The 144,179-nt window shown below is 39.5% G+C and overlaps 2 protein-coding genes across 21 annotated transcripts; one reads left to right on the forward strand and one right to left on the reverse strand.

The window, feature by feature from the left end:
• Positions 14,297–116,120, reverse strand: ARFIP1 (ADP ribosylation factor interacting protein 1). Of its 20 annotated transcripts, none has more exons than XM_021100361.1 (10): positions 115,876–116,120; positions 98,936–99,015; positions 82,852–82,953; positions 68,268–68,376; positions 63,127–63,222; positions 61,553–61,665; positions 57,495–57,716; positions 49,670–49,827; positions 41,142–41,316; positions 14,297–16,165 (listed from the first exon to the last, which is right to left on the reverse strand). In XM_021100361.1, the coding sequence occupies exons 2-10, from the start codon at positions 99,011–99,013 to the stop codon at positions 16,010–16,012; spliced, it is 1,209 nt and encodes a 402-aa protein (XP_020956020.1). In that variant the 5' UTR covers positions 99,014–99,015; positions 115,876–116,120; the 3' UTR covers positions 14,297–16,009.
• TIGD4 (tigger transposable element-derived protein 4) lies at positions 124,963–127,057 on the forward strand (the record flags this gene model as incomplete). Its single annotated transcript, NM_214164.1, is given in 1 exon segment — positions 124,963–127,057. A coding segment is annotated over 1 exon segment (969 nt).

The raw sequence follows: 144,179 nt of genomic DNA on the forward strand, positions 1-144,179 counted from the left end.
TGTCCATGTTGTTTTAATTTCTGCTGGACAGCAAAGTGATTCAGTTATACATACTTCTGTGTGTATATTCTTTTTCATTATGATTTATCTCAGGATGTTGAATATAGTTCCCTGGACTATACAGTAGGACCTTATTTATGTCAGAATCCATTCTAAAGAACACCTCACAGTTCTAAAACTGGCTTATTTGCTCAAGGAGTATTTCTAAACCATGAGCTGATTTCATGGGCCTCGAAGGACCAGGGCACACACTGAAATGCGTCCCCGCTGGCACAGGACCAAGGCATCAAACTGATTTTTAAATCTTTCTCTTCCCCTCCTCTGACACAGACTGAGATTTACTTAATCTTTACTCTTCTTAAGACACATATCTGATGAGATCAGTTGTTCAGTAGATTATAGGCTGAAGGATTATATGTCCTTGCTCTTAACAACTGGAAACTGCAAAAGAAACAATCTCTACCAGCTCTGTAGTTAAACAGACTTGCAGACCAAAGCAAAGACTCATCAACCCTTCTAGCAATAGCTGTTTCTAAGAGAAATCACTAGACCTCGTTGCCTTTGGAGGAGGAAAAACATCAAACAAGTGAAATCAGCAGAATTTTTAATGTCCCCCTGAATGCAGACTTGCATCCAGTATCTTATGGAAAATTGCAGACTCTGCATGACTGTGATTTTTCAAAAAACTTTGAATGGACAAAACAGCTTTGAATGGACAATAAAGCCTGCTTTATTTTTGCAGGCTCAGACATTCAAATAGTAAGTTGCCTTTAAATAGAGTAAATAATGACTAAGCTGTGATCATTAAGAGGGAGACATTTTGTTCCTGGATGCCAAGTAGTGAATTCTGAAAGTTTGAAATAGAAAATGTTTCCACACGCGGTATTGAGAGCCATGGCAGCGTCAACGGCTTTTCCTTTGCCAGAAGTAAATACAGGTGCTCTGTCAGTAACAGTGCCTGATGTGCAGGTAGGAATTACAGACAATCCTTACCCATGTATAGGACTGAGGTAATTAGACACCCCGTGACCCCTTCTTGTCCCCAAGTAAGGTTCCTTAGAGCAAATTATCCATTTTCTCCTTTTAAAGGTGTGTGTGTGTGGGCAGGGATGGAAGAGGAGACTGAGACAAGAGAAAAACTGTATTACTGAGTTTTTACCCAGAAAACCTTCATCTAGGCTTTTTTTTTTTTTTTTTTACAGAGGGTACAGTGCTTAGAAAACTGGTTGGTTTTCAGGATAAATGCATGTCTGGCTGAGATAACATTCACATTTGGAGGAGAAAAACAGCTTTCAACTATAGCATGAAAGCATGTCCCTTCTCTCCACTACCCACCAGCAAAAACAAGGGCGTGAGTCTCAAAAAGAGGAGTTAAGGTAAATTGTCAGATGCCAATTTCTTCTGCTACCGGTTCTGTTTCCAGGTTGTTGACCTTCTAAGAAGTTAGAAGAGCAAACAGTAATTTGAAACCATAATACACACAGTATAGGTATTGCCCAAACAGAAACCCAACTAACCCACAATATTGGGATGGGATGGGATGTGTGTGTGTGTGTGTGTGTGTGTGTGTGTGTGTGTGTGTCCCTGGGGAAATACTGTGTGCAGGTTCCTGAAGAAGACTTTGTGGGCACATGCAGGTGGGAGAAAGGCCATATTGGTGACTTAGCAATTTGTCAAGTCCCTCTTCACTCCCCTTAGAAATTAAGTTTGTACTTAGTTTAGGGGACCAGCTATGAACAATCCCTTTTGCACCAAGCTTCCATCTTAATAAGAAGGGAAACACTCTGGGTATGGTAGCAAATAATAAAACCAGCTCATAACAATTAGCATCTTCATATTTTTTAAGCCAGACTTATAAAAACAATGAAAATGGTCCATTTTTGGAAAAAGTAAAGAGGGTAAGCTTTGGGGTAGAAATACCATTATTCAAAGTTGGGTTTTTTTTGTTGTCGTTGCTGTTGTTGTTTTTGCTTTTTAGGGCCACCCCCGTGGCATATGGAGGTTCTCAGGTGGGGGCTGAATTGGAGCTGCAGGTGCCGGGCTACACAACAACCACAGCAACTCGGGATCCGAGCCGAGTCTGTGACCTACACCACAGCTCACGGCAATCCCGGATCCCCAGCCCACTGAGTGAGGCCAGGGATGGAACCTGAGTCCTCATGGATACTAGTCGGGTTCATTAATCACTGAGCCACAATGGGAACTCCCATTATTCAAGTTTTGAATGGACTTGGCCAGAAATAGATCCCTATCAAAGTACACAGCATCACAGTCAGCTCACCTTTGCATCCAGGCTAAAACTGCAAGGGGGTGCACTGGGGTTAAACCCAGGACTTCTCACCTTTACCCCTAACTTGCTGGCTCCCTCCTGAAAAATGAGGTTTCTGTATTTAATCTAACTTGGAGAGGTGGTATTCAGCATTCAGCCATTTGTAGTTTAAAATGGATGAAAAAATTTCCCTTCACATTTCTAAGTTCCTTTTATCTAGTTTTTTTTTTGTGTGCATATGATCAATTTTGTGTGTTAAACTGGGCCATAAAAGAGTAGAACTTAACTATACAAAGTAGTTTAATATTGGTGGTGATTTCTCAGGACTAGGCTAGAGAAAAGAAGACATGGCTTTTTTTTTTTTTTGCCATATTTTCTTTTCTTTCTTTTTTTTGTCTTTTTTAGGGCCATACCTGCAGCATATGGAGGTTCCCAGGCTAGGGGTCCAATCGGAGCTATAGCCGCCAGCCTACACCGCAACCACAGCAACACAGGGATCCAAGTTGCCTCTGCGACCTACAACGTGGCTCACAGCAACCCCGGATCCTTAACCCACTGAGCAAGGTCAGGGATCGAACCTGCATTCTCATGGATACTAGTCGGGTTTGTTAACTGCTGAGCCACAAGAGGAACTCCTATAACGTTTTCTTATTTTAATTTTCTTATTTGTAATTTTTCTCTGGTTTTCTATAAAACTCTGGAGTTCCTGCCTACCACATCCCTTTGCTGACAGTGCAGATGAACACACTTCTGAATTTTTGAGTTTTGAACTGTCACATTTCCTGCGGGATGACTGATGGGCTGTGTTGCTCATCAGTGGTTTACAATGGGGTGGGGTAGGACAGGCAGGGTATGCATGCAGGTAAACATATGACTTTTTAAATTTTATTTTTATTTTTTGTCTTTTTTAGGGCCGCACTGAGGCATATAGAGGTTCCTGGGCTAGGGGTCTAATCGGAGCTGTAGCTGCCGACCTACACCACAGCCACAGCAACTCGGGATCCAAGCCGTGTCTACGACCTACACCACAGCTCATCCAAGGCCGGATCCTTAATCCACTGAGCGAGGCCAGGGATCAAACCCACAACCTCATGGTTCCTAGTTGGATTTGCTAAACACTGCGCCATGACAGGAACTCCAAACATACGACTTTAATTTACACTGTATAATGGAATTTCTTTAATGCTGGAAATACTTCTATTCAAAAAGAAAAAAAGAGTTTTTCTCTTCCCAGGAAAATTGATCACTATGGGTTCTTATTTATTCCAAGTTGGAGTCACAAAGAAACACCACACTTGCCATTTTTTTCAAATATTTATGTATTTAATTATCTTGGCCCTGCCTCAGCATGCAGAAGTTCCAGGGCCAGGGATAGAACCCTTGCCACAGCAGAGATCCCAGCCGCTGCTGGATCCTTAACCCACTGAGCCACTGGGTAACTCTATCACACTGGAAATTTTAAGAGGAATATAAAGTAGGAAAGGCAAAAAAAAAAAAAAAATCAAATTGTTCACATATCTCATTCCCTTCTTCATACTCTTCATTGTCAGATTTGAACATATTTTCTAGCATTGCATTCTTTTTTCTTTTTTTTTTTTAATCTTTTCGGGGCCGCCTGCAGCATATAGAAGTTCCCAGGCTAGGGGTCCAATCAGAGCTGCAGCTGCCGGCCTCTGCCAGAGCCACAGCAACGCCAGATCTGAGCTGCGTCTGCAAACTACACCACAGCTCATGGCAACACTGGATTCTTCACCCACGGAGTGAGGCCAGGGATTGAACCTGCATCCTCATAGATACTAGTTGGGTTTGTTACCACTGACTGAGCCATGACAGGGACCCCTAGCTTTGCATGGTTTACAAGCAGCGTTCTTCACAGTTGATCTCAAGAGGGAGACTGATTTCCAGGCACCCTACTAGCCTGCTGGGCATCAGGATAAACCTTGTCTACCGCAGGGGAGGACAGAGGAAGGAATTCCACCTGCAGCTGCCTGGCACAGGAGTTCACTAAAAACGGGGGGCCCAGTGATCCCATGTTCATGGTACAGAGTCTACAGAAGTCACTTGATGGTTCAAAGAACTTTGTCCTGTGTGACAGGCAGGGTTGAGGCACCATAAAGAAATCACAGGTGCTGATGGAGAAGGCTGGAGCAAGGCCAGGGCCGTAGGGCAAAAAGGGGGAGCCATGGAGAGATGATGACTCACCCCCCAATTTTTTTTTTTTTTTTGTCTTTTTGTCTTTTTGTTGTTGTTGTTGTTGTTGTTATTGTTGCTATTTCTTGGGCCGCTCCCGCGGCATATGGAGGTTCCCAGGCTAGGGGTCTAATCGGAGCTGTAGCCAACGGCCTACGCCAGAGCCACAGCAACGCGGGATCCCAGCCGCGTCTGCAACCTACACCACAGCTCACAGCAACGCCGGATCGTTAACCCACTGAGCAAGGGCAGGGATCGAACCCGCAACCTCATGGTTCCTAGTCGGATTCGTTAACCACTGCGCCACGACGGGAACTCCTCACCCCCAAATTTTTATGAGTGTCTAGGTTGTTAACAAAAGCCACATGTTATTCTACTTGGACAAAGCTCTGGAGATAACCGCTAATGACATTTTTTTTTTTGCATGGGTGTCCTCCTTATCAAAGGAAGCTGATTTATTCTTCATCAGGCAACATCAAAGCTGCAATAAAGAGCTTCTACAGAATGGTTTTCACATTCCAGAAAGCCATCTCGGTAGATTCTAACGTGTACCTGGAGGACTTCAAAACAGGCATACACCCCAATCCTTGTGGGCCTGGTTATAACCCACATATTAGAGCAGCTAGGTAACTAGTTATTAATCTCCTTTCCTTCTCAAAAATGGGAGAGCATAATTTAATCAGGTTGACCTCCAGAGAGAAACTAGGTCATGTGTTCTGACCAAAAGTTCTCCCCCGATGACTAGAAGCTGTAGACAAGTTCTGACTGTAGGTAAAACAAAATCAAGTATTATTATTATTATTATTATTTTTTATTTTGTGGCCAAGTGCAAGGCATGTGGAAATTCCCTGGCCAGGGATGGAACCACAGCACCACAGCAGTGACAATGGTGGATCCTGAACCCACTAAGCTGCCAGGGAACTCCAGGAAGCAAGTCTTCTATTTGACTGGTGGAGGAAAAAGAATTAAGATCCAGGAGTTCCCATTGTGGTGGTGCTCAGATCCTGTGTTGCTTTGACTGTGGTGTAGGCCAGCAGCTGCAGCTCTGATTCGACTCCTAGCCTGGGAACCTCCATATCCCGTGAATGTGGCCCTAAAAACACCAAAAAAAAAAAAAAAAAAGAGAAAAGTATTAGATCCAAAGCCTACAAATAACCTTATACTATATTGAAGATTTGATTTCAAAGTTCCTGTCATCGCTGAGCAGTTAATGAACCTGACTAGCATCCATAACCCTTGCCTCGCTCAGTGGGTTAAGGATCCATTGTTCCTGTGAGCTGCGGTGTAGGTTGGATCTGGCGTGGCTGTGGCTGCGGCTACAGCTCTGATTGGACCCCTAGCCTAGGAACCGCCATATGCCACAGGTGCAGCCCTAAAAAGCAAAAAAAACCAAAACAAAACAAAACAAAAAAACAGAAGAAGTTGACCATGGGTAAATAGCTTGTATTCTCCACACCACACATGCCTGGGATTTGCACAGACTTTCTCCGCATTAAACTAAAAAGTTTGAGGGCAGGGCCGCCTCATCCGTCTTCATATCTCAGTGGCATCTAGTCCCAGGTTGGCTGTCACCGTGCCTGCCAACATGGACCTCCTCTCTAGCGGACGACACCACCAGGCCTCTCATCCCTCACAGCTGGAGGCTCCGGCAATGATAATCCTCATCATTGACACGACTGGATGCCTTGTCTGTGCGAGGCACAGGGAGGCCACACGCACTTCACAACAGTTCTGTCCTCAGGAGGCGTCTGCAATGCAGGAGGGAAGCCACCCGATGAGACTCAAGCTCTGAGAAGCAGAGTCTAGGAGAACATGAACAGGCGTTCCCCGGTGGCCCCGCAGGTTCAGGATCCAGCATTGTTACTGCTGTGGCACAGGCTGGATCCCTGGTCCGGGAACTTTTGTAGGCTGTGTGCACAGCCAAAACCAAAAAACGAAACACACACACACACACACACACACAAAAACCGAAGAAGAAGAGCCCGTGGAGAGAACAGCCAGATAGTGTAGCATGAACTGAAAAAACGTGGGCTTATTACGGCCAGTCACGTGAAGCAGTTCAGAGGTGTGCTGATGCCCAACCCATAGCAAGGCAGCCGGGACCTGGACCCCTGAACACCCCCGGCATGGACAGCATTTGGGAAGGAGAGGGATTGGGGTTGAGGTCTCTCCCTGAAATTTGATACAGAGGATTGAGAAAAGAGCTGGGAATTCCTGATTCCAAATGAAGGTAGGCAGTCGCCTGGCTCTGCCACAGCTTGGGTCAGCTGCTTCCTCGGGCCAGGTGTGCAAGCGTCCAGAGAGGCTACGGTGAAGAGTGAGATCATCACAGTGAAGAGTCAGCCGGCTTGAAATGAAGGTAATCACGAAGCAAGTTTTTCTTAGGTCCCAGTTCACTGCTACAGAACCGAAGGTCTCATAAAAAAGAGCCAAAGGATGAAAGGGGCAGAGTTCTTCCTAGAAGAGGTCAAGGTCAGTGTGGGGGTCACTGGCGAGGAAGTCTGGAGTGGTCCGGACTGAAGCTACTGTGTCTTGGGGGAAAAAAAGACTTGTTTTCATTGCTGTCGCTATGAGCACAAATAGTGACTCCAAAGCTTGAAAACCCGAAGACAGCACAACAGCCTCTTATTATGTCTTTTTTTTTTTTTTTTTTTTTTTTCTTTTTAAGGACAAAGAGGCAAGTTAGGACCAGGGCCTGCTATGAAGCTAGGAAGCTTTAACACTTTCCTTTCCCTTGAGTTTAGGCAAGGTCTCCTACATATATATATGTGTGTGTGTATATATGAAAGTTTTATCTTACTTAAAGCTCTTCATTTGGAATCTCTAACTAATTTCTCTTAATTTGGCTTCATTGGAGGAAAATGCTGAACTTTTCAAAGAACATGTAGTGAGCGTTTTTACATAAAGTTTAGAGTATGTGAAGATAGATTATTTTTTAAAGATGTATCTACTTTTTTTTTTGGTCATGGCATGCAGCAGCTTGATGTGGGATCTCAATTCCCAGACCAAGGGTTGAATCAGGGCGGCAGTGGGGAAAGTGCCAATTCCTAACCACTAGACTGCCAGGGAACTCCCTGGGTTATTATTTTTTTTTAAAGGCCATACCATGGGACATCTACATGATGAAGTACAGGCCTGGCCTCCTCTGCTGGTCGGCACAGTCCAAGGAATTGTCAGTCTAGAGTCAGGGACTCTGACCCTCCTGAGGGTGTTAGTGGGGTCAGGTGATGAAGGGCAGCAGTGCAGGCAAGCTGACAAGTTGGCTCAGCAAATACTCTGGACCCTTTAAACCGACACATTTTTTTTTTTTTTCAACTCACCTGATGGCATCAGCGACTGTAGAGTAACCATTGCCATGGTAAAATCTTGATTCTCAAAACCCTGTTTGGGGTTTTTTACTGCTTCTATGACTGATGTAAACTAGTTAGAAAATTTTAATCCAGAGGATTTTCCTTGGTCTGACCTCAGGTAGGGGTGAGGGAAGGAGAAACAGAATTTGAGAACAATGTAAACATCGATTCTTTATTTGGGTTCCTGACAAGTCTAAGCTATTTTGTTAATGTAATGGTGTAAATTAGGGGTCATTTGTCCAGGTCTTAAGATATCGCTTTAGACTGAAAATAAGAGATATTAAAAATTACCAATGTACAAATATAAGCAAAGTTGTTATAAAAAGTGAAGCTATAAGCAGGTAAGTTTTAAGAAGTCTAGCGTACAGACTAGTACATATGCTTAAAAATTTACGAGAAGAGAAAAAAAACTGAGACAGAAGAAAAATTGGTGTTAAGCTAACATCAAGTTAGTGTTTTATTTTGGGGCATAACTCCCCTTATAGTTTCAAATAGCATTTAGAAAGCTGAGGAGAAAAAGGCACACACCCAAAAAAAATCTAGTTGAGTGAATACATCTTTTCTTACATGACTTTTTTTCTAATGAGTCTCATATCCTAAACTATTTCTGCTTCTTCAATTGTCCTGTTTCTATAATCTTTATAGACAAACAGAAAATGGCTCAACTTTACACTTTCTGGAATTTCTGTGCCTCCAGATACAAACCAATTTCTTTCACATTCTGCCAGGAGGGGTTTTGACATCTGCAGAAGTGGAGGGAGCCGTGTAATTGGTCATCACCAAAAGAAGCCCCTGATTGCCATCCTAGCCCAAGAGGGAAGCGGTTCTTCAAACTTTCCCGCTTATAGCTTCACTTCTTATAAAAACTTAGATTGCTTAACTTATATTTGTACACTGGCAGTTTTTAATAACTCTTATTTTCCGTTAGAAAAGGTATCTTTAATTTTTATCATTAAAAATTTCAAAAAAGTTAAAGCTAAAAGACTAGTACAATGAGGGAGTTCCCACTGTGGCTCACGGGTAATGAACCCGGCTAGTATCCATGAGAATGCAGGTTCCATCCCTGGCCTCGCTCAGTGGGTTATGGACCCAGTGTTGCTGTGAGCTGAGGTGTAGGTCACAGACGTGGCTTGGATCCTGGTTGCTGTGGCTGTAGTGTAGGTTGGTAGCTTGGGGGCTTCCATATGCTGCAGGTACAGTCCTAAAAAGCAAAAAAAAAAAAAAAAAAAAAAAAAGCAAGAAAAAAAGACCAGTGGAACGAAATCCCACACATCCACCACCTGTGAGGACTGCAAACTTATTTAACATGTCTTTCTCTCCTTCCTTTTCTCTTTTCTCCAGCTTTCTCTCAAAATATGTTTGTACGAATGGATATATTTTTGCTGAACCATTTAAAAAGATTTGCAAACATCACGCCACTTCACTTTTAGATGCTTTTTAAGCATGCATTTCCTATAAGGCTATTTCCCACAGTACTGCAATAGTAGACCTAAAAAAATTAATGAAAAGCCCCTCCTCGCATCAAATACATGAATTAATCTGTTGCTCTCAAAATGTTTTCTAAAGCTATTTTTTTAACTGTAATCTAAAGTCTCTTTTATCACAAATTTCTAAGACATTTTTTCTTCTGTGACTGATTTTTTGAAGAAGCCACACCAATTATCTTGTGGAAAGCCCCAGATTCTGGGTTGGTCTGATTAATTCCTCACGGTATCATTTAACTTGTTCTTTCTTCACCCCCCGTCCCGCGTGTGCCACAGTGTTTTCTGTTCACTGGAATTTAAGGCCAAAGGTCTGACTAGATTCAGGTGAAACAATCTCAGCAGGAAGATCTCATAAGCGCTGTTGCGTAACTTATACTGCATCATATCTGCAGGCACATGATTATCAGGCTATTAGCGATGCTAACTTTGATCACCTGACTTAGACGGTAGACACAAAAATCTTACAAATGGCACTTTTCTCCCTTTCACATTAAGATGTAGGGTAATACTTTGTATTATGGACATAATCTGTTTTCCTTCCATTTCTAATGATTTTAGCATCCACTCGTGATCTCTGTGTGAAACAAAATTTCATTAGGGGTTCCAACTGGTGATTTTTCTGTCTGCCAATATCACTACATTAAAAAAAAAAAAAAACAAAAAAAAACAAGCCATTCATCAGTAAACATCCTCCTACCGTAGGTAACACTCTGACCTTGATTTAGATTAAGTTATAAATTCCTTTACAACACAAATGAAATGGCAGTGCAATCACCAAATGCAGTGGCTCCGGTGGAGCTGTGGCTCAGGCTTGATCCCTGGCCTGGGAATTTCAACATGCTGCAGGTGCAGCAACAAACAAACAAACAAACAAACAAAAAACCCCAACAAACCAGATGCATCTTTCCAACACAGCTCCTTTGAGCTAAGAACTGCAAGGAGTTGGGATGCAGGGTGAATAAAAGCATACCCTGTGCCTTTCTCAAGAGCTGAGTCTAGCCGTAATAAGCACATCTATATTCCTCAAAGGAAAGAAGTATAATTATCTGCCTAAAACTTTAGGGAGTTTTTCATAAAAAGCTCCCTAATATAGAATTAGAAATCATTTAGGGGGCGGATCAAAGTCACATATATAAAAATATATTTATAATAAAATACATACACACACACATATATTTATTTGCTTTTTAGGGCCGCACCCAAGGCATATGGAAGTTCCCAAACTACGGGTTGAATCGGAACTACAGCTGCTGGCCTACGCCACAGCCGCAGCAATGTGGGATCTGAGCGGCGTCTGCTTCCTACACCACAGCTCATGGCAATGCTGGATCCTTAACCCACTGAGTGAGGCCAAGGATTGAAGCTGCATCCTCATGGATCCTAGTCGGGTTCATTAACCGCTGAGCCACAAAGGGAACTCCCAATTTTTATTTATAAAAAAGTTTTTATTTATAAAAATAATTTGAGTACTTAGTTCATGATTCTAAAAATTTCATAATTTTAAAACTTTTCAGCAAGCTCCACAGGGATAAAATTACCTTTCCTCTCCTTACCCTGTAATACCGTCCAGACCTTATTTTTACAGTGAGTTTGCTTTTTCTTTTAACTCCAATGACAAAACTCCAAGAAATGGTGAAGACTCATGGTTTACATTTTCCTTCCTTGTGTGCCCTTATGCCAGTGAGGTGTACGTTTCGCTCCTAAGATATTTACACAAACATACGCCTGTACCAAAAGCAAAGCAATGTGACAGTTTAAGCTATGGAAAGTTTCTTTTGTGTCTAGGATCAACAAAGTGGTATCATGTTCTTCATGCATCTTCCTTTGGACTCAGTAACTCGTGATAAACCATAGTTGCAAAAATATCAGTCTTTGACAGAGGACGCTGATGGCAAAGCCTGGCTTGGGCCCAAACCAAACTATGGTTTTATTTTAATTTAATTTTTTACGTTTCGTGTGCCCTTTTCATTCCCATATGTCTTCAACATTCACTCAGTCATTCAACAAACATTTATAGAACACCTGTTATTCTTCCGGCACTTTCCCGGGTTATGGGAATTCAACAGAGTATGAGATGCAAACTACACCCTTTAGAATCTTTTAGTCTGCTGGGGAGAAACACATTATTATTATTTTTTAATGGAAGTTTCATTTGTAAAAATGTCACTGACATTTCCAGCTCTGAAAGCATAGTAATCAATTAAGTGCACAGGACAGAGTCATGGCTGCCAGACCGGGCCTAATTTCCTTCTTCCTACGCAGTCTCCTCTTTCCATATTAGAGTTACGACCAGAATAACAAATAGTTCTCAATATACAGAAACTGCTAAGAGTTAGCCTTTATTCCAGGAAAACAAAGCTGAACTTGAGTTTTCTGTACATTAGGAGAACTTACTTGGCGATTTATTATAAAGGCCCATTTATGCCAGGAAACCTGTCAAACAGGAAACCTTCAAGTGGGAACATAGAATTTAATGAAAGTCCTCAAAAGAGGAAATTTGTTTGCATTGCCGTTCTATTTTAACAGGTTTTGCTATGCTATAAAAATAGCTAAGGACCTGTTGTCCTTGGAAAAGCTTTGAACTAATGAAAAATATACTGGCCTTTTGGTCAGAAAATAGCCTATTCATAACTGGATAGTCTTAGCCAATAAACAAATCTTTAGTCTTACAGGGGGAATACTTTTTTTCTTTTTAAATGTCTAAATTTGGTGAGAATTGAGTGATGAGGGGTCTCAGGAGGTTTCAAGTCTCCCAGGCAACTGAAAAGCTCAAGAAAAGAGCTACTGGCAAAAGATATTAAAGAATATTACTACAAAATACAGGCATTCTTAGTACTTTGCAAAAAGTGTATAAATTATATATGTGTTAACACTGAGTTATCCCATTAAATTATTTGCTTTTATTTTCCACACCTAGAGTTTTCTCCAGGGAAAAGGAGACTGGGCACACGAGATACTTACATTGCTCTTCAAATTCACAGTCCCATGATTAAAAGATTTATCTTTTGCTTTCTCAATATGCATTATTCTACTTTATATAGCCCTTTTCAGGTTCATGATTTCTTTTTCAAAATTCTTTGAAGATCAATGGGTCGTTTATACTTTGAACTCTATTAAATATGAATCCTTTTGGGTTGGGGTTGGATTTTTTTCGGCTAAGAAGACATTTATACACGTAGTACTTCAGTAGAAGAATGACACTTTTTTTTTTTTTTTGTCTTTTCTAGGGCCGCTTCCCTTGGCATATGGAGGTTCCCAGGCTAGGGGTCGAATCAGAGCTGTAGCCGCCAGCCTACGCCAGAGCCACAGCAACACCAAATCCGAGCCGCGTCTGCGACCTACACCACAGCTCACGGCAACGCCGGATCCTTAACCCATTGAGCAAGACCCGCAACCTCATGGTTCCTAGTCGGATTCCTTAACCACTGCGCCACGACAGCAACTCCAGAATGACACTTTTGACACACTGATTTAATTATGCATTTGAAGTGGCAGGATCTCAAGGGGAATTCATGCTTCGTCGCAAACACTCATCTGGCATCACATTTGGAGATGGGGCTTGGCTAAGGCAGTTTAACTTAACGTTTTTTGCGCCTTTGGGTCTTTGTTAAAAAAAGGGAGGGGCTAACCATAATCTCTAAGGAACGTGCTAGGGGATAAACTTCAGTAACCTTATCAGTGCGCTTCGAAATGTGGATAGAAGGCTTCTTCAAGTCTAGATTTTAGCTCAACTATTCCTGTGAACCCAGGTTCTTCCTGGGTTTGGGGAGCTTTGGGATTGAAATTAATTAAACAAGGAGGCCACTGGACTGTGTTGGCTTTAATGCCTTTGCAAGCTAGCTTCCGGAAGCCAACCAAAACCCAAGGCTGAAATGCCTCAAGGTTAAGAAATCAAAACCTAAGGACAACCATACACGAACAATCAACCAGGCTTTTTCCAAATAAGCAATGCTCAAGCTACAATCAAATCATTCTCCTTTGCTCCTACTTCTTCTCCATAAAAGGATCCTCCGAACCCAGCTCCCTATAATTTTCCCCTTTCTGCTTAAACATTTTTAAAAAGTGATGTTCTGCAGGTTACACACCTGATGTCCTTTCATGTTCACTCACTTAAAAAATATGCTCACCAGGCACATGCATGTAAACTGGCAAAAATCTGTCTTGAAAGCCAGTAACATAGTCTTAGAAGTATATTTTCACTTTAAGAATCTCAACTATGGGAATAACCTGCTAAGAGTGCAGGTTAAAGGATATTCAAATTAGAGCTTATGACAGAAAAAACTGATAACTAAAGTAACTTCAGCAGGAGTTAGGGGGTCGGTCTCATGTCGTATTTATTGATTTGGGAAGTTATTTCTTTTATCCTCAATTTTTTTGAGATTATCTTCAAATTTTTTTCCTACAATGAATGCGAATTATTTTCCTAAGTAAATACACCACTGGCTAATATGTTATTTGTTTTGCATATATACCCACTACTCAGAATCACTGATCTTTTTAGTTTAATCTGAAAAATCATCAATCCATGAACTATTTAATTCCTCAACTTACAACTGTTATTGAAATGTACTCAGTGGACTTGTTCGCCTGCCATGAGATTCCAACTGAGGGAAGAAGTAACTTACTAAATAAACAACTGTAAGTGACAGAAGCACCACCATTTTTATTTTTTTTAACTTTTATTTTATTTATTTTTTGTCTTTTTTAGGGCCGCACCAGTGGCATATGGAGGTTCCCAGGCTAGGGGTCGAATCAGGGCTGCAGCTGCCAGTCTACACCACAGCCACAGCAAATGTGGGATCCGAGCCACATCTGCATCCTATACCACAGCTCATGGCAATGCTGGAACCTCAACCTACTGAGACCAGGGATTGAACTCGTGCATGGGTCCTTTACTGCAGAGGCACGATGGGAACTCCTCCATTGTTTTTAAAGACCAATCCCATGTCCTCATTTTCTCCAAATAACTGCTTCTCATTTTAAATTATGAAGAGCCAAAGAAATGAGTGCTGCAGCAAACACTTTTAATAAGAATACAAAATTCACACCAGAGGCACATTCTGGGGAATGTAAATGAACTATCACAAGTAGTAATTCTGCTGGAAGAATAAAATAAGGCTCTCAGAGTACAAATATACAGGAGGGAATGATTTAAAATAGGTTTGTGATTTACAGTCACATGACACTGTGTTAAGCACTGGACACAGGCATATTAATTAAAAAGCCAGCTAAATGGCATCTGAACATATATAACAAATCTTACAGTCCACGAAGGTCATGTATAACAGTAATTTTAAGTACTTCATTTCAACACAAAAGAAATGAACAGGTACAGAGATACTTCTCAAAATAATAATTCATGTCTATGACAAAAATCAAGAGAACTTATATTGAAAAAGGATTCCATTACTGATAAAAACCACACAGCAGACAGGCCAACCACACAACACAAAACCCACAGTGCTGAGCAAATGAAGCAGTACTGGCCTCTCCAGCCCCTTTCTTCTTGCTACCCCCACATGGACACACATCACCCTTTCTTTACACAAGTGAAAAGTCCTCGTCTTCCCATTCCACGAAAGGAATGAAGAAAAACCGAAGAGCGAATTCAAAAGCTGATTTCTTCATAAACCTTAAATGTGGCTTAACGAGTACATAGAAACTCAACATTTATACACAGTGCTCCTTTCCCAGGAAGGAACAGACACGTCAAACATTATCTGAAAGGGGCTTCTTTATGGATTTATGTACATTGGTTGAATGAGAATTACTTTATCTGAGAAGGCACATATTTGTGATTTAAGGCTTAACCGGTATTGTTACACATGGAAGTCAATGAAAGGCGTCTAGGAATTCACGTCTGTCAAAATGGAATTTACCCCAAACTAGCTTTCAAAGCATAGGTTTCTACTCTAGGAACCATCAAGAATTTCTATTTCCAAGTCCACCTGTCAAAAGAATTCTTTTAAGCAGGTTTCATTACGAATCAAAAGAAATTGCTAACAGAACCGTTTCATGACTTTGGGTGACACAAATTCGTAAGCTCAAAAGCCTCACAGAAATGACAGTGTGATTTCTGTCTTTAAGAAAAAGCCTAAACAAAACTACAATGGTACAGATTCATTTTTAAAAAGGTATTTGCCACAACTCCACCAGCCCATCAGTCATTCGTCAGAGCTGCCTCCTTTATGTGGATGCTGCAGGAACACCATATAATTTTACTCTGCAAAATAGTTTCTTTTTTCCTTAAGACAATAGATGAAAATGACTCTCTTAAAGATGTTTAATATGTTCATATATAAAATATCTGATGTTGATACAAATCATGTAAACCTCCCTTGAAAAGTTACGACTGGTCCTCACCTGTGGGACCAAAAACCTCGAATTTTTATCTTGTCAGTGCAAATCTATATTAGGTGTTTTCAAACTAGAGAAATAGCCATCAACCTTCACAATACAAAAGGATTTCTCAAAATGGAGAATTATTGTGTTCAGATTATAGAAATTATGTTTAGATTAAAACACCCACCTTCCCATCAAATTTAACAGTTCAATTGTTAAAGTATGAAATAGGGAAAAATTAAAGCTGTTTGTGCAAGAATCACTATAATGGCTGTCACCCTTTCCCTCTTCTCCCATTTCCATTTAATTCTTATTAGGTTTGTTTAGAAATATAACAATATGACTTCCTTTTCTTTCTTTTCCAGGTGTGATTTTTACTGTTCTTCAAGCCAAGATGGGGCGTCCACTCCAGGGGTTTTCAATTTGATATGGAACTGTTTAAGTGTCTGTTCAAGCTGCTTCTGATTCCCAGCAAAGTAAGCGGCAATGGCATTGTGGAAAAGGACCAGCTGATTGTGCAAGACTTTAACCTGTGAACAGGGCAGAGTTACAAGACCACGCATTAACACCAGCGACAGTGAAACGTATGGTGACTGACCATGTGCCTTTAAGAGGGAGGGTATCTCTCCTCTGGAAAAGCTGTTTTGACAAAGAGCGCCACACACACACCAATGACACATAGCTCTGCCAAGCTACAGAGCCTCCGATGACTTTTTAGCTTCCCCGAAGGGAAGAGATGAGTTTAAGAAACTGCAGAGCATACCTTAATGAAAACTATCAGTAGTATGGATTATGTACTAATACATCATAAGCATATTCAAAACCAAAATTTTGAGGGGAAAACTGCACATAAGTAATTACTCTATGATATACGATCTATACCAAGTATGGACGTCGTTAAGGCCGCCCTCTGAGTGGGCAGGGTACTTTTAAACACTGCAGTTCTCTGTAGAGACTGAAGAAGCGGCACCAAGTGTTGCCCAGAAGCCAACTTACTTACAGTTCAGATGCCTCTCAGTCATTTTCAATTGCTTATCGCTTTTTATAATGATGTCAAGAGCAGTTTTTAACCAAGGAACACGACCTCTATGACTCTTAGAGAAATCAGTAAAGCATCACAAAGGTTTTATAAATAGAAAGCGTTTCCTGAGCTCTTACTTATAACTGCAAAATATTCAACGATAAAGTATAACATAAACTCTACCCATCCCGTGCAATATTCATTAAAACTACGCTTTAATTAAATGTTTTCATTAAAACATTAAGCAATAATTTTTAATGATGTAATAAACATGACTGAAATATGGTGCTAAGTGAAAAAACAGGATATAACATTTTATCCAGGATATGATAGCTGTCTTCACCAGTAACACACATCTCTTCTTCCATACACTTCTATAAGGGAAATAACACTAATATATTTATATTGGCTATTTCTGATTTGTAAAGCCTTTAAGAATTACAATATGATAAAAACAGCATATGTTCAAGATTATAAAGTAAAATCTCCTGACCCACTCTGCATTTCTTTGCCTTTCCTTGCCTGAGAGAATCACTGTTAACAGTTTATTATGCATCCTTTGAGACATGTGCTAGGTTTACAGATAATATTTAAACATGCAAATGGACTGCTCTATGCACACCGTCCGTAACAGATCTCTACTTATTTGAAGTAACTTTTTATTCCACTCATTTATTCATTCCACAGCTATTAAGTCCCTTCTAAGTGCCAGGCATTCTTCAAAGAGATGATAGAAGGAAATCCCTGCCCTCCTGAGCTGACATTCTTAGGGGGAGGAAAGGGAGGCAAGAAACCAAGTAAGTGCTGACCCCAGGGAAAGAGTATCTCAAGATTTGAGAAGAAGCTGGGTTAACATTTAGGGCATCTGAAGCTGCTTGTTCATTTCAAGTTGTTTAAAAAATAAAAGGCATTTTTTTCTCTCTTTCTGACAAAGATAAGAAAGTTACTGGCAGGGAGATAATTTAAGAGAACCAGATAGCATGAAATGACGACAATGAAAAAAATGTCTGTACGAACTAAAAAGAGTATCTTGAATTCATCTGGTCAGACATTTAAGTCCTGCAACCTTCCCAAATGAAAGCCTTAAAAGGACGACACGAAACCTTTAATGCTGTGTATCAGGGCTGGTCCTAAGGATGGAGAATACAAGGATAAGTCAGCGGGCAGTAGAAAAGAATCATTAATATGATAAGTGGGCAGTAAAAATATATCCTGTTAACTTAAAAAAAAAAAAAAGGCACTTGTGGGGGGAAGTGGGTTTTCTCAAGAAAGGGTGGAGGCGGGCACTGGAATGGGAGAAGGCGGAGTCCCCTGCCCTCTGGTTCTGAGGTAAGGGGAATATTTCAAAGGAAGATGAACTTCCACCTACAGTCAATTATTAAAGAAACAAGATAATCATAGGAAAAGCAGGTTTCTAGAAGGCAATCAGGAGGTGAGCAGAGTATACTAGTATAATGACTGTTACAATAGCGGCCCCAACCAGCCCTCTCAATCCATACCCTTGGGGAGGCTTCCGCAGTGAAAATGAGCTTGGCCTGAACCTCTGGAAAAGGAGACCTGACAGCTAGTGCTGGCCGTTGTGAGGCAGCGTGGGGAAGGAGCGCCCCAAGGGACAGAGGCCCGGTCTTCCCAGCCGCTCCCAGGGCCCAGCAGGCCTGCGGCTCAAAGTGAAACCCCAAGAACCCACCTTCCCAACATAGGCAACCGCAGGAAAGAACACATCACTGTTGTTCCGGGGGCACTAAGTTTTGGGTGCTTTGTTATGCAGCAAAAGACAAGAGAAACATCTACGAAAACAATTGAGAATGCGGTTTCCTAGGATTGAATGAGGGTTTAGAAAACACTATGAAAGGGAGAAAAATCTAAGGGAGGTGGACAGGCTCAGAAGGAGGAAAGGTAATAATACCCTGGGTGGTTGCGATAGAGAAGAGAAACTGAGAGAGAAAGTGGCTGAGGAACAGAGATTCAAACAAGCGGCAAAACTGCTCCTGAGCAGCCCAGACCTAACTCAGTGCAGTGAGGAGTACACGCGCTGCTGGATTTTTGAGAACTCTGACATCGCATTTTCTGGGAAGACTTGCATCGGGTAAGGCTTGCTCCTGGTCACAGCCTCCCTAAATCTGTACGTTTCGTTGCTCTTCTGGGTCATGAGTAAAACATCCCCATCACTAGTACTGTTCCTCTACAGAAAAGGCCGGAAAGAGCTCTGGAATCGGGAGGCCTTCCTGCCCATCTCAGCTGTACCACTTTCCGGTTTTCTTCTTCCCAGGCTCAGGGGACTTCTACCCACTGGCCACAGCCTTTATCAGTTCCTCCGGGATGCTGCTACAGAGGGAATGTGCAGGGCTGCTGTAAGGGTTAAATGAAACAAGATGCTACCTCGCACACTGTCTTGACACAGAATAAACACTCATTCCATTTCAGAGGAATCTTAGAATGACGTTGACTTTTCTTAGTAAAATCAAATTTCATTTGTTTAGAACCCACTGATGTGGAACGTGTAACAAGTAAGATTGTGACACTGTCATTTATAGTGAGAGACACATGTTTTGGTCTTCATCCCCATTCCAGGCGCAGCGCTCCTAAAACGCTTGTTAATTCCTGAGCGATAAGGGCCAAGGGAACAGCTCTTTTGGCCATGGGGCAGGGGGTTCCCCGGAACATCTTTGGTTGTTTTGTTTGGTCTCTGGTCCTGTTCCTGGAGGTGAAAGGAGGGTCTTGTGTTGTTCCTAACAAACCCTCTTCAACTGTACCTGACTCTGGGTTAGCGAGGAGATTCTGGAAAGCCCCTAGATAACCAAAGCCTGGGGGCTGGTTGCCAGGGGAACTCAATTGTGCTTAGAGGGTGGGAATTTTCAGCCTCACCCCTAACCTCTGGACAATGGTTTAATCAGCCATACCCATGTAATGAAGCCTCCATGAAAACCCCTCAAATATGGGGTTTGGAAAGCTTCTGGGCTGGCTGAGGCATTCACCACCAGACCCCATGGGGGCAGAGGCTCTGGTGTCAGGACCCTTCCAGGCCTTGCCCTGTGCACCTCTTCATCTGCATCCTTTAATATTTTTTGTAAGGAACTAATGATCTAATAAGAGCTTTGTGAGTTGCTCTAGGAAGTGACTGAACCTGAGGAGGAGGCTGAACCACTGATGTAAAACAGGTCAGTCAAAAGCGCAGGTGACAACCTGGACTTTGAATGAATGGCGTCTGCAGGTCATGGAGAGGGAGCCCACGTGTCAGGACCGAACCGAATTGTAAGATGCCAGCTAGTGTCCAGAAAATCAGAGAGCTGGTCTGTGTTGGGGGGAAAAACCTACAGATGTTAGAGTGTTTAAGAAGAGCTGTGGGTGAAAAAAGAAACAGAGAAACTGATGTGAAGTTTACCTCAGCATAAGGAAAATGAGATGTGGGCTAAGCAAATAAATTTTGTTAAGATTGCACAGGCAGCTGGTTTACCAACACCGCCTGCCTTCAATCCCAGAGCAGAGGTGCTGCAGAAGGAATTTCTCCGCCTGATGATCATCTCACAAGAAAGCTTAAGGGTCCCTTTACACCCTACAATTCTGTATTTTTAAAATCAACAAATTTTTGGAGTTCCCACTGTGGCTCAGTGGCTTAAAAACCGAACACAGTCTCTGTGAGTATGCAGGTTCAATCCCCGGCGTTGGCTTAGCAGGTTAAGGATCTGGTGTTGCCTTGAGCTGCAACATGTCGCAGATTGGATCTGGAGTTGCTGTGGCTGTGGTGTAGGCTGGCAGCTGCAGCTCCAATTTGACCCCTAGCCTGGGAACTTCCATATGCCACAGGTGTGGCCCTAAGAAGAAAAAATAAAAATAAAAAATAACATGAACAAAAAAATTTTTTTTTTTTTTTTTGGTCTTTTTAGGGCTGCACCCTCGGCATACGGAGGTTCCCAGGCTAGGGGTCTAATTCGACCTGCAGCCGCCGGCCTACACCACAGCCACAGCAATGCCAGATCTGAGCCACATCTGCCACCTATACCACAGCTCATGGCAACGCCGGATCCTTAACCCACTGAGCAAAGCCAGGGATCAAACCTGTAACCTCATGGTTCCTAGTTGGATTCGTTTTCGCTGTGCCACAACGGGAACTCCACATGAATGAAATTTTTTAAGCACCAAGAAAGCACCTAATTTCTTCCAAATTCATTGTTTAGTACTATTCAAATTAACAGTATTACACTGAAAATTTGCTTAAATATTCTTAACACAGACCTTCATTAATTTATCCTGATGTCTTTTTCTGTGTCTAGACAGAAAGTTTTTGCATTGCAATCACTTTTACAACAAGCTTTAAAATAATAAACTGATTTGTGTAAGTATCTACTAAGAAAAGGTCAAATTATACTAATTAAGCAAATTATAACCAGGGTACACCTTACATGTTTGGAGTTTGATTTCAGGATCAAATCTCTTTGCTGTAAGACACTAGAGTCAATTAGAATTATGCTAGAAAAAATAAGTAAAATAAAATAAAACATTACAGGCTGGCTTTCATTTGATTTCTATACACATATACGTTTTCTCAAATTGACCTCTTCTCAGTGCCCTCTGCCAGGGTGACCGAGTTTCAGATTTCCTCTGGCAAACAGACTGTTAGGGACTGGTCAAAGGAAGGTTCCGAGGGCAGTATGTTTTAACGGAAGGGTGGAAAAGTTTCCAGATGACCTTTGGTACGAAAGAACCTCTTAAAGATAAAAAATCAGAAGTTTTAAGGAAGAACCTGATAGTGAAAATACAAGTTACAAACTGGGGAAAGGGGTCTGCATTACAGGACTTGAAAATGTGAAGAACTCCCACAAACCAACAACTCAACTAAAAAAAGAAATAACCTGGATGGGCATTTTACAGAAGGGGAGACAAGAGTGGCCAATTAAATCTGAAAAAAGCACCCGGCCTCATCAGAAAACAGGAAAATGTAAATTAAAACTGATGTGGGACGCTCTGCTATACCCTCTATACTAGGACAACTTAAAACAATGAAAACTGTACACTGCTGATTGGTGTATACATTTGAATAATTACTTTTGAACACATTCTGGCATTAACTAGGAAAGTGAAAGCTGCATATACTCTAGGGAATAGCAATTTAACTAAGAAGAAGAAACTTGCACTTGCATTCCATAAGGCATGTACATAAAATCATGTTCACAGCAGCACTATCTTTAGTATCAAAAGAAATAGGAAACACCCCCAAATCTGTATTTACAGGAGAACTGATGAATGAACTGTGGTCTCTTGATGCAATAGGGATACTGGGTAAGAGAGGAAGTAAGTGACTGCAGCTCCATGCGTTAACACTGATGAGTCTCAGGAAGAACAGACAGAGCAGGATCCACTTGCATCAAGTTCAAGAACACACCTAACGAAATGAGACATTTAGATGTGGTGAAGTTATAAAGAAAACCAATAGGAACAATATTCGAAACTCAGAGGAGAGGTTATGGCGGGAGAAGAGAGCAAATGAGGTAATAAGGGAAAAGCACAGAGAGGCTTCGAAAGTACTGATGGTTTCGTTTCTTGACCTGGGTAATGGGAGCGCAGCTGCTATTAGCTGTTGTTACCCTTTATGTTTTGTCTAAATGTTAAACATTCCTTTGAAGGTGTTTAACATTTTCATTATTAAAAAAAGGAAAAGGTTCTGAAAGATAAATTCTGTCTATATCATAACTTTGCTGAGGATCTGTATTATTCATAGTGTTCTAATGAGATCCTCAGTCCTATTCAGAGAAAAAAAAATAACCACATCAAAAATGTTACTTATGTTCATTCATTCAGTAAATATTACCAGGGTCTGGTGTCAGGCACTACCCTAGGGGCTGGAATGCAAGCAATCAGCTAAAAAGACAATTCTGCTCTCAGGTGCTTACAGTCCACTGGGGAATAAATAGCAAAATATGCAGTGTGTCAGATGATGACATTTGCTACAGAGAAAAACAAAGCAGCAATGGGGATTATGAGATGTGTGTACAGGAGAGATGTCTCAATGTAAATAAGGCTAGAAGAGGTCTCACTAAGGTGACATAAGCATGCAGATGGCAAATAAGCTCATGAAAACATGACCAACATCTTTAGTTATTAGGGAAATTCCAACTTAAACCTCAGTAAGATGCCACTACATATCCGCCAGAGTAGCTAAAATTAATTTTTTTTTTTTTTTTGGTCTTTTTGCCATTTCTTGGGCCACTCCGGCGGCACATGGAGGTACCCAGGCTAGGGGTCGAATCGGAGCTATAGCTGCTGGCCTATGCCACAGCCACAGCATCGCAGGACCCGAGCCAAGTCTGCAACCTACACCACAGCTCACGGCAACGCCGGATCCTTAAACCAATGAGCAAGGCCAGGGATCGAACCTGTAACCTCATGGTTCTTAGATTCGTTAACCACTGTGCCATGACAGGAACTCCCTAAAATTGAAGATTTTAAACCATACTTTATTGGTGAAGATGTGGAAAAACTGACCTCTCAAATACTACTGGTCGGAATGTCGAATGATACAACCATCTCGGAAAAGTGTGCCAGTTTCTTAAAAAGTTAAACATGTACCTACTGTTCCCATATGTATGTATACATACAATCCAGCTATTCCGCAACTAGGTACTGGCCTGGGAAGAATGAAAGCGTATGCCGCAGAGACACCTGTATATAAACCTTCACAGCAGTTTACCTGTATTAAGAGCCTCCAACTGGAAACAACCCAAATGCTTAGCAATAGGGGAACAGCTAAACCTTGCTATTCCATACAATGGAATACTACTCAGCAACAAAAGAAACCAACAATTGATAAACACAACATGGATGAATTACAAAAACACGTGCAGTGAAAGAAGCCAGAAACAGGCGTTCCTGTTGTGGCTCAGCAGGCTAAGAACCCAATATAGTGTTCGTGAGGATGCAGGTTCAATCCCTGGCCTCACTCAGTGGGTTAAGGATCCAGCATTACTGCAAACTGTGGCATGGGTGGCAGATGTGGCTCGGATCCCATGTTGCTGTGGCTGTGGTGTAGACCAGCAGCTGCAGCTCTGATTCGACCCCTAGCTTAGAAACTTCATATGCCACAGGTGTACCCTTAAAAAAAAAGAGAGAACAGAGAATAAACTATTTGATTCCATTTATATAAAATGTAGAACATGCAAACAAATCTATGGTAACAGAAAGTAAATCAGTGGTTCTCTGGTAATGAGGATTTGCATTACAAAGGGGTTTGAGGAAATTTGTTGTATGTTTCGGGTGATGAACATACATACTGTCTTGTTCTGGTGATGATTTCATGGGCATCCACATGTCAAATTGTACCTAAACATGTGCAGTTATTACATGTCAATTATCCCTCAATAAAGCTGTCGGGAAAAACAATGGTGCTGGGAAAACTGTTGATCCACTTGGGGTGAAAACTGGATCCCTAACTTACATGCTGTTGGTGCGGTTCCAGGAAACAACCCAAGTACAGACACCAAAACCCAAGGCTGTTCAAGTCCGTTGTATAAAACGGCTCAGTCAGTCCTCCGTATGCAAGGGTTCCGCATCCACATTTTCGACCAACAGAGAATTCTGATCTAGAGCTGGCTGAGCCTGTGGATGTGGACGGTGGATATGGGATCTGCAAGTAAGGAGGGCTGCTGACTGCCATGTAAAGAAAGCAGCTCCAGGTGCATTCTCAAGTGTGAAAAGAAAAAAGAAAAAAAAAAAATCCTAAGGCTTTTACAAGAAAATACTGTATAACCAAAATCTTATAACACTGGATTGGAAAAGATTTTTTTAAAGATATACACATAGTACAAAAAGATACTAACAACTAAAGATGGATAATTTGAGTGAAATTAACAACTTCAGTTTGTCAAAAGCCATTGTAAAGAGGGTAAAATCATAAGCCACAAATGGCAGAAGATATCTGTACCAAATAAATAAGCAAAAAAGTATACACGACTTCTCACTGTGGTGCAGTGGGTTAAGGATCGAGCATTGCTGCAGCTGTGGCTTAGATTTGATCCCTCTCCTGGAAACGTCTGAATGCCATAGCTGTGGCCAAAACAAGAAAAAAAAACCAAAACAAACATGTATATATGTAAAAAGAACTCCTATAAATCATACCGCCCAGTAGAAGTATGGGCAAAGTCACAGACACATGTGGTTAATAAATAATGAGAGACACGGGGAGCTTCCTGGTGGTCTAGTGGTTAAGACTTGGTGCTTTCATTGCTGTGGCCCACGTTCAATTCCTGGTCTGGGAACTGAGATCCCACATCACTGCATGCCATGGCCAAAAAAATAGGGAAATAAAAATGAACAAAAATACATGAGTTTCTATTGTGGCTCAGCAGAAATGAATCTGACTAGTATCCATGAGGATGAGGGTTTGATCCCTGGCCTTGCTCAGTGAGTTAAGGATCCAGCGTTGCCGTTAGCTGTGGTGTAGGTTGCAGACACGGCTTGGATCCTGCATTGCTGTGGCTGTGGCATAGGCCTGAAGCTGCAGCTCTGATTTGACTCCTAGCCTGGGAACCTCCATATGCCACAGGTGCGGCCCTAAAAAAAAAAAAAAAAACCAAAAAACAGAAAAGCACAACAAAAATACCATTTAAGTCACTTCATCTGGAGAGAATGTGGATCAAGGGAATTTGCATACATTGCTACACTGCTGGTGGGGGTATAAATTGCTATATCTACACTGGAAACAATTTGTCTTAATGTACCTTATAAAGCTGAAACTCACAAAGCCTTACTGCAAGACACGGTCAGGAACACTCACAGCAAACACAGAAACAATGCAAATGTTAAGAGTAGAATGGATAAAGAAAATGTAAGCTAATGGGGAAGTGAGAAGGTGGTTTAGGGGAAGGAACATGAAGATGAAAACAAAATATTGGTAATGATCTAGTTCTTGAGATGGGTGGTGGGTCAAAGATGTTCACTGTATTATGCTCAATAACTTACATATGCATTATACACACAATATTGTGCGTACACCCAATGATAGGAATGTGATGATGCTTCATGACATTTCAAATGTCGTATTAAAAAAATGAAGACTATAGATGAGTAGAGAGATTTAAAAATGAAACTAAGAAAGTTGCAATTAGTCTTTCTAGTTTCTGATCTTCTCTAAAGCCATAAATCAATTCTGCTTATAATTAAGACCTCTGAGTGGAGAGTCTCTAGTAGTACACCTCAGAGAATTCAAGGAAAATAGCTGTCCCTAAAACATGATGCTTAGAACTGGTATGTGATGCATTCTGTATGTTTACAGAGCACACTTAAGTTCGAAAACGGCTTTTTCCGGAGTTCCTGTCTGGCGCAGCGGGTTAACGAATCGGACTAGGAATCATGAGGTTGCGGGTTTGATCCCTGGCCTGGCTCAGTGGGTTGAGGATCTGACGTTGCCGTGAGCTGTGGTGTAGACTGCAGACGTGGGCTTGGATTCCACGTTGCTGTGACTGTGGTGCAGGGCTCTGATTAGACCTCTAGCCTGGGAATCTCCATATGCCAGGGGAGCGGCCCTAGAAAAGGCAAAAGGACAAAAAAAACCCCAAAAACAAAAACTGCTTTTTCCAGATTAGGAACAAAGCACATCTACCAGAAAGAAACCATTTATCAATTTTCTATTTCCTCTGTCCATTAAGTAGTCTCTTTCTTTGCCAGTTAAGACTCTTATTAACCGCAGGAGGAGGCTGATCTAGTTAAAAGAATGAAAGATTCAGGAAAATTGGGCTCAATTCCCATTCTGCCGCAAGTTCACCGTGTGAGCTCTCCTCTCACTTGCATAATAAAAAAACTAAGAGTAAGTTCACTTTTTAAAGGTTCCTTTCTATTAACATTTTCTGAGAAACTACTTTGTAAATAGAGGTATACATATATTTGGAAGCTCAAATGGCTTTCAATAGGAAAACATTTTTCTATTTATTTTTAAGGACTGAACTGACACTTCTATCAGAGATGTATTAAATTCAGATGAAAATTTCTGTACCAGTTTATAAACACTCTTCTCTATTTTGAAATATTTTTTTAAGGCTTTCACACTAGTAACCTACTTGAGTCAAAGTAATTTTCCACCTTGCTCTACTAGTATTATTTGGCCTTTCTCGTTTCCCAATTTCAGATGATCCTTGGCTGGTATTACACAGCAACTAAAGAAAGGGCTTCTGTATTTTTAGTGTGAAACTTTAATTTTCAGAAATAGGTTCGAGCTAATTTCGGCTCTTTGGGCCATAAAAATTTTTTTGATGTGCATTTTATTTTATCCCCAATGGTTTTAGAATTAAAGGAGACAAATAAAAGAGCAGAGGATTTGGTTCATGTACTGGGACTGCAGAGAGCTGGTCTAGACGACAGTCTAGAAAGTTTAAATCAGTAGGAAAATGGGAAGAGCTTCAGACAATTCTGAGCTGACCCTACCGATGTCAACACAAGTCAGCGTCCCCGCCCCTGACAGGTGACAAACCCAACACAGACATACCTCTTCCTGCAGCTGAGGGAAGCCTGGCCGCCCACTAACTAAGCTCAAAACAGGGGCATCAGGTGAATTTAAAATGCGCCCCCCTCCCCTGCACGTGAAACTTTATCCATGGGAAATAAAGGAAAGAGGATGCGTTTTAGGACTGAACTCTAGTTTTCACAACAAAATGATACAATAACCATTTTCACAAAAACATTCTCTTGGTAATTGTGAGAAGGTTGATGTGTAAAAGCTTTTAAAAATATCCACACTTCAGAGAGGTTCCCGGTATAAAGAGAGCCTCTGGGGATTCACAGCTTTTCAATTATAATTATGGAAATAAAGTATAAAATTTCATTGTCTCTTTCATCTCTGAAGCTGTTTTATACCCAAAGATAACTTGCCTCATTTTTCTATTAGTGCTGATTATGTAAGAATTATCCTAGTACGAGTTTTAGTTCTGGTAACATATCTTCAAATTCAGATGCAAATTTAAATAAGAATGGTAAATTGACTCTTTTAGCCAATCAAACTATTACTAAATCAAAAATAAACGTAAATTAAAATAAACCAATTCTCAATATGAATATACTTTCTAAATTAAATGAATTAAAAAGTTAGATATTTTGCTTTTCTACTTATTTTTGACTAATCTTAATGTGCGCTAGGATATGTGCTTATATAATGTATTCAGTACAGCTCTTACAGGCTACAAACAATCTTCAGGACGTTTTGGTTATTAAATAAATACAAATCATTACCAAGAGAGGGAAAAATTAAGTTATATTAGAAAAGCAGTTGCAATACACTTTTACAGATAACTAATTTTTGCAGTCTTGGGAATGACTATGCTGCTGTTACTATACAAGGGTGGTTTTGACGAGACTTAAAAGTATTAAAGTTCTGTGGCTTGTCTGTCAGGTTCACTTTACTAGGCTATCTGGTCAGTCTAGGAAAGATTGTGGTTTCTCAGAATTGGCTTGGGGAAAGAGATGAAGAAAGTGAAATGGGGGAGAAGGTCAAGCCCTCTATTTTGGATGAAGGGGCACAAAGCCAAAATAGTGGAGGAAATATTTTAGGGTTATTTCACTTTTTCAATTTACTTCTATATTTATGCTGTGAAATCATGAGAAGTGATGAACATACAGAATCAGAGAGACGGCCAAGCACTTCGGGTTGACTAGTCTTTGACATGGCAGGTGGCACTGACCTTTGTGAGGCATTTTCTGTGTGACAGATAATATGTTACATCTGCTCTGGACGATCTTCTATTGTTTATAGTTTTAAAAAAAGAACACAACAGCCTCAGAAAGTTAAGTAACCTGCCCAAGTTTTGGACAGCTAAGAAGCAGAGGGGCTGGCGTTTGGGAGAACCTAGGAAAGTCTATTCCAAGACTAGTCCATGTTCTTTCACTGTTGTAACCTGCCGCTACTCATAGGGCAGTAAACATTTTAGAAAGCTTTTGAGCAAAGTTTGGGACAAACAAAAAGAAAGGTATAACAGATCACTTGGAGGAAAGGTAGAAATGTAGAAAAGATATACTTTAACCTTCCTCCTATTTTGTCTCCGGCCCTGAAGCTGCATTTAAACAGCCTCAGGACAAGGAACTAGGACAATGGTTGGAAAAGATAAAAGAAATAAAAGTTAATTCTTTCTAAAATTATGAATAATGCAATATTAAACTTTCATATCATAAAAAATTTTCATATAATCATTCCATAGTTACATAGCAAGAAAGGAGAAAAAAAATCTATGTTGAATTATTTATGAATATCTCCTAACTTAAAAAAGACTTGGAGTTTCCTGGTGGCCTAGGGGGTTAAGGATCTGGTGTTGCCACTACTGTGGCATGGGTCTGATCCCTAGCCTGGGAACATGTTTATGCTTCGAGTGCAGCCAAAAAAAAAAAAGGCACAACAGAAAAGCAGATTTAAAATGGAGCAAGAGAATACAGCATTTCTGGCCATGGGATGATGACAAATTTGAACAATTTTCAAAACCTGACATCAGAAACAATTACAGTAATTTAGAAACATACTAAATCATTGTAAACTGAATTACAAGAACTTCCATAAAGATCTGCCAAACAACGAGCAACCCAGATTAGACACAAGCAAAACCACTACAGCAACATCTGGTGAATGGTTTAAAGTATACCATATGATACTTTAACTGTTCAAGGGCAAAACAAATTTCCACACCGCCTACTAACGCAGAGACAAGCTGGGGTTTTAAACAGAAACTGGGTAAGAGAAATTTAAGAGCAGGACTGACAGGTGATGCCAAGTGGATCACACCAAAAACTCTCTCCTCATTAAAAAAAATTATTTCACACAGAGTGTCTCAATAGAACATAAACACCATTTACAGAATTACTGACTAAAAAATTTATAGTATTACTTAAGTATTACTTTTATGGCATCAAAACCATAAAAAAGTACTTTATTTCTGCCAAATGAACCTTCTTCCCAAATCCAATTTAGATTACATGACTTCTTATCAGAGACACTGAAATAATTTTTTTTAATTTAATTTATTTATTGATTTATTTTCTTTTTAGGGCCACACCTCCAGCATATGGAAGTTCCCGGGCTAGGGATCTAATTGGAGCAACAGCTGCCAGCCTTTGCCCCAGCCACAGCAATGCCAGATCCGAGCTGTATCTGCGACCTACACCACAGCTCACAGCAATGCCAGATCCTTAACCCACTGAGCGAGGCCAGGGATTGAACCTGCATCCTCATAGATACCAGTTGGGTTTCTTACCACTGAGCCACAATGGTAACTCCTGAAATAATTTTTTTTAATGAGGAAATTTCTAGTTAAAATAAGTTATTAGTTTTAATATATTTATAATTGTTAGGTTCTTCAAAGTAATTATTGGCTTTCCCAGTAGTTGTATAAAATAGGGATTTAATATTGGGGCAGTAGCTTGGTTTAAACATGTAAGGAAAAGATGGAACAAAATCATTCTTTAGTGAGCAGTCTCCAACTACTATGGGAAGTACGGACTCTGTTCTTTACTCCCAAATATTTAAAAATATGTAATGATATACTTTGCCCATCATTGATCTTTTTCCAGTAAGTAAGAAATCAGAAAAATAACAAGCAGGAAAGTATATCTGTCTTGGCCTTTTATGAGGTTTGTGAGGCATAATTCCTTTGTAATAGCTTTGGAAATGATTTGTCATGAAAGCGACTGCCCGCTGAGAGAAGCACTATCAGAAATACGGGTGTGGGCACTGGGAAGGGAGTGAGAGAGGGAAAGACAAATATGGAGGTGGGAGAAGAGAGTTTATTTTTCTGACTCACTGGGATGGGTTTCAACAAATCATTGACAAGAAGGTTAAAAAAAAAAAAGGGCATCCTATGAGAAAAAAAGGGCAGGCTTGTCTTGAAAAGAAGAAAACTGATGAAACACAAGCTATAAACTCCAGCAATGTGAAGTCACAGAACTATGCTTTGTAATTCTTTCTCCAATAGTACATGAAAATTCTCAATGCACAGGTTTTCTGCCCCGTAGCGTCAAAGTCTATTGCCCTGGTGCTTTACAGGTGGCCATGTTAGCTACCTCCCTGTCCTAACCCTTCCTCTCCAAGGGTTCCAGGTTTAGATGTGACCAATATGGCTTCATCTCCCAAGGTTAGCTCCAATCTTTTCCCTCTGCTATGGTTGGAAGAACCTTATTTGAAGCAGCATGATAGCCTCGAACTTAACTAAAAGCAGAGCTATGGAGTTAGATACAGATTTGAATCCTGGTCTGGCTGTGAGACTTTAGGCAAGTTACTTAACCTCTCTGAACCTCAGCAGCATATGACCATCTAGATCCCAGATGACAGAGGTCCCAGATTATAGATATCCAGTACACTAGCAAATGACCATCTAGATCTCAGATTATAGATATACATATTATACGAAATATTTTAGGAGCTTCCTCCATATGCAGGTTACTCCAAGATCAGTGTTCATGGACTCACTTACTGTAGGAAGGGAATGTCCTAAACATGCAGCCATAGAACCACCTCTAGGGACGAAACAGACTGGCAGGCATTTCTGGCACAGTATGATTTGTGCTTTAACTGGAAAAAGCCCTGGGCACTGTGGTAATATACAGGGGAAGAAAGAAAGAAATTCTCAAGTTTCTAGACGAAATTATTAAGTAGCATAATTCATTCCAGTTAGCATATAAGCTCCTAGTTTAAAATTAATTTAGGTTCAGAAGAGTAGTTAAGGAATTGGGTATTTCCTTTCATTAATCAGGTGACCCTGTTCTCACAGGCCTTTGGACATTGGACAACAGGAAGGAACTTATAGATAAACCAATGACCCACTCAAACTCATCTTTATACTCACAAAATAGGTTTCCTTCATAAGTATGGTTCTACATTTTATCTTGGAAAGCTATATATTTTCCTCTTATACAGCTTACAAAACTCTGATCTCATGCACCTAAAAACGGTTTATAAACTTAATCAAAAAGCTTTATCAAAATTTGTTATTATATGAGTTCCATATAGAAACCTGAATACTACAAGGATTAAGAGGAATAAGGAAAAAAAGTTAGTTATCCAATGGTTTTTAAAAATCTAACAAAGTGTAGATGAGTCATGGAAGGAATATATAATATATATATCAGAAGGAATGTCAACAGGAAAGCACTGAGTCACTACTGACAGGCCTTCAAGAAAAGGTGTAAAAGAACAATGCAAAGTCAAGTTCTTAAACACTGCTAGTATCGTCCGAGATTTTACTCAGAGATAATAATTAAAGGTTTTACTTCTAAGTAAATCACAGAGACTGTAACTACTAAGAACCAAAAAAAAAAAAAAAAAAATAGCAGTAGTACCACTCCACCCAAACCAATGCAGATTATTAGTGATCTGTTGAAATCTCACAATGATTGCTAACCTTTATCACAAAATCTGGCAAACTGACTTGGGTGATAACCAAGGCCCACAAAATAAGCAAAATGTGTATGGTACCGAGGCATACACAGGTACCAACCAGAACAGAGACACTGCAGCGGTAATAGTTAAAAATAAATGTTAAGAAATGAAAGGACTGAACCATCCCTTCCTCTCTAACATAACCCACAGAAAAATGAACTTAACTTCCGAATAGGTTGATCGCTTCTATCCAAAAAGGGTCAGAAAACATATGTACTTTAAACATAACTGCCAAAATAAAAAAAAGAACCAAGTCAAATCCATAAAAACTGCAATTCATGATTATGCAGCTATCCCCTGGAAGGCATTTCAATCTAGTATACAAAATACCTCTCCTTCGAAAGAACTGATCCGACAGAGACTGTGTGCACTGGTCAGCTGGGCATGTTCTCTCCTGCATCCACCTGCTGACAACGGCAAATACCACCTGACTCTGGACAGGTATGGCCTAGATGATGTTAACTTCAAAATCAACCCACAGCTCACAATGTTTTTGGTTACATGATTTATATAGTTAATTTCTTCTAAAGAGGAAAAGGAGGAATGCAAATCATAGGTGAAATTTTCCTGCTCCATGTGAGTTTAGAAAAAGTTTTAAAGGGACCTGGAAGTCAAACCACTAATAGCGGCAAACACAGCACTATACATGAAATTATTTTCTCAAGTATATGGAAAGCACTACACCACACCATTTCAATTTTTATTTATTTACTTTCTTGGCCACAGTGCAAGGAAATGATGTGGGATCTCAGTTCAGGACTGAACCCAGGCTACAGCAGTGAAAGTGCCCTGTCCTAACCACCAGACCACCAGGGAGCTCCCTATATTACACCATTTTTAATCTGTCACTTAAGATTGAACTGTTTTCCTATTCTTTCCAACACAGAATCTAACATACTGAAAAGTATTCCATTGTATAAAGGAACCACAGTTTCTTCAACTGGTCCTTTACTGCTGAACCATCTCTGTTGTTTCTCTTTCTCTTTCTTTTTTTTGGCTGCGCCTGTGGCATGTGGAAGTTCCCAGACCTGCAATCAAACCCACACCACAGGAGCAACTGGAGCCCTGCAGTGACAGCACCAGATCCATAAGCCAGTGCGCCAAAGGAACTCTATTAGCAGTGATACTGCGATGACTAGCCTTGTCATGTCATTTCATCCTTGTGCAGCCGCCTCTACCTGTCCAGCTTCATCCAGAGCTACTCTTCCCACTTCTCCTTCCACTCTGGCCTCACCGACCTTTAACTGGGTCTTGCATATTCTATTCCTTCCTCCACACACCTTTAGTTAACTCCTCTCCATCCCTACAGATTTCAGCCCCCATGTCACTTCCTCTACCACACCAAGCCAAGTTCCCTTTGGAATCTCACAAGACCCCTCTATTCTCTCTTCACAGCATTTACAGCTTGTATTCCTATCATTATAATTCCTGTAATTATTTGGTTAATGCCTATTTCTCTCACTTGACTATAAGCTCTATGATGGCAAGACCATTATACATCTACTACTTAACCCAGTGACTGACGTATAAAAAACAGTGAATGAATATTTGCTGAACAAAGAAATAAATGTCAAAGCTGCCAAGTATACATCAACTGCTCCTAGTGTTTCACCTGGATTTCTGCTGTACCTTTTAAGTATCTCTTGAAACCCTCAGTTCATTCTACTTCCCCTACCACAGCCCTAATCAAACTCCCATCATCTCTTGTTTAAACTCCTCTATCCACTCTCAGGTTCTATTAAGATCTATGCACCATATTTGAGACCTCTTATTTACCAAGAATTCTTTCAATGGCTCCTCTCTGATATTGAATTAAAACATTTCCCTAATGTGGCCTATAAAGCCTACATGGTCTGGCCCTTTCCTCACAACCTACTTTTTGAACAGACACCCCTTCCTGCCACAGGGCTGTTGCACATGCTGTTCCTTCTACCTGGAATACTCTTTGCTTCTCACTTTCCCTGGCTAGTGTTTACCACTACGTTCTCACGGCAGCCTTTATCCTTCTTAAAATAAGAATGTAACAAAATTAATGGGATTATAGGGGTTCTTAGTTTTTACTTATACCCTAATAAACTCCCTTGTTGAATCTTTTGATACATTCAGGTTTCTCCCCCCCTTAATATATTAGCTCTGGAAAGATATTTATTTCCACTCTCAAGCTAAATTATAGTTACCTTACAGGAAATGTCAATCTTAAATGACTTTTTTTCACATTCTATGTGCTTCTAAGCCATAAAAAAGTTTTTAAAAAGTAAACATGGGTTGCTCACACTGATTTGTTTTCCTCTGAATTCTGGCTTCCTCTTTCCACAGAAACAGTGCACAATGCAGGTAAAAGAAACACTCCTGAGAGAACATGCTCTGCCCTCACTAAGTCAAAGAGTGAGGTGATGAGGAGTCACCCTTCTGGCCTGTCCTAGCTGACTCTCATTCACCCCCATCTTCTCCCTGCCCTGCAGCATGCCTCAAATTCTGGGAAGAAATGCAAACATGCATTTGCTGAATGATTTCTAACATTTAACCCCATCGCTAGGCACCATGAGGGCTGTGAAAGAGGCCGGGTACCTAGTCCCACAAAGTTTACAAAGCACCAGAAATATCTATTTTCTTTCTCTTGATCAAAGCAGCCTATGTTTTGTTTTGAACTTTGAAAGGAATAATAAAAGGTAAATAAGTCAGCAAATTACTCAAGTTACACTGTTTAAAGGTCTAGAAAAGGAGAAACAGTGATGACAGGAGAAAGGTCAGTAGAGCCTAAATAACTGTCCTTACGGCTTTGCAGGTAGTGTTGTTCAGTAAACAAGGAAGAAACAATCAAGAGGGCTGTTTAGGTTAAAGGTAAATACACTATATTAGGGGGACGAGGGTGGTAAACACTAGAAGAATTTAAGTTTTTCCACCAGAGTAAGTGGCAAATATGGATGTGTGCACACATCTCTCAGCATGAACGTACACACATACACACCCAGGTAGGCACAGAGGTATGCTCCACACTGATTCCCTTTGTTTTGCTGGAGAGAAGGAAGGCTACACTAAGTACATATAAGCATCTCGATCTTCTAAAATACAGCAAGGAAGCTACCTCTCAACTCCTCTCAAAAGCTTTTTTTTTTTTTTTAAAGTTCTAAAAACAAAATAAAAATATTCTCACGACACTTGGCCATTACTATGTATTATGAAAGTCATAGGATGGTCTCCAGTCCTTTACTCAGTGACTATTTGCCTTTACTTCTGAACTCTTTTAGTTGTTTGGTTATTTGGCCTCTCATTTTACAAGACAGGCGTTGCTAAGAGAGGACACTCCAAAAACCAGGATACGAGAAGGAAGAGAAAGCACCCTCTCAACCACCACCATTACACAGTCCGGCAAAAACAGTTTTAGGGAAAAGGAGAAGCCTTCAGGATGTCATCAAGTTACAAAATAGCACACTCATCGATGTTTCAGATAACTTCCGTTTAAAAAAAATTCAATATATGATATTTAAGAAATTAGAAAGGGTATATATTACATTTTGTTAAATTCAAGTGCTAAGCAGATTACCTGACAACTACATATAAATGAAATACCTAAGGTACAAATTCGGTTGTAGTTTAACAAAAGAAGAAAACCCCAGACTTTAGGAATTCCCAAGTGTCAAGAAAGCAAATAGGGATGACAGGCCTAAAGGTTTGCTTTTTCCTCCCTTTGTTAGAGCTATTAAAAAGAAAAGGGCAAAAGTTGTTCAACAGCAAAAACAAAAGCTTTCTCTTGAATCTAAGTCTTAACCCAAATTATAGCTGTTTATTGCTTAAAATAACAGAGTTCAACATCATCTTTTTATAGTTTTAAAGAATTAAATACAAAAGATTAAAAGATCAGAGTTTCTCTACAGATTTTATTTTAGACATAACTGATTAATTATTACCAAGTTGAGACGGAAATTTAGCTTGATGACAAAGTAGAAAATCCAAAACAAAGAATATCTTTAGGCTTTCTAAGAACATAAAATCCTTGAGAATAAAAGCAATTTTCTTTTTTTTTTCTTTCTTTTTTTTATGGTAAGAAAGGTTGAAAGAAGAGAAGATGTGACAATGACACCATTATTCTCAAAGTAATGACTTCTAAACCTTTGTCTCTGGAACCCTGACCCTGTTCATCCAAACTGCAAACCAACATCATAAACTTCCTACCAATTGTTTCCATGTGAATATTCTGCTGTCACTTCAAACTAAACACTGGGTTAAACACAACAAATTCCCAACCTTCATCCCTCATAACCTTCAAGCCGAGCCAGCTTCCTATTTTGACTTCCCAATTCCTGCCACACAGCCTTGAAACCACTGCTCTTTCCTTTCACTGTTAAAGCAACGATCCTGGTCCAGGCTCTTACTAGTGCTTGAAGAGGTTTTTAAGTCACAATTCTCTGTTACTACTGACTTTAAAATTCTTCAATGCCAATAAGATAAAACTGGATGTTAGAGCCATCTGACTGACATGTACAATTTACTGAGATGACCCAGCTGGTCATGAGGGTGTCCTTGTCATCCCTCACAGCTCAGTGTACTTTTTTTGAAGTCACAATTCAACCTTTTGTGAGCAAGGCTCAGTAGCACCTGGCTTCCAGTTATCTTTCTGATTCTCTCTTCCTTTAAAGCACATGAAGGTCATGTCCCTGGGGCAGTCTACTTCTCTGGGTTTTTGTTTGTTTGTTTTTTGGTTTTGGGCTGTGCCCAAGGTGGAAGTTCCTAGGCCAGGGACTGAGCCACAGCTGTAACCAGAGCCACAGCAGTGACAACTCCGGATCCTTAACCTGCTGAGCCATCAGGGAACTCCTACTTGTCTACAAAACATGCACGCCCTTCTGTTCTTACACGCTGGCCATTCCCCTGACCAAGCAGGTCTCCTCTCAATTACTTCAGGCCCGTCCTGATCACTCATGGCTAGGCTGAGGCCTTCTCTCTTCCCTGGATCTTGAAAATTTCCCTGAATGGCCTGGCCCACACCACTTCTAAGTTTGTCATCTGTGTCAGTAATTTGGGACTTTGCACATTCTTCTTCAGATTACTTGTTAACAAATAACTGGTGAGTTGTACATGTCTCCTCCACAACAGAACTGAAATAAAAACATTATCACCACCAATCCCAGCAGCTATCCACTTCTCAAGTTCTTGATTTGTTATCAAGGTGTTTCCTGGGAGCTTTACACATTGTCACTACTATTCAATCAGCCTTGTAAGGCAGGTTTCCCTTTTTATTTCTTTTCTTTTCTTTTTTTTTTTTTGGTCTTTTTGCCTTTTCTAGGGCCGCACCCGCGACATATGGAGGTTCCCAGGCTAGGGGTTGAATCGGAGCTGTAGCTGCCAGCCTACACCACAGCCACAGCAACTCGGGATCCGAGCCACGTCTGTGACCTACACCACAGCTCACGGCAACACTGGATCCTTAACCCACTGAGCAAGGCCAGGGAGCGAACCCGCAACCTCATGGTTCAACCCTTTTTATTTCTAAGGAATCTGAGGCTCAGAGGGGTGAAGCAAGTTTTCTCAAAGCAGAGAAATTTTAAAAATTGGAATTTGTGCAGCCCAATATGCTAACCACTAGCAACATGGAGCTACTTAAATTCTAATTAAAATAACTTTAAATTTATTTAAATGTTAAAATAAAGATTCACTGCACTAGCAACCTTTCAAGTGACCAAGAGCCACTTGGCTAGGGGCTGCCAGGAAAAGGGCAGATACAGAGCACCTCTGTCACTGCAGAAAGTTCTACTGCGCGGCATTCCTTCAGTGCTGCTTTGGGGCCGGCAAGTGTGAATGCCGAGTGCTACCACCAATGTAGCTGAAAGCACGAGGCTTAGCTGTGTCTGGACGATAGCTATCTGCTATCATCTGCTGACTATTATGAGCAGAGAATGACAGTTATTAGAATAACTTCTCTACCTAAAAAAATAACATGTTAGATGAGGGATCCCACTAGAAGGAACATAAAGTTATCTGGAACAATGACAAAAGAGGAAGGAATTGTTATGAATTTCAAGTGTGAAATATCATGTCCAAAACAACTATTTCTGCTGTCAAACGATCAACGTATGTCTTCAGCAGCTTCTGCTGCCAATCACTTAAGGTACCTCAGGTAGGAGAGCTGGCTGGGCACACATGAGTGTACCTCAGACGATTCAGCACACTTACCTACCATGGAGAAGTACTGAGTCTGTCATGCCAAATGATATGATCTAGCATTTCAAATAAACAGTTCCTATCTCCTGTCATATCCCTCTCATGTCGATTTCTGTTTATACCAGCAAAAAAGGCAGTCAGGACACCTGGAGAAGGTGTGAAGCCATTCTGCGTTTCTGTCAGTCTCTGAGACCATAAACACTATTTATTCTTCTCCTTCGTCCCTTCCCCGAGCCAGGTGCCTGGTTCGCAGCAGAAATCCCACCAAGACTTGACAGAAGACACTGCATTTTATCCACCTGCTCATCACAAGGTATGATTTCCCCTCATTTTCCAGAGGAAAGTACAGAAGATGGGAGACTATGCATCTTGACCCAGGTCATAAAAGGATTTGGGTGTGGGAACTGGGCATGGAACCCAGGTCTTCATATTCTTATTCCAGGGGTTTTCACAAAAGACATAGTCCAACTTGTCTAAGCATCTGACCACACCACTCAACTCTGGGGCAGAGGACAACAAAGCACAAGTGAGGCAAATTAAGGGCAGAGTGGAGAGGACACAGTTTCCCCATCACCCCTGCTTCTATTTTTCACATTAGCACTACCGCTGTTCTCCAGATACAATTCAGGGCTACTCTAGGCAGTAAGGACACTTGGTTCAGATGGGCCCATCCCAGTCTTACAGGCCATGCCCACAGCTCTAATACTGACGCTGATGCTCCTAGGATCTGGGAGAATCAACTCAACCCCTGGACAGAGGAAAGGAAGAGCCTAGGGGTGCCATGCAGCTCTTCCCAGGAAGCAAGGAGCATCTTTACAGTTAGCAGATCAGGGAGACAGAGTCTCCCAAGATGAGAAGTGAAGAGCACGTACGATCACAAAAGAAGACGTAAACGTCATCCATCATCTGTAAGATGTGCACAGTCAAAGTATCTGGCTGATGAGAATGTAAGCCACGAGAGGATGGGGACTGTGTCCTTTTCATTCACTGATGTGTCTTCAGCACATAAAGTATTCAATGATTTTTACCGAAAGAAGTAAATATGAAGGTTGTTCTGAGGACTGAGGAAATGTTATGTGAAATGCCTAGTAACTAAAAGACAAATAAGTGCCTTCCCTGATTCATATCTAAATCTGAAGATCTATTGCTAAGTTTAAAAAACAGTTATAAGTAAAAGTAGCAGCAGTTACATGGCCATTATTTATCTTTGTGTAACTTCCTAGTTTTTACTCACTCTGGTAAGAACTATACAAGCACAGCTAGTTTAGGGATATACCTTCTTTCAAAATAAGTTTCCTTTTTACGAGGCACCATAAACTTTCATAGAAAATGTCTAAAATACAGAAAAACACACAGAAAACAAAATTACCCATAACCTCCCTATGCAGAGAACTGCACACAATAACATCAGATCCCCACAGAACGTAATTACCATTTTATACATTTGCTGAAATCACTTTTTCTATTATCGGAGGCTGACACCCCCCGCCCCAGATTAGATGAACTCCTTCCTTTCCCTCCAAAGGAGCTTTAGGTAGGGCTTGGAAAGTGCCAGCATACCTCATTTAGCACCACACTGTGCGGTGCTGATACATTTAAAATACATGTCTACAGCTCAGTGTGAATCTATTCCTACCCTTCAACACATGAAAACAGAATGACTGGGAGGACGGCCACCTCATGTGCTCCACTAACGAATGCTGAGGGGCTCACAGTGCTCTTGTCTCAGGGGTACTGGGCCACCTGTCTGATGACTCTGCAGAAGTTTCCTTCACTGCCACTATAATGGTTTCAGTGTACTAGAAACTGAGTACTTTGCACCCACTGTAGTATTAAAAAAAAAAAAAAAAAATAGTCTCAAGGAAGTGCATGCATCGCTATATATGGCAGCCAGAAGAGCTTCCAAGGAAATGTTAAGGAGAACAAGGAGACAGCAACAGCTCAAGGTCTATCATGACTTCAGAGGATGGGAGGAGCACGGGAAGGGGCCCACCAGTGTGCAATATGTGACCCTACCCCCAGAACTGCAATGGCCCCTCAAATCTCCAGTGCATAAAACGGAAGGAATGCTAACCACAGGACCCTACCCTGTCCTCTCCTCAAACCAAAGCTCAGGAGCCTGTTCTTAAAACGACTCCACCTCCAAGGGCAGCCACAGCACATCCCTCTCTGCGACCAATGCTCTAGTCCTTGGACGTGTTCATGTTACATGAAAATAATGTGGAACTCTGAATTCTTGGCTTATTTCTTTGACGTTATGCTAACTGCAGTCCTGAAGGGAACCTTTTGGTCAGTTCTTATTTATCAGTTACTGGGAAGAACACTGTTCCCGTCCTGAAATCTGCATCCACTGTTAATAAAAAGGTTTCAAAATATTCAGAAAAGAAGCTGTCACCATATAACTTTTTAAAGCACTGGTTACCAACACCAGTCTGCAGATCAACAGCGGACTATAAAGTATTTTTTGCTGTTACATGTGAAAGACTGGAACAGTGGAGTTGATAGCTTTTATGACAGAAAGGTAAATCTATTTTGTGTATTTCTAACAACTCAAACACTGATTATAACCGGAATTCCATTCTGTAACCACAGGTGACCCTGGAACAACATGGGTTTGAAGTGCATAGGCCCTCATATTCGTGGACTTTTCTCAACTGTAAACACCACGGCACTGCACATCCGCGGTTGGCTGAATCTGCAGATGGAGAACTGCGCACTGAGGAACCCTGGATTGGGTGACTGTCTGCAAGTTACAAGTGGATCTTCAACCGTGTGGAGGGTCGGAGCCCCTACGCCCCGCGTCATTCAAGAGTCAACTCTATGATGAAAGACGGTTAACAAAAAGAAAAAACTCCCCACTTATTTCTCTCTAGGGTGACTTTATCTTAAAGTCCACAGAGAGATCTCAGAAGGTAACAAATAAACTTACCTTATTTTCTTCAAGAAATTTCAACTTGATAGAAACATCATTGCGCATTTTATCATATTTTTCCTTATGTGCTTGGAACAGATGCTGTGATTGCTCAATCTTTGGCAGAGTGTTTGCATCACGTGGTCCAAGATTCAGTTCTTCCAAGTCAGTGCGATATGCATCGTATTCAATTCTGGAAAGAAGAGAGTAAGTGAAACAAGTTTAGGAATAAAGTGGAAATATACAACAGTAACATGTCATATATTAATATATAACAATCCTCATACATGTTTTATACTTATGCTTTTTAAATTTTTGAAAGCAAGTATTTATAAAGAGCTATTACTATAAGCATGGAGTGGGAAGAGCTGCTCTTTAATCTCATTAACTATTGCGTTCCAAGTACAGTATTAATTGACAAGTAAAAATTTCCGTAATTTAAAAATCCAGTGTTGAGACTAGCAGGATCAAAGGTAGTGATCAGTCCCTCATGTGAATTGGTTGATATTGATAAGGCCAAGCAGATGAGGGTAGTAGACTTTAGAATGACATAAACTAAGTGGTAAAAGTGGTACCTTTAAGGGCCAGTACTCCTTAAAGTACAGGTCAGCAATGCACAACAGAAATATATTGCAAGCCATGTAGGCAACTTAAATTTTCTAGCAGTCACATTAAAATAATAAAAATAAACTTCACCTGTTTAACAGTATTATTTTATTTTACCCTGTACATCCAAAATATTTTCACTGTAACATATAATCAATGTAACGATTTCTTTCTTTTTGTTTTTTTAAGGGCTGCACCTGTAGCATATGTGAGTTCCCAGGCTGAGGGTCGAATTGGAGCTCAGCTACTGGCCTATGCCACAGCCACAGCAACGTGGGATCCAAGCCACCTCTGTGACCCACCCCACAGCCATAGCAGTGCTGGATTCTTACCCACTGAGTGAGGCCAGGGATCGAACCTGCATCTTCATGGATACTAGTCAGGTTCTTAACCCACTGAACTACAACAGGAACTCCTAAAACATTTTTTTTTTTTTTTAATAAAACTACTTTACTTTTGGGGGGGCTACTGAGTCTCTGAAATCCATTGTGTATTTTAAGCTCTCATGTCTCAATTCAGATGAGCCCCATTTTAAGTGCTCAATAGACACCTGTGCCTCTGGCTACCATTCGGGACAGCACAACTCTAGATGGATTTCCATAGTAGTATTTATAATGTGACATGGCATCTATTACAGAACACTTACTGCCTTGTGTTCCTGAGATGCCTCCCCCAATACTTTCCCATCACCAACTGAAACAGCTACCCCACCACTGTCACTCCGTGACTCCACAGCACCTCACAATACCTCTGTCAAGAAGGTATTAAGAAGCACCTGTGTATAGTACTAGCTAGTGAATAGTGACTTAGCTATTCTGTACTCAGCTGCGAAGAAGCAAAGAGGCCTCTGATTTAGTCAAAATCAGCATCACAAAACTTATTGCCTAAAACTAAAGCTCTTCATTAAAATATCTATAGTACAATTCACATCTCCTACTCCGGAAATTAATAAACAACATAAACTATATAGTATATATGACCTGAGAAAGAACACATCAGTCCCTTGAGTTCCTGTCGTGGCTCAGTGGTTAATGAACCAGACTAGTATCCATGAGGTTGCGGGTTTGATCCCTGCCCTTGCTCAGTGGGTTAAGGATCTGGCATTGCCGTGAGCTGTGGCATAGGTCACAGATGCGGCTTGGATTCTGCATTGCTATTGCTGTGGCATAGGTGGGCAGCTGCAGCTCTGAGTCGACCCCCAGCCTGGGAACCTCCATATGCCATGGGTGTGGCCCTAAGAAGACAAAAGCCAAAAGCCAAAAAAAAAACCAACAAAAAAACACGTCAGTCCCTCGCACTGAGCCTAATTTATTCTTGACTCATACTGAATTTAATAAACTTAATCTTTTCAGGGCCAAAAGCATATCATTTGTTCATTCATTGATACACTGCTACACTAATTCATTCAACAGACATTATGTAAACACTTTCTAGTTCCAGGTTCTGTGCTGGAAACCAAAACTTTATTTGGTCATCTTCACAGCTCATCCCCAGAGGGAAAAAGCTCTTAAACAACACAACCAAGTAAGATAACGGACACTACCATAGGGGAAGGAAGATACAGTATAGAGGGAATCAAGAGGAGGAATTGCTTAATCAGGTATCTGAAAAGGCATCTCAGGAACAGAATTAAAACAATCAAATTTTAAAGGATGGGGAGTTCCCATCATGACTCAGTCGAAACGAATCTGCCTAGTATCCATGAGGACGCAGGTTCGATCCCTGGCCTCGCTCAGTGGGTTAAGGGTCCGGTGTTGCTGTGGCTGTGGTGTAGGTGGGCAGCTGCAGCTTGGATTTGACCCCTAGCCTGGGAACTTCCATATGCCGTGGGTGCAGCCCTAAAAAGAAAAGATAAACCTCACAGGAAGGCAGGACTGAGACCAAGCAGGCCACAGTAAGGGAATCAGATTTAATGCAGCAGCACAAGCGATGGAAAGCCCTGGAAGAACTCTGATCTGGAAAGTGGCATGTTCTATTTGCTCCAGTGGTGATATCAGACATGGAAATCCAAGCAAGGAAACCAATCACAAGACTGAGGGCAAAAGAGAAATGAGTCACTGAACAGGACACGGCATGAAGCTAAAGTAGAGGAGACAGTTACTAAAGATTTAGGAGGCAGGACTGACGTGGTGAGAACTAATTAAACCCCATGAGTTCTAGGGCCGAATCACATGACCACTCTACTCTGCCTTTACTGGCTCTAATGCCTTGAGCTAGTTATCTTCTTTCTGCTTCAGTTTTTCATCTCTAAATGGGAGTAATAATCTCCACAAAAAACCACATATACAAAGTACTTAGGATACCTGTTAATAATATCTTTACAGTGCTTATTTTTTCTGCCAAATTAGAAGAGGGTTGGCCAGAAGCAACATACTAAAAGTGATAAGAAATAAAGGAGAAAAAAAGTAGAACAAAATAGTAATGTGTGGCAACTTAATGTGAAGACAAATATCCTTCGATAGCCTTGGGGCACACTTAAAAAGAACAGTGATTAAGAACAAAGTTATACTGCTGACCTTACATACCTTAATTTTTATTTTTTAATTAATTTTTTAACATGGGTGTGTATTTTATTATAATGTTTTCAGATACAGATTTATTTTATTTTTAACTTTTTATTAACATATAGTTGATTTACAATGGTCTATCAATTCTGCTGTCCTCTCCCTTGACTGTGACATCCGGTTTGTAGAGGGTGTCAAAGCAAAACTTTTCCTGACTAACAGTGCTCATTACTAGCAGGAAAACAAGGACACTGAGTTTTCATCACTTCAAGGCTGCCAGTCTGAACGGGGGTCATACCAATAAAGTTAGCGATAGCTGGTTACTTTATGGCTTAGATAAAACTTCTAGAGAACAGGGTGTCCACGTCGGAAAGGAGCTGAGCACAACTGAATCCCTTGCAGGCACTGCTCTGGACAAGTGCTGAATGGGCTGTTAGAGGATTTTCCATACACGAAGCACCCGAAGGCTAGGAAAGACGTGTACAATACACAATAGGGAGCATTAAAAGGCCACCCGGACATCTGCCTAAATTGCCACGTTCTGGGCTGATCAAATAGGTGACCTTTGCCCTAAATGTCAGTAAATTCTGGTTTTGACAGAGAAGAAAATGCAGCTGAGAAACTTTTAATCTGGGATTCTTTTTGGATGTTATCCCTCACCAGGCAATATTTAATGTTACAACTGGTCAGTGCTTCAGCTACTTCATAAAGAGCACAGAAAAGTAAGTCAACCAAGCTAAGCTTAATGAATAAAATCATACACTGCAACTTCAATAAAAAAGAATAAATTATGAGGTGTGGTAATTATTGTTGTCGGTTTTAAAAGTACACACAGAGGTTGTCTAAAGGTTTCCTAATGATCAACTACATATACTTTGGCTTATAATTTTGTTCAAAAGTTTCAAGCGCATCTATATATTGGATAAAGATTTTCTATCACAGTGTACATTAAGTCAGATTCCTCATTATAAAATGTGAAAATTATTTTTTATAATTAGATGTGAAATTCTGAGATTAGTCCAACTCCTCTAGAGGCTTATTTTTCTCCTTTGCAAATCAAACATAAATTTTTTTTGTGTATGAACAGTGACATCTAATATAACTGTCTGTCTTTAATATGGACTAATATTTTAAAAGCATGTTAGAAATAAAGGCTGACGAGAAAGATACTACATGCTTCAATGAAATATATTTCTATAAATATATTTATATTAAATATAAAATATACTACACTAACATATATTTTAGTGGCTAAAATATATTTCAGTGTAGGTAGACAATAACAAGTCAAGAGACAGAAATTAGATTCACGTAGTCCTTCACTGGGAAGCGGCAGTGACTTTAGATGTCACTGTTCATACACAAAAAAATTTATGTTTGATTTGCGAAGGAGAAAAGAATTTTCATCTTCAAACCCACAAATATTAGGAGTTCCCATTGTGGCTCAGCAGGTTAAGAACTGGACATAGTGTTTGTGAGGATGAAGGTTTGATTCCTGGCCTCAATCAGTGGGTTAAGGATTCAGCGTTGCCACGAACTGCGGTGTAGGTCACAGATGCAGCTCAGATCCCACATTGCTGTGGCTGTGGTGTAGGTCAGACCCCTGGCCTGGGAACTTCCATATGTCACAAGTGTGGATGTGAAAAGAAAAAAAAAAAAAAGAAAGAAAGAAAGAAAAGGAAAGGGAAAAAAACCCCCACAAACATTAGAGGAGAAAATAAGAATGTGTAAAATGATTAAAGGGATAAAAGGAATAAGTATTTGTTATAAACAAATTAGAACACCATGAATAAGAAACAGAGATTTGGAAAAGAATCAAAGTTTACAGAAACAAAAAATATACGTAATAAATCCTTTGAAAAATACAGGGAATGCCCAGGGAAGGTTTTAAACAGAGGCTGGAGAACCAATTAATGGCAGTGTTACTGAAGGATATCTTATTGAGAGATTTCTTCAATGTCATTGAGAGAAGTCATATTAATAGATTCCTTCTGTTTCTTTTTGTCCACCTTCTGATTTTAATACTATGTTAGTAAATACTTCAAACAATAAAAAAAGTAAAAAACCAAGTACAAAACCTAAATAAGGCACACAGATCCATTTCTGTCCTTTTGCCCACCACCAGACAATCCCAGGTATTTGTCCTAATTTTCTTTCCTAAGACATTAAGAATCTGATATATTAATACTAAATGGAAAATTACAAACACAGCACAGGATAAGAGCATCTCATTCTGTGCAAAGATCAACTTAAACAAAGGGAAAAGATAGCCTACGGACTGGGGGAAAATATTTGCAAATAATGCAACCAATAAGGGCTTAATTTCCAAAATATACAAATACCTCATATAACTCAATATCAAAAATACCAAAAATTGGTCAAAAAGTGGGAGAAGACCTAAATAGACATTTCTCCAAAGAAGAATACAGATGGCCAATAAGCACGTGAAAAGATGCTCAACATTGCTAATTATTAGAGAAATGCAAATCAAAACTATAATGAGGTATCACCTCACACCAGTCAAAATGGCCATCATTAAAAAATCTACAAATAATAAATGTTGGAGAGGGTGTGGAGAAAAGGGAGCCCTCTTACACTGTTGGTGGGAATGTAAATTGGTGCAGCCACTATGGAGGACAGTATGGGGAGGTTCCTTAAAAAACTAAAAACAGAGCTACTATATGATCCAGCAATTCCACTCCTCGGCATCTATATGGAAAAGATGAAAACTAATTTGAAAAGATATAGGTACCCCAATGTCATGACAGCACTATTTATAAGACATGGAAGCAACCTAAGTGTCCATCAACAGATGAATGGATAAAGAAGATGTGGTATGTATACACACACACACACACACACACACACAGAGGAATATCACTCAAAGATAAAAAATGACACGTTACCATTTGCAGCAACACAGATGGACCTAGAGGCTATTACACTAAGTGAAATAAGTCAGAAAGAGAAAGACAAATATTATATGATATCATTTATTTGTGGAATCCAAAAAATAATACAAATGAACTTATTTACAAAATAGAAAGACTCACAGATATAGAAAACAAACTTATGATAACCAAAGGGGAAAGGGGGAGAAGGGATAAATTGGGAGTGTGGGATTAAGAGCTACACACCACTATCTATAAGGTAGATAAGCAACAAGGTCCTACTGCATAGCACAGGGAACTATAGTCAATATCCTGTAATATCTGTAATGGAGAAAATTTGGAAAAGAATATATATACACCAACTTGTACACCTGAAACTAATACAACACTGCAAATCAGCTAACGTTCAACAGAAAAAAAGAAAATTTCAGGAGAATAGAGAGGGTGTCTGTAAAAAGGCAAAGCTATATAGAGAACATGGTACAGAGAAGGTGGTAATAATTTCTTAATGCTTGAATAGGACTTATTGGTTTACAAAGTACAAAAATGTTTTGAGCAACTACCACCGATAAATTTTAAGAAAATTTCTCAAAAAGTTAATTTTCCAAGTGGCATAAAACCTAAGAATATATATACTTAAGAACAAGCAATCAATTGCAAAAAGACTAGATGAGTGTAGAGTTTTCAGAGGCATTTCTCACATTCATTAAACTAGCACGAGAGGCCAAAAAGTAAACTTTACTTTCCAAAAGGTAAAGTTTGTACTATCTTCAACTACGCTATAAAAACTTAAACAGAAAATAAGGAAATCAAGTGTTTGGAGGAAGAAAAACTCAAAGTGGACAGGAATGGTGGAGGGGGGGGCTGGGCCTGGAATCAAAGTTGAAAAATGCTCTCATAGGTCTGCAACTTTTTAGACATTTCTAAGTAACTCTTAATATGTATTTTGGCATTCCTGCTGTGGCTAAGTGGGTTAAGGCCCCAGCGTCTCTGTGAGGATGCAGGTTCGATCTCAGGCCTAGCTCAGTGGGTTAAGGATCAGGCGTTGCCTCCAGCTGCACAGTTGAAGTCGCAGGTGCAGCTGGGATGTGGTGTTGCTGTGGTGTAGGCTACAGCTGCAGCTCCAATTCAACTTTTGGCCTGGGAACTTCTATATGCTGCAGGTAGAGCTGTGAAAATGGAAAAAAAAAATTAAAAAAGAAAAAAAAAAGCATTCTATTTACCTAACAGGATGGTTATGAGATGAAGAAATCGTGTGTATTGTGTGTGTGTGCGTATAAAAATGTATGAAAACACTGCATTATAAACTCTGAAAATACAAGGCAAATAATTTATGTAAAGGTAAAATTTAAAAGAGTTTGAAGTCTTGGAGTTCCCGTCGTGACGCAGTGGTTAACGAATCCAACTAGGAACCATGAGGCTGCAGGTTCAATCCCTGGCCTTGCTCAGTGGGTTAAGGATCCAGCATTGCCGTAGGCTGTGGTGTAGCTTGCAGACGCGGCTCAGATCCCGCGTTGCTGTGGCTCTGGCGTAGGCCGGTGGCTATGGCTCCGACTGGACCCCTAGCCTGGGAACCTCCATATGCCGCGGGAGCGGCCCAAGAAATGGCAAACACACACACACACACACACACACACAAAGAGTTTGAAGTCTGGTTATAATCTAAGATCCAAGATAAAATGGAAGCAGAAAAGAGCTTGTATATTCAAGAGAAATTCAAATTATGAGTCTGGCTCTTGCAGAAGCTGCACAATTACTAACAGGGAAGCAGTGGTATAGGATGAAAGGGTAGGCTTAGGCCAGATGAGAGAGGCTGTCTGGCATCTACCTGGTGGAACACTATCCTTGTCCAAGGAAGCTGGAGCTGGGAGCTCCTCCACCTCCTTTTTCTCTAGCAGGCAGGTGTGGGGCATACGACCAAGGCTCCACAGGTACTCTCAAGGCGAGGAAGCAAAGTACCAGGAGCCTTTTGGAAATAATAATAATAAATTATATATATTAATAATATTAATATTAATAATATTATTATTTTTGCTTTTTAGGGCAGGACCCATGCCATATGGAAGTTCCCAAGCTAGGGGTCAAATCAGAGCTACAGCTGCTGGCCTACACCATAGCCACAGCAATGAAGAATCTGAACCGCACTGGCAACCTACACCACAGCTCACAGCAACGCTGGATTAACCCACTGAGCGAGGCCAAGGATCGAACTTGCGTCCTTATGGATGCTAGTCAGATTCATTTCCACTGAGCCACGATGGGAATCCTGTAAGTTATTATTTATGGGAGGTGTAGCAGAGGTTCCTGGGATTAGGAACCTAGTTAGATTCTTCTAAGGTATAACTTTGTCTTTAGTTCTTGTCTGTTTCTAGAATCTGTTCTCTTGCCTTTCTGTTAGCTCTGTGGGCTACCCTATAACTTCTAATACTTTCTTTTGCTGCTTATATTGGCCAGAGTTGGTTTCTCTTATTTGCAACCAAAAACTATGCCTAAAGGATTATGTACTATCTGTTACACAGACAATATAGTGAAAATTTATACCTACCTGGCACTTTCATACTGTTTCACAGTCATTAATGTATCTTCAATTGTTTTATTCACCAAAGTGTTCACACTGGCAATGAAAAAATTAATGGCTCCTAGAAGAGTCTCTCCATTTTTAGCCAGAAGCTTCTGAGTGTCTGCATTATAGCCAAATTCTTCCTAAAACAAAAAAGTCACCTTAATTTGTCTGGTTATAAATTAGTAAATGTGTCTAAAGAAAATCTCAAACATTATCACTATTGGAAAAATATTTGATTTAGATATCTAGCTACAGAAGTTTTTTCTTTCAATGTTTAAATAAATAGGAATCTAAATCACAACTAGCTATACAATTACAGAAAAAGTCTAGTAAACCAAAACTGTCATCAGCTCAGATGCATAGCTAAAATAAAATAATTTTTAAAAGTTAAACTACTTTGTACTAGAAAGAATAGTTTCATTTCTACGTTTTGTTTCTATTATCTGTAAGCACAGCTGCTAAGAAGAAAAATATAGCAGATTATTAATCAAAGAAACTAACTTTCACAACCAAATTAGGTAATAATTGGCTAAAACTTTCAGACATAAAATAGATTGTAATTTTTGTGTTTTGACTGAATGTCCTCCAAGTATAAATATTAACAATATACATTTCTTTGTAAACTTAGTGACCAGCTGACTTCCAAGCTCAGGTCTATCTAGACAAGCAGCTGAGGAAGGATCACTCAACACCAGTTTTAGTTCGTTCTCTCTGAATAAACTGAGTCTTGACTTAGCAAACATTACATAAGACTCTTTAACATGTGGGTGGCAAGAACTAACTCAATTTTTAGCAGATAAAGCTTTCAGCAGAGAGAGTCTGATTAATTAACAAATTATAGGTTACACATGTAACTAAATAAAAAATCTGATCTCATCTTATTGCAAGATATATCATTTGAGAGTTCTGAGATTGTTATAAAATACTTTTTAATTTCAGCTGAAAAAATAATGTAGTATTATGTTAACTAGAATCTTAGAAGATTCAAATTTAATGTTAGTGCTACAGCCATAATTAAATTTCTACGTGGCAGAATTTTCAATAATTAATAGCAAGAAAGTAAAATTATCTTTATTAGGCTAAAGGCATTTTCCACTTAAGAGCAGTCTGTGTAACTCAATCTTCAAAACTGTACAGATCTTGATTTGAAAAAATATTGGAAGATAAGGATTATATAAAAGGACTGTCAATCAGTAGTATGTAAAAACTAAAATGAAAGGCTAAAGAATTTTGGCACCAATTTTATAACCTAACTTCCATTACTGAAGACTACATAAATGTTACTGGAAATAGAATATAGGAGAAAACATTTTTTACAAATCTTAAAAAGAGTTCACACAACATATTACAACTGTTCTTATTGTCTTTGGTGTTAAAAGAGGTAAAAAGCAAATTTTAAAAAAAATCACCAAATAAGAGGAAGAAAGATAAAAAAAAAAATCCCTTTTCTACTCATTTTGGTATATATCACAGCATCATATGCCTGTGACATCACTCACTGCTGTAAGTTCTCAATATTCACAATTTCACATTATTAACTTTGAAAATACAAGTCCTAATTTAGTCACAGGGAGATCTACATAACCTAGAAAGCTGTGCTTTTACTAACAACAAACAAAAAAACTAGAATATAGTAAGATGAAATCACAGCAGATTGAAATGTTATAGAGCAGAATTAGGAATCCTATAATTACAGATGAGAAAACAGGCCAAAATTCAAAGCAGACAAGAGTAAATGGTCACTGTTCTCATGAACGTCAATCTCACCTATAATTCTGTGAATCAAATGTGTATAAAACTTAAGATTTTGTTGTATAATCTGAAAACTGACTAGAAGAAAAAAGCTTTTTTATAGTAAGATACAAGAGATTCAGCACAATTAAGATACAAAACAATTAAGACACTATAAAGAAATGAATATACATATGCATATGTATTATAAATACATAAATAATAATACGGGTTTTGACAATAAACATAAAACATCACTCTTAAACTTCATTTAGTTCATAAATTATTTCAATATTCTCAGCTGGATAGAGATAGTTTACACATTATTACAACAGTCAATATAAATCAAAAATAGTTCTAATCTGCCACTGAAGAGGAAAGGCCAACATAATTCCTTGATCTAAATATTTGCTGGCTTTGGAGTTCCCTTCACAGGTCAGTGGTTAACAAACCCGATTAGGATCCATGAGATGCAGGTTTGATCCCTGACCTCACTCAGTGGGTTAAGATCTAGCGTTGCGGTGAGCTGTGGTGTAGGCCGGCAACTACAGCTCTGATTTGCCTCCTAGCCTGGGAACTTCCATATGCTGTGGGCGTGGCCCTATAAAGCAAAAAAAAAAAAAAAATCTTGCTTTATATATAGACGAAGTTTCGGAACATTTGAAATTCTTTTTCTCTTTAGCAGCTCTTACACTATTTACAACATTTACCAGATGTAAATGACCACCATTTCCCATTCAATTTATATATCAGGACCAAATAATAGAAGGATCCATTTGGACCTAAAACATAGAGTTTTAGTAGTATAAATTATCATCTAATTACAACAAATGAATTATTTTACAATAATACAGAGCAGTAAAAAAAAAAAAAAAAAACCTAGAATCACAAGTACTAATTGATAATTGACAGCAATATGGATTGTGAAAACTTCCCTCATCTCAATGTAGATGTAACCCTCAACTGAGAAAAATACAATTTAATGAGATGCTGTGGTAGAGCGGAACTAGGAGTTAGAAGGTGTGTAATAAAAGGATAAAAATCAAGTTTGGGAATTCATATCTTGATTCCGCCACTGAGTGGATCTGTGTCTTTCATAAATAACTCAAATTCTTTGGGGCTCAATTTCCTTACTCATAAATTAAAGATAATTATTCCCTTACAAGTTGACAGAAGTGCCATGAGGTAACCCCTTTAAAGTTTCTGGCAGATGATGGGCATTCACTAAAAGATCATATCCTATCCCCCTCAGGAGATTTGAATTTTTTTAACTGCTGGATATTGGTTGTTTCTCTAGAAAATAAAGAAACTGGACTAATCTTTAAATTCTTCCTCAATCCCTAAATGTCACAATTTCAACGACAGCTGCATAATCATCATAATTTATTCAGTGCCTCTATGTGCCAGGTCCTGTATCATGAGTCTTCCATGAATCTTAGTTAATACGGCATAAAGCGGAAAAAAGCAGACCCCAGCTCTTCACTGCTGTACTCTATAAACTTTTCCTCAAAAAGAACCGACAGGCAAAGAAGGGTGTTATTCTGCTGGCAGTGTGACTGATCCCGATTACCAAGGAGAGTGGGGCCCGCTATGGCGCAGAGGAGGTAAGGAAGAGTGCGTCTGGAATGCTGGTGACCCCTTAGTCCTGCCACGGGTGCCCTGAGGTTAATGTGAGTGGAAAACTCCAACAACTATTACAGGAAGGACTACTAGTGGCCTGGACCTTTCAGGAATGATGGTCCAGCTCATTCCATCAGGCAAAGAACCACCACAGGCTAAGGTGCTACCTGAGAGTGAATGCAATACAGAATAGGTTATGGAAGAAGCTATAGCCATGTGACCTTTGTAGAAATGAGGACTGTAAGTATTTCTCTGTCACTTTGTTATGAGCATATGTGTGTGTGTGTGTGTCCGTGTGTGTGTGTGTGTGTCCGTGTGTGTAGAAAGCAGATACCTTTGTTTTCTTCCCTCTCTTATCCCCTTATCACATGACGTAAACTCTATTAACTTTACATCATAATATTTAACTATTGTTAACATCATAGTATTTAAGTTTCGGAAAATCAAAGGAAAAAGTGAACCTCACCCAAGAACTTTGCATCCTCTTCTAGGGAAAGGGTTAGCGTGTCTTTAATAATCGTACACAGGAGAGTTATATAGCATGTTAGGTGGAAGTAAGATTTTATTGTTTTGATTTGGAGATTAAGTGTGGTTTAAAGAATGTGCATAAGTGTTGCTAAGTTGATAAAGGGTGGACTGTGATGGTTAATTTTTTTCTAAATAAACCTTATTGGACTTAAGAAAGTTGTGTTAGTTTCAGATGTACAGCAAAGTAATCAGCTATATACATATCCACTCTTTTTCGGATTCTTTTCCCATATAGGTTATTACACAGTACTAAGTGGATTTCCCTGTACTATACAGTAGGTCCTTGTTACCTATTTTATATATACAACTGTGAATATGTCAATCCCAACTCCCTAACTTGTCCCTTCTTCTTTTTTTGGGGTGTGCCTGCAGCATGGAAGTTCCCAGGCCATGATGGAGCCCATGCCACAGCAGTGACCCAAGCTGCTGAAGTGACAAGGCCAGATCCTTAGCCTGCTATGTCACAAGAGAACTCCTGTGACGGTTACTTTTGTGTGCCAACTTGATCAGACTGGTGTCCAACTGTTTGGTCAAACATCAGTCTAGATGTTGCTGTGAAGGTACAGATTTTGTTGATGTGATCGACATTCATAATGATAAACACTGCAGATGTGATTTAAAGCTGAATTTAAGGAGATTATCCTCTATAATGTGGGTGGGCCTCGCATAATCAGTTGAAGGCCTTAAGAGTAAAAGATTGAGGTTTCCTAGAGAAAAAGGAATTCTCTCTTAACATAGAATTCAAGGTTTCTTTCTAACACAGAAACCCTGTCCAAGTTTTCAGCTTGCTGGTCTATCTAACAGATTTGAGACCTGTCAACCATTACAATAGTGTGAGCCAGTCCCTTAAAGTAAATCTCGTGGTATGTGTGTGTATTATGCACATATCTCTTATTGATTCTATTTCTCTGAAAAACCTGACTAATACAAAAATGTGGGAGTTCCCCTTGTGGAACAACAGAAATGAATCCAAATAGTATCCATGAGGATGCAGGTTCGATCCCTGGTCTTGCTCAGTGGGTCGGGGATCCAGCGTTGTCATGAGCTATGGTGTAGGTGCAAACTCAGCTCAGATCCAGTGTTGCTGTGGCTGTGGTGTAGGCTGGCAGCTGTAGCTCCGACATGACTCCTAGCCTGGGAACTTCCATATGCTGTGGGTTCGGCCTCAAAAACAAAAAAAAAAAAACAAACAAAACAACAACAAAAAAACAAAAATGTCTGTCCTGTAAATACTGATTGCAGTTTTCAAATTCATCTCCAATATGTTCTAGTTTATTATTATTTCTACATTTATAAATACCAGTTAGAATGTTCAATCCAATGAAATTTTTCCTACATTATTTCCTTCAAATCACTTTTGTAAACATATTTACTTTCAGCGTTTATTCACTAACAAACTATCATAATACATTTTGGTGCATACAAACCATAAAAGAAGAATACATCACATCTTTTTAGTAAAATAGGATGGTACAGATTCTTGTCAAGAAATGTTACATGATGGAGTCATTCCTGTTGAACAACTAACTAGATGAAATAACTGTACAGTTATGTGTCAACTTGGCTGGGCCATGGTGTCCAGATACTTGGTCAAACATGGCTGTGAATGTTTCTGTGAAGGTGTTTTTGGATGAGACTTATATTTAAATTGCTGCCCTGTCAGTCAGGCAGACTGCCCTCCACAGTGTGAGTGGCTTTCATGCAATCTGTTGAAGACCTTAACAGAACATAGACTGACCTCCCCTGGGCAAGAAAGGATTCTCCTCAGTGGATCAAGGATCCGGTGTTGTCTTGAGCTGTGGTGTAGGTCGCAGATGTGGCTGGGATCTTGCATGGCTGTGGCTGTGGCATAGGCCAGCAGCTGTGGCTCCAATTAGACCCCTAGCCTGGGAACCTCCATATGCCATGGGTGCAGTGGCCCTAAAAAGACAAAAAAAAAAAAAAGACTACAGAAATAGTTTTTTTCAGATTTCTTTCTGGCAGCACGAAGTATTTACCTCACTACGCTATCATTCTAGGCAATGCTGTCATTCTTTTGTTTATCATCTTAGTCATTCATAACATGGTAGGAAAAAACTGATGAGTAATAACGAAATAATTCCTAAGATGATGAAACAGTAAAGTGTTTTAAGATATAAGAAAATAAGATAATTAAGATCCCATACTGTGTCTCTGACTTGCAATGGACCCCTATGGCAGTTGCAAGATAAAAAATTTTATTCTATTGAAAAATTAAGTAAATTTTCTCAATGGAAGACTTCTAAGAAAAAAATAATTGTCAAGAAATCTCAATCTTTACAAAGCTAGAAATGCTCAAATAGGAAACTCAAAAATTATTTATTTATTTATTTTTTTTTTTGTCTTTTTGCCATTTTTTGGGCCGCTGCCGCGGCATATGGAGGTTCCCAGGCTAGGGGTCTAATCGGAGCTATAGCTGCCAGCCTACGCCAGAGCCACAGCAACACCAAATCCGAGCCGCGTCTGCGACCAACGCCACAGCTCACGGCAACGCCGGATCGTTAACCCACTGAGCTAGGCCAGGGATCGAACCCGCAACCTCATGGTTCCTAGTTGGATTCGTTAACCACTGCGCCACGACGGGAACTCCAGGAAACTCAAAAATTAAACTGGGTACAATGGACTTGAATACTGAGGATTAACCTCTCAGTTCCATTTATTTAAAAAAAAAAAAAAAAAAGGACTTCACATCTGGAAAAGAAAGATAATAAAAGTACTACTGGCTGACACAGCCTTAGATCAGCTAGTACCCTTACAAACCACTTAAGAATTGTATGTGGTATGTAGTAAGCCCTCAATCTATGTTAACCATTATAATGAACAGGGCCTAACACTTCCCCAGACCCTCCACTACTCTAGCTACCTCTTTTCATACTGTGGGGATTTTTCTCTGGGTCACAGACCCTCAAAAAAGATAGCAAGAGATCATGGAGAAAGAGAAAGGCCTGGATATATCTTAATATATTCCAGTTCTATCTTTTATTTGTTTTGTGATCATATAAAAACTTCCTAACCTCTCTTGGCCTCACTTTCCTCATGTATAAAATAGGGATAACATTTCTTGCAGTGTTGTCAGATATATTACAGGATATAATAGCTATAAAGCACCCAGGCCATTACACTGAAATTGTGGATACTAAATAACTGCAGCTGTTGTGATAATTCAGCTTCCTATTACTAGTTTCATTCTTCTCTTTCTCTAACGACTCAGTTAAAATCTCAACATTTTCCACTATCATGATGTATATTGTCATTGCTAGCCGAACTTTGTCCAAGATTTAGATATCATCAAATGATTTAATGCTCTAAATTATCTAACTCTCTTTAAGTTAGAAGTCTGCAGACAAGGAATTTCTGCACCTTTTGGCTCCAGGTGAGAAAAAAAAAAAGACACAAGAGGAGTCATATAAGAGATCATAAGAAACTATCAGAAAAACTTCACTGAATACTTATATAGGTATATACAGAAAACATTTCATTCTAAAATTCATAACTTATATTAATAATTTTAGTAAAAGTGTATCACAAAGCCAGTCATGCAAATTACTATTTGTTCAGGACACTTTAAGAGACAGGTAAGAGATGGCCAGTAGGCCTGAACTGACTTTCTACCCATGCCCAGCTCCATACAGAGCTCAGATTCTTTCTAGGCTCGGGCAGGCTGAAGGCTCTTTTTCCTTCCCTCTAACCAAGTTCCCTTCCCCCAAAACCCCCAGCTGACAACTTGAATACTACATGGAAAAAAGTCAGTTGGGCCTTGTAGAAATTACACAAAATATCTTAAAAGAAGACCTCAAGATTCCAATTTTGCTAAGAGTTCAGCAAATCAGAAACATAACAAATTACCTCTTCACTCCTATTGCCATTTTCATCCTTCTCACCCCCCAATAATTATTTCAAATAATCTTACATGGAGTTCTAGTGACTTCAAACTCAGATCAGCAAATGCATCTCCAAGTTGCCTTTGGGTATGCACCATCTGGAAAAGCTGGGTTGACAATGTCTGAGCCAGTTTTAGAATATTTTCATATTTTTTCTTGTTATCTCTTAATATATCAATCTGAGCTTCAAGCTCAAGGTCCACAGTTCTTGATCCACGGCCCAGCTTCTCAGAGATAATCTGTCGAGTGCACTAAAAGTGGAAAGATGCACTTTGTTTAGGAAGAAAAGAAAAAGAACAAAAGAAAAAAACCCAGTAATATAGCAATCCAAATTAAATATGCTGAAACATAAGGCACACACTGTTTTGGTTTCAAACGAGCTAGTCTAACAAACTGAAAATTGGCAGATTCCTTAGAAGTTCATCAGGACACAGAAGGTAAATTTACCAGACATGTTTAATAACAATCACTAATCAGAGGAAGTTTTAAAACTTATCTAGCTAATTTATATACTGCCAGAGGAGCTCTCTCACATAATCATATTTCAAGCTTGGTGCACTTGGGTAGATTATTTAAAATAACTGAGATACTTGGCATTGATTTGAGAATAATATTGGACTATTTTTTTTTCTTCTTAGGGCTGTACCTGTGGCATATGGGAGTTCCTAGGCTAGGCACTGAGTTGGAGTTGCAGCTGCCGGCCTACACCACAGCCACAGCAACATGGGATCTGCGCCGTGTCTGTGACCTACACCACAGCTCACAGCAATGCTGGATCCTTAACCTACTGAGCAAGGTCAGGGATCGAACCCACATCTTCATGGATACTAGCTGGGTTCTTAACCTGTTGAGCCACAAGAGGAACTCCATGTTGGATTATTAATGTAAGAATAATAGAAATACCAAAATTCTACTCTCCTACTGGTTTCAAATACTTTTTTTTTTCCTTCTATCTCCCCACCAAATAGTTGTGAATGTGTGTGTGTGAGTAGTTAGAATGAAGAGACAAAAGGAAGGAGAAGAGGGGGTAGGGAGGGAGGAAAGAGGGACAGAGAAAGAGGAGAAATTAAGAGATTCCTAAAATCTTCTACTTTTATCCAGATAAAATAGTATTAAATTATGTTACCTTATTCTGTCCCAGAAATAATGACATAGGAACTTACAATTTTTAAAAGTATCTAATTTCAGAGCACGTGGAAATAAGTTTTGTTAGAAATAAAAATTATAAGCAAATTCACTATTCAGCAATATATTTTAAGAGTAATCAAGAGTGTAGGGCATTAATATACTCACCATTTCAAGATAACAAAACTACTCTAAAAAGTAGCAAATAAGCAGTACAATTTTTAAAATTTGCAAATTTGTTCATCATATCTTTCAAAATTTCTGTTACAAAATTAATATCTGCTATAAGATTAAAATAATGAATGAAATAAAAGGTGAATTTCCTTTAATCCGACTAGGTAATAGAAAACTATTGGAGTGCCCATCGTGGTGCAATGGAAACAAATCAGACTAGAAACCATGAGGTTGCAGATTTGATCCCTGGCCTCGTTCAGTGGGTTAAGCATCTGGCATTGCCATAGGCTGTGGTGTATGTCGCAGACTCAACTCAGATCTGGCATTGCTGTGGCTGTGGTGTAGGCTGGCAGCTGTAGCTCCAATTCAACCCCTAGCCTGGGAACCTCCATATGCCCTAAAAAGCAAAACAAACAAACAAAAAGCAAAACAAAAAGGAAATTATTAACAGTTTGAAGGCTAGTCTAGACTCTTCTTTAAACCTATATAGTCACATATATAATATTTTTAAAGTAAACATAAGACTATGCTATGCTATACATAATATCCTGAGCATTTTTCTTTTCCTAGCATTTCTTTTCTAAGAACACATCTCTGGAGGCTTTTTCTTGTCCATACACATAAATCTATGGTTATCTTTTTAATGTTAGCATATTATATGCTACTTACATTCTTCTATTTAAAATTGAAATGAATTCCCTGACACATTTTCTATTATCATCAATTAAGGACCTTTATGAATAACTGTATTCCAATACAGATAACTGTTTTTAAAAAGTAGAGAAATTAACTATATAGAAAAAGGACAGGAAAGAGGAGAGGACAAACTCACAGAAGGGGGATAAAACTGTTTCTATGGAAAACATATAAACAAAGACTCCTGGGAAATGAAAATCCCATCAAGAGAAAAGTTTAACTGGAGACTTTGTGCTTTTAATGAGGGAAACATCAGCAAGAAATAACACCTGAAATAGTTACAAGATAAGGGAGATAAGCCACTCGTTCCCACTTTTCAGTCGCACTAGGATTTTCCCTATGCAATATAATATTATTAGAGACATTTACAAGGCTCAAAAGCCAAAGCATGTAGTACCTTCCTTAGCAACCCAGATAGAATAGTCTGTTCAAAGTCAAGAAGCCAGAATTGATTGAAGGAGCTTGGTAGACTGGGCAAAATGAAAGAACTGTCTGCTGTTGTCTGAGTGGTCATTTTTTCACAGAAATAATGGTTACAAGCAGATGGGAGGGTCAAAGGTTTAATGAGGAAATGTTTTTTGTTTCTAGGAAGCTACCACAGTGGGAAAAGAAAGGCAACAGTGAATGTGAGGCATAATAAGATAAACCTGGGCCCTTGGAACAAGTTTTGAAACTGAACTTTTAGAGAGCTTGTATTCCAATACAGATAACTAACTACTCTTAGGAGAACCTAAAGTTACCCGGAAGTGGAAGTGAGAGAGCTACGACAGCCTATGTGGAGCTGGGTGAAGAAGGTGGTAGAGAAAACATTTCCCCACTCATCAGGGTCCCAGGGCAAGTTTCTCATATGATCACTGAAAAACAGATTGTTATTTAAGTACATACTGAAATTAAAATGTACAATTTGGAGATTTGTATATACTATAAAGCAAGTTTAAAAACAGAAGAGAATTAAGAATCTCAGTTCTTTATCTTTCACCAAAGTCCCTAAAAACACAGATGGGTGAATGGCTGTGATATGAGGGAGTACAAAGGGCAAAATGATACACGGAATGAGAGACTCCTCGTCCTTGGGAACGAAAGAGGCAGTGATTAAATAGGACATCCTGAATGAGAACAGTTTTTAAGCAGGCATCAAGTTTTGATGACTGCCATTGGCATTTCTCAGTCCTACACTGACATCAGCTAAATAATTTTTGGAAAGATTTATATAGCAGTGTCAGGCCACTTTTACCATCATAAGAAAACTTGTGCTTTTGTAGAAAATGTCAGATCCTAAAAACGCTAACTGAAAAAATTAATTCACTTTATTACTCTTGAGAAGACATATTAAGAGAGTCCTGTATAAAAATACAGACAATTCCCGACTTACAAACCACCAGGCCTGCAAGCAATTCACAAGTACAGAGAGCGTTTCAGCTAGGCTCCAACCTCAACTGCTGGGGCTTTCAGCGACTTAACTACTCTACAAATTCTACTGCCCTGCCCCTGCTAAATTTCAAAAGTAGAAGGGGATTTGGGGCTTGAGCTATCTATTGGTAAGGCATCCAATATAGCATAAATACTCTGCTTATTTGTTTTGTGGAGAATATAAAAGACTAACCAACAATTATGGTGAAGCAATACAACTAACAATAAATTTCTGAAATCCAACTCATCTGCTGTCTGTATAATTAATGCCTCATTATTACAATAAGATTAGAGAATTCCAAACTTTGGAAAACTAGTATACTTCTCTTGACATTCAGTTGCTATCAAGTAACAACAAGATGGAGATTGGGACAAACATATTCATAGCAGTTCTACAGCTAATGTATGCCCAGGCAATATACTACTTCATCAAGTATGTGTTATCTGTCAGTTACTAAGAACTGTAGCAGTGTTTTTTTTTTTTAACTCTTTTGCTGATTTTTTAAACCACATTTATGCAAAGATGAACAATAAGAAAAAAATACTCCATTTTCTGATTGCATTTTTATGTTTAAATGACATTCTCTCCTATATATTCATATAATTGCAAACTAATAATGTGAATAACATATGAATAGTCTTTGAGCAAGTTAGGTGGAAACATTAAAATAAAATTACAAACCTTGTAGGTGTTTAGACTCCATTTTCTAACGAGTTCTAACTTTTCCATCGCAGGATTTTTAGCTTCATCTGCTAGAATAACTGGCCCACTTTTTGTCTGTGTTCTCTGGCCACCTGCATGATCATAATCAGATAAAAAATAAACCAGATAAAGGCAAGTAGAGAAAGAAAACAAAATAGGGACACTGTTCTAATTAAACTTCTTAAGCATTTAAAGAAATAAAAAGGTTCCCATAAAGTGATGGGCTAGAACTTTTGGGAATCATTTTGAGGATAATTTCCACACACTTCAAAAAAAAGCATTTCTTTCCATTAAACATATATGCTCTGTGGTTTGTCCATCTTCTTAAAAAAAAAAATGCTTTTCTTTTTTTAAAAAAAACTGCTGTTTATTTCAAGAAAAATAAAATGTCCACAATTAATCTTATAACCTAATGATCCTAAAAAAACCTGTCAGTAAAAATCTGAAAGGCTAGCCCTCTTCACAGTGCTCTCCTTTCACTGTGGGACACAGAACAGAGCAGCAACACAGTGTCACGGATAACAAGACCGACATTGTGCCTCATCTTTTTTCCTCAATATGCCCCCACTCCCAAAAAAGCCAGAATTAATAAAGGCAGTACAAAGCCTCGATAATGTATTGCTTCAACAATTAAGAAACTATGACATAAAAGCAACTTCACAACTATATAGTTGCTAGCAGTAAAATATTTTTCATAGAATAAAATATTTAATAAACATTCACAATGCTAATGACTTGGGACAGAAAATGTATAATAATTTTAAAAGAAAAATAATATAAAGACAAGAGAAAACGTTTTATAAAATGGTTTTAAAAGTTAGAGTCAGCAAAAATTTCTTTTCTCACTCCTACAGCCAGGCCAGCCTTTACCACAACCTAAGAATGAGAACAGTATACAAAATCAAACATGTTTAAGAATTTACAAAGTTCTTATAGAAACAAACTATAAAATACTAACATTTCATATAATAAGAAACAAAGAGTTTATTTTTTACGCAGTTTTACAGTCCAGCAATATTAAAGTGCAGAGCAAATCTAATGCAAAGAAATAGAGTTGTCTGGGCACAAATGGTAAATTACACAGTATTTCGTTGCAACCTGACAACTATTTGTAAGTCTAAATTCAAAATAAGAAGATACAACTTTTCCATGTGATCCATTCCAAATAATGAAGAAGCCAACTGTTGAAGGCTCCTTTTTGGTTTAACTGAAAACAGGGCAAACTGCAAAGCCAAGAGTACAGGATCAAATAAGTAAAACGACATCTTCTAGGGCAAAGAAAGGATGATTTAAAATGAATCCCATTTTACAGTGTTTTTAAATTTTAAAGTGAACACAATTTCACATTTGAGATAGAGCCTACAACTTTGAAAAGACAGAAAGATAGGCTATGGCTAGAAAGATTATTTCTTTTACTGTTAAAAAAATAAGAGTCAGCCATCAGAAAAGCCAGAGTAACGCACATGTAAGAATATAAGGCAAGTGGTACGAAACTGAGTGGGTTTAGCTTCAGCAGTAGCAAGAAGGGATTTATCCAACCAGGACAGTAATACCTGCAGGAGCAATTAAATCACCTCCTTGCTCAGCCAGTCGACTAGCTGCCACCCTGCTAGGAGACATAACAGATGGCAGTGGTGGTGCTGGGGAACCTGGAAAGGGCAGACATTTCACTGTGAAAATCCTTTTCTTCCTCTACATACTGTACATTTTGAATACAGGTGTACTGGCATTTCCTTTAAAGTACTTGAAAGCTAGGATTAAAAGCCGGAACGAAGATACTTGCCTTCTTGAAGGAATGGATTAATAAGAAATGGATGCTACCAGGCTGAGTTCTTGTATAAACTTTTCATTGAACTACTAAAGCCAAACAAAACACATAATCTAAGAAGAAACTTGGGAAGATCACGTCTAAACAGGACTTTACCTGGACTCTGCTATTTCCAAATCAATTAAGAGAATGTGATTAAAGTCCCAGAGCTGAATGATTTAAAGCTTAAGTAAATATTTTATAACTTACTACTCTAACATAGGGAGGAGAACTGCAAGTAGAAATCCAAAGGCATGTATATCACACTTATAATTAAAATTCAGAGAAATGTGAATGAATTGTAGCCTTCACATAAATAGTGGCTAAAATTTTCAAATCATAAATCAACTATCACAGAGTGTAGATACTGCTACGTATAGTATGAAGGCAAGGATCTCCATCAATTCTGTCATCTGGGAGCTTATTCAAAATGCAAAACTCAGGCCCTTCCCCAGACCTTCTGAACCAGAAGCTGCATTTTCACAAGATTCTCAGGTGATCTGTATGTATTTTGAAGCCTGACAAGTGCTAATACAGAGTGTTATTCTAATTAATCCTAAGAATCACTTCTGAAGCTTTTAAAATAACTCAGGGCACTCCACAATACCTACTGATCATCAGTGAAAGAGGTGTCTGAAGGGCTTTTGCGGGGGGTTGGGGGGGGGGAACAGTCTTAGTTTTTTTATTGGATTGATTTTTGGGTTTTATTTATTTATTAGACAAAATTATATATATTTAAGGTATACAAAGTGATGTTCTGATATATGTGTACATTGTGAAATGATTACATTCTTCACCTCACGTCTGTGTGTGCGTGTGTGTGTGTTGAGAAAACTTGAGATCTATTTTCTTAGACCATTTCAAGTACACAGTATTATTAACTTTAGTCACCATGCTGTTCTTTAGGCAACTGTTTTTTAAAAACCACTTAGATTATTCTCAAACACGACCAAGTCTGAAAACCAATGGAAAGAACACAATTTTTAAATGAAACACAACTGAATTTTAAACTCTTAACCGGGGTTTGAAATTCTGGCTCTACTTACCACAGAGCATCAGGAACACCCTGGCAAACTACTTAACATCTCTGAGTCTTTGCTACCTACAGAGTAAGAAAAACTGAGTTCCCAACACTGCTGCTAATGTCCAGCATTAAACAAAAGAAAACTGTACAGATTTAATTAATTTCTTTATTTTAAATTCTAAAGGCTAGCTATCTTTAGGGAGGGATAATTAAAAAAAAAGTTGAAAAAATCAACATCCTTTCACATGTGAGTATACTTTAATGTTTGCATGTTAATTTTATTTCAACTACACTCTTTCCCAGTTCTCTAGAAAACATATATCAAATTTATAACTAAAATTTTCTAGTAAGACAGGATCAATGTCAACTTTCTCATATTCCATATATACTAAGTTCTAATCAGAAACCGTCACCAAAAACTTTAATTTGGACTGGATCTAATTAAAATCCAAACATGCAATAGATCTAAACAGACTGGTGCTATCTTTCCAAGTCAGAGATACCTGTCTTTTAAAAAAATCTTGAACCATAAAATTTGAAACTAGAAGAGACCATGGAAATCAACTAGTCTGAAATTAAACTACAAGGGAAATGATGTCCAGAAAGGTTAAAAGAGCTTCTCATTAGAGACTCAGATATTCTGAATCCACACCCTAATATCTCCACTATTAAACTCAATACAGAACACACCAATCCATAAGCTATTTGTTGAGTTGGAAGGTATTTATTAACCGGTTATCCAGTCCAATCACCATTTTAAACAAAGACTTCATCTCTATTGTCCAAGGCACAAGGGTTTCTATTATACAAGGAAGCGTTAAATAAAAGATGACTACTGCAGTTCCATTTCTCGATGATCCCAGGAACAGAGCTCTATTGTTCTGGTTACGACTGCTTATTAATTGTGCCTAAGAAATAATCCCATGAAACAGATGAGATACATATAATATATGCAATAAAATGATACAGAACTTTCCACACTAAAGTAGTGAAAGACATGGTTCTGAGGTAACTGGGTGACTTCAACACTTTGCTTTAGTTTCAAGACAATTTCTCTGTGTCCTCAACCCTTTAAACCACGAGTTTAGACTAAATTAGTTACTAAAATCATTCACAATAAATAAATAAATAATTCCAACAAAAAATAACTCTTAAATCTCTAGGCTTTTGCTAACTGACAAAAGTTTAGGAAGTTAACTCCGTTTTATCTCAACAGCAGAAATCTGGGAATATGAACATGTGTGTGCAATGATCAAACCCCCACTAAAACAAAACTTAGGTGCACAGCACAATTCACTCTTAGGAGTTTTGATTATTCACAATTTCCACTATATTGATTCTACAATGTATTTTAGGGGCATATTTCAATATTTATTGTTAAGTTGCATTTAAGTATAATTTTTTCTAAATTTGTTCTAGAGATGTAAATGAGTAATGCTCTTAACTGCAGTAACCTTCAAGTAACAGAGTCATTACTATGATTCAGTCATCTTTCCAGAGGGCTAACAGAGCCCCAACATTTTTTCATAAGACCTCTTTCCTAAATTTTAATCATGATGCTTCCCCCCATGTTCTTTCCAGTTAATCTACATATATCTTAAAACAAAGGCACTTAAAACAACCACAACTTTCCAATAGATGCCCAACTAATCTGAGTGTGGCATAATGATGATCATTTTAATATACTGATCAACAATGCCGTTTGTGGTTAAAAAAATGTTTTGAAAGTCACTTCAAAGGGACATATATTACTACCATTATCATGAAACATTTTTTATTCCAATTTGAAGGATTAGGATGAATCTGCAAGCAAGTAAAGCTGACTGGTGTTTTCACGCCCATGCATCACTGATTTCAACTACTGTATACTATTATCCCATTTAAGGGTGAAAGGATACAACCAAATGTCTGCTAAATAATTTCATCAACGACACTTAAAATACCTTAAAAGTATTTTTTTAAAATTCTATGTTGATATTTAAATTTGGAAACTGGTGATGGGTTCAAAAATGCTGTCACATTATGCAAAGTAAGCCGTATCCCTTTAAGCACTCAAAATTTTAAGCAATCAGTCAACCTTTTCAAAGTTATCCACTAGATGAGAACAGCACAATGCTACACAATGACTAATGAGATGTTGACACGGACACGCCCTTTCTGTATATTTTTCTGAACATAAGCATGAAAAGGGGAAAAAAATGATGTCACTAGATAGCCCACTCATTTTATAGCTCAGAGTGGAAGGCATTATACTGGGTTATCCTAAATGCCTATATCTAAGATCCAATTCACAAAGAATATATTTCACGATATATGCTGTTTTTGACGAAAATATTGGCCACTAGTAAAATTAAAATGTAGACTACAATTATCTGCAAGAGGGCTAAGGATTACAAAGGCATGGGGATTTTTTTATTTTGTGAAATTATAGTGTAGTACTAAAATTAATATACTTCACTGAACATCAACTCCAATTGCTACTTTAACTACAGCTCTGCCAAGGAAACAATCCATTTTTACATACAAATGTTCACATGATTTTACTTTCTTTCACTTGTGTAAAAATGAAAAATACCTAATAAAGATTATTATAGGCAGGAGGGTCAACAAAGGAGGGGCTTTTCTTTATATTAGAAATAGACACATGTAGACAGGATGCATGCAGAAAAGAGCTAATATATTTGGTCTAACTACGTATCCGTCAAAAAGACCAGGTTACAAAAGACTGGCTCTTGGTTAGCATCTAAGAACTTTCATTTTGTGATAATTCCCTGCATCCTCAGAATGGTAAGACTCACGAATATGCCTAAACTTTTCATACAAACGATGTGGTTTATGCTTTCCTTCTGGGAGTCTGGAGTCTTGGCACATGCTAGGCAGCGGGTGCCTGCGTGGGCAGTCTCCAATAAAAATCCTGGACACTGAGTCTCTAATAACTTTCCCTGGTTAGCAAACACTTGACATTTGTTGTCCCAACTCTGCTGGGGGAGTTAAGCCTTGTGTGACTTGCAAGCTTCCGCCTAGTTTTCCCCAGACTTTGCCTCAGGCATCCTTTGTCTTTGCTAACTGTGCTTGGGGTACTTTTGCTTGCCTGGAGTATGATGAAATACTGAGTCCTCGGGGCCTCTTAGCAAATTATTGAATGTGAAGGTGGTCTTGGAGACCTCCTACACAGCATGGTTTTTCTTTTAATGAAAAATAAAAACTTCATTTTCCTAATTGCTTTGGAAAAAAAATAGGAAATATGTATTTATATAAATATTGGTTTACAGTTAGAAATTTTGTGGTATAGCTAAAATATTTAAATATGCATTCTTGATATAACTTTTGTTTTTATTTCAGAATTTTAAAACCAACTCTTAAGTAACAATTAGTGAAATTACACACACTATTTATATAAAAACAACTGCTAAAACAATTTCTAGGAGTTCCTGTTGAGGCGCAGTGGAAAGGAATCGGACTAGGAACCATGAGGTTAAGGGTTTGATCCCTGGCCTCGCTCAATGGGTTGAGGATCCGGCGTTGCCCTGAGCTGTGGTGTAGGTCGAAGACGCGGCTCAGATCTGGTGTGGCTGTGGCTGCGGTGTAGGCTGGCAGCTGCAGCTTGGATTTGACCCCTAGCCTAGGAATCTCCATATGCCACAGGTGCGGTCCTAAAAAGGACAAAAAGACAAACAAACAAACAAACAAACAAACCCAAACCCAATTTCTAACTTATTTAAATTGAAAAGGATGTTTATAATCAATGTCTTAAAAGGAATTAAAGGGCTCAATTCTTATACTTTATTAATAAAGGTAGTAGCATTGCATGAACTTCTCTCATCCTTCACCCCAGCCATCTTTAAAAATAGTAGGATCCTTACCTTGAAACGTTCCTGCATCAATAACCCCCTCTTTGGTACCGTCAAAGCCATGAGAAGTAATTTGGGTTTCTGAGAGACCAAGTCCAGCTGGTAAAGAACGCTTGAAATCCTTAGCAACATTTAAATAGAAGAGAAAATCTTGTAAACAATCTCACATCAAATAACAGTTCAGCCTAACTATGTCCCTTTAATCACACCTTACACTCTTTTTCTCTCTACTATGTAGTATTTATTCCCTTTTGGCTATCACAGCACCCTGTAATCAAACTCAGCAAGATTTGCTATTAAGAGGTATAGTGTATGTCAAACACAAAATACTTTCATCATTTTAGAGCTAAGCATCAGGCAGATATTAAAATTCAATCTCAAATTTCTAGTTTACTGATATATCAGGAAATCATTCTCAAAACAGAATTAAGTTGACTAAAAAATCATGTCTAATATTAAAAACTCATTGATGTCTAATATAATTATGATAAGCCTGGCTAATGTTAGCATAAACAAATCCTCCACTTGCAATATTAAATTTCCCTTTGATTTCCAGGTTAGCTAGGTAAACAGGACTTCTCTCACTTCAATTAGGGTAAGGTAAAGAAAATTTCTTGTTATTTAGACTTACATTAAACATTGATATTAGCCAACCTAATTGCAAACTTAGTGTATAAAGGTAATAAACAAAATATTTGATCTCCAGTCTTAAAGCAACAGAAAAGAGAGAAGCCATGAAACACGAATTTCCAATTTTAGAAGTCCTTTCTTTCCTCTGGCTTCAACATGAGGAACTGCCCAGTTTTCATAATCAGAATCTATGAATGGATCCCATTGGTTTTTCACAACAATGACAAGTGGGCAATGCACTAAAGATAAATGTCTTTGAAATCCTTTCTTAATACTCTATTCCACTACGCATCATGTACAGTTCTAATTTGAAAACTTAGCATTAACTTTGAGTTTTCCGATTTGCAAAGTCAAGACTTAACAGATGTAATCTTTCATAACTGACAAGTGTTGAGAAGGGTTTTTCCTGAGAAGCTCAATAATTTTGATAGGCAATTATTTGATAGGTGATGGTGGACCCAGAATTAATAACTAATGAAGTTCATTCTCACTTTCTGTGATTTAGCAAACAGCATATGACTCAGCATATGACAGCTGACTCTTCTTGTTACTCGTTTACCCTCCCACTTCAAGACACTCTTGAGTCTCCTCTTTGGTCATCTGATATGTTCTACTGTCTCCTTTGCTGATTCCTCCTCATCTTCCCAATCTCCAAATCCTGGAGTCCCTCAGACTTTTTCTCCTATACTCACTTCTTATTGATTCTGCTGGCTTTAAAAAATCACCTATACATTGACAACTCCAAAATTTATGTTTTATCTGGGCCTCTCTCTTTAACATACCTAACCACATACTCGTTATTTCCACACGGATGTCACAGAGGCATAACTTCACATATTCCAAACTGATTGACTCCACAGTAAACCCCTACTGCCAACAGACAGAACAAGATAAAATATAGCACTACTGATAGTTTCTACTCCATTCAGTTGATGGCATCTCTGTTACTAAAATCTTAACCAAAAATCGTAGGAGTTATCTTTGACTCTTCCTCTCTTACACCATATTCAAACCATCAGCAGATCCTATCAAATCTACCCTCAAAACACATCCAGGATCAAATCAATTCTCACCACCTCCACCGTGGTCTAAGTCAGTATCATATTTCACCTGGATTATTCCAAAAGACTCAACTGCCTTTCTGTTTCTATCCATGAGACACACGAAAGCTATCCTCTATACAAAACTATCCAATAGCCCCCAATCTCAGTGGAAGTAAAACCCAGACTATTAAATGTCCTCAAGGGATTACATGACTTCATCTCCTACTGGCCTCACACTTGCAGCCACACTGCTTCCTCAAAAACAAAAACCCGACCTCTGTTTCAGGGCCCCTGTACTTTCTGCTTTTCTTTCTGGAATGCCCTTCTACCAGAAATCCACAGGGTTTGTTCCTTTATTGCTTCTTTAGCCAGAGAGGCTTTCTCCTGACAATGTGAGAAACAGCAACTCTGGCAACTAGAATTCATGCTGGAATTCCCTACTTTGCTTACCCTGTTTTATTTTTCTCATAGCAGTTATCACTAAGTAACATGCCATCTTCGATAAATATTTGTTGGATGAATAAATAAATGAATTAATTGAATAAACCAAAGGACTTATGACAACACCATGCAGATTAAGAAGTTGTTACAGCAAAAGGCTTATTTTAAAATTTAATTTAATGAGTGTCTGCTTATTCTTATCATGGTAGACTTCCTGGGCAAAGAAAAAGATAACATAAGGTACAGTCCTTGCCTCAATGGAGAGACAAGATATACAAGACATACAAACATTAATATAAAAGTTGAACGTGGTACCAAAATAAGGACAATAAGTATCAGAAATTCAGAATAGGGACTAAATCCAATGAGAACCAAATAGGAAAGGAGAAAGTACTGCTTGAGCTCTAGAACACAAAGGATTTATTTTATTCATTGAATCAACACTGAATGAGGAGTTCCCGCTGTGGCACAGTGGCTTAAGGATCTGGCATTGCTGCAACTGTGGTGTAGGTGAGAGCCGAGGCTTGGATTCCATCCCTGGCCTGGGAATTTCCATATGCCGTGGGTGCAGCCAAAAACAAAACAAAAAACAAAACCAAAAAAAACAATGAATGAGCACCAAGTTCATGACAGCCACTGTTCTAGACGCTACAGATACAGCAGTGTGGTAAAGAGGTAAAGTCTCTGCCCATCAGATTCACACGAGGTGTGAGGGAGAAGGAGACTGATAGTAAAGAAATGGATCTCAGGTAAGAGGAAGTGCAGTAACAAGCACAGGTGACCCTTGAAAACTTTTATGCCATTTTACTTATTTCCTAATGTCACTTAAGAAACCTCTTGTTATAGGACAACATCCTTTTCATCTGTGTATTATCTTGGAGAGCACTTAGAATTAAGAAGAAAACATTCTTTATACTTAGTTTTACTTCCTTTTTTTTGTCTTTTTAGGGCCGCACCCGGGGCATGTGGAGGTTCCCAGGCTAAGGGTCAAGTTGGAGCTGCAGCCACCGGCCTACACCACAGCCACAGCAACGCAGGATCCGAGCTTTGTCTTCCATCTACATCACAGCTCAGGGCAATGCCAGATCATTAACCCACTGAGCAAGGCCAGGGATCGAATCCGAGTCCTCATGGGTACTCGTTAACTGCTGAGCCACCACAGGAATTCCTACTTCCTATTTTTAAACCAAGTCTCTGAGTCTGTTCATTTTGCTGAATAAATGACCTTTACCTTTCTAGTTGATTTTTTAATATACTAATGTACTAAATCAATGGTTTCCAGTTTTAAATATTAGTGATCCTTTTATTCACATTGACATTAAAAGCAATTAATCTTTTAACTCTAAAAGATAAAAACATCTCCTACAAAAGAAATGTCAAAGCACCAATGTTTCTTAAACTTGGCAAATTTGATTATTAAGGTCAATTATTTACAGAATAGTTTCCCTGGATACTGCCTTGCTCCAAGTTTTGACAGCTTCTCAGTTTTCCTTAAGAAAAAAGTACCAAAGACTTCTCTCAAAATATGAGGGATAAAAAACCACAAAAACATACAAATGGCAGAGAGGTCCAGAAGAACTGTGCTTGCTGTATTCTCAGAACTTATCTGAAAGAACATTACTCCTCTGAATCATCTGTTCTGTCACAAAATACCCCAGGGAAGAGATATAGTAGCAGTGGTTGGGAAGAGGGGAGCGAGTAGTAGGTTAACTAGGAAACATGATGGATGTCCTTATTGCAACGTTTTCAAGAAGTGAAGGGATGGTTCCAACTTGTCATGCATGGCCTCAGGGAGAAACAATTTCTAGCTGTCTGAGGGTGTTACATTTCACTCAAACCCCTCCCAATGGTCTCCCCCAAGGGTCCTTTACTCAACAATCAAAAGTTGTTCCAGAAAAAACCTCCTGTCCTTTATGTAAAACAGCTGTAAAATCTGAAAAGCACGGAGGCCTTCCTTGGCTTAAACTGTTCCTAACAGAAGTTTAACCCAAAGTGGTACAAATAAATAGGACCATGCAGATCCTGAAGAGAATTATCATTGTGCTAGCGGGCTGGAAGGTAAACTGCTGCAAGACAAAAATGATATGGGCTATGTGAGAAGAATGCATGACTTGGGAGAAAACACTCAGTATTTTATGAGCTTGTTGACTGTTTTTGGTAAAATACACATTCTCTAAGAAATATAATTTAGCTTCATAGTTCACAAAAATCTTAAAAATCACAAAAATCTTAACATAACCCTTAAATTTTTAAAGTATCTGTTTTATGGCGGTGCCTAGCCTAGTAACTTCTAAAATATCTGCATTTACTCTTATAGTTTCCAGAATATATTTGAGAGACAATGAGCCCATTTATAACAACATAAAATCTCTAATTTGCATTTTTATGTCACTGACATTCGCCTCAACTTTTGAGACTCTGTAAAGTCCTGCTTATCAGTTTTACAACAAAATGGAATAAACCTGAAGTTAACTTTTCATTCAAGCTACTAGGATAGTGCTGGAGTATGCAATAGTTTTAAAAAATAACTCTTCAGACAAGTAAAATAAAACAAAATGTACTGCTTCTAGCAAAAAATTTCATGTACAGTTCAAGTTCTTTTCAAAAGATACAGAATATATGTGTAGTTACAGCTTCCATAAAGCTGAGAAGGGGTGCTCATTTTCCCAAAATAACTTGCCTCCATTTGCACATTTTGACAGAAGAATAAGAATGAAGTTAAAAATGTAACTTTATAGTTTAGCATAGTAATCTACATTTGAACTAAAGTTAGTGCAGATTAACACTTAACACAAAATGTTCAGCAAATTTGCTTTTTAATACAAATGCACACCACCACTATACTAAGCAGAACTAGAGATTAATGAATTCTCCCCTTTAACTCAGAGAGAGGAGGAGAAATCTTTTTTAAAAAGGAGAGATTCTCGGAGTTCCCATCATGGCTCAGTGGTTAACAAATCCAACTAGGAACCATGAGGTTGCAGGTTCAAGCCCAGGCCTCACTCAGTGGGTTAAGGATCCGGGGTTGCTGTGAGCTGCGGTGTTGCCGTGAGCTGTGGTGTAAGTCAAAGATGAGGCTCGGATCCCCTGCTGCTGTGGCTCTGGTGTAGGCCAGCAGCTGTAGCTCCGATTAGACCCCCTAGCCTGGGAACCTCCATGTGCCGAGGGAGTGGCCCCAGAAAAGGCAAAAAGACAAAAAAAAAAAAAGGAGAGATTCTCAAAGCATCATTACAACCATCACCAATCTGTGAGAACTCTTCAGGTTCTCTATAAACTACACCAAGATAGTGATGCTATAAACTCTTGTTAATTATTTGTCGAATGAATGAGAGGGAAGTGTGGAGAGAGAAATGAGACTGCGACTGTGTCTGTGTCTGTATGTGTATGTGCTGATAAAATGGAAAAAAAAAGTAAGTCCAATTTGCTGTCTTGATCAAATGGAGTAACAGATATGGGAGGAGATTGTGATCATAAAATGAGTTGTTACACTTAAGATTTCAGAAGTGCTGTTTCTTGAGCAATGACAAGGTTGAAAGTAGCCATGGGAGTTCCCATTGCTTAGGTAGAATTGGGCATGACAGATGAAAGGCATTAGAGAGGAAGATGCTGATGAAATCTGAGACTAAAGTACAGGTTGGGTTGTACTATAGGTGAATACATCTTCTGTCTGCCTTCACACTTTTTTGGTCCCTTGTCCAACTACAAATTACCAAGTGTGAATCAAACTACCAACTTTAGGTTTCCTACAGACTTACTCAGGGCAAAAAATGATACATCTTTCCATGTTGTTTTTACTACAGCCCATCATCTGCATCAACACAGGCAGGCAATAGATTTTATTTCACTTTCAGTATTTTTAAAAAATAAAGCAGGATACTATATACTGTGCCATTAGTGGGCTGTGTTTTTGATAAGCCATGCAAACAGCTCAGACACCTTATATAGCACTTTGGAAGAAGTTGCAAACTGAACTTTCCCTGAAAGTGTGCCCGATGGCCTGCGAAACCCTGGGACATCAAGGATAATGGTAGAAGTTGGGGATAGAGCAGAAGGCCTGGAGAGACCAGAACCCTCCATAGTTTGAGGCTGATTGAGAGGGTAGATGACAAGGTTAAGAGGGCAGTGGAGGTGGGGGGGCACAGACTGCAAAGAGCTGGGGATGGGGGTCAGTGTCAGCAGTGCACGAGGACAGGAAGCAGTTCTCTACAGCAGAGAGCCTCGCAGTGTAGACAAAGGATAACCTGAGTCCGAATCACCTAGTTCACGTGTCTGAAATTCTGGCTCCTGAGCTTCACACTCTATCTTAGTGAGGCTTACAAGAAGCAGCTAAAAAGAATCGGCGTTTTTTAGTACCCACATTAAGTTTGAGAACTGGTAGTTTAAAAGTGGAGAGGTGAGAAAATGCTGACCCTCCCTCTACCCAATTGATAAACACAATGTTGGGGAATAATCAGCTTTGACTCAAGATAATTGCAGAGTGGTAGAGGCCCCCATGAGGAGGTTACGGAGGTGGAAATATGTTTACAGTTGAGTTGGAATGTGGAGCTCTGTTTGAGTAACAGCTTTGCTTTGGCAGATATTCTTTATAAACAGTTAAATGTTTAAAACAACAAGGGGATTTTAGATTACCAAAATTTATAGAACATTGAACATAAAATTTGCAATTTGTCTCTTAAAATTATATTATGTATGAGTACCTGTTGTGGCTCAGCAGAAACAAATCTGACTAGCATCCATGAGGACGCAGGATCAATCCCTGGACTACTCAGTGGGTTAAGGATCGGAGTTGCTGTGAGCTGTGGTATAAGCTGCAGAAGCGGCTCGGATCTGGTGTTGCTGTAGCTGTGGTATAGGGCAGTGGCTACAGCTCCAGCTCGACCCCTAGCCTGGGAAATGCCATATGCCGCAGGTGCAGCCCTAAAAAGACAAAAACAAAATTAAATTAAATTAAATTATGTAAATGCTATGGCAGGTTTTATCCATTTTGAAGAAGGAGATAAGGTGTTTAAATTGAGAAAAATAAGTGAACTATAGTACTGTATCTGCTCGATGCTAGGAATACCACCAACTCTTCTCTCCCCCTTTCCTTACACGACATGCTTCCGGTTTTCTTCCAATCTGCATCTTCAGAAATGGCTTGGTGTTCTTTACTAGCTCAAGTTTGTCTACAAGAACCAAGTCTGAAATCTCACTTGCTTTTTCCCATGGTGAACCACCGATCTGTCTGCCTTGTCTCCAGTCTTGTCAGCCCTGAAATTCATTCTCTGAATGGCAGGCAGAGACAACTGTCTAAAAGGCGAATGTGATGACTCTCCCTATCTTCTGGCAGTTTGCGGTGTACTCTCTTGGCCTCGTCCCCACCCCTCCACCTAGACTAGGGTCTAGGTTCTAAGTAGCACTGACGTTTGATAAGAATGAACTCATTCTTAATTTGGTAAACTTGCATCAAAGAACTGCTGAATTTCATTCAAAGATAATCACTGTAGAAATATCTGTATGTTACCTACCTTCAAAACAATTTCTCCTAGATATTTAAATGATTATCCATGACCGCGTTTATTTATAAATAAAAGCAGAATCTATAAATCAAAATACATAGGCCTTCAGCCTTTCATTAAAAACTGATTTATTCAAAATTTTCAACAGGACTCCCAATGCAGAGTTAATAATAATAATAAACATATATTTTAAAATAATTTGTGGTAATAGTGCTAAGAATATATTCTATACTTGGAAAGTGAACATTAAAATGAATCTAGATTTGCATGGATTAAACAACCCTTGAAAAATAGGTGCCATACCTTTAAAAGAGTGCAAGATATACACCTGGTAAACAGTGGCCTTAGGAAAAAGCTCCCATCAAATCAATGCGCCACTGATTGAGCTACTGACTTTTTCAGATAATGCCGAAACACTACATTGTATCACCATAGGGGAGCGGGGCGGGGGGAATGGGATGACCATGGCTGTCATCACATGCTACTCAAATTCTAGGGCAGAATGGCTGAAGTAGAAAATATGGTAAATGTAAGTCATAGTAAAATTCATTCTTTTACTGAACAGCTGCTGTGAACTGTAAGCTGTGCAGTGTATATACATGGCCTCTGCCCTTAATGTGATTCCATCTCTCAAGAAAAGCAGAGAAATAAATGGACCATTACAACATGAAGGTGAGCGGAGGAAATATGTCAAAAGCAGTGTTCTTACAATTTCTATTCTTACATTCTTTCCCAAGTCTTCCTCAGACTGCAAAAGTATATTATCCAGACTGGTACATACAAAAGAATGGAGAAACTACTTAGTTTGACAAAAAGCATTAAGGAGTAAAAGAAAAATAACAATAAAAACTTCCAAAACAATAAAATCTCCAACAACAACTACAACAACGATGAGCATGATGCATGCTGGGAAATCAAGGACAAAGATGTGTCAAGTCCAAGAATACAATATCCCCTCCTGTTGTCCCAGAGTAGTCTAGAATCCGTGTTTCGACTCCTTATTCTAGCATCTGTTCATTCATTCACCAAACATTTCATCAAAGACTAAGTATCTATTACGTGCAGCACTACTGCCAGGCCCAGGTGATAAGTAAGGAAATGAATGAGTGTTCCTGCCCTCACTGTACTTACAGTCACATAAGCTTTGGGGTAATCCCACCACAACCTCAGAGGCCCTTCTCCTCGGCTGAAAAATAAAGTTAGTGAGACTCAGGGATCTTTAAAGTATTCTTACTGAACTAAAATCCTGTTACTGAACTCAAAACTTCAAGACTAGGAGGATTTAAGACACAGGAATTATAAGGATCCACAGGCAGGGTTCAAGGGATCCTAAATTCCTTCAAACTGAATGTAAGATTGGTATATATATGTTTTTCGAGAGAAAAGATCCATAGGTGGAAAAATCTAAATTAGGAATTTTAGTTGTGGGTCTACCACAAGAAAAGTTCTCTTTTAGCTATATCTACTAAGGTCATTTCTCTAAATCTGCCACATATAATTCACAAAAAGCTTCAACTTACTTCAACTTAATATTTAACTAATGGCACAAATTGCATATTTCTAATCTAATATTTTGACCAGCACCATAACAGAAAAAATTATAAATAATATGCAGTTTATAAGTAAAAGAGTAATTTGTATTCTTTAGAAATTAAACTTGGATTTTCTTTGTGGCACAGCAGATTAAGTATCTGGTGTTGTCACTGCAGCAGTTTGGGTCGCTGCTGTGGTGTGGCTTTGATCCCTGGCTCAGGAACTGCCACATGCCTGCTGCAGGTGCAGGTGCCCCACCCTCCCCCCCCCCAAAAAAAGAAATGAAACTTAAATATTTTTTAAAAGATAATAATTACTTTTCATTTAGACTTAAAAATATTTTTGCTGTAAAGAATTACAACAATACTAAGATTGTTTTTCTATCCTCTCTACGTACTGCTGTTGCCCTCATCTTAATAAAAAGAGTAACAAGCCTCAAAACATTAACAGTATGTTAAGCTGCTCTGAAGGAATTTCTAGGGCAAATCATCCCATTATAGTCTCTAATTCAATGTGAATATTAAGTTAGAGTTCATCAGGGCCTCTCCTAGCAGGACAGACTAAGAAGGAAAATCAAATGAAAAATCAGATATCAGCAATGAGACAGAAAAACAAGAACAGAATCATTTACAATTTCACTGCCTGGGTCATAGTGACACCATCCGGCCAGACGAGTTATGACAACTTAATAAACCACCATTTCAATTTTATAAAGGACCTTATACTTTTTTAAAGTGCACTATGCACTGGGTAGTAAATAAAAGCCATTATATGATTTTAAACATCAAATACATATAAAAGGAAAATGTATATTAGTAAAGTACTTCAGAAAACTTTAAAAGCTAGCTTTACATGAAATCTATTTACTAGTACAGTCTAATGAATTTTTATCTATATTAAAATAGAAACATGAATTAGAGGTTGAATACAATTTCTCTTTTATTGCTCAGGAAAATAAAGGAGTGTGCCAAAATGTACATAAATATATGCCTAACGGACCTTGAATGTAATTTATTTAAAATAGTCAAAAGACGCTTTTGAAAAACTGTTTTCACTCACGATAAAAGGAATTACATAGCCAATTTTTATTTACAAGAATACTGAATATGTAAGAGACTCTCAGGACAAATACATTTTTCATTAGAGCAAGTACAAAGAGAAGCAAGTCTTATGATGTTGAATTTCTTAAGGGAAGTGGAGTGAGGTGTACTGGCTGAAGTGGAGTCCTACCTACTGGTGAAGTTCGCATCCAGTAAGAGGAGACCTCCAGAAGAACACCTCCTTTCCTTCTACGACCCTCGACAGAAAAGGAAGTAACATCACACGGGAATCTCCAAAAAGAGAATCAGACATCGAACAACACATAAACTTACAAAGCAGAAAGTCAACTGGCTTTGACTGCATTAGCAAAGAACTCATACAGCTATACAAGGATTTAACTCATTTCGCTTTAATAAGGCTCTTTAGGCGTTCCCTTCGTGGCGCAGCAGAAACGAAACCAACTAGGAACCATGAGGTTAAGGGTTTGATCCCTGGCCTTGCTCAGTGGGTTGAGGAACTGGCGTTGCTGTGAGCTGTGGTGTAGGTCGCAGATGCGGCTTGGATCTGGCGTTGCTGTGGCCGTGGTGTAGGCCAGCAGATGTAGCTCCGATTTGACCCCTAGCCTGGGAACCTCCATATGCCGCAGGTGCAACCCTATAAAGCAAAAAAATAAAAAATAAAAAAAATAAGTCTCTTTATTCTAAAGTTAAAATTTGAAAAGATTAAAAAAGTCCTTTTTTCAGTGCTACTTGAAGGCAAATAAAATTTCTTAACTAGAGACTCATGAATAAGTTTAAGGCACGAGGACACCCTGAAGAACAAAGCTGGAGGAATTAACCACCAGGTATCAAGATGGAAACTAGTATTTGTTCCAGACTGAACTACCCTAATAAGTAAGTAAACAGAATAGGGTAGTATTATTCCAAGGATAGCAAAAAGACCAAGAAATAAAACAATAAACCCAGGAGCAGACCCACACATGTAAGACCACCTGTGTGGAGACAGGATCATCTCTTCAATAAACGATGACAATGACATGATATTCGTGATTAAAAAAATGAACCTTAGCCTGTACATCGCTGCCATACACAAGATTCAAGATGAATCACAGACCTACATATGAGAAGTAAGACATTAAAGAGTTTTAGAAGAAAATGGAGTAACTCCACGATATTGGGATGGGCAAAGATGTCTTAGAAGGGTCACAAACATCACTAAAGGGAAAGAAACACTAACAAACTGGACTTCATTAAAATCAGCTTTTGCTCATCTAAAGATACCATTAGTGGAGTGCAAAAGAAGCTACAGACGAAGAATACTTCTGCAATACACACATCCAAATGACTTAGAATATATAAAGAACAAATGAATTAGAAAAAAGCATATACTAATAGAAATTTCAATGAGCAAAGGACTTAAAAAGGCATTTCATAAAAGATAATATTCAAATGGTCAATAAGAATATGAAAATATGCTAAATATCATTCATCATTAGGGAGAAGCATATTAAAACCACAATGAGATATCATGATTCCATCAGAAGGACTAAAACTACAAAGTATGACAATACCAAAAATTGGTTATGATATGGAACAACTGAAACACTCAATCATTGCTGGCAGGATTGTTAACTGGTTTGATCACTTTGGGAAACTAGCTGACAATATCTCCCAAAGCCAAACATCACATACCCAAGACTTGGCAATTCCACTCCAGCGTATCTATGATTATATGATTATGTATACCAAAAGGCCTGTACAAGAATGGTCACAGCAGCTTTATTCATAATAGCCCTGGCCTGGAAACAACCTAGGTATCCATGAACTGAAGAATGGATACATAGGAGTTTCTGTCTATCGTGGTATATAAGGAATGAATCTGCCTAGGAACCATGAGGTTGCGGGTTTGATCCCTGGCCTCACTCAGTGGGTTAAAGATCTGGCATTGTCGTGAGCTGTGGTGTAGGTTGCAGATGTGGCTTGGATCCTGTGTTGCTGTGGCTGTGGCGTAGCCCAGCAGTTGTAGCTCCAATTTGACCCCTAGCCTGGGAACCTCCACATGTTTCGAGGGTGGCCCTAGAAAGCAAAAAAAAAAAAAGAGAAAAGAATGGATATACAGATAATGTATAGTAACACAATAGAGAACTATATTACAATGAAAAGGAATTAAATATTGCCAAAGTAACAGTATGAATGAATTCCACAGATATGTTGAGTGAAAGCCGGTCAGAAAAGAGTGCATACTCTTTCACATGCAGTTGAAGAAGTCAAAAGCAATCAGCAACGACAGAATTATGGCAGTAGTGGTTACCCTGGAAGGGAGGGAGGTGTCCTGCCTAGAGGAGGGCAAGAGGGAGCTAGGTAAGGACTTGGAAATGTTCCTCATCTTACATGGATGGTGGCTCCACTGAGCTTTACACTTAAACTTGTGCTTTTTATGCATAAGCTATAGCAAAAAAAGGAAAAAGAAGAACAAGAACAGGCTTAAGATGGCAGGTCCATCTCCAAACCAATGCAGCATTTTGTATATAATGCATTTTTTTTAGATGAAAGTTTCCTTAGACTATTAGAATATCAACTCCATGATGGCAGGTATTTTTTGTTCACTGTGATCCCCAGTACCTGGTAAACAGCAGACACTCAGTAGGCATTCACAGAATAAATTCACAAAAAGGAGCTGTTACCGAAAATAAGGTGAAGCAACAATCATTAACTAAAATCCTGGTATACTGTGTTATTTGAATTAAGTTTATAAAGTAACTGGTAGAGCACCTAATGATGGCAACTTGAGTTTCTTTAATGCACATGTGTCTTAGTGTTTTCAAATACCAGAAAGACTAAAACCTGAGGTGCAAATTTTCTTTGAGTGCTCAGAATTTAAAAAGTCGTTTTCTTCTGTCAGTCACTCTATATTGGGCCATGGGTGCTTAGAAACCAAGTTAAAATACCTGCAATTAAAATATACACATCCTAGAGTTCCCGCTGCGGCTCAGCAGTAACAAACCTGACTAGTAACCATGAGGATGCAGGTTTGATCCCCAGCCTCACTTGGTGGGTTCCGCATTGCCATGAGCTGTGGTGTAGGTTGCAGACATGGCTCGGATTGGGCATTGCTGTGGCTGTGGTGTAGGCCGGCAGCAACAGCTCTGATTCGACCCCTAGCCTGGGAACTTACATATGCCACAGGTGTGGCCCTAAACACACACACACAAATACACATCCCAAGCTTGAAGACATATCTGTTTCTTCCAAAGGACTGCTGAGACAAAAATCAGTGAAATTCAGTGGAATTTTCTAAAACGTCATTAAATGCACTCTTCTCTGACTGGCTTCATTATAAAAAAAAGAGATTAGGAAAAAAAAAACTAAAAGAGATTAAATATCTGCTCAAGGTTACACTGCTTGAAATGACAGGTGAAATTTGAACCCACATTCTCCTTAAACTCAGTGCTTACATTAAAATACATAAATGAATTTCAATTTCAAATGAGAGGCAGATCAAAATTAAACACATCCCAAGTTTCATTTTCCACTCAATCAAGTTTGCCATTTTGGAAAGTGATCAGCAAAGTCAAGAGAAGCCTACTTAGGAATTATGTATTAAGGACACACAGAAAAAGAGATCAGACAGTACCAATTTTTTAAAGGATAATCTACAGTTAATATTATCCCCCTTGTTGCAACATGGACAGAACTGGAGACCCTCATACCAAGTGGAGTAAGTCAGAAAAAGAAAGACAAATACCATATGACATCATTTATATCCAGAATCTAATAAATGGCACAAATGAACCTATCTACAGAAAAGAAACAAACTCATGGACTTGGAGAACAGGCTTGTGGTTGCCAAGGGGGAGGGGAGGGAATGGGATGGACTGGGAGTCTAGGGTTAATAGACGCAAACGATTGCATTTGGAGTGGATAAGCAAGGAGATCCTGCTGTACAGCACAGGGAACTATATCCAGTCACTTATGACGGAGCATGATAGAGGATAATGTGAGAAAAAGAATGTATACATAACTAGGTCACTTTGCTGCACAGCAGAAATTGACAGAAAACTGTAAATCAACTATAATAAAATTTTTTAAATATTGTTTATCGCAAATAAGATGAAGTTTTTTTTTTTTTTTTATAAAGTTATATGCCAAAGTCATCAGACACACTCTTGTCCTGGTCATATAATAAAAGTACAGGTAATAACATCACAGCCTAAATGCTTTACTGGCCTGGAGCTTATTCCTAACAAATCACTAACATGACCCACCTAGTCATCTAGGCATAATAACATTAGATTCCTGGCATTTCAGCCAATTTGAAAAAACACTCCTATATTAAACTCAACTACTTTCATCTCGACATTTAAGGGCTTATCCTGATTCTCTGCATTAAGAGAAAGAAAGGAGTTCTTACCCTGTTAAAGCCATGATCATGAGGGTCATCAACTTCTCCATTACTAGTCACTGGAATTTCTGCTGCTGAATTTTTTGGAGATTCTTGAGCCATGGTAGACTCCTAAAAAAGAAAAAGAAAAAGAAATAGTCATAAATAACACCAAATCATAAAAGGCAAATATTCAAAAGACTACATTCATGTTTCTTGCACTTTTAAGCCACCATTATAGTCCTTTTTAAAAATAACTACAACCTGCCTAATCCTTATGTAATAATCATGATACTAATATAATAAAACATACATCTGTATTTTAAAACTGCATTCAACTTAGATTTCTAGATTATGTTGTAGGTGCCAGCAGACAAAATCCTTACCTTGTAAATAAGCAAATGACGCAAAAATCAAAGATGCAAATAATGTCTTAGTATTATTGAACACGGTTTTTACCTTGTAGACTCCCTGAGTCTTGGGCCTACAGACCACACTTTGAAAAACACTAGTACAGACAAAGTTAACCAACACTTGTGAAACTTGCCACGTGCAAGGCACTCTACTAGAAGCTACAGAAGAGAAAAAAAACAAACAAGTCAGTTATTGCTCTGGGGGGAAGTACCGATGACTCCGCCGATTGGGAGATCGACTGGGTGCCTCAGTAAATACCTCGGACTGAGGGTCTGCCCTGTTTTCTTTAGGACTCTCTAAAACCAAACCTTTTAGAATAGCTACAAACTGCATAAACCCTAGGGTCTCCTGAGGCCAGATTTCTATTTCTTGGCAGCACTAGAAATGTTCCATTTCCCATTGATCCTCATTTATATTTTATTCCTTCTGTGCACCTCTTTTGCTTTACCATGACAAATTTTATAAATAATAATGTTTTTGTTCTCTGACAAAAAAATGAAGAGACAATCTCTACATCTTTGTATCCCCAGGGCAACAGAATGAGGGTCTAAGCAGGTAATTTAGTAAAGATGTAAATAAAGGCTGTGGAATAGAAAAGGGTGAATTCTAGAGTTATTTAGGAGTATAGAGACTTACAAGAGTGACTCACTATGGGAGATTAAAAAGGAGCAGGAATGAAGAATGACTGACTCATGCCCCCTCCCTGCCCCTTACCCAATTTTGGGCTTGGGTAACTAGAAAGACAAATGTGTCACTCACCAAAGGGTACAGCAAAATCCTGAGAGGCACGGAATGTTTCATTCATAAATGCCAATGATTTTCTACCTTCTCTGCATCTTAGAACTACCTGGAGAACTTAAAGTTTTAAAAATAGTTTTAGGAGTTCCCATTGTGGCTCACAGAATTAAGAACCCAATTCAGTGTCCGTGAGGATGGAAGTACAATCCCTGGTCTCGCTCAGTGGGTTCAGGATCCAGCATTGTGACAAGCTGCAGTGTAGGTCGCAGAGGCAGCTCAGATTCAGCATTGCTACAGATGTCGAGTAGGCAGTTGCAGTTGAATTTGCAGCTCCAATTCAATCCCTAGCCTAGGAACTTCCGTATGCCACAGGATCAACCTTAGGAAAAAAAAAAAAAAAAGTTTTAAAAGCTCGCCAGGTGATTCCAACGTGCAGTCAGCTGAGAGCCACTGCTATAAGAGCGCCCTAGACTCTTCAAACAAACATAAAAACTTAGTACTGGGAATATCTACAAGTCACTTAGTTCAACTTGTCATGCAGATTAAAACTATACTCTTATACACCCATTAGAATAGCCACATTTAGAAAGAATGTCCAAACCAAGTGTTAGCAAGTATGCAGACTCATACACTGCTTGGTGCCAAGTAAAAACTGATAATATAACTTTGGAAAACTTTTTGGCAGTACTATTAGAGTTAAACATGTCTACGCTATGAACCAACAGTTCCACTCCTAGGAATATACCCAAGAAATATAGTGCATATGTCCATCATAAAACAAGGACAAGAATATTCATAGCAGCTTTACTCATAATAGCTAAAAACACCTATTATCTGTGTATTATTAAAAGATTACAGGACAACAACAACAAAAATAACAGCTAAAAACTGGAAACAACCCAAATGCCCACTGACAATAGAACAAATAAAGAAATTTTAGCGTAGTCATATAATGGAGCACCACACAGCAATAAAACAGAATTACTGTTATAAAAAACAGAAAAAAACTCACAACGTTATGCAAATAAAGGTAGACCCAAAGAGTACACACTTTATGATTCAACACAAAAAAGAAAAGCAGTAAGCCGTGATGCTGTAAGCAGAACAGCGTTACATGGGGTGGGGCAGGACTTCCAATTTCTGTCCCTGCAAGTAGGGAGCTTGGGAGCCACCACTCCATCCGCAAAACAAGCAAAAAGCCAAGCAGCTGAAAAATCAACAACTCTTCTTGGATTCGTGAGGGAGGGGAGGCCACAGGGCACACTGCTACTCCCCAACTGGAAAGACAGCAAATGAGGGGTGTCTGTGGCTTAACCAGAGCCAAACCCAGTGGAAACTACCTAAGGAACAAGTGCTGGGGTAAGAAAACCTGAACTGCTGCGGGCTCAGCGTGGACAACTGAGAGTTAACAACTCCAGGTGACTCCAGTCACAAGCAGGGCCCCACCACTGACTCTGACCTCCAAGACCTGGACCAGGTTACCCCAGTAAATACTGCAGGAAAATCCCCTCATCCTTCCAGCAGGGGGAGGAGACATGGAATCATTCTGAAACATACCCGAGAGCTCTGTTCCTAACAAGGCCTGCCCTCAGGAGAACCAGAACCTGAGCACCTAACTGACCCGCAGAAGGCAAATACTCAAACCCAGCACACTAACCTCCAGCCACCCTGTCCCACTTGCAGGCAGGAGAGAAGATCTGAGATAATGCCACCAACAGGTTAATGGAAAAACAAACTGTAGTATACACATATGGAATATTTCTCAGCAATAAAAAGGAATGAATTACTGATGCGTGCAGTAACTGTTGATTAATCTCAAGAGATTATGCTAACCCCAAACAGGCAGACACAAAAAGAATACATCTTATATGATTCCATTTATGCTGAAATCTACAACATACAAAACTAATCTATCATGACAGACCAGCTGTTGCCTGGAGGGAAGGCAGAAAGGGAGGATTAGCTGCAAAAGGGGCGCAAGAAACTTTATCTTCATTGTGATGATGCTTTCTCAAATTTATACATTTTTCAAAACTCTCTGAACTATACATTTAAAATGCATGCATGTTTTATCATATGTCAAGAATTTACCTCAATAAGCTGTTGATTTTTTTTTTTTAAAGGGTAAAATCCCATCCTACCATGTCTAATGGCAGAGGATTTATTTTTCCTGAGGGCCCCAAATCCACCCACGTGGAAAGTGTACCAGTCTGGTGGGGGTAGGCATGCAGCCCTGATCACAGTGCCCACCAATAAGGAAGGATGGACTTTTGGCTCTCCGACCAAGTAGCAAATAAGGTTTGTCATTTTCCAAATTATGCCTCCATGACAAAAATAAATTAGGCCATGGAATTCCCACTGTGGCACAGTGGGTTAACGATCCAACTGCAGTGGCTCAGGTCGCTGCAGAGGTGCAGGTTTGATCCCCAGCACAGCGCAGTGGGTTAAAAATCCAGTGTTGCCACAGCTGTGGTGCAGGTTGCAGCTATGGCTCAGATTCGACCCCTGGCCTGGGAACTTCCATATGCCACGGGTGCTGCCAAATAAATAAGCTCAGTACTCTGTCATTATAAAAATAACTGCAGAATCTTAAGTGTTATTTAGAGAGATATATTCCCTGTTTGATCCAGAGCCTGAAAACACACAAGAACTTGACTCTAAAAGAGTATCTAAAAAATGGCAGCGCATTAAAAAAAAAAAAAAAAATCCCTATTTCTCAGATCTAGTATCCCTCATCCTAGATCTCTTAAAATAGCCAAAGAAGCAAGGAGTGGTTGGCCAACTCTGACTTTCACCAAGTACTGGATCTATCTTATTCTTCTGGCTGCCCAGCCACAGCCTACTGCCAATGTTGGGGAAAGCCTTCACATAAGGCTGGGGATAGGCAGAGACTGCTTATTATACAAAAGCTCAAAATACTAGATAATCAAGCAAATATCCAGAGCCAGATGACTTGGGTTCGGACCCTGCTCCTCCACATACTAGCTATGTAAACTTAACACAAGTTCATAAATTCTCGTCCCTCATTAGTAAAATGAGAATAGTACCTACCTTATAACACTGCTGTGATAATAAAATAAAATAAAAAATATATACAGTACTTAGAAAAGTATCTGGCATGTAATAAATGCTATATAAGTTACATTATTATTATTTGTTTCTCAAGCCCTGGGGGCATTGCCATATGACCCAGGCTCTGCCAAATCAAAGGCAATGCCTGAGACCTGGAATCAGAAACTAGTGAAAACAAGAAAGAGGAAAGGAAAGGAACTCACTCTGGGGCAGTAACAACTGCGGTGAGAGCAAATGCCTTCAGCAGTGGCCATAGCGCTGGGGGCAGCACCCAGTCACAAGGGCTAGTCACCAGCAGTGTGAGCTAAGCATCTGGGGCTAAGCAATGGCTGAAACAGTGCCCTCACTGAAATAGGGCTCGACACACTCCTAGATATGTAGCCTGGATTCTGCTTTCCCAACCTTCCTGTAAGCTACCTCACAGCCTCTTAGCAAATGATTTTCTTTTCTTTTTTTGGGGGGAGGGGGGATTGCACCCATGGCATGCAGAAGTTCCAGGGCCAGGGATTAACTCCATGCCACAGCAGCAACCCGAGCCCCAGCAGTGAAAATGCCAGGTCCTTAACCTACTGGGCCACCTGGGAACTCCATAAACACCTTTTTTATATAAGTGAGCTGAAGCTGGTTTCACTTGCTTGCACGTAAGACCCAAACAGCAGACCTGCAAGAAGTGGATAAATGGCAAAAGGTTTCGAAATACCTTTATGAGTCCTTTTGAATGTCAGTGATAACCATGAAATGGTCTACAGACTTTTCAGAATGCTAGTGAACAAGTTAGCTCATGGTCCCCTAATCTAATATGCCGACAATAACTCTTAACTTTACCTTTATTAACTGCCCTCTACATGCCAGGCACTGTGCTAATAATAAGCACATTACACAAAATATTGCATTTAACCTCCCAAGTGCCCTGTGAGGTAGATAAGATCTTCCCGGTTTTACAGATGAGCAAACTGAGGGCTAGGAAGGCTAAAGAATATGAAGAATTTAAGTAATGTGCGCTCTTGCAAATGGAGCCCTATAATAATGAGAGCTAATAATAAGTATGTGTCAGGCACTGTTCTATGTGTTATTCACATATTAACTGATGTAATTCTAACTGCTCTATGTGCATTATCTCATTCAAACCCCCAACTCTTGAACATAGGTACATTATTCCTGTTTTACAGGTAAGAAAATCAAAAGATTAAGAAATGTGTTTAATGACATACAGCTAGCAAATGGATGAACAAACCTGGCTGTCTGGCTTCAGAGACCTTAATTTTTTTTTTAATAAACTGTACTGGAGTGTAGGTGATTTACAATGTTGTGTTAGTTTCAGGTTTACAGCAAAGTACACCTGAAACTGTACACAGAACAGTACAAAGTACATAGTAGTGTATATAAGCCAAGCTCAACCTCCCAATCCATCCCTTCCCCTAGCACTGCCCCTCTGGTAACCCTAAGCTTGGTTCTGAAATTGAATGCAAATAAAAACAAAAATAAACAAATAGGGACCTAATTAAACCTAAAAGCTTTTGCATAACAGAGGAAATTATAAAAACGAAAAGACAACCACAGACTGGCAGAAAATCTTCGCAAACAAAGCGACAGACAAGGGATTAATCTCCAAAATACACAAATATCTCATACAGCTTTTGATATATCAAAAAATGGCAGAAGATCTAAATAGACATTTTCCCAAAGAAGACAGAAGGCCAAAAAACACACGAAAAATTGTTCAACATCACTAATTATTAGAAAAATGCAAATCAAAACAACGTAATGAGATATCACCTTACACCAATCAGAATGGCCATCATCATAAAGTCTACAAACAGGAATTTCCGTTGTGGCTCAGCAGGTTAAGAACCCGACTAGTATCCATGAGGATATGGGTTCGATTCCTGGCCTCGCTCAGTGGGTTAAGGATCCAGCAGCTTAGATCCTGAGTTCTGTGGCTGTGGTGTAGGCTGGCAGCTACAGCTCTGATTCAACCCCTAGCCTGGGAACTTCCATATGCTGTAGGTGCACCCCTTAAAAAAAAAAAAAAAATCTACAAACAATAAATACCGGAGAGGGTGTGGAGAAAAGGGAACCTTCCTACTCCACTGGTGGGGATGTAGGTTGGTTCAACCACTATGGAGAGCTCTGTGAAGGTACTTTAAAAAACTATAGGACTATCATTTGATCTAGCAATCCCACTTCTGGGGATATACCCAGAAAACTATTAATTTGAAAGGATACACTTGCTCCAATGTTCACTGCAGCACCATTTACAATAGCCAATACAGGGAAGCAATCCAAATGTCCATCAACAGAGGATTGAATAAAGAAAATGTGGTACATATATACAATGGAATATTATTTGGCCATAAAAAAGAATAAAACAATGCCATTTGCAGCAACATAGGTGGACTTAGAGATGTGATTAATAGTGAAATAAATCAGATAAAGACAAATATGAGATCAATAATCATGTGGAATCTAATAAAAGTGATATAAAGGAATTTATTCAGAGAACTTATTTTTAACTCAACATTACACTGCCTTTGCAAAGGTGACTGAAATACATCAATGGGCCATGCCAAAAAATATATATGCATTCAGATATTCATATGAGTTAAACGTACTGCTTTCTTGATGGTGACAACTTGTACTATTGTTTCTTTTGTTTCCATATCATCCTGCACTTGTCATAATCTGACTTCACTTCCAACAATTCTAGACTGAAGCATTAGCCTCCACTGATATCATTAGTACTGTCTTTGACTAATAGCAAAGCCCTAGAGACAGCTGCATCAAGGAACTTCCTACTGCTAGCTGTGGGAGGTTGCAGAATTAAACGAGCACATCTAGGAATTAGAAGTGTCACGATATACACTAAGCCTGTTACTGCTAATGGCATCAGCTGCCAGTAAATAGGCATTTGTTATTATTGATCCTGATGACTCAGTGGTTATCAACTGAGGTCTATTTTAGCATCCAGCCCCCACTCCTTCAGCAATGTCTACAGACATCTCCGGTTGTTAGGGCTGGGGATGGCATGCTGCTGGCATCTCGAAGGCAGGAATGTCGCCAGATGGCCTACAATGCACAGGATAATTCCCCACAATAAAAAATCATACAGCCCAATACGTCAAAGTGTCAAGGCTGAAAGACCCCTGTAAAGAGCCTGATGGGTCTTAATACTTACTTTAATGGCATGAAGGAAACCCATTTCAAAGCATAGGACCAACTGTATTGGGGTGAAAACCTCCCCCATGTCCTCCTTTGGTAAACCACTTACCACTATCCATCACTCACTCCAATGAACTTTCTCAACAGGACAACAGCTATTGCATGGCTCATAAAGCTGCTCACAGTTTGACCCCTACCCGCTTCTCCAGCCACTCTGCAGACCGTATTCTGCCCTAACTTTCTCCAAACTGGCCACCTAAATGTCTACTTACTTCATCCTCACCCTCACAGTGCAAAGTAACTCTTCTTCCTGTAAATTCAACTCCTAGTCTACAGCCTTTTCTCCAGCTGCCCAAGACCAAGGCTAAAAGAAAAAAGCTCATGTAATTTTTTCTGGCATAACTTATGTTTTTCAAATCCTGACATTAACATTATAAAAAGCTTTACATTTGATGATCAGCATTTATGGGTGAACACCTCAAGGAAAATAAAAGATGCAACATAAACAAAAGTTGATCCAGGAGTTCCCATCATGGCACAGTGGAAACGAATCCGACTAGGAAACATGAGGTTGTGGGTTTGATCCCTGGCCTCGCTCAATGGGTTAAGGATCTGGCATTTCTGTGAGCTGTGGTGTAGTTCGCAGACATGAATTGGATCTTGCGTTGCTGTGGCTGTGGTGCAGGCCAGCAGCTACAGCTCCAATTTGACCCCTAGCCTGGAAACCTCCATATGCTGCGGGTGTGGCCATAAAAAGAAAAAACAAAAAAAATTCATCCAAAGACAAAAAATCTATCTTAATAATGCAAGAGAACACATACTGAAAATAAGCTTCTTCTTTTTTTTTTTTTTTTTTTTTTTTTTGTCTTTTTGCCTTTTCTAGGGCCCCTCCTGTGGCATATGGAGGTTCCCAGGCTAGGGGTCTAATCGGAGCTGTAGCCACCGGCCTGCACCACAACTTCAGCAATGCAAGATCCAATTCATGTCTGCGAACTACACCACAGCTCACAGCAACGCTGGATCCTTAACCCACTGAGCAAGGCCAGGGATTGAACCCGCAACCTCATGGTTCCTAGTCGGATTCGTTAACCACTGCGCCACGACGGGAACTCTGAAAATAAGTTTCTTGATGTTATCTACATATTACATGATTAATGACAGAACCTAATTTCTAAAACGCCTTTAGAACAAGATAAAAACTTTTAAAGGAAGTAAAAGGAAGTCTTAGCCTTAATCAGACTTCTGGAATAATACAAGGCATTATATCTTCTAAAATACATGCACTTAACATTGTTCTTTAATTTACCACCAAGCAGGCAAAAATAAAGTGGTATAATAATAAATGTAAAGTTGTTCCAACTGTTTCTTAACATCTACCATTTTTTAAAAAGTTATTTGAAAATTCATTAAAAGGTACTGTGAAGGAGTTCCTGTTGTGGCTTAGTGGGTTAAGGACCCAACACGGTCTCTGTGAGGATGTCGGTTTGATCTCTGGCGGGCTTGGCAGGTTGAGGATTTGGCGTTGTGCAAGCTGCGGCGTAAGTCCCAGGTGCTGGTGGGATCCGGCCTTGCTGTGGCTGTGGTGTAGGCTCCGGGTGCAGCTCTAATTTGACCCCTGGCCCAGGAACTTCCATATGCCACAGGCGCAGCTACAAAAAAAAAAAAAAAAAAAAAAAAAAAAAAGGCACTGTGAAATGTTTCCAATGCTCAGTAGGCATTCTGTTCTGCTATCAAGCAGTTATATTTTCTTCATTTAAAGGACTGCATTCTCAATTTCAGTCTAACCTAGACAAAAGAGCACTGAATAAATAGTGTGAAAACAGAAAAAGAGAACCCACAAATATTCAACTCTAATTGTTCTAGCTGTGACTTCAGACAGTGAAGGTCACAGTGCTTAGTGCACGAATTATGCATGTCAACAGAGACCATATTTTGTTCCAATATCAAAAAGCACAAATGCCTTTTGTATGATATGAAATTATTTACATTTTTGTTTGCCTACAAAAAGAGAAAGAAATTTCATTAAGCCCATAATTCAAAAGTCTTTGAAATTTCCTTCTGTATTAGTAAAAATATGATCTTTAAAAAAAAGTTAATGTATGATAAAGTTAATTTAACATAGTTCAAAACTATTAGGTGACTAAGCCTATGCATGAGGTCTCAGAACTAACCAAAGTATCAGAAGACACAGATTTAAGGATCAGCTCTGCTCCTTTTTATAACTTTACGGAAGTCACTGTACTTCTGAAGTTTCCATTTCCTCATTTATAAAATACGATTATTAACCTCACCTAACATATAGTCATGATAAGACTCAAATGTGAAACTGCTTTGAAAACAGAGAATGCTATATAAAGATGTTAAAATTATAGCACACTGATTTCAGCCAAGGACCAACAGGACTGCCATAGTCCCATCAACACTGGCATTTCCTAGCACAGCTCCTCCTAGCTTTCTAACTATGGGAATCCAATTACATTCCTCTAATACAGACCAGTATCAAGACAGAGGTGAATTCTGGTTACAAATGTCACTGTCTGTAGCCAAGTGTTTTTTTCTTTTTTATCTTGGTAATGTCACAGTTTTAAAAGGAGGATGATCATCATTACATTAGGATGGATAAAGCAAATATGGTCGAGTCCAATTACTGAATGTGGATGCTGAGTGGGGAATTCACTCATCATCCATATTCACCTTTATTTCATATGCTACAACTTTTTCTTAACAAATGGTTTAATCTACTTGTATCAACACCTATTTGTCATGTATTTTCAACCACTTTGTACTTGAACAGTGCATTTCAGATCTCCCAAGTTTCTCCTCTTCCGTGTCTCATTCTCATTCCTGGGTCAGGCCAAACCTAGCCACTCGTGACCACTTGAACGGCATTTCCTCCCACCCTTTCCTCACTGACTCAGTTCCAGCTGGAGCCCTCAACCGCTGTTCCTCAAACATACAGATCTTTTTTTTGTCTTTTGTCTTTTCAGGGTCACACCCATGGCATATGGAAGTTCCCAGGCTAGGAGTCAAATGGGAGCTACAGCAGCCAGCCTATGCCACAGCCACAGCAACGTGGGATCCAAGCCGAGTCTGCAACCTACATCACAGCTCACGGCAATGCCGGATCCTTAACCCACTGAGCAAGGCCAGGGATGGAACCCGCAACCTCATGGTTCCTAGTCAGATTCATTTCCGCTGCGCCACGACGGGAACTCCTCAAACATACAGGTCTTATTCTGCTGTTTCCTCTTTCTCCCAGATTTTCATAGGACTCTCCCACCTCATTCAGGTTTCTGCTTAAACAGCATGTAAGAGCAGCCTGCCCTGACCAAGTGATGTAAACAGCATTTCATGTCACTCTTCAGCTGCTTACCCTGCTTTATAGCAGTAAAGACTACATCATACATTGAACAGATTCAGCTTGGATCCTGCCTTGCTATGGCTGTGGTGTAGGCCGGCAGCTTCAACTCCGATTGGACCCCTAGCCTGGGAACCTCCAAATGCCATGGGTGTGCCCCCCTCCAAAAGACTCCATTATATTATACAATAATTTCTGGATATGTTTAACATATCTGTCTCCTTCTCCTTTTACAACATAAAAGCCACCTCCTGACACAATCCTGCCATGATCTAAACTCTCTTCTTTCCACCAATCATGCATCTTCAGATACCCTATGAAATCAAACCGAATCCCTCACACTCCTCCATACACGTCTCTCAGTTTCCTTTCTGTGACTCTGCCCAGGCAGTGACCATCATCATCCACGTGCTCAATTCTACCCACACTCTAAGAGTCAGTTCAAACACCACCTTCACTCATGTTCCTGGCTGATCCTCCTCTGACCTGCCCCAGTCCTTCATCTGTCCTACTCCAAAGGCATTATTATCCTACATTTTATTTATTTAAATTTTCCTCTACTAGTCAACAGGCAGCTTGAGTGCAGGATCTGAACTAATTCAATTTTAGACTGCTGAGTTACTTACATAAAAGGGAATGCAAATATCTGTTTATTTTTCTTGGCTATTAGAAATTAGTATGTGTATTACTGTGACTACATCATAGGGCAGAGAGATAAGAAGAATTCATGCAATAATTCTAGGATACACTAATAAATACCTAATACAACTACTCTGGTTTTTTGCTGTTGTTAAAAATGCATGTTTTCCCAACTTCCCTGCTTCTATCTTTAAATAATTCTTCCCTAGTAAGTTTCTTAAATTTAGTCATCCTTCCCACTTTACCTTGGGTTCAAATCACAGTTCTTTTTCTCATTAGCTACAGTAACTCTTCCAGGTCTCTGCTGCCTAATCTATAAAATGAGGGAGAAAAACCTCAACCACAAACAGGTTATTATAGTATTAAGTCAGATGATATATGTAAAAGCCCAGTATAATGCCTGGCACCAAGTAGGCTCTCAGTGAATAGTGCCTATTAGGTGATTACTTCTTCTATAGATATAGAAGCAGCGGGTTTTAAACACATTTCAAGGTGTAAGGTTTGAATATTAAAAATACACAAACAAAATCCATCTTTATCTACTCAAGACCAGAATAGAGTACAAAGCAAGCAAAGCTCACGTTGTCTCCTTTCTTAATTCAAAAGAAAAAACCAACAACTGATGTCATTTAAAAAACAAAACAAAAAACCAGGAGTTCCCATTGTGGCTAAACAGGTTAAGAGCCTAACTAGTATATCCATGAAGATGGGGGTTCAATCCCTCCACTCAGTGGGTTAAGGATCCAACATTGCCGTGAGTTATGGGGTAGGTTGCAGACCCGCCTTGGATCCTGTGTTGCTGTGGCTGTGGTGTAGACTGGCAGCTGCAGCTCCGATTCAGCCCCTAGCCTGGAAACTTCCATATGCAGCAGGTGCAGCCCTAAAAAAAAAAAAAAAAAAAAAACCATGAGAAGAAGAAAGCATGATGGACCCTATTGGGATAGACATCTTAATGAAATCACTTGATTGAGAGGAAATAACATGAGTTTTGCAATTAACTACCTGAGTGATGATAAGCAAAGGCAATTTATAGAATCTACATGAACTTTAAGTCTCTTCTTATTCAGAGGTGATAAATGTTTATGACTCAGTTCAAAATGCTCAAGTTTTTTTTGTTTTTGTTGTTGTTTTGTTTTGTTTTTAAAGAAATGAAAAGTATCACTCAGGTCATTGTATTCTATTCCTAAGAAACCAATGTCCCTATATCATTTACATTAGTGGAGTCAGGATTAATTCATTCACCAAATTGATCATCACTGATGTGCCAGGCTCTTCTAGGATTAGTCTGAATTATTGAAAAGTCTAATGTACAGAACATTTAATTAAGAGTTAAAGTGGTCCTGCTGTGTAGCACTGGGAACTATGTCTGGTCACTTATGATGGAGCATGATAATATATACAAGTATGTGTAACTGGGTCACCCTGCTGTAGAGTAGAAAACTGACAGAACACTGTAAACCAGCTATAATGGAAAAAATAAAAATCACTATATAAAAACAAAACAAAGAAAAGAAACTATATTTAAAAAAGAAAAAGAAAAAAAAAAAAAAGATTTCAATTGGTACAACCACTATGGAAAAGAGCATGGAGGTAGTACCTCAGAAAACTAAATACAGAAATGTCATATGATCCAGCATCCCACTCCTGAGCATATATGCAGACAAAACTTTCATTCAAAAAGATACATGGGAGTTCCAGTCGTGGCTCAGTGGAAACGAATCCAACTAGGAACCATGAAGTTGCGGGTTCGATCCCCAGCCTTGCTTAGTGGGTTAAGGCTCCAGTGTTGCTGTAAGCTGTGGTGTAGGTTGAAGACGCAGCTCAGATCCTGCGTTGCTGTGGCTGTGACGTAGGTCAGCAGCTGTAGCTCCGATCTGACCCCTAGCCTGGGAACCTCCATATGCCATGGGTATGGCCCTAAAAAGCAAAAAACAAACAAAAAAAAAACCCATGCATCCCTATGTTCACTGCAGCACTATTCACAACAGCCAAGACATGGAAACAACCTAAATGTCCATCAAGAGGTGAACAGATTAAGAAGACGTAGTACATATATACAAGGAATACTACACAGCCACAAAAAGAACAAAATAATGCCATCTGCAGCAACATGGACAGAACTAGAGACACTCAGGCTAAGTGAACTAAGTCAGAAAGAGAAAGACAAATACCATATGATATCACTTACATGTGGAATCTAAAATATGGCACAAAAGAATCTACAGAACAAAAACAAACTCATGGACACAGAGAACAGACTTGTGGTTGCCAAGGCAGGGGACAGGGAGTAGGATGGACTGGGAGTTTGGGGTTAGTAGATGCAAACTACATCTGGAATGGATAAGCAATGAGGTCCTGCTGTAGAGCACAGGGAATTATATCCAATCACTTGTGATGGAACACGATGGAAGATATTACAAGAAAAAGAATGTGTGTATATATATATATACACACACACACATATATATTACTGGGTCACTTTCCTGTACAGCAGAAATTGACAGAACACTGTAAATCAACTATAATAAAATGTTTTTAATGAAAAAAAAAGTTAACGCCCATGGAATTCCCATTGTGGCTCAGCAGATTAAGAATCCAACATAATGGTCATGAGGATACAGGTTCAATCCCTGGCCTCGTTCAGAGGGTTAATGATCCAGGACTGCCATAAGCTGCTGTGTAGGCCACAGATGCGGCTCAGATCTGGTGTTGCTGTGGTTGTGGTGTAGGCCGGCAGCTGCAGCTCCAATTCAACCCCTAGCCTGAGAACTTGTATATGCCACAGGTGTGGCCATGAAAAGAAAGGAAAAAAAAAAAGTTAATGGCCAAATACATATAGAGTTATAATCTATTAAAAGAGGAATTCTTATAAAGTAAATCTGATCCCCAAAATGTTTTCATTAAGGATACTGAAAAAAGAGGATTTAAGTTAGTAGAATACTAATAAATGGGAAACTTTAAAGCCACAAAATATTCCTAAATCCTACTATGGTTAACTGTAAACTCAATACAATGCTTTTAAATTTGGATATAAACTTAGATTATACTCACACACCTGGCCTTTTTCTAAGTACAATATTCCTTATGGATGCCGCATATTTGCGCATGGCTAAAAACACAGGCAATGTCTAACATAAATTGTAATGTTAATTTACACACAAATTTGAATAATCAATTACTCAGCAGTGAATTCCTTCAGATCACTGACATCCAGGCCTACCTCTCTATCGAGCAGGAAATTTCTAGTTTAGCGTCTATCCAAGTGACGTTCATGTATATGAAACTCACAGTGGTAAACCACAAAGAGAATACTTTCATTTATTATTATGAGTCAGTTCCTTCCTGTAATTCACAAACTTTCTTTGATGATCTCTCAAAAGTATAGATCATAAAAAGTCAAATCCACTAGTTAAGACAAATATAGTATAATTCCCAAGTTCTCAGAACTAAATATAACCAAAATGCTGCTTTGACAAATGGCAAAAAGCCAAACTATTTTAAATCACAAAGAATCCTGAATCCTCCACAGATAATACATATTTTGCCAATCAGAACTCATTTTTGACTTTGGGGCCCAAATTATCTAGCTCTGAATCCTACGTGAAAGCTCATCATACAGACTCAGTATCTTGGCTTGATGATGAAACACTGTGGCTAGCACTGTGCCACACACACAGATGGCAAACTGGTTCAGAAACACTGCACCTGCAGCTGAAAGAACCCATGCTGCATTCCAGTCTTGCAGTTACTTTAAGTCAGTCACTACCTCTCTGAAAGTTAAATATGTTCGACAAATAAATGGGGGAAATAATCATTGTTCTAGTTACCTATCTGAATTGTGTCACATCAGATCAGATCGAGGTGGGACAATATGAACGTGCTCTGTAAATCTTTAAGCACTATAAATTTCAGAGCGGTTACAGGATTAGGTGTTCAAAAATATATCTGATGACTTGAATTCAGTATCAAATTTATTTCTTAATCTCTCTCTAGTCTAATGAACTACAACAGTGGCTCTTCAGTGGAATATATTAGAATCACCTGTAAACCTCCAAAAAAAAAAAAAAAAATACACACAGCCCACTAGTGAAGTCCAGAACTCAGTATTTTTTAAAATGCTATACTTGGATTCTGATGAATAACTAACTATAGGGAGTACATGGAAGTAGATGAGCTCAAATGTGAACCAGCTACTACTATTATTGCAATAGAAACTTCATTTCATATTTCAACTTAAAATTATAGTTGACCCAATTTTATGTTCTTTTTTTTTTTTTTTTTTTTTTTCTTTTTCTTTTTGTCTTTTTAGGGCAGTATCCATGGCATATGGAGGTTCGCAGGCCAGGGGTTGAATCGGAGTTGTAGCTGCCATAGCTGCCGGCCTACACCACAGTTCAGGGCAATGCCAGATCCTTAACCCACTGAGCGAGGCCAGGGATCAAACCTGCATCCTCATGGATGCTAGTCGTTAACCACTGAGCCCGGAACTCCGTATGTTCATTTTTACGGGACAGGTATTTTCTAGAATTTCATATGCCCAAAGGCAAATGGTAACTTACTTCTAATCATAAAGAAATATCTTTTATCTCAGCCCTTTCCTGTGCCTATGTGTGTGGGAGAGTTTATTCAGAATGGCACATGCTTAGACAAAGTCAATTTGGACAGTCTAAATTTGATTGAGATGGGTTTGATATAGATATATTTTAAAAAAATATATAAATACCACCCAATCACCTCAGAATTAGACTTGACCTCTTCTGTGGCTGGTTTAGATGTGCCAAGAGTTGTAGTATCATTGCTGCAGTCAGACATACCTAAAAGTAAAATGTGTTAAGCACACATTAAATTGATTGTCAAAAGAGCTGTATCATTTCACCAATATTCTTACAAATACTCCACAACCTAAATCATTCATCTGCAGTCAGAATTTGCTTTGCAAATATATAATCATGAGTATCTATTGACCGTAATAAGTAAACAATTCTAAAAACAAAAATTCAGGAAAAGTTTTTATGCAGAATGTAAAAATGCATACCTTAATGACTAAAAAATAATTTTATAAAATCATTTTAGATATGAACCGATTTAAAAGATCAGCGTGTCAACTTGACTTGATAGATGAAAAAACTGAGATCCAAAGACGTCTGAAGTCTAAATATTAGTGAGGTAATGGCTTCTATAAAATCAAAATTTTAGACCAGAACTCGTCTTCCACCTCCCTGGCCAGTGCTCTTAAGTACTGATAGCAGATATGACTGTTCATTGTCAAAGTAAAACATCGTACTCAGATTTCATTCAATAAAACTTTAACAAGCTATCTCTGTTTCTAACTTATTCAACAACATTTAGACAATGTCAACTGCATGTGAAGAATTCTGCTAGCACTAGGAGAAAGAAAAGTAAAATCTAACTCAGGTTATAAGAATATAGTCAACCTTCCATATCCACGGGTCCAAATGAAGATCAAAAATACTTGAAAAAATTCCAGAAAGTTCCAAAAAGCGAAACTTGAATTTGCCATGTACCAGCAACTATTTACACAGCACTTACATTATACTATGTATTATAAGCAATCTAGAAATGGTTTAAAGTATATGGGAGAGGAGTTCCCGTTGTGGCGCAGTGGTTAATGAATCCGACTAGGAACAATGAGGTTGCGGGTTCCATCCCTGGTCTTGCTCAGTGGGTTAAGGATCTGGCGTGGCCATGAGCTGTGGTGTAGCTTGCAGACGCGGCTCGGATCCCGAGTTGCTGGGCTCTGGCGTAGGCTGGTGGCTACAGCTCTGATTAGACCCCTAGCCTGAGAACCTCCATACGCCACGGGAAGCGGCCCTAGAAAAGGCAAAAAGACAAAAAAAAAAATAAAAATAAAAATAAAGTATATGGGAGAATGTGCACATGTCATATGCAAATACTATGCTGTTTTATATAAGAGACTTGAGCATGCTGCAGATTTTGTTATTTGCGGGGTACTAGAATTAATCCCCCTGTAGTTACCTAGGGAGACTATACTCTGAATCTAATAAGAGACAGATAAACAAATAATCATAAGATGCCATATTAGGTACTCTAATGCAGAGAAACACATTTTTACTCAAGAAATATAATGGAAGAAACAATTTTACCATTTGTAAATTGAATCTAATACATACACTAAGAAAATATTACTACATGAACAAGTGGGATTCATCCCAGGAGTACAGGCTGTTCAATTAAGGAATCTATTAATATACAATATAGTCATAAATCTAAGCGGAAAAACCACAGTTTTCTCCATAGACACTGAGAAATCTCTTGACAAAAGCCAACACCCATTAATAAGTCAATACTCAAGGAAAAAGCAAATGGTATCTTAAGAAATAATTAAGAGATAATTTAATAGGAGTCTACACTATGATTTAAATATATATATACAAATATATATACACTTTAATCCTACAACCATTATTTTATTTAACAAAGAAATAACAGAGGCATTTCCGCTAAGAAGAGAAACAATGCAGACACCCAACATTTCTGCTTCTATTCAACCCTCAATGATCAACCAACCCAAGTCAATAGGAGAAATCAATTAGGAGAGTAATAGGTAAAGAAGTAAACCTATTCCTATTTGCAGGTGATGTGATAGTATACCTGAAAACCTTCAAAGAATCAGTAGTAAGACTAACTAAAAGGTGAAAGAATTTAGTGAAAAAAATAGGATACAAAATTAACATACAAAATTCAACAATTTTTAACTATTCTTGGAAAGTAATAATCAGGACATAATGGCAAAGAAAATCCCATTTACAACAACAAAGATTAAATACTTAGGAATAAATTAAATAATGTGTAAAATCTACATGAGAAAAATGTTTAAACACAACTGAGAGACACTAAAGACAGAGCCACTCTCTTGCCTTCTGAGACAGACTGGACTGAGCACATTCTGTCTAAAAAGTGGCCACTCTTGGCTTATGAGATGGCTCACACTCTATCTCAATAAACCTTCTTAGCTATCAAGAAAAAAAAAAAAAGACTAATCAAAATATCCAGGAAAACACTGAAAAAGGAAACTCACAAGGGGACTAGTTTTGTCAGATGTTAAAACATAACCGAAAGCAGCTATACTTTTAAAGCTCTATGGTCATGGCACATGAATAAACAAGGAGACCAGAATTAAAACTCTTGAGCTAGACCAAATATATACGGAAATTTAATATATAATGAAGGCGGCATCTCAGATCACTTAATTAAAGATAGACCTCTCAATAAATAGTGCCAGGAAAACTAGGTAGCCATTGGGAGAAAGACAAAATTAGACCCATATCTTACACCATAGACAAGAATAAACTTCAAACGGATTAGATATAAAAAAAGTGAAACCATAGAAAGTACTAAAAGAAAACAGATGAACTGTGCTTTAAACTTGGTACATGGGAGTTCCCGTCGTGGCGCAGTGGTTAACGAATCCGACTAGGAACCATGAGGTTGCGGGTTCGGTCCCTGCCCTTGCTCAGTGGGTAAACGATCCGGCGTTGCCGCGAGCTGTGGTGTAGGTTGCAGACGCGGCTCGGATCCTGCGTTGTTGTGCCTATGGCGAAGGCCGGTGGCTACAGCTCCGATTCAACCCCTAGCCTGGGAACCTCCATATGCCGTGGGAGCGGCCCAAGAAATAGCAACAACAACAACAACAAAAAGACAAAAAGACAAAAGACAAAAAAAAAAAAAATAAAAAAATAAACTTGGTACATGGAAAGCCATTCTAATTTTAAGAATCTAAAGACAATTTAAAAAATTGATAAATCTGCGTAAATAAGGTTTTTAAAATTGTATAAACATCAGCACTATAAACAAAGATAGACAACTGAAAAACTAGGATAAAATATTCACAACGTATGCCTCAACAGGTTAGTATTCCCAATCTATAAAGAACTCTTAAAAACAAAGGGAAAAAAGACTAAACTCAGAGAGAAAGCAGGAAAAAGACATGAATAGATAATTCACTTTCAGATTAAAAGGGCCTCCAAAATATAAAAAATGATCAAATTCACTCATAATTAGAGAAACGCAAGTTAAAATAACACCGGGACACCATTTCTCATCTATCAGACTGGCAAAAAAAAAAATTTTACATATAACAAAACGTTGCCACTAAGGATGTAAGGAAATAGGCACTCATGTACATGGCTGATGGGAATACAAATCCATATGTGCATTCTGGAGGGAACTTTGGTAATGCCTAACAAAGTCACACATGCACTTACCTTTGGGGCCAGCAGTCCCATTTCTAGGAATCTATCCTGGGAATACATCTCCAACAAGACAAAAATATCTACACACTGCAGCACTCTTCATAACTGTAAAATACTGGAAGCGGCCTAAATATTTGTACATAGGAAAATGACTGAACAAACTATGATACACACAAACAATGAAGTACTGCACAACCTTAAAAAAAAAAAAAAAAAGATTTCTATGATATGGAGACATTTCCAGGAACAGTGATAAGTGAAAAAAGCAAAGTCCAAAAACACCTATAGGTATGCTGTCTCCATATAAGAACAAAGAGGATACGTGAGAATACATGTTTCTACTCACTGGAACAAAAGAACTACAAGAAGAATAAACCAGAAACTAAGGAGATAGATTACCTACAGGGGACAGGTGGGAAAGAAGTGGAAAATAGTAGGAAATGGGAACAAGGTAGCAGGAATAAGGGAGTGACACTTCTCTGAATATACAGTCTTAAATAATTCTCTTAGAACCACTGTAATTTTTACATATCCTTTATAAAAATAATTAAAAGAGAAATTTGAATGGTATAAAATCACTAACAAATGAAACCAAGTGCATTGAAATGACTAATCCGGGAAAGGGGATGAAGGGAAGGAGGGGAAGGAGGGGAAGCGAGGGAAGGGGGAGGAAGAGGGAAAGGAAGGGCAAGAGAATAGAGTATCTTGACTGGACACTCTAACACTAAAGACAAAAAGAATTATATACAAACTCTATCAAAATAGCCAAGTATTTCTCACGGGGCTATGGGTTAATAATTCTGAAATTATGTGCGTAATAGAACAACACAAATATGTAAACAGAATGCAGATACTGAGAACCTGGTTTCTCCCTGGTTGGAGAAAATCGTTATAAACAAAGGAAAAATGCTAAATATAACCTGTGGTATTGGACTGGAATCAGAGTTATCTGTGTAAACACATGGTTTTTAATACATGCATGTGTTAGTATATTATCTGTACACACACACACACAAGCATGTCTATGTAGAGGTTTCCTAGCTTTGTGCACCGAGAAGACCTAAACATAGAAAAGAAAGAGAAAAACAGAACTGCCATCAGGTAAACATCAGAGCATGCTACGTAAAGATGCCCTGACGAATGCTGAAATCAGAGGGCAAGAAGTCTGAGGAGAAACAGGATTTACATCATCTCCAAGTATCTCCCACAAGCTTCCTAACTAAAAAAGGGAAAGACAGTAAGTGGAGAAACTCACAGTTCACAATGAAGAAAGTCAGCAGATCTAATCTAACCACGTGATTAAGTAAACACCAGCAGTAAGACATACTGACAGCACAGTCCCTAGACACACCACACTGAGAAAGACACAAGATCGTTTTTGGGGTATTCTTGCCCCAAATCCAAAAGCTCAGTCTAGTAGTGAGAAAACACTGAACGAACCCCAAAAGAGGAGCATTCTACAAAATAATTGACCAGTACTCTTCAAAACTGTCATGGTCATGAAAGACAATGAAAGTGTGAGAAATGTACAGATTGAGAGATACTACAGGGAAATAACTAAATTCAGTGTAGGTTCCCAGACAGGATCCTATAACAGAAAAATGGCAGTTAGTTGAAAATTTGGTGAAATTCTAATAAGGACTGTGGCTTAGTTAATAATATTATACCAATGTTACCTTCCTATTCTTGATTATATTATGGTCATGTCTGATGTTAGCATTAAGGGAAGGAGGGTAAGAAATATAAGGAAACTCTCTGTATCACTTTTGCAAGTCTAAAATTAGATCAAAATAAGTTTTTTAAAAACAAAAAGGAATTCTGAGCAAAGGCAGATGGAAGAAAATCTCCTCCACTGAGGGAAGAGTGAAAGGAGGGAACCCATGGGGATAGTGAAGAATGGAAAACAGAAGAAAGTTAAGGCAGTTCACTTTTGCTGTCTTCTACTGTCCTGTGAAATAGGAGTTATCACCTGCTCTCCTGTAGCAAACAGCAGCACCAATTAGGAAATTATCACACAGCTCAAGACAAGACCAAATAATAGCTTCAGAATGGGGGCTGGTCACCAGAAAGACCAAGCCATGAGAAGAAGTTTGGAACTTTTAGAGATGAAGAGGGGGTAGAGACTGAGTTAATAATTGATAACACCTTGGTGAAGAAGCCTCCACCAAAAAACCCTAAACTATGGAATCTGGAAAAATTCTATGGTGAACACATCCATGTTCTGGGATCAGGAAATACCCCAACTCACAGGGACAGAATCTCCTGCACTCAAAAGCCCATGTAGCTCCTCATTTGACAGCCACCTGTCTCCTTTATTCCATAATAAACCTATATAATAAATATATAGGTCTTTCCAATATATAATATAGTACCACATATATAGGAAAGACCACACAACCTCAGACAGATCGGGAAACAGGGAATCATATTTCTGAGAATTAGGTACTAAGTCTGTGTTTTGTTCATGTGAGTTAAATGCTCTGACCTCCACATTTTTTAAAGTCTGTTTGTCTATAACTTTAATAATATACCCAGTAATGGCAAGATTTAAAGTTAATGACTTGTTCACTAAACTTATGGTGATACTCACTTCATGATGTATGTAAATCAATTATGCTGTACACCTTAAACTTACACAGTGCTGTACTGCAATTATATCTCAATAAAACTGGAAGAAAAAAATACAACTTATGGTGACAGGAAAATGAAAAAGTCAAAGATTTCAATTTGAGCCATTAAGATATATGTTTTCTGATCTTTACGTGAATTTAAAGTTATCTCTAAAAGTTGTCTTCAAAATAAAATAAGTTATTATTAGAAAACGACCATCAATGTTGAGGCTTCACAGGTTTGGTTTATACTGGAGGCCAAAAATGCCTTCTATAAGTCAGTCAGAGGTATTCATTAACTAATGAGTGTAAGAACCAATGACCTATAAAGTGAATTACTAATTAGCATTAGGAAAAAAATGCCTAATTAATATTACCTGAAGTTTATAATTCACCCAACTGTTTGGAGTTGTTTTTGATTTATTACCAAAATCACATTTTGCTATCTATAAATTGAATAGACTAGATCTATCCAGAGGAAACTATCTAAGAACTTTAAATGAGGAAGAATTCTATACCCTATAACTGTTAAGTGCATTTAGGGTTGTCCCATGGCCCAAGGAAGAGAGGGGCAGGAGGTAAGAGATTTGCCAGGATCCTGGAAGCAACAAAAGACTATGGATAGCAGAAAAGAAAAAAATTGCCTTTACAATCTTCATAATGCCAGTGAGTTAAAGATCAGAAGTCTAATACTAAAGGACCTATGTATGGGATGAGTGCTGAATAGAAATTATAACATGAGTATTTCAAATTAAGGCTCTCACATACCACAGGAGGCTCAAGACATAGGAAAGCAGATATAAACAGGGCAGACATAAACATAGCACATCACACTGGAATGAGAATTTATATTTTTTAATGAAAATAAGTATGCTATTATGGAATCTAAAACAAAATTTACTTGGATAAAATATACATAAGCCTTCTAAAAATTTTCTTGAATTTTTATGATGAAAAGAAACATCTAAAGAGTTATTCCTTCTGGGGGTACTTTAGCTTAAAAAGTTGGAGAAGTACTATAAATAATTATGATATATGGGACCGAGGAGTTGGAAAATATACCCAAAATACGTTAGTTTTGTTTTAGTCAAAACCATTCAAAACAGTGGTTTTTTTTAATGAGGAAAGTTTCCTTAACATGGGGAAAAAACTCCTTTCCCTACTGTCAAGGCAAATGATATTGAACTGAGAAGGGTCTGCCACACAACATGTTCAAACTTTTCTTCCACAAGCATAATCAAATAAGAAGAAATAAGATAAAGAATCATTTACATTATGCTGCTGTCTTTATGTCAACAACTATCTGATATCTGTAAAAGCTATTTGGTCAGACACTTCTAAGTCCTTTTAGATAGTGATAAATTAAGTTCAGGTTGCTCATTAAGATAAACACATCAGTGTAGATAATTCAAAAGTAGAAAGCTTTGACAAAATCTGGTTAATTCTCAAGTATACGCAGTAATGAGAAACAACTTAAAAATCAATTTATCAGATACTCAACCATTCTCATCCTGACCATTGTTATCAACTTCTAACCAAGTCACAAAATTAACAGTTTGAAGAAGTCTTTTTATTTTCCCCATTAGGATTGTGTTACTGAGAAACTAATGAGAAGTAAAACGATAAGACTCTCAAAACTAAAGGACTACCTGAAAAGAAAACTAGCTGTAAATAAATTGAATTATTCAGTGTACTGTGGCCTCATTCTTCATACATAGCTAGCTAAGTTCCAAAACATTAGCAGTGAAGCCAATCAAGAGAACTGGAGTGACCTTAATTCTGCTACTAAATAATCCTCTCAATATTCACAGATAATTTTTTTTCAATGGGAAAAAGCTCAGAGTAAATAATCTAAGAATACAGCTTAATATAGATTCAGATAGTTACATATAGAAATATTTACACATGTGTGTACATACATGAGTTAGTGTATATTTTCTAGAAGCAATCTCAGCAATGAGTACTCATAGTGCCCAGGTCTTAGTTTGTGCTACCATTCTCCAGTAAAGGGAACCAGCCTCCTTGGAGAAATGGGCAGTTTAGGACTGACGCTGGATATATACAAGGTGAGCATGGAGCATCTCGTAGTGCTAGAGAGTAAGAAATTGCTTTAAAAAACAAACAAAAAACTTATGACAAAACAACAACAAATCTCAAAAACCCCAATGGCCAACGCTGGAACAATCTGAACAGCAAAATAAAATAAAGGAGTTCCCATTGTGGCTCAGCAGTAATGAACCCAACTAGTATCCATGAGGATGCTGGTTTGATCCCTGGCCTTGCTCAGTGGGTTAAGGATCTGGCATTTCCATGAGCTGTGGTATCGGTTGCAGATGTGGCTCAGATCCTGCGTGGCTGTGGCTGTGGTGTAGGCCAGCAGCTGTGGCTTTGATTTGAAACCTAATCTGGGGACCTCCATATGCCACAGGCAGCCTTAAAAAAGCCAAAAACTAAAAAAATAAAGTAATACTGGCTTATAACACAAAGTATAAAATAAATAGCCATGAATCAATCCTGATATAAATAAGTGACTGAATAAATTAATAAACGGGAGAGACAAGGCAAATCTCCTTTGCGGAAGAATTCCAAAAAATGTGTGGACATACTCTACTGTTAAAAGGTAGAACACAACCCCTTACATGTTAAATGCGTACTTCACATAACGACTTTTTTTCTCAAAAGTACAACAGGCAGAGGGAGGGAGGAAAAAGTAACTTTAGAGTGAACAAACCTGACACTGTCGAAAACCAGCTGCTTAAGGTTCCATCAACGATGGTAGGGCACACTGATAGGATTTACTCTTGATATGACAGGAGACTGGCACTTTACTTCGGTGCTCTTTCTCCCTAAGACACATTACCCACCCTAACCATGAGAAAAGAATCAGACAAATCCCAACTGAGGGAGCATCTACAAAACACCTGACCGGTAATCCTCGAAACTAGCAATGTGTCACTAAAAAAGACGAATCTGAGAAACTGACATATGACAACTAAATTTTGGATTTATTCCTGGATGGAATCCTGGAATAGAAAATCCTGGGATAGAAAAAAAGATATCAAGAGAAAACTGAGGCAATCAGAGCACATTAGGTAATAATGTACGAAAACTGGTTCATCAATTGTGACAAATGTAGCATACTAATGTAATACAGTAATAATGTGGGGAACTGGAAATGCTGTACATAGGAAATGCTGTACAGTATCTCCACAGTAATTCTATAAATCTGACACTATTCTAAAATAAGAGTTTACAGGAGTTCCCACCGTGGCACAGAGGGTTAAAGATCTGACACTGTCTCTATGGTGGTACAGGTTTGAGCCCTGGCCTGGCATAGTAGGTTACGGATGCCACATTGCTAGGGCAGTGGCTCAGATTCAATCCCTGGCTGGGAACTTCCATATGCCATGGGTGTGGCAAAAAAATAACATAAAGAAATAAAAGAAAATAAGTTTCTTGAAAAATAACCCAAAAAACACTGCGCTATGTTTTAAATTATTATTGTTTTTAATAATATAAATTTATATTAAATTATTTTCATGCATTTGGAAAAAAAGTATAACTGACAACTATTATATTTAGAAATATTTATATTCAAAATCCTCTATTACAAAACTCCATGAACTGAAATCTCTGAAACCATCAACTTGGAAATTCAATCGATATTTAGGTGTCAGGCACTGAGCTAGGTCCTAGGAGTCAATAATAAGCCAAAAAAGGGAGTTCCCGTCGTGGCTCAGTGGTTAACGAATCCCACTAGGAACCATGAAGTTGTGGGTTCGATCCATGGCCTTGCTCAGTGGGTTAAGGATCCAGCATTGCCGAGAGCTATGGTGTAGGTCACAAATGAGGCTCAGATCTGGCGTTGCTGTGGCTCTGGTGTAGGCCAGCATCTACAGCTCTGATTAGACCCCTAGCCTGGGAACCTCCATATGCTGCGGCTGTGGCCCTAGGAAAGAAAAAAAAAAAAAAGCCAAAAAAGAAAATTAAGATGCGTACCTGTCTTCATGGAGCATGGAGGTAGTGGAAGATAAAATCCTATAATCACACATATAAATGTAAATCACGACTGCAAGAAATGTACAATGTTACTACCTAGTCTGGGAGGTTAGAATGTTTCCTAAGGAAGCAAAACTTTAGTTGAGGTGTGAAGGAGAGCTAGGAGCCAACAAGTGAAATCAAAATAAAGAGTGGTCCAGACAGGGAGAAAGGCACATGCAAAGACCTTGTAATGCCACCAGCAAGACAAGTACAAAGGACTAAGGAAGGCCTACATGGGTGAAATGGAGAGTGAAGCAGAACATGGTAAAAGATAAGGCTGGAGAGCTAAGCACTGTTAAGGAGTTTTGTTTTTAATCATAAAAGCAATGAGAAGCCATAAAAAGACTGGGGGGTAGGGAAGAGTGACAATCAGATGTGTGTTTCAAAATAAATCACTGCCTTCAGGATGGATAATGGATTAGAGAAGGGCTGAAACAGAAGTGGGCAGACAAGAATGAAGGCTACTATAGAAATTTCAGGCAAGATGATGGTAACAAACTAAAGCAGTGACAGTAGCAGACAGATTCAAGAGATATTTAGAAAGAAAGGAAGATTAATAAAACTTGTTGAAGGGAGTTATTAAGACTCACTCCTACTTTGCTGGATTTTCCAACTGGAAAGATAAAGAAGTCATTCACTGAAATAAAAAACAAAGAAAGAGGACCAACATTTTGGAGGGTTTTGGGAGTGAGGGAGAAATCAGTTTAGTTTCGACCTTATATTTGAGATATTTTTAATATATTCAATAGAGGAGCCAACTAGAAAGCAAGATACACAGAGCTGGAACTCAGAGGAGACAGAAAACACTCATGTCCTTAGAAGAACTGACATCTTTATCCCAGAAAAGCGGCTAACTATAATCCCCAAACATCCAAGAACAACATTAGACTACGACCATCTGGATTTAGTTAAAACATAAAGCTGAGAACGTGGCAATAATATTTCATTAGCTAAAACAAAAACTGAGAGGCACCATGGGGGGACAGAGAGATTTTTCAATCTTGGTTCAATAGTATATATATTATGTCACTAATCATACAGTACTTAGCAGGGCTGGCCAACATCGTTGGAAATACTCAATACCTGTGCTGGCCAATAAAGTAGCCACTAGCCACATGTGGCTGCTGAGCACTTGCTATATGACTGGTTTGACTAAGGAACTCAATTTTTATCCTATTTCATCTTAACTTAAATAGCCACATGTGGCTAGTGGCTACTTTACTGGACATCAGCGGTTTAGAGCTTCCTCATATATATTTAGAGCTTGAAAGTTGGGTGTGGGGAACAGAGGGGTTAGAAATGTAGAAACTTTTATTTCCTCTGATTATTATATTATCTGATTTTTATTTCAAGAGTATATTACTTGTATAACTTTAAACTTTTTTAATTTTAAAAGTAATTAATATGCTATATAGAAAAATTGGGATACAAGAGGAAAATAAAAATAATCTGTAAAACTACCTTTAAGAAATAATCTACAATTAACGTTTAGCCATATGCCAAGTGGCTCAATGAAGTACCTGGAGCATCAGTGACCCAAGTTACTCTCTGAGTTTGATCACCTTTCTCTTCTACCCCATCCCCATCCCAAACACCTTGGAAATCCTTTAGAAAGCCATCATCTCTAGAACTCTCCCTCAAGACTGCCCAAAATAAACACTGAGTAATCTTCTTGCTTACCTCCCTTCCACCACAGTCACAATCAACCTCTGCCACCAGTGTCCCAAACTTTAACTGAAACCCAATCGCTATCCCACAACGTCATGAAATCATTTAATCACTATAGTGAAAAAGAGCACAAGAGTCAAGCAACTTTGGTAATGAGTCTTGTGGTTCTCCTTTCACTGTCTGATGACCTTGGACTAATTACTTCTGCTGGTTTCTACACCTGTTTCTTCATTTGTTAATAGAAAAGAATACCTAATGCATAGACAGCATCTCTAAGGCATTAGGACTAGCTAGAGTAGCACTCAATAAATGACAACTATTACGAACATCTATGTGCCTGGCACTGCCCTAGATGCTGAAGGTAGAGCTCTGAAACAAAGCAGAGTCCAGCCATCCTAGAGGTAACATTCCACTGGCTTAACCCCCAGGGACTCTTTCCACCTGGGGTGTAAATTCCTGATCCATCCCTTAATAGATGTGTGACTATACAAAGCACTTTATCTAAAAATCTCAATTTCTTTATTTCTAATATGGCAATGTCATTTGCTCTTACCTACTTGAGATGGCTGGAATAAAAATAAAATGAGAATCTATGTGAGGAGTGCCCATCGTGGTACAATGGAAACAAATCTGACTAGTATCCATGAGAACACAGGTTTGACCCCTGGCCTCAGTCAGTGAGTTAAGGATCCAGCATTTCCATGAGCAGTGGGGTAGTCACAGATGTGGCTTGGATCCTGCGTGGCTGTAGCTGTGGCGTGGGATGGGGGCTACAGCTCAATTTGACCCTTAGCTGGGGGACATCCATATGCCACAGGTGTGGCCCTAAAAGGACAAAAAAAAAAAAAGAATATATGTGAAATGGCTTTGTAGATTATTGTATGCTAAATAAACAGAAGACATTAAAGAGTATCATATTCCTCATCTCTTGTTCAAAGATTTCCAACCAATGTGCTAAAATACTGACTGTCCCTTTCCCTGGCCCCCTCAGCCTTCAGAGGGCCAAGGAGCCTGACAAACAAATATAACCATTTTTATGTGTGCCGTGATGCAGAAAAATTTGGAAACCTTGCTCTAAAACACTACCTCATGTTAGCTGAAACGGGTTGGCCAACCAACTCCCTCCTCTGGATGATTTAGGCCTCACCACCCACTCTGTTATTCTTATGATCCTGATTCAAAGATAGTGTGTCACAGTTCCCCAAAGGATCAAAAAGGATCAAGCCTGAAGATCAAGGAGCTGCCACCACAAATATACAAAAAAAAAAAAAGAAACAAAATAAAAACTCTTAGGCGACAGCATGGCAAAGTATTTCCAGTAATTTCCAGTAATATCTGTCTATAAGCATCTTACGACATCTTAAAAGTTTAGAATAAAGAGGGAAAGAAAGGATGGAGGGAAGAAGAAAAAGAGAACAAAGGGAAGAGAAAAAGAAAATATATACTTTTGCCTTGTAGAGAAAAGCTGAGAATCCGCAAGAGCTTCCAAGACTACCTAAGATGAGTAGAGACTAAAGATTACTCTTATGTTCCTTTGGTTTACAGTCTTTTCCCTATTTCCCAGAACTAATGTTGGTGGATATCTGACTTTTAGACTGTCATGGTTCCTAAGTCATCATCATCCACATATTGTGGAACTACTCTTTCCGGTCGTAGATATATTGTTAGTTTTTCATCCATAGCCGTGTAATCTTCAATTCCTGATTAAATTTACTCCTTCCTCCATCCTGAATTTATTCCTTATTCCATCCTAAATTAATCATTCTGACCCCAGACTCTAACAATGCCAACCCTTATTTTTGCATCATCCACCCCTCATACTTCATACGCACACATGAACACATATCTACAGGTTTATATTCACCTTGTGGGAAAGCTAAGGCCTCCTCCAAACTTATTTCTTTTTGTCATATGTTTTGGGATGATATTCAACCAGCTGGTTAGGTACTTAAGATTAATAAAGAAAGAGACCTTCTAATGTCTGACAGAAAATCAGGTGAGATATCCCCACCTCGGGCCAAGAAAGGCGTAAAGAAAATGTGGTAGAAGCAGCCTAGGTAGTGCTTAAGAGCTCACAGCCTGGATTCAGATAACCTAGGCTCAATCCTGGCTCCACCAGTGTAATTCTGAGCACATTACTTTAGCTTCAGTTGATTGTTTAGTTTCCATTACTTCAGCTAAAAAAAAAAAAAAGAAAATTTTAGCCACATCATAAGGTTGTTGTGAGGATTAGATGAATAAACATGTAAAGCACTTAGCATGAGGCCTGGCACACAATAGGTGAACAAATGCTAATTTGTGTTATGGTGTCAGATATAATCTATCTTCTGTCTTTCTCATTGCTATAAAAGAAAACTAATTTAGCATAATTGACTCTTTTTAAAGTTATGTTTTCCTGCCCCCCAAAGTGAGGCTGCTAGATAGAGGGAAAATTATTTCGTGAGCAGAAGCTGGTTACTCTAATAAGGACTATGATGAGCTGCACAGGTCTCTTCAAGTTCTAACATTCTATGAAACAGGTGTCAAACATTTAGAACATCAACCCTTAATCAACAAACACTTCACCATCAAATCAGTAAGTTCGAATATGCACTCTAAACTTACATAAACTTTGGAAGGCCACTAACTTATTCTCAAAAGAGAATGCCCAATAAATACTTAATACAGAGGTGATATGGAGGGAAAAGAGATGTCAAGATGGGCAGCAACATAACAGAGGCTTATGGACCACGCCATGGGAACATCTTATTTGCCCTTCCTAACCATGCCAAATCCCAAAGCAGACGCCTCAAATGAAAGACAAGAAAAGGAAAACAAAGTACACCAGAAATTTAAACTTTTTACTCAACTGTACCCAGTGGGTGGGTGATCTTTAACATGTATTAAATAAGAATAAACTTATCCATTTCTAAATCCAGTGGATTGCCACAACACTGGCCACACACAGCTATCCCTATAAAGAAACCTCAATACCACAAAACAGGAACTAAATAAGTAGGTAGTCTTACTTCCTTCTCTAGGTCTAGGAAGGAATTTAGAAACACCGAAGTTTTGAAGTAGCTGGAGATTTCATCAGTATGAAGCTAGAATCTCTGCATTCTACTCTCCTCAGTGCCCAAAACTAGCTGTGTACAGTTTAAAAAAATAATAGCTCCACACAAAAAGTTACATTAACTTCTGGAGTTCCCGTCGTGGCGCAGTGGTTAACGAATCGGACTAGGAACCATGAGGTTGAGGGTTCGGTCCCTGCCCTTGCTCAGTGGGTTAAGGATCCGGCGTTGCCATGAGCTGTGGTGTAGGTTGCAGACGCGGCTCGGATCCCGCGTTGCTGTGGCTCTGACGTAGGCTGGTGGCTGCAGCTCCGATTCAACCCCTAGCCTGGGAGCCTCCATATGCCGCGGGAGCGGCCCAAGAAATAGCAACAACAACAACAACAACAAAAAGACAAAAGACAAAAAAAAAAAAAAAAAAAAAAGTTTCATTAACTTCAAAAAGACACTACCTAAGGAGTGCCTTTTAGTCTATCTGAAGGTTATATACCTCTTTTGAGAATTTGATAAAAAAAAATGGACATTCTCCCCAGCGGGGTTGAAAACGCACTCAAACAAAACTTTTCAACCATAATTGGGGGGGGGTGAAGGGGTGAGGAAACACCCTGAAAGTCACTGACCCCTAGACCATGGAACCCCAAAGCACAACCCAGGATTAAGGCAAACTAATTTATCAATCTGAAAAGATGAAAGTAACTGAGGCAGAGATTTTAACCCAGAAAATAAAATAAAATGAGACATATTTTCTCAGCTAATGGAGTGTTAGATGTAGTGGTTGGGAGAAAGTGTTGGCCATGTTAGCAAGGAAAGCAAAAAAAAAAAAAGAAAGAAAGAAAGAAAAGAAAGGAAAAACAAACAAACCAAAAAACCCCACAGGACTAACAAAAGAAAAGTGAATTTAAAACAATAGTGACGTAGAATCTGTTGTATTCACTCTGAGACAGCAGCGATAAAATAGCCAATCCCTGCAGACTTGACACAGGAATGATTTAACGTAACCAATTCCGGCGCACGTTCCCATGCCAAAAAAGCTAATTAAATTGCAATGTGAACACACACCTGCCACACTTGCAAGTGAAAACACAAGTTCACGAGAAGTCCTGCAACTCTTCCATTTTTTCCCTTTAGAACAGAGTTAGAGAAATGACATGCTTTAATCTAGGAAAAAATGAAGGGAGGGGGACAGAAATCCTAAAAGGGGGCGGCTAAAGGATCTGCAGGAAGTGCAGACTACAAACTTTTTTGAGATCAAAGGGTTCGAGAGGGAGATAAGAAAAAAACAAAGGAAGTAATAAGTAAAAGGGAAAAGCGTCTAGAAACAGTTCTTTAAAACAAAACAAAAAAAATCCTTTTTCCTAGACACGTAAACAGTAGTAACTTGGCAAAGAGGAACGGACGAGACGCCAGCACAACTTCCTTCCCAACTCCAGCATTCCTTGGCGGTCCGCGTAAGCTGAGCAAGGCTCAGGACCTTTCACAGGCGGGGCGCCTCCCTGCACCACTGCCCGAAGAGCCTCTCGCAGGGACTACCGCGTCTCCCTCCCTCCCACTGCGGAGGAGAGAAGTGCGGGATGCGGGGAAAGGCAGAGAACCGTAAAGGCTGGACCCCCAAACCTGACGGTGGCCCACTCCGAGTGGACCCACTCCTGGATCCTGCCACCCCTTTTCCCACTCGATGCGTGCAAAACCGGGAGGGCGCCGCCCCAGGAGGGCCGGTCCTACCTCTTCACCCGGCACACGCAGGTGGGACAGAAGGGAGGAAGGGGCAGAGATCCAAGGCCGAATACCTGAGCAGAGACAGATGGCACGGACTAAGGACAGAAGTGCCCAGTGAAAGTCCGGAACTGAGAGCCCCAGCGGCAACGTGTCCCGCCCCGTCAACCCCTCCCAGCCGCCTTCCCCCGCCTCTTCCCCGCCGGCCATCTCCGCCTTCACCTGTCCGCGGAGAAGCCAGCGGTTCTCACGTCGAGTATCAGCCCTGCCTTCTGCTCTCCAGAGTTGCCTCAGCCCTGGCCCCAAGTGAGCGGAAACGCGACCTGAGCCTCCTCCTTCCTACCCTCCCCCCCACGCACCTCGGCTCCGCGGGGGCGGGGAGCAAGTGCAGCTGTCACAGCCTCACCCTGACCGACGGCCGAGGACACGCAGAGCCGCGGCCTCCCAACCCGGCCTGCAACCCCCGAGCCGAGAGCAGCGGAGCCGGAAGTGAGGGGACCGGAAGTAGCGTTGTCCGTGGCTCTGGACGGCCTCTCTCTCCCTCGATCTGGCCGGCCCAGCCGCGTCTCGATGGTGCCGGCGCACCTCCCCCAAGGCCCCCTCCACCGCCCTCCGGGAGGCGGGCCCCGCCCCTCCCTCTGCGGCCCTAGCAACCACATCCGGGACTCAGCCGGCGCCGTTGCCCGGGTAATTTTCTAGCTGCGGTGGGATCACCAAGGGGTGTGAGCGCGGGTAAAGAAGCACTTGCCAGAGTTGCAAGCTCGCGGGGAGACTCGTAGGCTGGTCTTGAGTGGTCGGAGGTCCAGAAGCCTTCAGCATCCTTTCTTTCTCACTCACACACCCCAGCCTCGGACGTTAGGCGCGCCCCCCCCCGCCCCCTCCGCGCCCCGCGCCCGGCAACAGACGGTGAGCCGGTGGCGGGAGGGTTGGAGGTTGAAGGTAGCTCACCGCCTGGCCCTCCTAGGAGAGCCAAAGCTTATTTCTCAGCTGCCGGAGAGCATATAGAAGGTTATTCCAGCCCCTTGGGGGGGGGCGGGGAGAGAATGCAGAATTTATGGAGTATAGGGGATGCGGGCGCCTGACTCTTCCTTCTTCCCCAGTGCTTGGAAGGACCCACTCTGGCCACGTCACTCACGCCCACCCCCTTCAGGAAGACCAGAACCCCTTGCCCTGCGTCCCTGAGTTCTTACGACCTGTTCTGTTTTGTGATCATTTCTGCTCTGCTCGCTCGCAGGCAGTGGATCCATGATACTTTGCTTTCCTGCTTCCCTTTCTTCATCCAGGTGACCAGTTTCTGCTAGCTTTGCTCGCCCCGTTACTTAAACAGATTACTGCCCTGCCTACAGAAACCGCTGAACAACCTTTCTTTCAGAGCCCTTTGTAGTTTCCTAAGAGGAGGCTCCAACCTGTACCTCGGATGTTCTCCCTGTCCCCAGCGCTGTATGCAGAGAAACCTGAAGCTCATTTACACACAATACAGACCCGTGATCCACCCCGCGCACATCTCCCTTCAAAGTTCTGGACTGCTTTTCCTTTGACAGCTCTTGGGTGCTCGTTTTCACCGCCATTTCACTTGCAGAAATGCTAAAGGTAACAGTACTCTCTGTGGGATCTCCCTCTCTTTAGACTTGTACTACTCACCTGCCTTGCTGCATTAATCAACAAGCCATTTTTATTGACTAAGCGCCCAAAGGCAGAACTCTGCTTCTCCAAATTGAGGGGGAGAGTTTCAGCGTAGTGAATGGTACATCCCTGTAGATATCGTCCGCATATCTGTGAACAGTAAAAACCCATGACACCACAAATGTTTCAAAAGTAAATAACAATATTTATTATCCGAGCTCTCCAGGACACCTCTGCAAAACCATAATGAAATCCTAAAACATTAATCTGTGGTTAAAGGGTCCTTATCTTAAATGGCTCTGTCCTTAACCAAAAAAAGAAAAAGAAAGAGTGAATATATATAAAAGTAATGCATAGAGTTCTAACAGTTTACTGTGGATATTCCTTTTCCAGGCCATCTGGTTAGTCTTCTCAATTGTAAGGAAAGGACCCCAATCTAAAATAAGTACTGCTCTGCTCTTGTTAAATAGGAACTTAAGAATGGAACTTAGTAGCCAAGTACAAGTGTTCTTCTTAGAGTTTCAGAGGAGTGATTAGGAAGATGTTCATAGCTGTGTACAGTGATACTTGAATGATGCTTAACTGTTTGATCTGGCTGGTGCCCTAAGGACTCCTGCCAGATGTCTCTTGAGACTGGGGACTCTTGACTTCGCTGAAGAAATCTATTAAACTTTTAGGCTCAGAGGTGTTTCTTTTATTAGAATGGTGGACACTTGCTTTGATTATTTGTCCTTAGCTGAATAGTTTTCTTGGCAGCTGCTGGTTTTGATAGAGCTTCTGATGGACTTGAGACTAATGCTAACTTCTGCTTGGTGAAGGTGCTGTCAGTCATTTTAGGTGCTCTTTGGTCTGCTGCAATTCTGGTATTTTGCATTAATAGTCCTTATACGTGGTGTTATGCTGTGCAAGGCTGTACACAAGATTAATCGTCCTATGAGTTCTGCTTCCCCAAGGGAAATTAGAAAGTAGGCTGACTGGAACGGATACACTGCAAGCTACTTCAGCTGGTGATGGAAAACAGTGAAATTCTAGGCACTTACTTTGGGAAAAAGAAGCAGTAGCCAGTATTCTTTGGATCGGGGGAAATTTTTTCATTCTAACTCAAAAACTTTATTTTAAAGCTGACCCTGTTGAGATGAGGTTTTGTTTTATTTTTTCGCTCGCTCTCTCGTGCTCTCGCTCTCTTGCTGTCTCCCTTCCCCCCTTTTCTCTTTCTCCTACAGCTTGAGGAATTCTGCCTGCCCATTCTCTTTAGGAAGAATATAGATTACTGTTTTGCTTTTATTAGTGTTATGTTTGGAGGGGTAAGAAAAAAATGGAATAACTTCCTGTCATAATATACTCACTACATGGGGCTTATTTATTCATTTACCTTTGCTCTGTTTTGGCTATTATTCAGCTTTAGAAAAATCAGGTACTGGAATTCCAGATGTGGCTCAGCAGTAGCAAATCCGACTAATATCCATAAGGATGCAGGTTCTATCCCTGGCCTCGCTCTGTGGGTTATGGATCTGGCATTGCCATGAGCTGTGGTGTAGGTCGCAGATGCGGCTTGGATCTGGCATTGCTGTGGCTGTGGCAAAGGCTGGCAGCTACAGATCAGATTCGACCCCTTGCCTGAGAACTTCCATGTGCTGCTGGTGCAGCCCTAAAAAGACAAAAAAAATTTAAATAATAAAGAGAAAAAAGAAAAATCAAGTACTGTTTATTCACTTGGCTTGTGGGGAACCCTGGCAGCTTATCTCTTATTTATTGACAAGGAAGGAAAGAAGACAACAGGTTGAAGGATGTTAATTTTCCTTTCTGAATGAATTAAGTGCACGTGCCACCTTTTTGCTTTAGATGTTGTATACTGTATGCTACTTATCAATATTATTTCCTCAAAAAGAAAGAAGGTACTACCTTCCGATCTTTTCTAGGGGAATTCTCATAGTATCACAATAATTTCATCAGTCTTTATCTACAGCTTCCTTTTCATTAAGAGATATTTAGTTAGCTTGGAGTTCCCTTCGTGGCTCAGTGGTTAACGAACCCAACTAAAATCCATGAGGATGTGCGTTCGATCCCTGGCCTCCCTCAGTGGGGTAAGGATGAGGCATTGCCGTGAGCTGTGGTGTAGGTGGCAGATGAGGCTTGGATCTGGCGTTGCTGTGGCTGTGGTGCAGGCCAGCAGCTCTAGCTCTGATTGGAACCCTAGCCTGGGAACCTCCATATGCTGTGCAGGTGTGGCCCTAAAAAGCAAAAAAAAAAAAAAAAAAAAGAGAGAGAGCGATATTTAGTTACTGATTGCACAGTATAGTTCTCTGGAGGCAAACCCTTTGTTAGAGGATACTGATTAATGGTTCTGGAATGACCAGATCATATGGTAGTTCTGTCTTTAGTTTGAGGAACCTCCATACTATTTTCCATAGCGGCTGCCCCAATTTACATTCCCAACAACAGTGTACAAGGGTTCCCTTCTCTCCACATCCTCACCAACATTTGTTAGTATTTGTAGACATTTTGATGACATTCTGACAGATGTGATATCTCATTATGATTTTAATTTGCACTTCTCTGATGGCTAGTAATTCTGAGCATCTTTTCATGTGCCTGTTGGCCATCTGTGTATCTTCTTTGGAAAAAGATCCAACCACGTCTTCTCCCCATTTTTAAATGGGTTGTTTTTTGATATTAAGTTGTGTAAGCTGCTTATATATTTTGGATATTAACCCCTTCTCCATCGTATCATTGGCAAATATTTCTTCCTATTCCAAAATGGCTACCTACCTACCATACCAAAATGGCTTTTCATTTTGTCAGTGTTTTCCTTTGCTGTCCAAAAGTTTTTAAGTTTAATTAGGTTACGTGAACCATTTCTCCTGCTGGAGGAGGCTCTGCTCACAGCCAACAAAAAACCCCGAGACCTGAGTTCAACAACCATAGAAATTGAATTCTGAAAATAACCTGGATGAACTTGGAGATAGATACTTCCTCAACCTCTAGATAAGCGCCCATCCTGACTGATGTCCTGATTTCTGCCCTGGAAAACCCAAAGCAGAGGACTCAGTTCAGCCCTCCTGGACTTCTGGCTACCGAACTGTGAGATAATAAATGGGTATTGTTTTAAGCCACCAAATGTATGTTCATTTGTTGCACAGTAATAGAAGATGAATATATTTGTAAAATAGATTATTTTTACATTTATAATTTTGGGGGGCAGGGATGTAAATCCCTCAGTGTGGACTTGATAAAAGTTATACGCATTTTTAAGATTTTCGTGTTTTATTACTAATTTGCCCTCCATGAGTTTTGTACCAATTTATGTACCTCCTAACAACCTATATTACTGCATCCTGGCAAATGCTAGATACTGTTGTTTTGGTAAGCAAAAACAAAAACAAAAACATATCTCCTGTTTTGAAGGGAGATTGACATTTCTCTTATTGCCAATAGAATTGACCATTTTTTTAAGAAAATAAACACTTTGTTTTTTCAAGTTTATAAGATAGTTCCCATTACATATAACATTATGGTCAAGGACTCTACAGCCACAAATGCCCGCAGTCACATAAATACGTCCAGTCAATGCCTTTTCCTGCTAAATGAGGCATCTCAAGCCCAGCGCATCAGGTATTTTAAGTAGAAGTCATCTGTAATGGGGTGGGGATGGGGGAGGGACACCCATCAGTGCATTGGGAACCTTTGTTTTGTTTATTTGGAGTTCAGTTGGTAAGTCTTTTTTAGTGAATTGCCTGTTCTTATTCTTTGGTTAGCTTTACTGCTGACATGTAGAAAGTTGTTCCTGACATGTTATACAGCATTTTTCTGCTGCAGTATTATCAAAGGGTAGAATGATTGAGAGAATGAATACTTCTAAGAAATATTAGCTTCTGCCCTTACTCCCTGCAAAAAAACATCCCAGCTATCATACTGTGGGAGAATGAAAAATGTCAGCTTCATTGATTAGGCAATATTGGTGCCTTATCCTTTGCCAGGGAAAAAGTCTAGCTTTTCCATTTTAGCACTAGAAATGTGGTTGTTTCAGGAATAAAGATATATCACATCTTACCAGGGGAAATTGTAGCTTTGACTACTCTGGCATTTTTAATTAATTTTTTTTTTCTGCTTTTTAGGACCACACTTGCAGCATATGGAGGTTCCCAGGCTAGGGGTCAAATCAGAGCTGCAGCTGCCAGCCTACACCACAGCCACAGCAATGCGGGATCCAAACCACATTTGTGACCTACACCACAGCTATGGCAACACCACATCTTTAACCTACTGAGTGAGGCCAGGGATCGAACCTGCATCCTCATGGATCCTAGTCGGGTTTTAACTGCTGAGTCACAAAAGGAGCTCCACTTTGACTACTCTTTTAGAAGGAAATATATACTGTAAGCTCTCAGAAAAAAATTAAACATAGCACTGTTTTCAATTTGATCAAAATAATCAATAATCAAAAAAAAAAAGTTGGAGTTCCCATCGTGGCACCGTGGTTAACGAATTCGACTAGGAGCCATGAGGTTGTGGGTTCAATCCCTGGCCTTGCTCAGTGGGCGAAGGATCTGGCGTTTCCTTGAGCTGTGGTATAGGTTGCAGACGTGGCTCGGATCCCGCATTTTTGTGGCTGTGGTGAAGGCCGGTGGCCAGCTCCAATTCAACCCCTAGCCTGGGACCCTCCATGTGCCACAGGTGGGACCCTCAAAAGACCAAAAAAAAAAAAAAAAAAAAAAAAAAAAAGAGATAATCAATAATCTCTGATTGTGTATATTATATTGCTTTATTAGGGATAGGGTGGGGAGAAAATTCAAGTTACTTTTTCTGTAATCTTTATTATGTGAGATGGTAGGGTTTATTTCTGACAAATTAAATAAGGCAGAGGATAAAAGGAAAGGAAGAAAAAAGGAAGAAAGGAAAGAAAAAAAGAAAAGATTCCCTTTTTCTCTTGGAGAGTAGTTTTTCTTGGTTTTGACTTTTCTTAAAAAATTGGTTCTTGCTACCTGAATGTCTGAAGGTTGGTATCTTCCTAACAAGAGCAAGATAATTTTTATTTTTTATTTTGAAATAATGGTAGGTTTATAGGCAATTGCAGAAAAATGTATAGGGAGATCTCATATATGAACTAGATTTATTATTTTTTTAGTTGAATGGTCAAATATTATTTACTGAGAAAGGTCAGCCCACCCTAACAATTGGATGTGGAATATGGTTGCTATTTGTGTCCACAGAATTCGTCATAGCTATTCTCCTATGGAGGCATTATATTGCTTTTTGCCAGGGTGAGCTGTGTGTGTGTGTGTGTGTGTTAGGTTTGCAAAGGCATTGGAAATGCTGAGTTGGCTTGGTGCTGTGAGCATAGAATGTGTAACTTAGTGGAGCCACACCATGTGATTCAAGGACACTGTCATATAGTGAAAAGAATGTAGATTTGACATTGGAAAGCCTGGATTCTGCACTGCATTCAGCCACACTGTAACAGTATGAACTTTGAAATCCAGTTTTACCTTCCTCCCGAGTTGTTTGGAAAAGAGAAAGTAAAGCAGTTTGGAAACTAACACCCTGGGCTCTCATAATTATTATTAAGATTTTTTTTTTTTTTTGCAGTAACAGCAATAACAACAAAAAACGGCTTTACTAGTTGTATTTCCTATATTGAAAATTACTTCTTTGATTTGGACGACAAAGGCAGAGAGATTCTGACAAAATTTTGTGGAAAAAAAAAAAGCGTGTGTCATCTTGAAACATGAGAGGACAGAGAGAAAAACTAGAAGGTGGAGGCAAGCTCACCTGGGGCCCTGTGACTGTTCTCACAGTACTGTTTGGCTTAAGAAGAGCTCTGCTTTCAGTATACGTTTAAGGTGGGATTCTTCTGTTTGAAGTAGAATTTCATTAAATCTCTTAATTTTATAGATTTTCTTTTTTTTTTTTTTTTTTTAGGGCCTCACCCACAGCATATGGAAGTTCCCAGGCTAGGAGTCCAATCACAGCTGCACCCGCCAGCCTACACCACAGCCACAGCAACACCAGCTCTGAGCCTTGTGTTTGACCTACACCGCAGTTCATGGCAATGCTGGATCCTTAACCCACTGAGCGAGGCCAGGGATCAAACCAGCATCCTCATGGATCCTAGTCAGATTCGTTTATGCTGAACCACAACGGGAACTGCAGTCTAGCTCTTTTTCTGCATTATATCTTCTTAGTAATTTCTTTATTCCTATGCATTTTGTCAAATATCTCTGACCTCTGTGCATTCAGCTAATGTGTCAAATTGATAAAAAGTCACTAGATTTTTAAGCATTTAGATAGAATCATATTTTGACTTTTTAAAATTCATAATGGACTCACTTGATTTGATTTTGATCGAAGCCTTTTCTACCAGACTCCTATAAAGGAGACACTGTCTCCAATGTGCTATTAAAAGTCGGACCTTGTGACTGCTGTCTGACTATGTTTTTTCTTTTAGAAGAAGTCAAAGGGGGCAAGTCTGTGTCTTCGTGTAAAAAATAGCCTCCAAAGAGCTACCCGGCATCATTTTTAGTTCTTTAATTTTGGTATGCCCACATTTTCAAAACAGATTAAATTTGTCTGATTTATTTCAGCAGTATATATTACAAAGCACTCAAAGGCAAGCGAGAATTCCAAAGCTCAGAGCAGAGCCAGAGAGCTTGGTACAGAGACGCCCTTTAGGAGGTAAGCATTTCTCCTGGAAGCTTTAGTTACTGTATTTTCAGAAACGTGTTCCCATTATTTTCATTCGTTTTAAAAGCATAACTAATTGGTATAATTTTTGGATATTCAGTTGACATATCATCATTAAAATTGCTTTTTTTTTTTTTCAAACGCTTCAAGAAACAGAAGCTACACTGTCAAGTCCTAGAAGAGTTCTGCCTTTTTCTCCTCCATCCTCAAGAGACTTGGAAATTAATGGGTAATATTTTGCATGAAATTACTAGACGCTTTTCTTCTTATCTCTGAGGCCTTCTGTGGAGAATTACTAGCAGGGTTGAATGCGTGCATGGATAAAATGGATCATCTTAAAGGATTGAAGTTCCAAAAATACATCAGCAGGACTGGACAGGTTTGCCATAATGAGATTTCTATTTTAGCCTGACTTCTGGAACTCCGAATAAACTATAAACTGAGCTACACAAGGTCCCAGGGAGGAAGTTTCTCTTCTAAAATATTCTAGCGGCAGATACCATTTTTCTTATTCAAATCTTTTGAAGAATATTTACTCATCCATTTCCTGAGGGATAAGACTGTTAGACACTTACCAACTTTGAATATATGAAGTGGGATAGAACGTGGCAATCCGTATCATACTAAAAAAATAAATTGTATTAAAGAAAAGACCCAGAAGGAGAAGAAATCTCAACATAAGCACATGAGATGGCAGAAGCTCCTGTGGATACCTCAACCCTGCCCATAACTGTGAAGAAAAAGAAAAGTCTATCCATTGAAGAAAAGATTGACATCATAAACGCAGTAGAAAGTGGCAAGAAAAAAGCAGAAATCGCAGCTGAATATGGAATAAAGAAAAATTCCCTGTCTTCTATTATGAAAAATAAAGACAAAGTTCTAGAAGCCTTTGAATCTCTGAGATTTGATCCAAAGAGAAAACGACTGAGGACTGCCTTTTACACGGATCTGGAGGAGGCCCTAATGAGGTGGTATCGAATTGCTCAGTGTCTGAACGTGCCCGTTAATGGTCCAATGCTGCGTCTAAAAGCGAATGATTTTGCCCAGAAACTGGGACATAATGATTTCAAGTGCAGTAATGGTTGGCTGGATCGCTTTAAATCCAGGTATGGCTTAGTATTCAGAGCTCAACCTGTAGAAGCCACAGGTGTCGCAGTAGACCCTTCAACTGTCTGGCAGCAAAACATACTTCCTTACTATTTAAATGATTATCATCCCAAGAATGTTTTTAATGTCAAAGAGACTGGGCTGCTTTATCGAATGCTACCGACAAATACGTTTGCATTTAAAGGAGAAACGTGCTCAGTTGGAAAGTTATGCAAAGACAGAATAACTCTGGTGGTGGGGGCAAACATGGACGGCTCAGAGAAACTTCCTTTGCTTGTCATTGGAAAAAACAGGAACCCACATTGTTTCAAAGGCATAAAATCACTGCCTGTGTGTTATGAAGCTAACAAAATGGCATGCATGACCTCTGATGTATTTGAACAATGGATGCAGAAGCTGGATGAGAAATTTCAAGCCCAGCAAAGAAGAGTGGTGATTTTTGTTGAGTCTTTTCCTGCACATCCAGAGGTAAAAAACCTCAAGTCCATTGAGTTAGCGTTCTTTCCATCATGTTTATCTCCCAAATTTGTAGCTATGAAACAAGGTGTTATTAAAAGCCTTAAAATCAAATATCGGCATTGTCTTATTAAGAAATTTTTAAGCTCCGTTGAAGGCAGCAAAGAATTTACATTTTCCCTGTTCGATGCCATTGATACATTACATGTCTGTTGGAGGGCTGTGACCCAAGAGACTATTGTTAAGAGCTATGAGGAGGCAGGATTTAAATCTCAAAAGGAAGAAAGTGACGAGACAAATGTTGAGACAGACACTGGTCTGGATTTGGTTGCTCATGCCCAGGCAGCAGGAGTGGAATTTCCCGAAGGCTTGTCTATAGAAGAGTACGCTGCCCTGGACGACGATTTAGAGACATGTGAAGCAGGACCAAGTGGTGATGCTGTATGGACCAAGGAAAGTGAATCAGATGAAACTGGATTTTATGCTTCTGATGAAGAGGATGACGGTGATTCTCTGGGAACTGAACTCCCTTTGCCGTCAAAAAATGAGGCAAGAACCGCTTTAGATACTCTGAAACGTTTTCTTAGACGTCAAGATATAAATGATGGGCTTCATAATTCTTTAGCAGACCTTGAAATTTTTATCAACTCTTCAGTATCTAAGTAATCATTTACTGAACAACATCTGAAGATAATAGTTTTTTCTAATGTATTTTACTAAAAAGGTATGTAAAGGGGAAATACCACTTAAACATAAAAAACAAAAAAACTAATCATCTTTGGTTTAATTGCAGATGTTTTTAGTCTGAAGAGGAAAGTTCCCTAGGTAGATTAAATAATGAGTAAGTAAGTGAAAAATATAAATTTCAATTTAGCAAGGCTTTGGGGAGTAGAAAATGAAATAGAGTCCTTGTACTTGAAACATATGGCATAAATGTCAAAAATAAAAAGTACTCTCCAGCCATTTGATTCATACAGGTTGAATTGGTGATTGCTATTTTCTGTTTTTTAAGTTAAGATCATGTTCTAAGATAGTTTATCTACCTCATCTAAGAAACAAAATATCTATTGCTTAGACATTTATTTTTATAAACATACTCAAACTAGACTCTTAAGTATCAAGTGTTAATTTTAAATTATTTTTCTTATAACTAATCATCATAATAAAAACTATGAAAAACTGCTGAAAATAAAATCTTATCCAGTTATATACCAGGATTGAAAATGTATATCTAACTTTCCAGTTATTTCTGTAAAAGGTCGAATGAAAGACTAGGACCTTATCAGATTTTTAAAATCATTTCTAACCAGAAGATGATGTAGACTCTTCCTAAATATTTGTATTTATATGTGTGTGTTTAAAAAGTATATTATTGCAACATGTATTAAACTCATGATATTTTTATTTTAATAAGATTAATCTTAAAAAGTAAATATGGGAGATCCTATTGTAGCTCAGTGGAAACAAACTCAACTAGTATCCACGAAGATTCAGCTTCGGTCCCTTGCTTCACTCAGTGGGTTAAGGATCTGGCATTGCCATGAGTTGTGGTGTAGGTCGCAGATGAGGCTGGGATCTGAGTTGCTGTGGCTGTGGCGGAGGCCAGGGGCCACAGTTCTGGTTCAACCCCTAGTCTGGGAACTTCCATATGCCACAGGTGTGGCCATAAAAAGCAAACCAAAAAAAAAAAAAAGAAAAAAAGTAACTATGAAGATACATATGCAGTTACTAAAAAAGAAAATTTGTAGTTCTCAGTTTTCTGATTTTAATAGCTGAAACTTTTAATCTATAATATTGAACTATTTTTTATTTTACTGAATTTTATTTTCAGGAAAAACTGTTCTTTCAGCATATTTTGATGTATTTACTTTTTGTCGAATTCAGTGAGTAATGTTTTGGATTAAATTTCTGTTTGAGGAAGTTTTGTCTTCAGAATGTTTTAAAATATTGTATGAGATTATTTACACTCTATCCATAAAATAGTCTTTAACCAGTAGAAAAATATAACAGTGTGTCAGCCTTTTCTGTTGTTAAATTTTAAATACCATGTTTATTTAATTTACTACATCTAATTTAGTGTCCCCTTTGGAAAGTATTTTGAAAAATATACAACACATTGTACAGATTATTTTTATTCTGAGCTATTATTAATCTGCCAACACAAGACATATTTGGAAGGAAATATTTATGGAAAGCATTTATATTTTCCACTGTCGATTTACTTTGCTTTTGAAATTTAGTAATAGTAAGCCTTAAAATGTATTAATATTAAGAAAGTTTATTTTAGAGTGAAATATGGATTATTTAATTAAAAGCATGTTTTAATGATTTGATTTAAAATTTTAATGTGATAGAACCATGGACCTAAATCATGGACCTTGATCTCTCTTAAGAGCCCCACCTGGAGTTCCCGTTGTGGCTCAGTGGTTAATGAACCCAACCAGTATCCAAGAGGACGCAGATTCAATCCCTGGCCTTGCTCAGTGGATTAAGGATCCGGCGTTGCTATGAGCTGTGGTGTAGGTCGCAGACGAGGATCAATCCCAAGTTGCTGTGGCTGTGGTGTACGCTAGCAGCTACAGCTCCGATTCGACCCCTCCCCTGGGAACCTCCGTAACTGCGCGTGCGGCCCTAAAAAGACAAAAGTGAAAAAAAAAAAAAGAGCCCCACCTGTACTTAAAGGACTTGATGTGTACTGAGCCTTCAATAAATTTTTGTCTTTCTTTCTCCACTTCATGCCATTTTGATAGCAGATGTTTTAATTTAATCCTTCCAAATACTCTACGACAGAATTATTATCTCCGTTTTTTACAGATGAGGAAATTAAAACCTGGAAAGATGATTTGGTTAAAATCTCAGGACCAAAACTAAAATGCTGTAGTTTCCTGTCACCTAGATCTGTGTTCTTCTAATTACATACCACAATACTTCTTTTCTATACTTTATAAAAGAAAATTCTGTCGTTTTTTTTCCCCCTTGAATTTAGGACCCTGAGGTCAAAGCATTGCAGAGACTCTCCCTGATCTAAGCTAATAGCTTCATTCACCACATCTCTCCTGAGCTTTTCCTCTCTTGCTTTTTCTCTCTGTGTCTCTTTCTCTCTCCTTTTCCACCCCCGCCCCAGCCTGCCTGTGCCTGTATTTTCTCTGCACCTATCTTCTCTCTCTTCTCTCTTCAAATAAACATTAAGTGCCTCACTTAAAAAAAAAAAAAAAAAAGTTCTCTCCTGAGAGCATTGCTGCTAATGAAACACTTTCTGATATGGTAATTCTGCACCATTTTAAACAGAGGTTCCAGTGGAGTCCTAAGGAAAATATTTAAAACAACTGTAATATTCCCAAAGTGTTGAAAAGTACCTACTCTTTTTCCCTTTATATGACATGATCCATTTTTTACTTCTGGGGTATAATAAATCTAAAGGTGATAAAATAAGACATGGCCCTTACAAAGAATAAGAAAGAGATGCCTGCAGATTTAAACTCAAAAATAAATTTTAAGTTGTTAACAATGCTCACACTTTCACGTAGTTTACAAGGGGTATAAATAAGCATTTTCAGCACAAAAATTTAAAAATTCACTTTTCTTGAGGCAATCACTACTACATACCTCACTCCCTTCGTGGCTCAGAAGTTAATGAACCTGACTAGGATCCACAAGGATGCAGGTTTGATCCCTTGCCTCACTCACTCAGTGGGTTAAGGGTCCTGCATTGATGTAGCTGTGGTGTAGGCTAGCAGCTATAGTGCTGATTCAACCCGTAGCCTGGGAACTTCAGTATGCTGTGGGTGCAGTTCTAAAAAGCTAAAAACAAACCAACAAAAAAATGATTTACAAGTCATTTGTTTTTCCATTACATGTGGCACTATTTTCATTATTCTTGCTTATGAATTCCTACTGTTGCAACAGTGTTTTTGCTTCTTTCCACTTCATCAAGCAACAAATCTTCTACTGAATTTGGGACATTGTTTCACTCCACAAATGAAAGGTTTGGTTCAGGATCAAGTAGGACAATGAGTAAATCAAGGCCTGTGGGTTTCCTGTTACCTGTCTAACTTCTTATTTGGACCTACGATCAAATGTGAAACCTCCCTTTCAGTGTATGCGAAGTAGAATAATTGGAAGGGGGAGAAAGAGTGGAAGGAGAGCTTGTCAGACAAATACCTTCCTCAGATGTCAGGAGAAGCCTTTTCAACCATTGGCCCGGTAAGGGCTCAGTAGAGCCTGGCAGAGAGCAGTTTGCCCCTCGGAAAGACAGCACCTCACTGCCCATAGTTTCTGACTCCAGGGGCGAGCTGGATCTTTGGGGGCACCAGAAGCGACCTAAGCTAAGGACCACATGGGACAAGGCAGCCAGGCCATGACACCAGTTGCTGGGAAGACCTAGACAGAAAAGCCTAGGTGAGGGGCCGTGATGGGCATACGACTAAGTTCTCAAAAGAAATGTCATTTGATGGGATAAGTTAAATCTAGCCCCAGTTCTATGCTACCTTGCAAAAGACCTATCATTTCTCTGAATCCCATAAAATGAGACTGACACTTCATCTGAATTTATTTTGAGGATGAAAGAAAAATCTGCATGTAAATGCATTTAGCAGACTCTAAAGTGTTCTACAACTATAAGGAATGACGGAAAGGTGCCTCTGTGTTACTCCTCCCAGATATGCTCATGTATTAACATCAAGGGCACTAAACACCAATGACAATTTTCTCATTGAGAAGCCAGCATTTCTAGAAATAGGCAATTTACTTGTAGGGATGAAAACTATCTCCATTTTGAATGAGGAAATAAGGTGACTTAGAAACCTTCATTGTTCCTGAATTGATCCTCATGGAAAGCTATTCAATAAAATAACTATTCATCAGGAAGTAATCCTTTCTGTCACCACACTAACTCCTTCGACTGTATTATTTGCTTGGGATGTGATTAACTTGTGTAGCGAGGCTAACCCAGAGATTGGGGAAAGATTAATATGCACACTGCTGTTGCCTTGTTTGCACTGTGTCTGGTTGGGCTGCCATAACAAAACACCATTGACTGGGTAGCTTCAACAACAGGAATTTACTCTCTCACAGTTCTGGAGGCTGGAAGTCTTGAAAGCAGGGTGCCAGCCTGGTCAGCTTGTGATGAGGGCTCTGGCCTTCGGCTGCAGACAGTTACTTTCTTGCTGATGCTCACGTGACCTCTTCTTTACACCACCACAAGGAGAGAGAGACAGAGAGAGCAAGGGCTTCTCAAATCCCATCTCCAAAGAGCATCACACTGGGGAACTGGCGATTCAAAATGTGAATTCTGAGTCAGTCATTCAATCCATCACAACTACCTTGTACCTATAAAGGCAGAGTCGACCCTTGAAAAACATGGATTTGAATTGAGTGGGTCCACTTGGAGGTGGATTTCTTTAACTAAATACATACTACGTGGGAGTTCCCATTGTGGCTCAGCGGAAGTGAATATGACTAGTATCCATGAGGATGCAGTTTCAATCCCTGGCCTTGCTCAGTGGGTTAAGGATCCAGGGTTGCCATGAGCTGTGGTGTAGGTCACAGACACGGCTCAGATCTGGCATTGCTATGGCTGTGGTGTAGGCCGGCAGCTGCAGCTCCGATTTAACCCCTCGCCTGGGAATCTCCATATGCCTCGGGCATGGCCCTAAAAAGACAAAAAAATAAATAAAAAAATAAAACTGTGGGGTTTCCAAATTCAGAATTTCTCAGATTTGAAAAAGATAATAAATGCATATACTTCATATTATATAACATCCCTGGGAATACTAGGCCAACATTCCATAACCAAACATTAATAACTTTTCAGTGAAATATATTCATGTGAATTTACATAGTAAAGATTATAAATAGCTTAGCAGCTTCAGTTTTTAATCTCCAAATAGGTCCATGTCAGGTCAGCTTTTACTACCACAGAGATAACAACAAGGTTTTCAGAGCTTTTCGTGCAGAGCCAACTGCAGTCCTAGAGTAGTTTAAAACAGAAACTAAATGATTTGGAGTTCCTGCTATGGCTCAGTGGTTAATGAACCAGACTAGTATCCATGAGGACTTGGGTTCAATCCCTTGCCTTGTTCAGTGGGTTAAGGATCTGGCACTGCCGTGAGCTGTGGTGTAGGCTCAGATCCCATGTTGCTGTGGCTGTGGTGTAGGCCAGCAGCTGTGGCTCTGACTGGACCCCTAGCCTGGGAACCTCTATATGCTGAGGGTGAGGCCCTAAAAAGACAAAAACAAAAACAAAATCACACAACAACACAACAACAAAACAACTGAGTGTCTTCAATAGAGATTCGATTATATAAATATGTGGATGTTTATGGAACATCAAGGTCCAGACTTTTCAACTTCTTTCACTTGTGTGTGTGTGCAAATTTACTTGCTGGAACTGAAGCAGATGCTTTTTAACTTGCAAATTCTGGAACTAAAATCTCCTCCTGATTCTCCTTGTTGTGCATCTTACCATCACCACAAAGCTAGGAAATTCCTTGCCAAGTCATACAGAAACTGTATAGTAGTATTGAAATGGTGAAAAACTAGACTTGCTGGTTTAGCTTACAATAAATTCCATGTTCATCTTCATGCATGAACACAATATAAGTCCAAAGAAGTCTGCTCTTTTGATCAGCAAACTCTTAGCCGATGTGTCAGGGGGAAAAAATATCAGAATATAGGCCCCATTTCACTCCACTTTTACTTATTTTTTCTCAGTCATCCAATCCCAACCAGATCATGTTTTGTTTTTTAAAGGGGGACTGCTATATCATCCCTTTATATCCCCTCAGTAGTACCTATTAAATATAAACAGGCTGTTGATATGATTAAATATTCGCTCAGCTAGAGAAATCAATGAAGTTACCGATAGTCTTATTTCCTGGATTAGGAATAAAGAGCAGGCTTTGTTTTGTTTTGTTTTCCCCCTTGTATACCACTAAACTCTCCTGCTGTTAATGCACAGTCACACCCCTTTATGGGCTGAGCCACGCCTTATTTTCTAGATTGCAAAACAGATAATTTAGCCTGGAGATAAAAGTCATTTTCATGTTACTACCTGCCCCATTGAGCAACCACTCCCCCCAGAATCCAGAATTTCACCCCTCAACACTTGGAGTGCTTTGCAGAAACATATTTGCCCCAGCTCTCCTATATGCTATATATCTAGGAGAATTCCATACTGTTCATGCAATGAAGAGTTAATAACTAACTTAAATGAAACCAAACAAATTAATTACCAAAAAGTAAGAAAGCAAAATAAAGCAAACAATAACAGAAATGCTCAGACCTGTGCACTGCAACTCTTGTAAAGCCAGCCAACAATAACTTGGTAAAAGAAGACTCTCATACAATATCACAAAGGAATAATCATTAATTTGACACATTCCAATTTTTAACTTAAAAGAATGGAAAGTCAGAAGTTCCCTTGTGGCAGTGGGTTAAGGATCTGGTGGTGTCACTGCTGTGGTGCAGGTCCCATCCCTGGCCTGGGAACTTCCACATGCCGTGGGTGCAGCCTAAATAAATAAATAAAAATAAAAGTATGGGAAAGTATATACAATATAAATATCAACCAATTTCTGTAATTCATATGATGTTTGTTTCAGATCACCATATATATCCTTTATTTTCTTAATGTATTTCTAAATATTCTATAGTTTGGTTGCTACTGTGAATAGAGTATATTTTTCCCTTTTTAATTTTCTGATTACTACTACTTTAGAGAATAGTGAATGATTTTGACTAATTTTTATATCTAGTCACATCACCAAAGTTTCTTCTTAACTCAAGTATGTTTTCTAGTCAGGTCATTTCATTATCATTTAAAATTGAGATCACTTAATCTCTGTATTTCTTTTATTTATACTAATTATTTTATTTTTCTTATCCCTACTTGAAGGCCTTGAAATAGTCCGTTGTATTTTCTTCTATTAGCTTCCAAGCTTTGTTTTCATATTTGGATTTATTCCATGTGTGGTAGAGGCAAGAATCTAATCTTATTTTTCCTAAAGGGAAAGTTATCACCATATGTTGTCTAGTTTACTCTTTTGTCTTTTTTTTTTTTTTTTTAGGGCAGAACCTGAGGCATATGGAGGAGGTTCCCAGGCTAGAAATCGAATCAGAGCTATAGCTGCTGGCCTATGCCACAGCCAGATACGAGCCACATCTCTGACCTACACCATAGCTCATGGCAATGCTGGATCCTTAACCCACTTAGCAAGGCCAGGGATCCAACCTGTGTCCTCATGGATACTAATCAAATTCATTTACACTGAGCCACGATGGACACTCCTAGTTTACTCTTTCATAATGCCTTTTCTATTTATAACAAGTTCCTGCACCTTCACTGAGAGGTTATGCCAGGGAAGTTACTTCTAAAGTGAAATTAAATTTTAAACCGGAAGACAGTTAATATTTAAGTGGGAAGATTATTGTTTTTTCTGCAGCTGAATGGAAATGGGGGCTTATGGACAAGTAAAGTTTAATTTTATTTAAAAATTTTTGTTTTTCCATTCTCGGATGGTAGTTGCACAATCTACTAAAAGCTCATAACCTTCTACAACATCCACTTATACTTAGGGTGTGGAATTTCAACTTTGAGTCTTCCCCCCTCTGCCCCCGACCAAATGTGACCATTACCTGCCATATTCAATTATTCTGTTAGAGAGATCATACAAAATCCTAGGAAGTCCAGATGGATACTGGACTTATTTAGTTACTCAGAGAGTTTTCGAAATAGATTTGACTCAAGCCTAGTAATTGTAAAAGATTATAATGTGGAAAAAAAATGACCATTTCAGAAGAGCCTACCACACTTATTAATTATGCTGGGCACTGTGGGTTTATCAGTGAAAGTGAAAAAAAAAATCCCTGCCATCGTGGAATTGGCAGACGAGTAGGAGAAGCAGAGTCCTCAATAATGACACAAACAAATATGAAACTACAACTATGCTAAATACTTTGAAGGAGTAGCAGCTGCTTCTATAAAATCATAGAATATGGGAGCTTGACCTAATCTCAAGGTCAGGAAGAAAGTCACTGAGAAGTGTCAGAAGATTTGACTGATACATAAGGGCCATTAAGGTGAAGGAGATGAAAGAAGACATTCTGAGCAAAAGCTCTGGGAGGCAAAGAGCTGGATGGGTTAAAGAATCGGAGGGAAGCATCTCACGTGAGGAAAGGTATGATGAGGCAGGTAGAGGCCAGGCCTTGCAAGGATGAGTCTACAGTCGGGCCCGGGGAAGCATTAGCTCTCTTATTTACTGGGGGGTGGGGGGGGTGGGGGGGAGGAGGAAAAGAAGTCTTCCCATCTTGGTTTTCCAAAGCCTGAACCATGCAGAATAATGGGACTCAAAACACTGGCAAAAATATTAGAGAGAAAGGAGAGCTTGAGGAATGCTCAAGTCTCCAGATGAAAAAAAAAAACTTCCTCCAGGCACAGGGAGAAAAGAAAGGCCCTGACGATTACAGCCAAGGCCACTGAGAGGGACATTGTTTGGAGGTCGAGGAGCTCCGGGAGCTGAGTTGGCTCTGCAGATGGCCCGGTGGCCCTGAAACGGGCAGTGGCCATTGCCTGAGCCTGAGCCGTGCGTCATCGACCCTCTGTCCTCAGAGCGTCCAGGGACGTCTTCCTTTCACAGCAGCCAGTGCTGTGGTGAGCACCTTGCTGAAATCATGCCGGTCTCAGCCCCCAGCACTCAGCAGAGCTTGTCCTCTTCCCCGGGTGAGCAACTTACCTTTCAATGGCCCAAGGTGGGGTGGGTGAGCCTTGAACACCTCTGAGATGGTGGCGGCAGCGAGGGAGAAAAATCTCCCCATTTCTGAAATCAGACCTAAACTGAGCTCATTGAAGATCCCTATCAACTGTCACCCTCCTCCCAACATGCTCTCCCCACAGTGATGAAAGCATTTCCTTTTTTTTTTTTTTTTTTTTTTTTTTTTGCCATTTCTTGGGCCGCTCCCGCTGGCATATGGAGGTTCCCAGGCTAGGGGTCTAATCAGAGCTGCAGCCGCCGGCCTACACCAGAGCTACAGCAACACGGGATCCGAGCTATGTCTGCGACCTACACCACAGCTCATGGCAACGCCAGATCCTTAACCCACTGAGCAAGGCCAGGGATTGAACCCACAACCTCATGGTTCCTAGTCAGATTCGTTAACCACTGAGCCGTGACAGGAACTCTGAAAGCATTTCCTTTACACTAATGTAAAGCATAACCTGGAAGGAAAGAACATGCTTGTGGAACAAGCAGAAAAGATCATCCTGTAAGATACAAGTCTGCAAAACGAGAGAGTACATTTCAGAGCCCTCTGGTGTCCTAGTGGGTTAAGGAGCCGGTGTTGTCACTGCTGTGGCTTCGGTCACTGCTGTGGCACAGGTTCGATTCCTGGGCCTGGGAACTTCCGCATGCGTGGCTTCGGCTACCAAAAAAAAAGAAAAGAAAAGTAAATAGATTTCGACAATCTCATATTAACATTCCTTTTTTATTTTTAAAAATTGTATTATAGTTGATTTATAATGCTGTATTAATTTCTGCTTTATAACAATGTGATTCAGTTATATCTACATACACAGATCCATTCTGTTTCAGATTCTCTCCCATGTAGGTTACTGAAGAATCATATTAACATTCTTTTTCGTGTGTGTCTTTTTAGGGCCAAACCCATGGCATATGGAGGTTCCCAGGCTAAGGAGTGAATCGGAGCCACAGCTGCAGGCCTACACCACAGCCACAGCAACTCCAGATTCAAGCCACATCTGCGACCTATACCACAGCTCATGGAAATGCTGGATCCTTAACCTTCTGAGTAAGACTAGGGGCTGAACCTGAGTCCTCATGTATCCTGGCCAGGTTCATCAACTGCTGAGCCACGAAGGGAACTCCCCACGTTAACATCCTTGATTCCCTCCCTGATGCTTCTCTACAAATATTCTGACTACTGTAAGGAAGCACAATAATTGAGTAATAACCAGGGTTCTCCTCATGCTTTGTTTTGAGGTGTGGTTTTTTTCGGGGGCAGCTTGAATTATGTTAGTTCAATGCTCTCAAATGTCTTCATTGGAAATTACCATCCTCCTTGGAATAAAACATTTTCAATATTATTGGGAAAAGGTGGATAATCCACGTGAATGCTATGTATTGAAAGGGTCAAGCCTCAAAAGGAGGATTTGAAAACACCTTTTGGAAGGAAAAAAACATGACAAAAAGGCAAAATAAATGTTTAAAAACAAATGACTGTCTAATAAAAAATATCCCCCTCTTTTTTTTCCCCCCTTGATCTGATATAGTAACAAGCCGTGTTGTTCTTTGTCAAAGGCCGGGGCTCGAGAAGGAAGAGGAAAATATATTTTAGGACACGTAAAGCACAGCAGATAAAATTCGTTCTCTAATTTTTTTTATCTTGGATCATTTCTTTGGTGTTTTAATCACATTCTGCAGCTATCCTTAGAACAGAAGACAGAATATATATTTTTAGAACTGTTCACTGTCCCCTCCAAATTCTGTTGGCACTTAAGTTGACCACTGTTCGCAGCTGGAGTGTCTTTCACTGCTTTGTGATAAAGTCATTAACGGGAGCAGAAGTCTTTAAAATTATTCACTGAAAACCTGTTTTTCTTCTCCACCTCCGCCTTATCTAATTAAAGAGAAGCCAGACTTCTTAAAAACGAACTTTATCTCACTTAATGCCGCTAGTTAGAAAATGATGCCTTTGATTTTTATTTTCTGTAAGAGCCTTTCCCACAAGCTCAGGCAACTGTTTTTTTTTTTTTTTAATTTCAATAATGTGTGTACTGTGCTCATCAGTTCAAAAACTTCTGCATCTAGGAAAGGCAGGGCTCCTAATTAACTGCCCAGAGAATGGTTTCACTGTGTGGGAACTGGGCAAGGAATTGTAGAGGGTTTTGTGAGACCTCAGGGAGATGATACTGTGTTGCTAATCAGGCAAATGAAAAAGGGAACACTTTTTAATGACTTAGCAGCCCACTCCTGTGAGGGCTCCAGATGTTCAAAGCTCTCAAGAGCAGCTCTAGAAATCCTTGTCAAGTTCCACAGGGCAATGGGATCTTTATATAAGCCAGCCGTACTACCGGTGGGTTTTGGGTTTTCTTCTCTCAATTTTGAAATTGTTAAAGGCACATTTTTTTGGAGTTGTTTATTTTGAAATTAGTGAAAAATGCATTGAAATATGAGACATACTTCAAATAATAGTAATTTGAAAGAATCTACATCTCTCCTATTACATGTGTGTGCTTGGATTTTTTAGCTTTTTTTATTTTTTATTTTTGTCTTTTTAGGGCCGCTCCCACAACATATGGAAGTTCCCAGACTAGGGGTCAAATCGGAGCTGCAGCTGCCAGGCTACACCACAGCCACAGCAATGCGGGATCTGAGCTGCATCTGTGACCTACACCAGAGCTCACAGCAACGCTGGATCCTTAACCCACTGAGCGAGGACAGGGATGGAACCCAAGTCCTCACGGATACTAGTCGGGTTCGTTACTGCTGAGCCATAACGGGAACTTGATCTTCTATTAAATTTAAAAGTAGTGGGTAACAAGATTACCTGTGTTTTTAAATCTCTTTTGATTAACAACCCCTTCTGAGAATCCAAATAAAGCTTTCGATTTTCTCCAGAAAAAAAGACATGCATATAAAATTTGCTTAAGATTTTTGGAGATTCACTATTAAGAAACCCTGCTTTGGAGTTCCCTGGTGACTCCAAAGGTTAAGGATCTGGCATTGTCACTGCAGTGGCTTGGATTCAATCCCTGGCCAGGGAACCAACTTCTGCATGCAGTGGGCTTGGCAAAAAAAAAAAAAAAAAAAAAAAAAAAAAAAAAAAAGAAAAGAAAAGAAAAAGAAACCCTGCTTCATCTTTCCACCATATATAAAGTCTTCATTATTAAAAGCTATACAAAATGTTAAAAAAAACTTAGTCTCTGAGGAGATTAAGCTAATATCCCTAATATCCCTCTTCTTCTGCAAGCACATCGAATAAATACTTAAAGTCATTTTACCGATAAATACTTAGAAAAATTTTAATAGAATTATTTTTCTAAACTTGTGTTTGAGTTGAGCGATTTGGACTTTTCACATTTTTTTTAACTTTCTTCTTTAAATGTTATTTTTACTAGCTTGCTTGTGTATTTTTATAAGGAATTAACTCCCCTTGACAAATCCAATTAATAAATAGAACTGTCTGAAGGTTTGGCTCTCTAGAAGCCAAACAGAGTCTGGAATTAGTCCCAGGATGAATCTCTGTCACCAGGACTTGCTCATGTGACACTCCCTGGTAGTGTCATCTAGTGAAGCATCTGAAACACAACGTTTAAAAACTGAACACTTCTGACCCCAAGCTGACCTCCTAGGAATGATGTCTCTTCTGTTTTCAGAGCAAAGAAAATAACGATTCAATCACAGAACATAATTAGTTGAGCTGTTTTGGAACTGGAAGGAACACTGTCACACAGGGGTAAAATATTATTACCAGCGCCTTCTGTGCCAGTGCATTATGTTAGACAGTGCAAGGGGAGAAAGAGGAGCTCAAGACCTCCTCCTGGAGTTCCCACTGTGGCGCAGTGGGTTAAGGATCCGGCATTGCTGCAATAGCAGCTGGAATTTGATCCCTGACCCAGGAATTCCCTCATGCCTTGGGTGCAGCCAAAAAAAAAAAAAAAAATCTCTTGAGTTTCCATTGTGTCTTGGCAGTAATGAAACCGACTTGTATCCATGAGGAGGAAGGGTTGATTCCCTGACCCCACGTAGCGGGTTAAGGATCTGGCGATGTCGTGAGCTGTGGTGAAGGTCGCAGATGTGGCTCGGATCTAGCGTTGCTGTGGCTGTGGTGAAGGCGGGCAGCTACAACTCCGATTCGACTCCTAACCTGGGAACTTCCATATGCTGCAGGTGCAGCCCTAAAAAGACCAAAAAAAAAACCCCCCAAAAAACGAAAAACCAAATCTCGTCCCTACTTTAGATTTTGCCATCTGTCAAAGACAGAATAAACACACTGGGTGATAAAACCCATTGTGTGCTCTTTCAAATCAGTGTGGCAAAAGAATTCCTAGAGTACAGGGCGTGAGCTTGGTGTGAGCTGCTATAGCCAGGAAGCTTTCCTGCAGAGGGTCCCAGGCCTAGGCAGGTGAAGTGCTGGGCAGTAAATCCAGACTGGAAGAATCCAGAGAGTTTTTTTGCAGAGGTGGGGTGGGGTGCATTGTTTTGTTTTGGCTATGCCTGTGGCCTGCAAAATTTCCTGGGCCAGGGATCGAGCACATGACACAGCAGCGACAACTTAGAATTGTTAACCAGGGAACTCCTGGAAGTTTTTTTGGTTTTTGTTTGTTTGGTTTTTGTCTTTTGCCTTGTCTTTTTTTTTTTTTTTTAAATATGGTCACAGCAGCAGCATGTGGAGGTTCCCAGGCTAGGGGTTAATTGGAGCTGTTGCCACCGGCCTATGCCACAGCCACAGCAACACAGGACCCGAGCCACGTCTGTGACCTACACCACAGCTCCACAGCAAGGCCAGATCCTTAACCCACTGAGCGAGGCCAGGGATCGAACCTCACAGTTCCTAGTCGGATTCGCTTCCGCTGTGCCACGATGGGAACTCCCCTCCTGGAGGTTTTTAATTTGCTATTTTCTGTGCTGTATATCAGGAAGAAAAAGTGTACATTTACAGAGTCTCCGAATGTTGGAAAGGACAAGTCCTGTAAGTCACCGGGGCTTTGGACAGGTTGTAGAACATCCACACAAGTCCACCCCTGAGCGCTTAGAGCTCCGATGAGAAAATGTCCTTCTGGTCTATGTGTACTTGGAATCCTCGCAAGGACACTGAAAAGAGAGTAGTTCCTGCCATAGATAAGGAAAAGTTAGACTGGCCTAAGGTCGGCACGTCTGTTAAGATCACTGGGTAGGGCTGGATGGAAGATCAAGTAGAGAATAAAAGCGCTGAGGTCAGGAGAATTATTTTGGGAGCTAGAAGTTCGGATCAGGCATGTTAAGGAGTGGCTGGAAAGGCATCCAGCTCGTGTTACCTTTTTCTGCTCCATCGGCAACAGCAAGACGACTTACTTACCCGGAGCACAACTCTGCCCACCTGCCAGGGTGTGAAGGAAGGACAAATCACACAGTCCCCTCCCCATACACACCCGCCCACACCCCTCTAAACTTACTGTTTGGTTTACTTTCTGATGGTTCAGTTTCTTAGTAACTTTAACCTTAACCAATTTAAGGATGAAAGTTACTCTAGTCTATTCAAAAATCAAGTCCCACTCCTCACCCCACTCCCGATTCCAAGCCATTAATACTTAAGGCACCACCTCAACCAGATTTGTGCTACTAATAAGGTCTTATGTAGGTGGGAAAAAAACCACTAGGTTTTATTTATTTATTTCATTTATTTGTTTTTTGCTTTTGGCCATGTCTGTGGCATGCTGAAGTTCCTGGGCTAGGGATCAGCCAGGGATTGAAACTGCAACAAAGCAGTAACAATGGCAGATCCTTAACCTTCTGTGCTACCAAGGAATTCCCCGTGTGTTTTTTTTAAATTGAAGTACAGTTGATTTACAATGTTGTATTAGCTTCTGTTGTAGAGCAAAATGATTCAGTTGTACATATATACATTCTTTTCCTGATTCTTTTCCATTATAGGTTGTTACAAGATATTCAATATAGCTCCTATGCTGTAAGAAGGTCCTTGTTGTTTATCTATTTTATACATAGTAATTCATATCTGCTAATCCCACTCTCCTAATTTATCCCTTCTTTTCTTTTCCCCTTTGGGAAACAAGTTGGTTTTCTATGTCTGTGAGTCTGTTTCTGTTTTATAAGTAAGTTCATTTGTATCATATATTTAGGTTCCACACATAAGTGATATCATATTTGTCTTTTTCCGTCTGACTTCACTTAGTATGAGAATCTCTAGGTCCAGCCATGTTGCTGTAAATGGCATCATTTCATTCTTTTTTATGGCTGAGTAGTAGTCCATTGTCTATATATACCACATCTTCTTTATCTATTTCTCTGTTAATGGACATTTAGGTTGCTTCCATGTCTTAGCTATTGTGAATAGTGCTGCTATTGCAGTGCATGTATCTTTTAGAACTAGGGTTTTCTCCAGATATGTCCAGAGGAGTGGGATTGCTGGGTCAGATGATAACTCTAGATGATAACCCTAGCCTGGGGACTTCCATAGGTCACATGTGTGGACCTTAAAAAAAAAAAGTGATTCTGTATCTGGGTTAATGATATAATCTGGGGAGCTGTGGCTAGCTCAGCTGCTACATGGGAGTGGTTAGTTTCTTCATCGTCTCACAAACTTCTCTTTCCGCCCTTTTATTTCTTCCATGATAATGGCAATACTAGCCACCTATAATGGATGCTTAGCATGTGCCTGGCCCTGTACTGAGAATTTTATGTTCATTATTTCATATCATACCCAAATAGCAATAACCCTGTGAGGCAGAGAGTAACCTGATTTCCCACATGGGGAAACTAGTAACTGATCAAGCTGGAATTCAAAGTGCGTTCTCTTGTGGCACTGTGGGTTAAAGATCTGGTGTTTTCACTGCAGTGGCTCAGGTTGCTGCTGTGGCTGGGGTTTGATCCCTGGCCAGGGAATGTCCACATGCTGTAATCAAGGCCAATAAGACCTCAATAAATAGTTGTGTGAAAAAGTGATTCTGGAGTTCCTATTGTGGTTCAGCAGTAACCAACCCGACTAGTATCCATGAGGATGCAGGTTCGATCCCTGGCCTTGTTCAGTGGGTTAAGGATCCGGCGTTGCTCTGAGCTGTGGGGTAGGTCACAGATGTGGCTGAGACCTGGTGTTGCTGTGACTGTGGTGTAGGCTGGCAGCTGCAGCTCCAATTGGACCCCTAGCCTGGGGACTTCCATAGGTCACATGTGTGGACCTTAAAAAAAAAAAAAAGTGATTCTGTATCTGGACTGAAGAGATGGGGAGACATTAAATCCCTAGAATATTTACAGGGAACTTCCGGAAAGTCGCTACACTAGGAATATGGATCTTTTCTTGTTATCATAAAGCATAGTGATCATGTGCTCCTAAGATGACTCTGAGACCAACAGCCAAGGTCACACTGTAATGGCTCAGAAAATATCTATTGATTTCTGATTCCTGGATGGCCTTTGCCCGCTAGTCATTAAAGACCTTCATGTGACAGCTTATCCTGGAGGGCAGGTGGCTAAAATGAAGGCTTACATCGAGTCTGGGGAGTTGATCACAGGTGGAAGAGGTACTCCTTTTTCTGCACTCAGCCTCTGCAGTGTAGATGAGCTTGGAAGAAACTGGAAAGGAAGCCAAGCAGTGCTGTATTACTGGACGTGTTTCCAATGAGTCTCCTTGTCAGCTTCAGAAGGGTCAGTGAGCATGCTCACTGAAAACCTTCCTACTTTCAAGGAGATGCAACAGTATTGAGAATGAAATGAAATGTCATCCACAGTGAAACGAAATGTCTAAGGGAAGGAAAAGGAGGCTGACAAGGATGATAGAGTTGACAGTCACGGGCAGACAGCCATTTAGCATAAGCTAATTTACCGGCCAGCTCAATGCAAAAGGATACTTATATCTGTCTCATACCATGCTATATTAGACTCTGGCATGATGGTAGGAGAGGGGGAGGGAGGGGAAAAAAGGGCATTTCCAAGGGCATTATGCTTTTTAGGTATGACTTGCAAAAGCACAAGAGAGAGTTCCCGTTGTGGCTCAGTGGTTAACCAATCCAACTAGGAACCATGAGGTTGCGGGTTTGATCCCTGGCCTCGTTCAGTGTGGCAATGCCGGATCCTTAACCCAGTGTGCCTGTCCGGGGATGGAACCCACATCCCAGTGCTCCCAAGACGCCACAGACCTCATTGCACCACAGCAGGAGTTTCATGAATAGATCTTCTTTCCAAGAGGTTGCGGGTTCGATACATGGCGTTGCCGTGGCTGTGGTGTAGGCCAGCAGCTGTAGCTCTGATTCAACCCCTAGCCTGGAAACTTCCATATGCCACAAGTGCAGGCCTGAAAAAAAAGGGAAAATAGGAAAAGACACAAGGGACCCACAAGGAAGAAGGCCAGGTAAAGACAGAGGCGGAGATTGAAGTGTCACAAGCCACACAACACCAGGGGCTGCCAGATGCTGGAAGACACAAGGAAAGTTGGTTCCTTAGATCCTCCAGCAGGAGCACGGCCCTGCTGACAGCTCCATTTTGGACTCTGGCTTCTGGAACTGGAGGAGAATAGATTTTTGTTGCTGTAAGTCACTGAGTGAGCAGCCTCAGGAAAATACTCAAACATCTTGTGCTTTTTACGACCCAGTTCTCTTTCTTCTATACCCTTGCAAGAATGAGGTTATTCAACTCAATAAGCGAATCTGGGTGCAATCTCTTCATTGAGTAAGTAACACTTGTTCACACACCCCTTGCTAGTGTTCAGGCTCCATGCGTTGGTCATCCATCATCACCTTCTCATCCAGTGCCATTTATCCTGATTTTGCTTCTGTTTGCTTCCTTGTGCCCTGAGAGTGTATCTGTAAGATGGATGGATGCCTTGTCTGCTGTCCTTTTTTTCCACGTCATGCTTGAGGAGCTTTGGAACTAACTCAGAGGATTTCCACCTGCAAGAATTAATTATGCTCAGGTCTCTTCTAAGATAGTCTTGCTTCTGGAGTTCCCTTGTGGCTCAGAGGGTTAAGGATCTGGCATTGTCACTGCAGTGACTTGGGCCACTGCTGTGGCATGGGTTTGATCCCTGGGCCAGGAACTTCCACCAGTCTTGGTTGTGGTCAAAAACAAAA

The sequence above is a fragment of the Sus scrofa genome, chromosome 8 (assembly GCF_000003025.6).
Source record: "Sus scrofa isolate TJ Tabasco breed Duroc chromosome 8, Sscrofa11.1, whole genome shotgun sequence".
Classification (NCBI taxonomy): Eukaryota; Metazoa; Chordata; class Mammalia; order Artiodactyla; family Suidae; genus Sus; species Sus scrofa.

Excerpts from the sequence above, each read along its gene's own strand:
- ARFIP1 (XM_021100361.1), bottom strand. The coding sequence starts at position 99,013 with ATGTCTGACTGCAGCAATGATACTACAACTCTTGGCACATCTAAACCA. Across the intron at positions 49,828-57,494 it reads TGAAGTCACTAGAACTCCAT|GAAGAATTTGGCTATAATGC; the intron begins GTAAGATTATTT and ends TTTTTGTTTTAG. Across the intron at positions 16,166-41,141 it reads AATTTCTTGAAGAAAATAAG|GTTAAAGTCTTGCACAATCA; the intron begins GTAAGTTTATTT and ends CCCTGTTCACAG.